Source organism: Maniola jurtina, chromosome 12 (genome assembly GCF_905333055.1).
Source record: "Maniola jurtina chromosome 12, ilManJurt1.1, whole genome shotgun sequence".
Classification (NCBI taxonomy): Eukaryota; Metazoa; Arthropoda; class Insecta; order Lepidoptera; family Nymphalidae; genus Maniola; species Maniola jurtina.
Window position 1 is genome coordinate 9,532,505 of NC_060040.1, and position 135,760 is coordinate 9,668,264.

General features: G+C 34.8%; 5 protein-coding genes across 5 annotated transcripts; 2 read left to right on the plus strand and 3 right to left on the minus strand.

Moving 5' to 3' along the window:
• Positions 1-33,947: 33,947 nt before the first annotated feature.
• LOC123869971 lies at positions 33,948-36,899 on the minus strand. The gene is made up of 5 exons (XM_045913097.1): positions 36,782-36,899; positions 35,865-36,090; positions 35,043-35,194; positions 34,723-34,881; positions 33,948-34,213 (listed from the first exon to the last, which is right to left on the minus strand). Exons 1-5 carry the CDS (start codon positions 36,843-36,845, stop codon positions 34,047-34,049), a joined length of 768 nt encoding a protein of 255 aa, XP_045769053.1. The 5' UTR covers positions 36,846-36,899; the 3' UTR covers positions 33,948-34,046.
• A 3,675-nt stretch (positions 36,900-40,574) lies between these two features.
• On the minus strand, positions 40,575-43,975 carry LOC123870053. Its single transcript, XM_045913214.1, has 5 exons — positions 43,916-43,975; positions 43,471-43,696; positions 42,165-42,316; positions 41,352-41,510; positions 40,575-40,762 (listed from the first exon to the last, which is right to left on the minus strand). The coding sequence occupies exons 2-5, from the start codon at positions 43,590-43,592 to the stop codon at positions 40,590-40,592; spliced, it is 606 nt and encodes a 201-aa protein (XP_045769170.1). The 5' UTR covers positions 43,593-43,696; positions 43,916-43,975; the 3' UTR covers positions 40,575-40,589.
• A 2,219-nt stretch (positions 43,976-46,194) lies between these two features.
• Positions 46,195-56,469, minus strand: LOC123870113. The gene is made up of 5 exons (XM_045913280.1): positions 56,377-56,469; positions 55,256-55,481; positions 51,145-51,296; positions 50,500-50,658; positions 46,195-46,434 (listed from the first exon to the last, which is right to left on the minus strand). The coding sequence occupies exons 1-5, from the start codon at positions 56,435-56,437 to the stop codon at positions 46,259-46,261; spliced, it is 774 nt and encodes a 257-aa protein (XP_045769236.1). The 5' UTR covers positions 56,438-56,469; the 3' UTR covers positions 46,195-46,258.
• A 15,550-nt stretch (positions 56,470-72,019) lies between these two features.
• Positions 72,020-88,304, plus strand: LOC123870072 (circadian clock-controlled protein daywake-like). The gene is made up of 5 exons (XM_045913240.1): positions 72,020-72,430; positions 81,602-81,821; positions 83,166-83,296; positions 85,080-85,235; positions 87,466-88,304. The coding sequence occupies exons 1-5, from the start codon at positions 72,352-72,354 to the stop codon at positions 87,630-87,632; spliced, it is 753 nt and encodes a 250-aa protein (XP_045769196.1). The 5' UTR covers positions 72,020-72,351; the 3' UTR covers positions 87,633-88,304.
• Positions 88,305-98,090: 9,786 nt separating this feature from the next.
• On the plus strand, positions 98,091-114,111 carry LOC123869996 (circadian clock-controlled protein daywake-like). The gene is made up of 5 exons (XM_045913143.1): positions 98,091-98,253; positions 106,286-106,505; positions 110,182-110,312; positions 111,549-111,704; positions 113,436-114,111. Exons 1-5 carry the CDS (start codon positions 98,178-98,180, stop codon positions 113,597-113,599), a joined length of 747 nt encoding a protein of 248 aa, XP_045769099.1. The 5' UTR covers positions 98,091-98,177; the 3' UTR covers positions 113,600-114,111.
• The last annotated feature ends 21,649 nt before the right edge of the window (positions 114,112-135,760 follow it).

The window sequence follows — 135,760 nt, forward strand, 5'->3', positions numbered from 1 at the left end:
GCAACTTCTTGCAATCGTATTGCACTGCCGAGCGCAGTCGTCGCGTTGAGTGTGTTTCGAGCTTTAAAGTCTAGCAAGTATTTGAACGGCAAATACATTGTTTCTTTCCACAATGGCCCTTGACTTAGCATTACAGAACTTTATAGAAATTATGAGAAAACGGCAAATTCTTTCAAGAACTCTAACCTACTGAGAAAAGGAGCCTTATGAATTATGATAAAGGGAATTATCTTTTGACAAATCATCCTTTTTAACTCAAGGACGACCTAATATTTAGTTTTTGAATAGGCAAATGATAATAATAAGCGGTAGGTACATACCGGTGATCCTTCTATTTAAAACGCTTGCCTCCTATTCTATTATATCTAGTGCTCAACTAAAAGTCATTGTTGTCTGTTAGTCAGCTAAAAAAAAAAACATTAGGTAGATTTACGATAGATCCGCTAAAAATATTTGTATTTAACATTTTAATGAAATAAAAAATAGATATAAACGTAATATATCTTGAGCATGAATTGTAAAGTTCAGCCAAAAAAACGCCGAATAAAGCGATTTGGCTCGTGCAATGCCCTTTGCAAGATCACTGCCGGAAAAAATATCGTTTGCTTTTAGTGTTATTTCCTTTATACTGGACTGAAACAAGATAAGTATTTAAAATACTTGTGTCATATGAAGCTACAAGGGCGGTTGATTTGGATATAACGACATAAGTTATGTTAGTTCAACGATATCCACACTAATATCCCAGTTTTACGATATATTATGAATGCAAAACTCTGTCTGTCCGTTGCCTTTTCATGGCCCATCTATGCACCGATTTTGATGGGTAGGTAATCGACATAGATTGTATCCCGGAAACATGCCCACAAGTTTAGTATTCATACCTGATTAACATAATGAATGTATGAATACTAAACTTGTAGGTACCTACAATTTTGATCCAAAGTTAAACCCTTAGTTGAGCGACTCATTTTTCTTTTATTGACTATCTGTTAATATTCAACGGTGACGGTAATTTGGACCGCCAGTTATGCTACTGGACCAGTTCCAAAATGATGAGTTCACTATTTAATACCTCTAATTAATAGCATAATACCTGGGCGACCCCGACCTTCACTCGGCGTCTGATAGCTTTACATGTCCCATCCGTTTGACCGATTTTGACGAAATTTGGTACTTTGCATCCCGGCGAAAGGCATATTATAATGAGTTACTTTTGGTCCCGGGAAAACAAAGAGCTCCCACAAGATTTTGAATAAGCTCAATCCATGTGGACGAAGTCGCGCGGATCATCTAGTATTATATAAGTACATGGTATATAGCATAGCTCACTTAAAGTAGATTAACCAAAAGCTGTTCATAAATTTATTTTCCAATTAAGACGGGTTCTAAGTGTGAATTGACACTTCAGGGTAGTTGATGGAACTTACGCCCTGCCTCGTTATGACTTGTTGAGAGCAAAGTTACTCCCAAAGCCTTCCGAAACAAACTAACGAGTCATTAATGTTTATGACGCAAATATATAACAAGAAAGTCTTCTTTATACATATATACGATACTAGATGATGCCCGTGACTTCGTCCGCGTGGATTAAGGTTTTTTGAAATCCCGTAGGAACTCTTCGATTTTCCGGGATAAAAAGTAGCCTATGTGCTAATCCTGGATATTATCTATCTCCATTCCAATTTTCAGCCAAATCCGTCCAGTAGTTTTTGCGTGAAGGAGTAACAAACATACACACACACACACACACACACATACACACATACAAACTTTCACCTTTATAATATTAGTGTGATATACCTACTAGTTTATCGGGGTTTGCGCATGAAGTCGTGGGCTTCATCCACAAACCCCTATTCATGAAGAACCTTGTTGATCAAAGACGATAATGGATCTGCCGATTGTAAATAAGAAGTATAAAAAACGCAAATATCAAAGTATTTTACAACAAATAAATCTGTAAATAAGATTGTAGGTAAATTCTCAAATTCAAAATTTTCAACCCTCATGATGCTGAGGTAATAGGTTGAGGATCAATCGATTTTATAGTTTGGCTAGATGATGCGCGCGACTTCGTACGTATGGATGTAAGCATTTACAAATCCCTTAGGAACTCTTTGATGGACCGAGGGAAAAAGTAGCCTATATCACTCTTCAAGTCTTATCTACCATCCATGCAAAATATCACGTTGATCTATTGCTTTTTTGCGGCGTGATTGAAGGACGAAACAACAAACAAACATACTTTCACATTTGTAATTTTGATATTAGCTTATGAAGTAGGATATTGTATATAGGTAGGAATGATACAAATGTTTAACTTAAAAGTAAGTAAATTGACTTGTTTCAATTATATTTTTAAATGTAGTATAGAAGCAGGCGTTATTTTGCGGAAGTCCATGATATACAAATATCCAAAAGCCTATTTTGCTATAATCCGCCAAACCAAAGAAATCTGTATGGTGCAAAATGCAGCATGCGACATGCACCGCCCGCCCTCCCACTGAAAAACATGCAGGAAAAGCCAGCCACCAAGCAAGCCACCCGAACTATTCAATTCCTTAATTATTTTAAGAGGTTAACTATTTTTGTATCAAACAAAAGTTTCCTGTATTAGGGTCTTCTTCTAATATTCAATAAAACAATACATAATTATAGCGTTGCCTTGAAGCTTCCGATTTTAAACGTCGTAATTGATATCTGATATCAAAAAGCCATTAGAAGTTGTAAAGTATTTCTCTATACCTATTCCTCTTACATTTTATGATTTTTATGTTCTATTCGCTACAACATACTTAGTTTCGCCCGTCCGTTAGTTTTATGAAGGTATCGTAAGTAAATGCTTGAAATAGTTCAAGTAAAGTTTATGGCTGCTTACCGAAAACGATAAATCGGTAGTAAACGGCCTTGCTCTGTAACACTTCAATCTACAATGTTCAAATAATGCATTTTAGTATGTTACATTGTTTTTGCTTTATCGTAAAATTTTTGGGTCTTTTAAAAGTAGGTAGGTTTCTAAGGCAAAAATATTATGTTAGTAAAAATACCTAATAAATAGTATTCATGTGATAAAAAATTCTGAATATTTTTATCGCCTGTAACTTTTCAGAGTTGAGTAGGTATGTGCCTGTAATTAATAAATAATTATCACTTACTTTACTGGCGAGAAAGTTAATAGTGTGAGGAAACTGCATGCCTGAGAGTTCGCCATAGTGTTCTCAATGTTGTGGGAAGTGAGCCAATCCGCATTTGGTTAGCGTGGTGGACTCTCGTCTAAGCCAGCAGTTGAATCTTGGACCGCTGAATATTTTTAATACCTAGTAGGTATCTATAATAGTTAATGAATTAAAAAGTTTAACTTGTACGCATTTTGCATTAAGCACTTTGAGAGGATTATAATTTTCGCATTTGCTGTTCCTCACGTGAACCAAACTATAATAAACTGGCTCAAGACTGTCAGTGTAATTTTTCGCAGTTTTTTCTGGACCTCGATAAAAAATTTGAGCAGTATTCGGACCCCACTTAAAACTACTTGACGACGCCTGGCGTAACCCTTCTCATTCTGAGAGAAGAATCGTTTCTGTAGTGCTCAGTAATTTCGGTGACGGGCTACTTTCACCATTAGGTATATTTGAATCATTTCACGCAGTCATATTAATTTAGTACATATAGGTATTAGGATTGCAAAGCCAACCCGTGCGAAGCCGGGGCGAGTCGGCTAGCACATCACTGAAGAGGATTCAAATTCAAGCTCAATAGCAATACCATTGTTATCTTTTAATAATGACAAGAACATAAGAGCTGTCGTCGATTTTCTCATTTTATTAAACGAATGATCTCGATACATTTTTCCTTCAACGCTGCTTTTTCCGAGTAATTGCAACTTTCTTGGGACCATCTGCTCTCTTTAATTAATGGGTACTTCTACAAGGACGTCTGGATATATTGCTCTAAGACAAAACTCTCTTTGGAAATGCTCGAAAGTGTTGTAAAAAAAAAAAAAACAGGAAAAGGAAATGTTTTTATTCAAATAAACTTTTTGAAAGTGCTTCCGAATCGTCAGTTGAATCTACCTGGTTTGGGATTTCCTTTCCTACCGATAAAAACCAGCAAGAAACATTTCATGATAAAAATATTATTTTTACGTGTTGTAGTACACACTTCCACTTAAAAGAAAGTGAATTTGCTGCACCCTCTACCGGATTATTGCCCCAAGTCGGATTTTAAGTGACCAACTTTGAAGATCAGAATTTAAATTCCTTCCATGCACATTGTTATTTAGTCTTAGTAGAAAGGCAGCCGCGTTGGACGAAAAACATCTTGGTCCGATGACATCACTAAGCTTGCGGGGAAAACTTGGAGTATGCTCGCCCAACACTGGGAAGAAAGGCCTCAGGAGACCTATGTCCAACAATGGATAAAAAAGACTAACAAAAAAGAAGTCTTGGTAGAGTCAGGCACTCACATTATTATCAAGTCAAGTCAAGTCAAAATCATTTATTTAAAGTAGGTACTATTGTACTCCTTTTGATGGTTTGTTAAATTTTAAAATTGTTAAATTTGTACGATATAGTGGTGATAATTAATTAGGTAACTTAAAACTTCAGCTACGAGGCTTCCAAACGCGCCCAAGTCTGAGAAGAGCCCACAACAAACTCAGCCGCGTATTCTTTTTTTTATTATCACCACTTTACAAACTCCTCCCATAAAAACTCCTGCTATTAATATATATGTCTTATATATGTATGATTTTATGAAGGGACATTACTTCCCTCAGAAAGGAAAGGAAGAAAGCAATGAGGAATTCAACTCAGACAGAAAGAGACTTGCATCATACAAATGTTATCTAAAAGTAGCTCTATTTGTAATAGGTATTAGTAAAAGGTAAACTTGACAAGGTATACTAAAATAAGTTATTCTTTGAAACTATTAAAACAAGATTTAAATCAGCTTAATTAAAAGAAACTCGTTAGAATTAGAGTTTAATTTACAGCCGTATATAAAGGCTTTGGAGGAGAAAGTGTCGAGCCAATTAGGTCACTTACTTTCGGTCTGAAAAGTGCTACTTCAAACCCAGCAAGAGCTCGCATGTATGCCAAGGATGATAGTTTTTTATTTCTATTATGTATGTTTATGTTGACATACGGTTTAACTTATATTTTATTATTCTGCTTTAAAATGTATTTCTTCTTAAATTCCTATTTTGAGTCTTTTTTTTTAAATAAGATGAGACTATGATATTATATCAAATCAAGTCTCTCTTAAAACTCTCGCTTTTCATGTTCAGGTTTTCTTTCAAAATTCAAATATGCTTCTTTGTAGTGTTAACAGGTTTCTATAACTGTACTTTAATTTCAGCTTTGCAGCTATTACAGTTTATTTTTAAAATGGCTGTGAATTGTGACACACAGACAGACTGAAACTATAAGGATTCCTTGTTTTAGGTATTACGAAACCCTACAAAAATGATAAACTTTTTTTTCATAATCAAGGTTTAGCAACGAAATGCAGCTTTAGTGTAAAAAATCGCAGACGGGTGCATTACTGTAAGAATTAATGAGCTGGTGTCACATTAATCGCTAATGGCTTCCATGAAGACGTCATGGCACTTAGGGCAATGGAGATTGCCTCTTATCATGCTATGAGCTCTTTAGAGTAAAATGTAGTTGACAGGCTGGGGCTCCGGCTCTGGAGAATTTGTACTTTATTTTTATTTATTTCTATATAAAGAGTAATTTTGATACTGATCTAGCTGGTGGAAAAATGAAAAATCTATAGATACTACTCATTAATAGTTAGTCTTTGTACTTTCCCGTGGGTTTCTTATAGGAGAAAAAGTTTTTATCTTATAAGAATATATTATTATTATCTACTAAAAGAAAACAACAAAATGTCTTATTCTTTTCAAGGAAAATTGAGATAACGATGGAGCGTAAGATACGCTTTTTTACATGAAACTTCTTATATTATAATAAGTGATTTTTATAATAGGACCAAAATTTTCATCTACGCACTCACGCTATATGCTATAGGCTTTTATATGTAGTATTTAACCGAAATATGCTCATATATTACTTTCAAAAAATCCATGGTTTTGTCCAGATCAAATAAATTATTTTCTCATTGATTGGTTTTTGTTAAGGTAGTGGTATTTTCTGGAAATTCAATCAGTGAGAAAAGTTTCTATTTACAAAACGTATTTTAACATTAAATTCCTTTAACATTAAATGCTTATAATTTACCTTTTTCATGCAAAATTGCATATCAATTGAGATATTCTAAAGAAAAACGTTCAATATGATAAAAGCACTGTTTAAGAATCGTATTATTAGGAACTCTTGTATTCGGATTTCTTTGTCGAAACGACGTTCTTAAATTTCGCCAGTCGGGAATTTAATTTGCATACTCTTTTGTCAATTCCCTAGGATCGTCAGCGCATTTCAATCCAATTTGTTGAATAATTTCAGAATAAGGATAACGTCAAAATACAAAAAAAAGTTAACAGTCAGTGGGAACTACCGACAGAAGTTAAAACTTAAAACTTTCATAGTTTTAAATTTTGTAACAGTGGTTTTTCATAGATTTTCAAATAAATTGTAGTACCAAGAATTAAAATTTCACATTTTGTAAACTAAAACCATTAGAATTAGATACTTTTTACATCTATTGGCAATCCGAGCATGTTGGTGACGCGATTTTAAAGTTTTCAACCATACCAAAATCGCCCAATGCACGCAGTTTTCACTTCAAAAAGTATAAAATCATAATGGGAAAAAATCATAAAGCAAGTTGAATTTAATACTTATAATACGCTCGTTATAGTCAAGAAGAGATTAATAAAAGGACTAGGAATATGACTACAATGCGGAAGAGAGATCCTTCCGCGTTCAGCACTGGATAAGCGATTTTTCTCTTCAATGACCAATTGGTAACGATTCAGCCATTAAATAATGGAACGCCGTTATAGATTCTGTAAGCTATTAGTAAAAAGCAGCCAAGTATAAGTCAGACCTCGATCTTTTATGGGTTCCGTACTTGCATAACTATGTTTTGGTCGCAGCTTACTAACTACTTTATGAATCGTTAGTTTCAGTATTTGTTATTTAAATACAGTATAAGGTATACAATATACCGAAATTTCACATTTCTAACTACTACGGTTTTTGAGATAGACCCTGACACAAAAACTGGTCTAAAAACACTCCATGCCGTTTTTTTTTACATAAAAACGAATAAAAGATATTCGTACCTACTCACTCAATGAGCTCTAGCCACTGATACCACCATGCCAGGGTAAGATTTTTTTTCGGCTCATTTTTCATGTAGTTATGGAAGCCTCTATGAAAAATATTTTAATCGAATATCTATACGCGGACAGAAAAACGCAGAGAAACATTGTTAAGGCTCCGTTTTACCCTTTGCGTACGGACCCCTAAAAAAAGCAAAAGTATATCCTTCTATTAAGCTCCTCATTAACATTCGTTATTACGTTCGCATGAAAGATTTCCAACTTTCTTTTTCATTGAAGAACTTTTATTCGGTTGACTTTAACGTTGTTATTTAGGGATGCGTATGTAACAAACAAATTAATGGACGGGACTTCATTACCGTAGCATATACTGTAACAAAACCAAAATAAATTGGTTATTCGTACAAACACGAAGTAATTGTACGATATAAGACATAGCTTACACGACTTTTTTTACAGATAGTATAAGTGGTGGAGATAATGATGCATTATACAATAGGTATTTTCAAGATTTTCGAAGTGACTACGACATATCCTCTCTGTGCCCCCTAATGCTATGTCTTTAGAGGAGACACGGTGACTGTGTGTATGTGTGTTCGCGTGTGTATGCGTGGGTGCATGCGTCAGACTGTGTACGTACGTACTACTTACTCGTAGGTGTATTACGTTCACACCACATTAAATCTAATCTTGTTATCTCCACTAAAATCGCTATTCAGAGTGTGCTCTCCGTAAATTAAAAATATGAGTTGAGGGCACAAAAGGAAATCCTTTCCTGACCCCTTTTTAAACGCTCCAACCACTAGATCTTCACAGTTAAGCCCACCTTAAATATAATCATACCTTAATCATCCTGTAAAGAGCGTCATTATGTTATTTACCTTTCATATTACCTCTCGAAAATATTTAAATTACAACAAGCATGAGTTCATATATTTAAGTAAGCTCCAACCTCACAGTACCACTACATTTTTTCATCTAATGCTCAAAAAAAAATTGGGAGATAGCCATTACTCAGTGGACTTTTCCATTATCTGCAAAATGGTGGTTGTCATTCCCAATCAGTTCTGTTTGGGAATTCTAGGGATTTCTAACTATATGTTATTTGTAAAACCTAAGTCTACACGCTAGAAGTCGCGGGTTTCAGCTAGTTGACAATATAGTCAGGTACGAGTAAGTTTTGTAAAATTAATAAAAAATAAACGTAATACGGAAAATGTTGAAATATGAGCAAAGTTGAGCAAGTTGAGTGCGAAAATTTTCCAGTCTCTAAGCAAAGACATGTTTGCAAAAGTTCCTTCGTTTGTAAAATTACTTTCGCTTTCGTTAAAATGTAATTTTTGAAATTTATGCACTGCGTGTACAATTTTGTACAGTGTACAGTGCACGACAGGTTGAGATGGCAACCGAGGTGGGGACACCCCGCACACCCGCACAGCCACCGCGCTGCGGGTGAGCCAAAGGGTGACCGCAGGATAACTTGCGGATTTGCGAGGCGTCCCCCCCGCCTCATATACCCCAATTGTCATCTTAATCTGTCGCGTATTATACTTGTATTTGGCAATGGGAATTGTGGCCTAAAGAACTAACAATGAATATGTAGTTGAAAGCATCTCATATTCATAGTAATAGAGGGGAATAATATTAGAGGATTGGTATTTGGTATATGGTATAAGGTGGATTTATGGTTATTTTCAACCTAACCGAAGTGAGGTAAAGCTATTTTTAACCCCCAACGCAAAAAGAGGGGTGTTATGAGTATGACATGTGTATCTGTGTATCTGTGTATCTGTCTGTGGCATCGTAGCTCCTAAACTAATGAACCGATTTTAATTTGGTTTTTTTTTTGTTTGAAAGGTGGCTTGATCGAGAGTGTTCTTAGCTATAATCCAAGAAAATCGGTTCAGTTGTTTGAAAGTTATCAACTCTTTTCTAGTTACTGTAACCTTCACTTGTCGGGGGTGTTATAAAGTTTTTAATATTTTAACTTATCAATAATAACGGTGACCGTTTAAAATTTGATCAAAATATTCCTTTCAGGCGCCTGTCACGCCGTTCAAAGGTTACTCCTAAATATTATCAGCTTGATTGATAGCCTGCCTTTTCTATTTTTAGGCGCAAATGCTTGTTTAATTGAAATATTGTTATTATAATAGGTATACCTACCTAAGAAAGCTCTCCTTTACCTTTTACCTCTACTTATATCTCTATTTAACCCCCGAACCAAAAAGAAGGGTGTTATAAGTTTGACGTGTGTATCTGTGTATCTGTCTATGGCATTGTAGCTCCTAGACTAATGAACCGATTTTAATTTGGTTTTTTTTTTTGTTTGAAAGGTGGCTTGATCGAGACTGTTCTTAGCTATAATCCAAGAAAATCGGTTCAGCCGTTTGAATGATATCAACTCTTTTCTAGTTACTGTAACCTTCACTTGTCGGGGGTGTTATAAATTTTTAATTTACACTTGTTACAGTGCCAATTTATATTGAGAGGTGTTGTGACAACACATATTATTAATTTACTACGCATCAAGTCGGTAACTGGATGGGTGACCGAATTCGGGTGTCCGAATTTTTTCTTTTCGTTTTCACTGTGTATCAAAAAGCACGTCAAGCGGTTGGTCTCGGTTATTATCACTAACATCCGATAATAACTATAAAACCTTAAAATCGATTCTCGATCTCTTAGTCGAGTAGCATGCTGAAGTATCTGGGAACCCACTGCCTTATTATTAGAACTCCTACCATTATGTGATGAATGGGTAGGGGTTATAACCCTCAACATTGAGCGATGTGACTACAAAGGAAAAAGGAAGAAGACCAATACGTTAGACGTTAGACCTGTTGCAATCGTGGCGGTCGGTATATTATAGACATGTTGAAATAATAATGGTATTCCCTAATAACGACGCAAAACGCAAATTTCTATAGCTATGAACGCGGCTTGATATTAAAAGAGATGAAATTCTGAGAATACCTAAATGCCTACAATATTCTCTTGTCATAAACGTTTCCAGTAAAGATTTTCTTAAAAAAAAGAGAACAAATATTTTTAAAAGCAACAGAGAATAATTCCTTAATGCTCGCTATAGGTATCTTAACTTCAACTTCACGGTACTTCCTTCGCAGCTAATAGCTTCTAGTTCCTTGAGTTTGTTAAAAGCCGGCAAATCGGGATAAATTAAACCTCCAAGTTGAATAGAATGGCCTGAAAGGAAACATTAAAGCCAGATTGTATGCTTAAAGCAGGAATTGACGTCTGATGTTGCGAGATTTTATTTTTATGGGGGTGAGCAACGCCCCTTCTGAATAAACGTTCTGTAATTTTTCAGGTGAAAACTTTCTTGACAAAATGTTTGAAATTTGAACCTTGTTTTTTTAAACGTCCCCTTTTTCTCTCAAAAAGAATTGTTCTTGGCGTGGATAAACAGAACGATTGTTGTACCAATTTATCTCACAACCGTTAAGTTTTTGAGAGAGACTTCAATTATTATTAATTATTATCACAATCAGATGACTGTGGCGGCAGTTTAACTCAGGTGAAATTTCTAAAAATTATTTCTTACTAGGTGGTTTTACAACAATGTTAATCCAATTTAGTAAAGCGATGGGTTTTGATGTTTGGAGGAGAACATGACCACAACATGACGTCCGACGGTTTCACCTACTATTACAGATTATCATACATAAGTAACCATTAAATTACTTAACATCATACGCAGAAAGGTATGAAAACCTTGTTCTTAAACCCCTTTCATTATGTGTTTTTATTATGATGAGATAGTTAGATATATTTACTAAACAACTTTTGTTATTAAGATTAATAGAATTCAAGGCATATTATTATGTAATTTAAGTGTGTAGGTAATTCTGTGGGCGGTTCCGTAACAAATAAAATAAAGTAAGTAAATAAAGACATATTGTGGCCTTATAAGTGTCGCTAAATCTTACACGAGATGAAAGGTCTGCTAACACTGCGTTTTCCAGTGCGAGGTCATTCCCAACGCCTTGGGGACGCCAACGTATCGGTTCTTCGAACGACGAGTATGCGCCCCGCTCATTGCCACTTCAGCTACAAAACTCAATGAGCTGTGTCGGTTAGTCTGCCTTCATATTTTTACTGGGAAAATGTTAGAGAATATTTTCGTCAAACAATGTGGGCCATTGAGATTTAGGTGTCTACTTTACAGTGACCTTCTATTTCACTTTCCACTTGGGAGTGAGGGCGACGAAATTTTCTCAAGGGCTATTCGGGTCTGGCGACTTTATTCGCGTAACCACTTAGTTAAATCCGTGCATTCAAGCGTAGTCTTTATTTTTGAATAAGAAATGTTTCCACGTGGATAATTTTTTTTATAATGTCTTTCTCTGCGTTGTGTAATATCATTGCTGAGGATATTCTTTAGGTACGTTTTTTTAATAAACACTGAATTCCAGGATACTTGCCCGAGTGGGATAAGTGCAGTATTTCATATCACAGGCGTAAATTGTATCAAAAACTATTAGGAGGGGAACCCCTTACAAATCTAAGGGTATTGTATGGATTGTAGAAGAAAACGAGCGCGTTTTGTCCGTGAGTGCAGTGACGGCAAAACCCTGACAAGTGACCTTGACTCAGTGTCGAATATGTGAAGTTAGAATTTAATGTCGCATATTTTTTGTAACTTTAGAGCTTTTCAGAAATGGACTCGTGTTTAAGGTACACGAACAATGATATAGTACTCATAATACATAGAGCAATTAATAGTTACTTAAAAATACTTAACTTGTAACCTTTACGTGAACAACTACAACAAGAAACACAAAGAAGTACCTATTATTAAAAGAAATTTATTTCTATATAAAACAGCGAAGAGATAATTATCTTCAAACTAGATACCAGTACAAGCAAACTAGTTTCCAGTTGAGTTTGCTTTTAAAATAGAAAATTATAAACGGAGTTCGTTATTATACGCGACAGTTTTTCATTGTTTTCCCAACTTTCGCTTAACTTTCCTCATAATATTCGACTAAGCTTTTGCGCGGCTTTGACCACTTTCATTGGAAGGTATAACAATGCAAGCGTTAGTTATTGGAAAATATTAATAATATAATTAATATATAACTAATTAAAAATAAAACTTTTGCCATTTTTACCAGCATTTGATTTATTGGCGTTGTCTCCAAAGTAAAAAATTGCCTACAAAGGTGCCATGGTAGAAGATGAAATATTTTTTGTACTTATTTTACAACTAACTATAATAATGTCATGTAAGTGCTTAAGGATTAAATCATTTTAACATAGGTACGTTTATTTTTGAATTGTACTTGTGTTATTTGAAATTTTATTAACCTCCGACCGTCCCCCGACCCAAAAAGAGGGGTGTTTGAGGTGTTGACGTATGTATCTGTATATCTGTGTATCTATGAATCTGTCTGTGGCATCGTAGCTCCTAAACTAATGAACCGATTTTAATTTAGTTTTTTTTTGTTTGAAAGGTGGCTTGATCGAGAGTGTTTTTACTTATAATCCAAGAAAATCGGTTCAGCCGTTTGAAAGTTATCAACTCTTTTCTAGTTTCTGTAACCTTCACTTGTCAGGGGTGTTATTTTTTTTAATTTACACTTGGTAAATATTCAATTAAGTAACTTGAAAGTTTTTAAATGTTACTTTCTACACACATTTTCACAGTAAAATAAACAACCACGCCGACCCTTTCACTGGCTGAATAAATTGTATTTGTATTTTACGTATTCCTAACGACAAGCCGTACGGGACAATTTATTCGTTCGAGACTGGCATTCCACCAGGACTGAGATTTTCAGTAATGAAGCAACGACCATACAGACAGTGACAAATGTAATAAAGTTGGTTGTGTCTAGTAAATAACAGTAATGGTACTAAAAATGCGTTTCGCCTTTAAACATTTTAAGAGAACTTTTCTGGGAATTATTTATGTAGTAGGATGATGCCCGCAACTCCGTCCGCGTGGATTTAGGTTTTTTAAAAATCCCGCGGGAACTCTTTGCTTTTCCGGGATAAAAATTGCCGAAGTCAATTTCCGGGACGTAAGCTACCTCTGTAACAAATTTCATATAAATCGGTTAAACGGATAGACTCTTAAGAATCCCGTAGGAACTCTTTGATTTTCCGGAATAAAAAGTAGCCTATGTCCGATCCCGGGATGTAAGCTAACTCTGTACCTCATTTCAAGAAAATCGGTTCAGCGTTTGAGTCATGAAAAGTAGCAGACAGAGAGACAGACACACTTTCGCATCACACTATCACACTAATATTATAAAATCGAAAGTATATGTGTGTGTGTGTGTGTGTGTGTGTATGTTTGTTACTCCTTCACGCAAAAACTACTGCACAGATTTGGCTAAAATTTGGAATGGAGATAGATAATATCCTGGATTAGCACATAGGCTACTTTTTATCCCGGAAAATCAAAGAGTTCCCACGGGATTTCGAAAAACCTAAATCCACGCGGGCGAAGTCGCGGGCATCAGCTAGTTTATAATATTATGGATGGATAGCAGAATCACGCCCACATTCTTTAGAAACCATTAATATCAGTGTTGCTAGCAAAACAAAGCAGTGCTGGACTAATGGCTGCTTGGCAGCGTCCACACCATCGGTCAATGTCACATCTACCCTCTTTTTGTCGCTAATAAATCCACTTTTGTTTATTTGGAAATTCAAATGATACGCAACTGCCATATCATGAACACACACTGAACACACTATGCTAAATAGACTTCTAAAATCATAACCCGTCCTTTTGGTTTTGCCGTTTTTTCGGATAAAAATAAACCCGCTGTTCAATAACAAACACAGTATGTCAGAACATTCGTTAAAGAGCACTTTTAATTCATAATTACGAGTATTATCATTATAAGCACAAGTACCTACCGGACGGATATGCTGGTAAAGTTAAATAGGATAAACAATTAAATTAAAACCACATTGCGGTATTCTCAGGTTATTTACAAATACAGAGTTACCTCTAGCACGTGATGTTTGTCTGAGAGTAGGTAATTCAAAATTCAAATCATTTACTCAAAATATGTAATATTTACACTTTTTAAGAGCCTAATTTATAGGGTTCTGTATCTCCAGAAAAAAAACCTATAGGATCACTTCGTTGTCTGTTTGTCTGTCTGTGAATACTCATCAAGGGAAACAAGACCTATTATAGGGTACTTCCCGTTGACCTGGGATCATGAAATTTAAAACGTAGCAATGTTATAAAGTACAAGAAGGGGAAAACCTGAGAACCGTGAATTTGTGGTTGCATAACAAAAAAAAATAACACTATGCGATGGTACGGAACCTTACATGTGCGAGTTCAACACACACTTGGCCGGTTTTTGTTTTTAAAAAGTCTAATATACCGGCATAGTAATTAAAACAATAGGTAATAATTTATTACTTTTTTGGTTGAATCATTAAATTAATTATAATAATCAACATAATTCTAATCTCTGTATTTCCTGGCTAGTTTCAAATCATCTTTGTATTAGTTTGAAGGTTGATCTAAAAGATAATATAGAGATCTTGAAGAAACCTTGATAAAACCGTTGTTATTTCTTGACGATAGTTTTATATAACCTAGGTCTTTTCAATAGGTTCCCCTTAATTAATTCAAGAGACATCTTAATATCTCTGATAAGAAGTTACGACAAACACACTAGGTCAGGGTCATCTTTATCAGATTTAATTTCACACTGTTCAAGCTGTAGGAAAATATTTTAAGCTAGCGACCCGCCCCGACCTCGCACGGGTACAATTTACTAAGGAAAATTTTCTAAAACAATTCTTTTATACAACTCTTGTCCTGAGAATAAACTAAGAATACCTACGAAAAGTCAACCAAAACGGTCGAACCATCGAATAATTGGTAATGATCTGTCAATCAGGCGGCAATTGATTTTTATCTTTTACATCCATACTAATATTATAAATGCGAAAGTGTGTCTCTCTGTCTGCTACCTTTTCACGGCCCAACATTGTAACCGATTCTGACGAAATTTGGTACAGGGTTAGCTTACATCCCGGGGACGGACATAGGCTACTTCTTATCCCGGAAAATCAAAAAGTTCCCGCGGGATTCCTAAAGACCCATCCACTTAACCGATTTGTATGAAAGGTACCGAAGTAGCTTGTGTCCCTGTAATCGAAATAGGCAACTTTTTATCCCGGAAAATTAACCACTTCCCACGGGATCAATAAAAATCTAAATCCACGCAGACGAAGTCGCGGGCACCCTCTATTATACCTAAAGAGATTAATCTCTGGTATTACCGAACCAATTTAGAAAAATCTTTCAACAGCAGAAAGCCACATTATTCCTGAGTGACATAATGCTATAATTCACTTTCAAAAAATTAGGGATCCCTACGAAAACTGTAATAAGCTACCCGTACGAAGCCGAGGGGGGTTGCTAGTTTATAATAAAGACAAAGTGAAAATTATGGATATTTAACCGAATGAAATGGTAACTTAAAAAAAAATATTAAAGTCAAGTATTAATAGTTTTTATTCTTCATTTCACTTCACTATTGTTTTATCAATCCTAATGCAATTTCAAGAGAGCTATAATTGCTATGTGCTCCTAATCAGAACCTAAAATAATAATAATAAATATCTATATTACCTATGTATGCTATTAAATAATATATTACCTAGGACTTTTAAATTACAATATGAATAATCAGCTTATCGTTACCAACGTAGTACTTCATTATTCTCAACGTTAAAACGCGACATGTTTAACTTTTAAAAATTATTACGTATTTTCAATTTTAAGCCGAGAGTAAGCCACTTTTAATTATTGTCAACGAACGTGGTTTCAGAAGCTGTAGGTAATTCGCGTCGTTGTTGGCTAACGACGTGAGCGAGGTAATTATATTGTAAATTAATTATTTATAAATTACATTTTCTTTGTACTACCCGACCTGGTCTACTAGGTTACCCGTATAAAATATACAAGCTATACGTCTTCATCATCATTATTTTAACCCATCGCTGGTCCATAACTGACTGAGCACAGGTCTCTCAGAATGAGAATAATTTAGGCATTACGCTTGCCAAGTGCTGCCAGACTTTTAAGAAAATTATGGAGAACTCTTAGGTTAGTTAGGTAATTTAAAGTATATTTTATAACATGTAAATATAATTCTTTAAAAAATAAGGCACATTCAATTTGGCTAATTCATTTCCTCATCGTGAAGCATATTAGAATTAGGTACTGTACGGCAGTTTTCTTGTTAGATACTACGAGTATACATGCTATCAATATTTTTTAACGTTCATCTGCTTGTATATTAAGCAAAGATCTTCGGAACTACTTGCTTTCATAAAACTTGGAACTTCCAGAAACTTGAGCTACGGTACGGAACGGAACTTATGGATATCTATAAGTTATGCCGAAGATTTATTTTAAAGATTTATCACCAAGTAAGTTGACAGGCTGCAAACCAAATATATTATCGGTGTACAGTAAAAGTGGTCGCATAAGAAGCGACGATTTACAGAAGATGCATGCCATAAGGAAGTGTATTTTACTGAGTTTTTTGATAAAATGTTATGTGTGATGATATTGTCGACAAAGATTGACATCGATATTAGCACTACTAAGGTCATCAGTATTTTATTAATGCGAGCAATTCGCCACAATTTGCATCACGCATAGTATTTTTTCAGACCAGTCAAGTGGTAGTCGGACTTGCATATGAAGGGATCCGCACCATCGTGCAAGATAATAACACTATGCACTTTTTTATTCATTTTTTTTCAATTTTTTTTTTTTCAAATTTCAAATTTATTTATTTTCAAAAAAGTCATTCATCTTAAATTTAATAACTTAGGTACATCTATAATTTTTTATCTTATTTAAGTGGTGGTCATTTTTTTTACGGATGGACAGCAGAGGCTTAGTAATTGGGTTCCATCAGGTACGGAACCTCTTGCAGCTCTAAAGACTCTTGCACCTCCTGCACCTTCATATATCACCTTATTTTACCTATAATATATTTTTTAACAGCCTGCCAACTCCTGCACTATACGAAGGATTATTCTTAGAAAATATTGTTTCTAACTCTGTCACTTTTGCAGTTTATCGAACTCTATGATCGAACTTGAACATAATATTATTCTACATCGACGACGATATTCTAGATGTTCAATAAGCTTTATTTATGGGCTCTCAGACGGTATTTGCTGCTAAGTTACATTTATGTCGATTCAACGTGCTTGCATTAATATTACTAACTATAGTAAAATGTTCTTATTGTTGAGTTGAATAAACCAGAAGGATATGAGAGAGCTGGAAGGAAATTGCTACTGATCGCCTCAAATGAAGAAGTTTTCAGGACCAAGCCAAAAGAGCTATAACGCATTGATTTACGATGATCTAACCTCATGCTGCATTCAAAGATGTATCTAAGCTCAAAAATAGAGAGAAACAGACAAACAGAATAGGCGGAATAATAGTTCAACAGCTGGGATTTTTGTTCACCCGTTAGGTTTAGGCTATTTTGCGGGATACCACTGCCTCTAATATTCGTACAACTTAAGAGGGGTCTCTCCGTCACTCGCTCCATACAAACGTAGTTCGTCTCTCATTTGAATAGTAACCAATCACACTCAATGAAATTTTGTAGAAACGTTCCGGGAACTAAAATCTATGCCTGTGGTTTTCCAGATATCCGTTAAAATGTTCAGTTTCAAAGTTTCGCGGTCGTAAAAATTCACATACAAATCTTTGAGACTCTGTAATTTTAAAACTACAAATTTTTAGAAAAATCTAAAACACAACAGGCACAGATATTAGTTTCTAGAATAGTCTGCAAAATTTCATGGACTTTGGTTGCTTAATATTCACATTAAATTGGGACTACGATTGCATGGAGTAAGTGACGGAGAGAGCCCTGTTAAAAGTTTAAAGCAAAGCGTGTCCTGAAAGTGATTTGTACAAATAGAACGTCACCGCAAAAGCACAATCAGAGGCGGTTTTAATAAATGTCATATCCCGGAAAACCGCTAGCCGCTTCAAAATAATTGCGGGCGACACAATAATGTCGGTATGATTGTGACGAGTGTTTGGTGTCATGAGTGTGACAGGAAGTGACCACAATGCCTCCCGCCACTACAGGGAATAGATTTTTTTTTTCATTGAGTGAATAAATTTCTAGGCTATCAACATAGTCAGATCAGGATGTGCGTTGCGAGGTTTTCTTCCTAGAAACGCAATAAAATAAATTTGAGCAAAAATGCATTCCCGAGGTTTTCACTCTAAGACGACGATATTCAGTGCCTTGCCAAGGGTAGGTAAGTATATTGATTTAAAACAAGAGCGACATTTTATATGAGAACAATATTGAGTAAGGCAACACATAAGATGTTAACGTTTATCCACCCTTTTATCTTAAGTTAGAGTTATAAACCTTTTAACTCTTACAAGAACAGAAACCTTTTAACTAGTTTTTCGAGTTTTAGATTCCGACTATTGCAATAATATTGATTTCAAATTATTATAAGCAAGTAAACTTCCGTATTTAACCCCAAAGCCAAAAAGAGGGGTGTTATAAGTTTGACGTGTGTATCTGTGTATCTGTCTGTGGCATCGTAGCTCCTAAACTAATGAACCGATTTTAGTTTATTTTTCTTTTTGTTTGAAAGGTGGGTTGATCAAAAGTGTTCTTAGCTATAATTCAAGAAAATCGGTTCAGCCGTTTGAAAGTTATCAGCTCTTTTCTAGTTACTGTAACCTTCACTTGTCGGGGGTGTTATAAGTTTTTAATTTACACTTGTTCATTTATGCTAGGTTTTTTCTTCAAATACTTACACCTATTTTTTTTAATGCAAATACTTAAAACTAGCTTTATCTAATTGTTGTACAAATCATGCCAAGAAAACTGGCTGCATGTACACGCTGAACTGCCAGGCTGATCTTTTGTGTAAAAGATGAGCCTGCCTTTTTAACATCAAATGACGGAATTAACCGGGGTGAAAAATTGAAAACAAAAATCTTGCACTAAAACTCGAAAATCCGAAAATCTTCGTGACAACCTCGCTTGTGCCGCTAGTCGTTTCAGCCATTTCTGCTGCGGCTCTCGGTCTTGATGCTGTCTCTGATATGACAGGGCTCAATATGTCAACGCGTGTTGTTCCACATAAGGGTCCATCCACGTACTTAGTAAACAAGTAAATTAATATTAAACTTCCATTATTGGGTCCCCGTCGCAAGATATGAAACATACGAGTGGGTGCACAAAAGTTACGCTAGGTTAAGCTTTCATGACTTTAAATTTTTAATTTAATTTTTCCATCGGCCTGTATGCGTCCACCGCTGGACATATTATTAGGCCTTTCCAAGGGCGCGCCACCAAACACGGTCCTTCGCCTTCCTCATCCACCCGCTCCCCGCCACCTTCTTCGGGTCATCGGTCCAGCGGGCTGGAGGTCGTCCTACACTGCGCTTACTGATACGATCTAACTCCAGTTTTAATTTAATACTGCACCGCATATCAAAATTTTATCTATCTAGGGATTTTAAAAACGTATTAAGCTCGCGTACATAAGCAATTCTCCAACAGCCAATTGCGTTATCGACAGACACAAATAACAACAAAGTTGGCACCCAATTTTTACCTTCACATTAATTCGTAGTTCCATTTAAATGTAAATGTAACATTGGTTCGTGCACTGTGTAATGTAAATAGAAGGTAGGGGATTTATTATTTACATGGAGAAAATATATGCTTATCCCACGGGAAGACAAATAATTTTGAAAAATTTATACTACGTAGACAAACTTAGGTCGCATCGACACTCTCGATTAAGCCACCTTTCAAACAAAGAAAACTAAATTAAAATCGGTTTACTAGTTTAAGAGCTACGATGCCACCGACAGATACACAGATACACACGTCAAACTTATAACACCCCTCTTGTTGGGTCGGGGTTAAAGAAAACAGCATTTTGACAACAAAAAATTGGCAAAATGGTAAAGCAATAGATGTTTTGTGGTTGACTATAATAATAGCTGCAATCGTAACTGTACGACTACGTATTCTATTTATTGCTTCCACCATGCTTACACCATAGTCTTTCTAAGACTTCCATCAATATAATAGGAAACACTAATAATAATAATACACCAAAGTTTGCACCAATATTGAGGCTTACGAGAGTTCATCTAGTTCCAATGTTTGGTCAAACAACAAATAGTACAAGTTGGAAACACACACTTCAGTCCAAGTAACTTTCAAACAGTATTACGGGTTCCATCTCAGGTAATCGCATCTGCTTCATCCGACGGCACATTGTTTCCTCTTATCGCAGCTAAATTACATTTGGCTGAACAATTCCCTCGCTTTTGTCTTCAATTTCTTCAACGGTAACCAACAATCCATAATATTTACAAAGGGAGGCCAATTCACTCATATTATATGTATTGAAAAAGTATAGCTCAAACCACTGGATTTAGAAATTAATTGTTTTGCATGTCAGTTTTGCTAATATAAAAATTTTCAAGAGTTCCACCGATTATTTCACAGTGATAATACAGGGTGTTTGGTAATTAGTAGGTATATAAAGATGACACGTACCCATGCTACTTTGATCTGATAAATACAATGCTGAAGTAAAATGACGAAATAAAATTATAAAAATTTCCATACAAAATTTTAATTTTTTTTTATGTCCAAGTTTTCATGGCCCTAACGTGCCCTAACTCACTGAGATCGTTGGCCTTGGCCTATCTAAAGATAGCCAACCATCTCAGTGAGTTAGGGCACGTTAGGGCCATGAAAACTCTGACATATTTTTTTTTTAAATTTTGTATGTAAATTTTTATAATTTTATTTCGTCATTATACTTCAGCATTGTATTTATCAGATCAAAGTAGCATGGGTACGTGTCGTCTTTTTATACTAATTACCAAACACCCTGTATATGTATAACTGTATTTTTCACCAGGCGTAATCCATGATCGTTCAATTAATCACGGGAGAGCTTTTTTATGTGATTACAGTTTCAGTAAAATATTATTGTCTGATTTCATCCCTATGTCTACTGTCTATGACGTGGCATAACCACAAACTCAGGTAGCATTATATCTGCTATGGTAAACTATGGTCTTGGTTTAGGTAGGATAATCTTCCTTGCGCACTATGGTGTTACAAGTGGGAAATCTTGGGTTTAATTTCAACAAGATAACCACTAACCAATTGATAATTTCTGATTTAGCTTAGGTTGAATCTGGTGATGGCTTCAGACAGAGCCAGTTACCACCCAACCGAAAAAGACGTGCATCAAGTGATTTGGTGTTCTAAACGTTTAGGGATTTGTATAAATTGCCATACCTACTCCTTCCAGGTTAGCCTGTTTTCATCTTAGATTGCATCGTCACTTACTACTAGGTGAGATCATAATCACCGCGACGCGCAGCGAGCTGAGTCCCTATGAAAATGGACCCCAGATGGGTTCGAAAATAGTCGGGCTTACATCGATAAATACTTGAGTATAGCTATAACAACCTATACTTATAACGGAAATCTACGTCGACTGAACACGTGAGCAAAGGATACTTATAGGTACATTTATTAAAAAAAAAACTAAGTATCCTAAACCGTAAACAGCTGCCTCAAATCACATATTATCCATAATGTTAAATATGTACTCACTTGTGTCTTAAATTATGCACATTTTCTATGCGCCGATGTTATTAATTTACCCTTCAGCATTATAAGATCTTCCTGCTTCGATGTAATATTCAATCTTAAAAGCATACGGAATATAATTAATTTGTTGATGAAATTTTGTTTCTCATAATTCGATTTCCTTAATTTATCTTTTGTATTATACGTTTTGAATGAATGAGTGAATGAAATTGTACATAACAATATTTTTAAGGAAAAATTGTGAATAACATAGTAACTTTAGTCGAAATTACAAGTACTTGTAGCTTTTTTTATTTATTTATTGAATTTATTTATCAACAACAGATCCTAATATTACGTAAATATGATTTTTAACCCGCGACCCAAAAAGAGGGGTGTTATAAGTTTGACGTGTGTATCTGTGTATCTGTCTGTGACATTGTAGCTCCTAAACTAATGAACCGATTTTAATTTAGTTTTTTTTTTGTATGAAAGGTGGCTTGATCGAGCTATAAAAGTTATCAGCTCTTTTCTAGTTACTGTAATCTTCACTTGTTGGGGGTGTAATAAATTTTTAATTTACACTTGTTAGTCAACTTTTAAGGTTTCAGCAGATAATTCTTTGTTGACTTCTTCAACGTGTGAATGTCACAGATATACCTATCTAATACCGGTTGTAAAATGAGCTGGATTTATTTGTTATGCCTAGTTTTTATACTACTATAATAAAAATTTGAAATCAGGCCTTCAACGTAAACTTAGTATAAATTATTATATTAATATATTGCATAATTTAGTTCATCCATAAAATTACGAATAATTTATATTAGGTAATAGTAAAGTCCTCAGATTTACCCGTCTGAAGATGAATTTAACTGTGTGAATGCTAAATAGGCATTTAACCCTTAATACATACACGTGGGTGAGAATGGTGGGTGCTAACACATTTTTGTTTAAATTTTCATTCAGGAAGTTACGTAGTCAGACCTAGTAAAATATGTGATATTTTTACCACTTTCATAGACTTTGTTATTATGAGTTATGAATTTTTACAATATATTTATGTATGATATTTTTTTAAATTATTAAGTTATGAATTTTAAGCTATTTTGGATCTATGTCTTCGAGTCTGTTACTCTACTTAAGCTCTTTTGGGATTTGCTTTCGTTTTTGGTAGTACACTGTACAGTACAATTCTTACAGTCGGATAAGTGTAGTTAAATGATAGAAAAAAAATAACGAGAGTTGTTAATATGTTCATTCGTTCACTTTATTTCTCTAATTTTGATATGTGCGAAGGGTGGGTCTCAATCGGTAAAAATATGACGTTTTTAATGCATGGACAAACAAACAAAAGTGCGAATCATTACTATTTCATATTACATTACTATTAAGTATAGTATTCATGTTTTTTTAATTAAATAGGTGTATTTTACATTCAAACGAAACGCCGCGCCGCGCCGCTTATCAACATTTTTTTAAATAAGCTGACATTTTATTATGAATACTATATTTGAATAAAATTAGGCGATACCTCGACGATCAAATAGATACCAATAAATAACAATCAAGTCAAATTAATTATATATTAAATGTATCCTATTATTACTTTAAATGCGAAAGTAGTAATAGTGTCTGTCCGTCATTTTCATGGCTCATCCGCTGACGCTATCTTTACGAAAGGCACAAATATAGCTTGCATCCTTTGGACGGATATAGGATACATTTTATCCCGGAAAATCAAACAGTTCTATCATCTATTTTTTACGTTATTAGTATACTTCCAATCTAGGCATGAATGTTTGTGTGTATGTTTGTTACTCTTTCACGCAAAAACACGGATTTGGCTAAAATTCAGAATAAAGATAGATTATACCCTGTATTAACATATGCATAAGCTATTTTTTATCCCGGAATGTTAAAGAGTTCTTGCGGGATTTGAGTTGAGAAAAAGACGCGGGCATCAGCTAGTAGGTAATATGTCTTGCAGGAGCTACGGGCTTTATAAAGCAGAATAATCACTCTTACTATCCCACGTAAGAAGCTTAACCTAATAGTTGTTTCCATCCTTCAGTCTTAAATAAGGGTTAGTATTATTATTTTCCACCTTCATTGTACGTGTAGGAAACTATTCATACCTAGTCTTGACAAAGGGACTAAAAGCTTTTAACCGCGTATTTTAGACGCGTTAGCCTCAAAATTATGTTTCGAATTCTGAACAAATATATCTAGCACGTATTGTAGAGCATTAGCACATTAATTTTATGATATTTGAAACACAATTTGCGAAATTACATAATTTGTATCCCAAAATATGTAATTATTTAGTATCTACCTAATAGAATAAAACTTCTTATCACAACTTTTATTTGTAATTTTGGTGCAATTTTAATTTTTCTCTCTCATTATAGTTGGTTTTCAGAATCTACTTGTAGAGGAATAACATATTTTCTTAGTAGATTAAAGCCCGGGATATGAGAAAGGTCAGTTAGAGACTTCTGCGCGTTTTAAGCTCGTTTTGGCATAGGTACGAGTAGGTACCCCCGCACTAACCCGGTGTGGGATAGCGCTGGTGACGTGCGGAAGTGCGGGGAGTCCCCCCGCCTCATACCCCGATAGCCATGTCGACCTGTCGCGAACTTAATTAGACTGTAGATATTGGTGAAGTAGGTAGATATAATTTTGTAATATTATAATCCTTTTCCTCGTCTGAGTATAAGCACTTGTGCGCGTACCTACGTAGGTATCTATGTAAACACGAATTTTAATCACGTAGGTACTTACTTAACTACTTACCTATTTTGTTACGTCTCTAGGTAACATCTCGGTAATCACATTGATATCATGTTCTTCATCTCTATTAAAATGTAATTTATTTACGCTTGTACAACGTTGTATGAAATTAATGAATAATTCCTTCTACAGAATTAATTAGTAAGCAATCAACTACATACATCCTGCATAATGTTACATTAGGTATGTGTATAGTTTAGTACTACAAAATCCTAAACCATGTCAGAGAGTACTTACTGTACATGTTCTCAAAAAGTACCATAAGATTTTTACCAGTAGACAAAGCTAACAAGTAATAACTCAAAATTTAAAAACCCCCGACACAAAAACCTCTAAGTATAAGAAAACTAGAAAAGAGCTGATAAGTTTCAAATGACTGAACCGATTTTCTTGGATTATAGCTAAGAACACTCTCGTTCAAGCCACCTTTCAAACAAAAAAATCTAAATTAAAATCGGTTCATTCGTTTAGGAGCTACGATGCCACAGACAGATACACAGATACACAGTTACACACTTATGACACCCCTCTTTTTGGGTAGGGGTTAATAAGGCATATAATTTTAGCAGTTAGTGTATGTATGCACCTAATAAGTGTATGTATATTTTATTTATAATTTTTATGATAGTGTTTACCTACACTTCAAAGACAGTGGCGTCCCATCGGGCGTGAACCCAGAAGATGTGTGTAGGTATGTATGTTTGTATTTACGCATGTTCCATTGTAGCACCCAGACTACACAGCGGACTGATGAATGCGGTGTCAATCGATGCGTTACTATGGTCCGAATGTAATTCGGTCACATTTAATACGAACAAAATCATTGATTGATGTTACATACAAAAAGCGAAGAAAAAGTTTACTAGTTAGAATTACTAGTTAGAATACCATCGAAAAGTTAACATTTCAGTGTATAAATAATGAAAAGGTACTTAAATAAAACGTTTCTTTCAGTCATCTTAATACATTATTCCATTCCATTCCATTCCATCAGTCTGTAAGTGTCCACCGCTGGACATAGGCCTTTCCAAGAGCGCGCCACCAAACACGGTCCTCCGCCTTCCTCATCCACCCGCTCCCCGCCACCTTCTTCAGGTCATCGGTCTAGTATTAGCACATGATGGATCTCGAATTTGAGTGATTATTGCCATATATACAATTAAAAAAATGTCTGGACGAGTCTGATGTTTCATGACCTAACTCAATGGCTCTTTAAGGGTAAATAAAAATAAATCTAATTGGATAACTAGAAACATTTTCCCCAGCTACACCTAATCACCATAAGTAGTGAAAAACTAATCGAATGTATCGATAGATTCTGTTTTGGTATAACTTATAAGTTATATAGGTAGGTATCTAAAACAAACAACAAATACTCCGACATCGAAACAACCAATTCCAAAATGGTAAATTGTTCAATTTATTGTTATCTCCACTCAAAACGCTTCTGGCGCCGCGTTGTATCATAAATATACCGTTTTTGTTAACACTGCATTTGGACATTTATTTAAAAGTCACACTGCTAGGTAGTTTAAAAAATCGAGTCTCTCTATGTGAAAATCTTGAATTGCTGTAAATTGTTGTACCTAATTTTGAACCCTTTACAACGCTAGTTATTTTAAATTACATAACTATGTTCATGGGGGACTTAGATCCCCATATGATTAGCTAATATAATGTACACCTCATTATATACAATTTTAGGAGTTCGTTTGAAGAGTCATAGCTAATTAATATCTCGTGAACTAAGAATATTACACCTATGCACCAACCTCAAGTATAAAAAGAATAAATACAAAACTGTCACTATTGGATACACGGGTATTGATGAGGCCAAACTTCGCATAAACTTGTGTTGGTACTGAACAGAATATTTTAACCTATTTTTTAGGGTTCCGTACGCGAACCTCACAAGGAAAAAAGGTACCCTTATGGTCTGTCTGTCTGTCCGTCCGTCCGTCCGTCCATCCGTCCATCCGTGTCTGTCTGTCTGTCTGTCATGTTTGTCAAGAAAACCTATAGGGTACTTCCCGTTGACCTAGAATCATGAAATCAAATCATTGGCAGGTAAGTAGGTAGGACTTATAGCACAGGTAAAGGAAAAAAGTAAAAAATGATAGTGTACTTATAGTACTCTTCATAATAAGATACTTATAATTTACGCAATATTTTTGAACATAAGTGGAAGATTTTTTGATGATACCTACTAGATAATGTAATGGATGTAAGGATGTAAAAATATTTTTCCATTTCGACACATTTTTTGCACGATTCGCGAATAGGTATAATAATTCTGCTTACCTTTTTTGCTACAAAGTTAAAAATAACCAAGTAGTAAAGGTATAATTATTTGTCAATAAAATAGGTGTAGCTGATGAACGCACGTATTATGTAGTAATTTAGATTATAGCACAGTATCAATTGTATAATCTCTAAATACGAGTAGGTCTTCTCTTCTCTTCTTCTTTGTTAACCCTTATTATTGTTAACCGAGTCTGTGTATTGGTTTATAAATGAATTAGTATATTTTTACTGTAGTACACCACAAAATTAGATACAGAAAAAAAACATACAAAGCACAACACAATATAGGCAGATATCTTTGTAATCTTTTATCTATCTAACCTGAGCATCCGAACTATATACTTAACAGCCATATCGTCTGACGAAGACACTGAAGCATTTGAGTAAGCTTTTGAGCATTTATTTTCATAGCATTACCTCTATGAAATGCTCCCAGTGCAGCGGGACGACTTGATGGAAGATGTAAGCTGCTAAAAATCAGACTGAAAAAAGCAATAACTCATGCGATGGTAGGCATAAGAACTCTAGTAATCCATTTTACTTTTTTCTATTTCTCCTAACGAAAAGCAGAGGTATTATTACTACCCGACTCTACCCATATTAAAATGCGAGTTAGTTGGTTGTTATTTGGTTTGCCCTTCAATCACGCCACAACAGAGCAATGGATCGACCCACTTTTTGCATGGATATAGCTAAAGACCTGAAGAGTGACATAAGACGCCTGAAAATTAAAGAATTCTAACGGGATTTTTTAAAAACATAATTCTACGCGGACGATGTCACGGGCATAGCTATTTTTCTTTTGGTGAACCGGTGAATCAAAGATTATATATAATGAAATTGGTCAGTCTATCCTAATTTTTGTACTGGGTTTATTTTTTAAACTTATATTTTCTTTTAAAGATCTTAAATAGGTAGAACAGTGCGATTATACGAAAACTCGAATGTGGAAATTGGTGAACCGTTAAAAATACACAAATTAAAACCCTTCAAAAACTATTAAAAACTACAAAAAAAGTTTAATAAAGACAATGTCCGTATGCATGCTCGCGGACCACTTTAGTGGTCCGCGCACCCACTCAATACACTAGTATCTATATGAAACGGTACGTCACCAGGCGAACATTAAACACAACATCTCCGTAAAATTATGTCTGCTCAAATTCGCCAAATCACAGGCTGGTTTCTCACTCCATTACTCCCTTTGTGGCCAATGAATCGTCTCTAGGCCTAATTATAATAACGCCGTTCAAAGCAAGGCGTCATAACATTGTTCTTAATTACAGGGCCCTGGGTAATTGTCTGTGACGCACGACGACGCAGCAGTTACAAAGTTAATTATATAAAATACTGTAACATCAGCTAATTGATGTAATTTACTTCTATATAATAACTAACTTTTACCAACGACATCGTCAGCTCAGATTTTGGTTTGTTTTTGGATTAAATTCATACTTTGTAATAAATGCGAAAGCGTCTGTTTACGAGCTTTTCACGGTCCAGATGTTTAACCATTTTTGATGAAATTTGGTACAGAGATAGTTTGCATCCCGGGAAAGGACATTGCCCCTGAAAGTCAAAGAGTTCACACGGGGTTCTTAAGAAACCCAAGTACAAAGTTGCGACCAAAGGATATCTTCTACTTAGTCCATAGATAGCTTATATTCTGTAGACGGGCATAGGCTACTTTTTATCTCGAAAAATCAGAGTTCCAACTTGATTATAAAAACTAAACTCACGTGGATACGTCGCGGACAGCACCCCCGACAAGTGAAGGTTACAGTAACTAGAAAAAGCTGATAACTTTCAAACGGCTGAACCGATTTTCGAGATTATTATCTAAGAACACTCTCGATCAAGCCACCTTTCAAACAAAAAAAACTTAATTAAAATCGGTTTATTAGTTTAGCAGCTACAATGCCACAGACAGATACACAGATACACACGTCAAACTTATAACACCCCTCTTTTTGGGTCGGGGGTCAAAAGATAGATAGAACAGTCAATACCACGGAGACTACAAAATTACGAAATATGTCAATCCAAGGATCTCGAGATCGCCCAAAAAAGCGCTGGAAACTAAGTAAGCGTAGATTTAAAAGTCAATAGAGTCAAAATATCAGATTCCCTCCTGAGCAAAGTGGACGGCAAATTATAGTAAAGGTACGAGTACACTTAGGGGTGTCGAAGACGAAGGATTAAATGCAAAATGGAACGTAGATTAAGCAAGAATCCAGCCATCCGTGTGAGTATAATGACGCAAATTACTCGCCCGGTACGACGCGACGTCTTGCCCGGACGGAAATGAAATAACGGAAATAAGGGCGTAACAAGGACGAGCGTATTACTAATAAGGCCGTAACAAAGACGAACGTATTACTAACAATGACTGATATGATTAGTCCAGGTAGTTGAGCGGGATTTTTAATTTAATAAAGGGTGCCAACGGGAACCTACTACTAATCCTCCGCTGTCCGTCCGTCCGTCAGCGGGCTGTATCTCGTGAATTTTCACAGAATATGCATTTTCTATTGCCGCCACAAAAATTAAAAAAAAGTGTTATTTCTTGAGAAATGGTATGGAACCCTTCGTGTGCGAGTCCGACTCGCACTTGACCGGTTCTTTTATAAGTATGGAGAACATTATCGAAACTCAGACAAACGCGATGTTTTGCTTGACTGTTACACCAAGTGAAATTTATTTTAAACGCACATAACTCCAAAAACTTCGAGTAGGCCGGGGTTTGAGTGCCGAACCCTCTGAATAGGGGACTGACGTTTTAACCACTAGGCTATAAGGGCTACAAAGCCCTTAAAAATAATTAATTAAGACACTGGGCCTCTGGTTTTGTTTCCCAAAATAACATGAAGTTAAATGAGTAGGTCGCTTTGCTGTCGGCCAAAAAGTCTCTCTGTCAGCTTTTCTTTGTAACCTCGACAGAGGATTTCAGCTTTTAGACACTTAATACGACACACAAGTGTCTCTGTTTATTACGAAATATTTTGTATTCGATTTTTTTAAAATAAAAATAGCGAGCAAACGAGCAGGCGGATCACCTGATGTTAAGTGATTACCGCCGTCCATGAACATTTGCAGCACCAGAGGAACCGCTGATGTTTTGCAGGCCTTTCAGAAATTTGTTGGTCCGCTCCTTCCATAGCCCCATGTTCTAGTGGGAACACCGCCGAATGGATGATATAGGGATGGAATGATCAGCATGATAGGTGAAAACATTAATTTTGCAGCCCTATATATATATATATATATATATATATATATATATATATATTAAAAAAACAGGCAGTCTATTTTTAACCCCCGACCCAAAAAGAGAGGTGTTATAAGTTTGACGTGATTATCTGTGTATCTGTCTGTGGTATCGTAGCTCCTAAACTAATGAACCGATTTTAATTTAGTTTGTTCAAATGGTGGCTTGATCGAGTGTTCTTAGCTATAATCCAAGAAAATCGATTCAGCCATATTTTGTTATCAGTTATCAGCTCTTTTTTAGTTACTGTAACCTTCACTTGTCGGGGGTGTTATAAATTTTTAATCTACACTTGTTGCTTGTATTCTGAGTCAATAATCGTGTTTTACAATTGGAATATTATGTTTTGACCATAGACCTACGATTTTTCGCTACGCTCAAAGACTGACAAAGCGAGGAAGCGAGAGTAGTTAGAGAAGACACAATGCCGCGAGCGAAAGCGAGATAGCGAAACAAGATGCCGATAAGTCATTGTTTACGTGAGTAACGGCCCGTAAGAGTTCGGCCTGTTCCAAGTCGAGGTGATTTTTTGCATTTACTAAATAATTTTACGATTAAAACGTAAAATCTATGTCCTGCCACCATGGTGTCTTGTTCAGTGAGCGAATGTGACGTTACAGGACGTTAAAATCCGCGTAAATACACGTTTCACAGGTAATTACTGATTATTTATACTAATTGTTTATAATCATTATTTCGTCATTTATTGTTTGAAAATTAGGCAAAATAACTATTGGCAGCTTAGATGATAGGTTTCCCTTAAGACTTATCATCAAATTACATTGCTAAATGAAGAATTTTTGGATATTTTGTGTAAAATTTTACACAAAATAAAAATAAAATTTCATTAATAAATAATAATTTGTTACCTAGCTTTAGCTTTGTTGCTATTTGTGTATTTGAAATGTATTTGATTTTTTAAGATTATAAGATACTGTTTACTTCACGTCATTTAACTAACTCATTAGTGTCCTATGATTTCGCCAGTAAGACTATCGATAATACAATGCTACAGTCAAGACAACTCTATTTCACGCACACATTTACGTTTCATTTTTTGTAACACCGGTAATCTGTCATTGTTGATCTAGTACATACTAAATTTATGGTTTTGACAGTCTGCTGTTTTCTTCTTGATTCTTGCTACTTTTCAAATGATTGTAGCATGTAATCCCCGGGGCATGCCTTAATTTTGCACTGTGTTGCTTTGGCGTTAACACGTTTTTACGTGTGAATCATTGTTTCGAATTCATTACTAATTATCTAGTTATTTTTGTTTATATCTAACAGAATAATCTGGAACTAAGCAAAAAGTATAAAAGTAATTAAACTTTTTTTGCATGCGTACCTACAAAACTGTATTTAAATGTTTGAAGGCTATAGGGGCGAAACAAGAAATGTCAAAAAACAAACATAGATGTTTGGGTAATAATTTTACATGAAATTCTATTTTTGCACCTATAGGTATCTACTCTTCAGTTTTGATCCGCTGCAACCAGTGCTAAAAAAATATGAACGGTGTGCAAACCTGAAAGGAGTTTAAACTATACCATAAATAACATGAACGAATAAAATAGAAAAAAAAATATTAAAAACAATTCTACTTTTTATTGATTAAGATTTTTGTTTCTACGTGGACTCTACCGACAAAAAAATCTATTTAGGTGTAGGGCCGATTTTTGTAAAACAAAAAAAAGATTATTAGCGGCGAGGATAAAATAACAAATAGCTCACAAAAAACTGGCTTAACAGGGCTCTCTCCGTCACTCGTTTCATACAATCGTAGTTCCAATTTCATTTGAATATTGAGCAACCAAAGTTCATGAAATTTTGCAGACATATTCTAGAAACTAATGTCTATGGTTTTAGATTTTTCAAAAAATTTGTAGTTTTAAAATTACAGGGGCTCAAAGATTTGTATGAAATTTTTTAAGACTGCGTAACTTTGAAACCGAATATTTTAACAGAAATCTGGAAAACCACAGACATAGATATTAGTTTCTAGAATATGTCTGCAAAATTTCATGGACTTTGGTTGCTTAATATTCAAATGAAATTGGAACTACGATTGTATGAAACGAGTGACGGAGAGAGCCCTCTTAAGCGTTGTTTTTTGTAATAAAAGTGGATTTTTATGACTTGATTTTGTATAGTAATATTTTTGATATTTTCTGTTTTTTTGTTGGTAATTTATGGTCCAGTTTCTAGATTGGGGCCTGCAGCCAAAACGCAAATTGGGACAACGATTTCTTTTGACTTTTTCATTGACAAAGCTTTGCAAAAGTAGCGCGGGCGAAATGTCGCACTTATTGTACTTAATCAAGCTTCTGCAGTCTGCACTGCGGAATAAATGCCATACACATTGTGGCGTGTTTCGAAGTTCAACAAGTGTAAATTAAAAATTTATAACCTCTCCGACAGGTGAAGGTTACAGTAACTAGAAAAGCGCTGATAACTTTCAAACGGTTACACCGATTTTCTTGGATTATAGCTACGAGTAAGAACACTCTTGATCAAGCCACCTTTCAAACAAAAAACTGAATTAAAATCGGTTCACTAATTTATGAGCCACAGACAAATACACAGATACACACGTCAAACTTATAACACCCCTCTTTTTGGGTCGGGGGTTAAAAACGATTCTAATACTAAATTCTGTATGACTAGTCTTATGATTCATACTAACTTCATACTAATATTTTAAATACGAGAGTGTGTCCGTCTGTTAATTACCTTTCTAAGCAACCTATCTGCGATATATCAATCCACACATTATCTACTATATCCTCTATCATTAAATAACAGAATATGAGGGTACATATTTCTGACACCGCATCTTAGATCATAAACAGAGACAGTTTCAAATACAGTTTTTAGAAAATCATCGCATTTATAAAATGATAATTGTTAGAAAATCATTCACAAAAATTGTATTTGAGTTATCTAAACTGTCTCTTGTATGATCTAAGATCCAGTGTCACCCTAAAGGCTGAATTTTCAAAAATCCTTTCTTAGCAGATGTGTGCGTCATAATAGCTATCTGCGTGATCCATCACGTAGTTACAGCTGTGCTTTAATAGATCAGACACATATCCTTTTAGGTATATATTTAGATTAGACGTGCTAAATGATAAATCTCTGGGTGTTACATTACAGTTAACCAATTAATATCCCTAACATTGGCCTACGTCCTCCACAGAATTGCGAATTTAAATTACTGTGGTCTGATCCAATTTGTGTACGGTTTCACATTGCGTTATGTCGCTGTACCTGCCTACCTGCTGGTAATTCAATCTTATCAAAGAATATATTAATCTGTACATTCTATAATAGGTACTTATTCTTCACAAATTCGTAATAACTGTTTTAATTATATGCTATTTTGACCCATATACCTAGTAAAACAAAAAAAACCCCTTTGTATTTCAGAAGACTGTCATTGAATACACTAAAATTCCGTGGGAAGTCATTGATTTTGCGATATAAATATCGCGAAATCAATGACTTCCCACGGAATTTTCAAAACACTTAAATCAGTCATAATAAAGGTATCAGTTTATTAGTAGCTACAGTAATATTATAATTAGTGTTCTTTTCCTACCAGAGCTTTCGTTTCAATAGTGATAAGGTAGGAGGATCGATAATCCTACTAGATTTGGGGAAATAAAACATTTTGTTTGTAATAAATAGGTTTTTATTTATAAATAACTATAAGTAATTATAATAAATGAATAATGGGTTGATATAATATATTATTATAAATGCGAGAACCTTAACATTTTTAAGATATTGATAATTCATTGGTGATGAAGTACTTAGTTGGGGTTTTATCGAAGAAAGTATGTATAATGTTATTCAGAATATCTAAAGCCAAATCGAAGACGCTCTTTCCAAATGTTTTTATAGCAAAATTCCAATTTTTTTCAAAATATCCATTGACCTGTTCAGCTGTAACCAAGAAATAATAATTTTAACAACTATTCATCAAAAAAATAAAATCTGGATGCATATTCACTACTATTGCCTGAGCGTAATAGCTTGCATCTTGCACTCATAATGAAAGAAGAAGCTCAGATAATATGAAATATCAAAATGCTTCCGTCGGACGCCCGAGTCACTCTTGACCTACAGGGTGATTGACTAACTAATTGATTTTAATCAATACTAAAATGATGCTCATAAGTTATTTGTTTACATTGCTGCTTTACTGAATGGTATTAAAATAATTTTTCGTAGAGAAACTTCAATCTATTAAAAATGTAAATGAGCATGGTGGCTATCATTCAGTGTAGACCACAGAGTAAACTAATCAGTGCTCTGAGCGTCTGTTTGAAGTCTGCATTGCTAAAAATCAAACGACCAATTGCTAAAATGTATCAATCGCTCAGGCGATAGAAGTCAATAATTGGCATCTAGAAATAATTCTAGAAATTTCGGTTCATGATTTCCATACTTACTGAAATCTTCATCTCCAAACAATAATTTATCGACAACAACTTTAGCTTCCCCTATTTGATATTCAAAAACAGTTTTTTCTGACTTGCATTTGATGTACGTTTCGCCATCTTCTTTTTTGATGATATCATAGAAATATTCTAATTTCACGTGTAGTTTATCTGTAAATGATAAAGTTGATTTATAGCAAGTTTTATTTCAAATAGGAAATAATATACCTAACTTTCTTTATACAACCGTGGTAACTGACGATGGTAAATAACAAAATGATGCTAAAAGAAAATTGGTTTAAAATATTTTTCACAGACACATAATCACTTACCCAGTTTTATTTTGGCATTGCCACCACCCTCGACAGATTTGCTTCCAAATTCGTTCTGAACATACGGACTTAGTTCCCCCAATTTAACTTTTACTTTTATGTTCAGATCACATGTAACTTCTATAACAAAGCGTCGCTCTTTCGCATCGGACCTATCAAATAAATTGAAATCAGAAAAATACTATACTCTGTTCTCGTTTATATACCAATTGAATTCAAGTGGCTGAGCTTTCAGTGGGTCACGTGATAGTGAAGTATAGAATGGATTTTTTGAAAAAATTGTCTTCCGATTTTATTGCCAACTCTTCTCTTTACAATCTGCTTTCTGAACCAGTGGTAGAGTTACAGACTTAGCATAAGGCGCCATCTCCACGGACGAGAGCATCGTAACGAGTCCGTCCTACTATCGTCGGATAATCTCTACGGTACAACGATAATTTCAGCAGCGCGGCGTATCGTCGCGACACTCAACAATATCGTCGCGAGACGTGACGAGTCCGACACGTTATACTCATCCAGAGTGATTTGCCGTATCGCCCCGTGAAGATAGGGCCATAGACGCTTTTATGGCATGGTGAGTCTATCGCCGTGATACTCTCGCCCTTGGAGTAAGCGCCTAAGGACACTAGTTTACATTAAATAAATAAATTTTTATAATTTTAGATTTCTACTGACATCTTGAGCATACTTAAAACGCACTTAGATTGATAAAATTATTTATGACAAAATGTTTTAAACATTAACGTTACTATAGAAAACACCTTAAATAATAAGATATAGCGCTTAAATTAGTCAATATTTTATGTCGTACTTATTACTTACACAATATTATCAATCACACAGTCTTTAATCCCCCTAACTTCTCCTTCTACTATATTGATAGTCATAAGTTCCAAAATTGATACTTTAAGATCTTTAATTTCAAGTGGATCAACGGGTGCTAAACCATATTCTTCAATACCACCTTTGCCTATATCACTGAGAACATTCTGAATAAGCCCTTTTAGACAAGCTGGGTCATCTATGGCACATTTTTGTAGTGTTTCAACTGAAAGAAATTAATTAGGTTTAGATACGGCCTTTTGCTGTAATTATAATTTAGATCTTGTACTTCATAAAACTAGATTAGCGTGGCTGTCCATCACGGAAATGCTGCCAGTATTCTCGGCATCATGCAACACAGGTATCATTTGCATAGTAATTAGTTAAGGATTACTTTAAGTTTATTAATTATTGTAACATTTTCAACTAAAAAAATTACTAAATCATAATAACGTGTTGAAAAAATGTGAAAATCTTTTATTTGGAAAATTGTAATATTACGATAGTGGCTTATAACGAAAGTTTTATAACAAACTAGCTGATGCCCGCGACTTCGTTTGCGTGGATTTGAGTTTTTAAAAATCTCGTGGGAACTCTTCGATTTTCTGGGTCAAAAATAGCTTATGCCACGCTCCAGCTATATCCATGCAAAAAGTGGGTCGATCCATTGCTTTGTTGTGGCGTGATTGAATCACAAACCAACAAACAACCACACTTACGCATTTATAATATGCGTATTAATAATAACCACTTCATTACTAATTAGATAAAAAATAAAGTTTTAGAAAAAAAATTAAAACAAATGGTTAAGCTTATTATCATCATTAAAAAGTAATCTCTTCCAGGTAACTCAATCAAAATTATCTGTTACTGCAAAGAAAGATAATTTACTACAATTTTGATTTGTTTGCACTTACCATAAGCTGATTCGCAAAATACAACCAATGTACACGATAAAACAATCGTCCACTTTGAAATCATTTTGAAAACCTTACGTTGCAACAGCTATATTTACAATAGTTAAACTTAACCGAGGCATCTTTTATATGTAGGTTAAAAGTAAAAAAAAACACCGGCAGCATATAAAATAATTAGTATCCACAAAACCTGTTTGAAGTAATTAAATCTTAGAGGTAATGTGCTGTAATTTACATAATAACAATGTTATGTGCCTATGAAAAAAGCAACGTGATAATAATTTTATTCTCAGGACTGCACTTTACCGGATTTCACAGTATCTGTGACTTTGAAATTCATTCCGGTAAACGTTACAAAATATATTATATACACCTATTTAAAAAAACCGGCCAAGTGCGAGTCAGACTCGCGCACTGAGGGTTCCGTACTCGGGTATTTTTAACAACATTTTGCACGAGAAAACTATTATGCATAAAAATAAATAAAAATCTGTTTTAGAATATACAGGTAAAGCCCTTTCATATAATAAATACCCCACTTGGTATAGTCATCTTACTTTGAAAATTGAAACACATTTTAATTTTTTTTAAATGATGTAACCACAGATTCGCGGTTTTTAGATTTATTCCTGTACTTGTACTATACGACTTACCTACCTGCCATGCCAGATCATAATTCTCGGTCAACGGGAAGTACCCTATAGGTTTCTTGACAGACACGACGGACGGACGGACGGACAGACAGACAGACAGCAAAGTGATCCTATAAGGGTTCCGTTTTTCTCTTTGAGGTACGGAACCCTAAAAATATTTAGAAATTTCCTTGAAGTAGTTAAAACATTATCATAAAATTATAAAAATACAGTACTTATCTTTTTCTTCTTCTTCTAGTGCCTCTTAGAGTATTATTATTGGCAATCAGTTTGTTTATTTTTTTATTTTGTTTACTTTATATCAAGTCTTATCCCTCCTTAGGCTAAACTTTTCGACGGCATATAAGACTCCTGTTCGCGTCCCATAGTTGAGGCTATAACTGAGGCTGTCTCTAGTGGCCAATTCTTCTCAACAACTTTGCCGTAGGCTTTATTCTAAACTAGCTGACGCCCGCGACTTCGTCCGCGTGGATTTAGGTTATTCGAAATCCCGTGGGAACTCTTTGATTTTCCGGGATAAGAAGTAGCCTATGTGCTAATCCAGGATATTATCTATCTCCATTTTGAATTTCAGCCAAATCCGTCCAGTGGTTTTTGCGTGAAGGAGTAACAAACATACACACACACACACACACACACACACACACATACAAACTTTCGCCTTTATAATATTAGTGTGATGTGACTAGCTGATGCCCACGATATCAGCGTAGATTCAGGTTTTTTTAAAAATCTCGTGAGAACTGTTTGATTTTCCGGGATAGTTAGCCCATGTAACTCTGACACAGTTCACGACGGTTAGTGAACTTCTAACATAACGTTGAGCCTTCAACGTCACTGGCAGGCGTCAAATGTAAGTACATTTGACGCAGGCAGTCCTAAAGTAGCCCTATTTTTCTCTGATTTTACGTCACGATAGCTTAATATTTGACATATGCTCGATTCAGGATCAAACCAAGAGTTTACGTCTCCCTAGAGTCCAGTTCACTCTGGCTCTAATGCCTATGTCACGCCGATCCGTTGCGTGGCTGAAGGACAAACTAATAAACAACAGGCAACATACATACTTTATAATAAATACACTATAAGTCGTGTCGTAACCAAATATTTAAAGTAAATGCTGAAATAAATTTTCTCGAAACAAGAAATAGGATGTTTACAAAAAGCCTATCACTACAATAGTATATTTCATTACGAGTGTGGAAAGGCTGTCATTGCAAAGAGGCGAGGGTTGACAGTCGGAACAAGTTGCAATGACGGTTCCGCACGTGTACTGAACGACTATTTTTAATACAGTTGCGAAAAAATGAAGCAATTTAATAAAATAGTAAAAACACAATAAACTCAACTAACTTAATTTAATTTAATTTAAAACAACTTTATTGTTAATAGATAAAAAAACTAGGGTCGAAATTACTCATTTTGTGCAACAAACACCTAAACTCGCAAAGAAAATTTCTGAAAAATGGCGCCAACCGTAGAATATAAGCAGAGTTTTTTTTTCTTCATCCATTCTGGTAGGCAAAGGGAACTATGCCCATACAGCCAAGTCTTCAGTAGAAATTTTTTATTGATATGAAATTAAAATGAAAAATGAGATGAAATGAAATGAAACCTAACCAAACTCATTCAATCAAATCATTAAATCTGATATTGAAACAAATTAGTAGCTTCTTTTTAGAAATATACGTATTTGCATGAATCATAAAAACTTCTATGAATTTTTTTAGTAAAAACTTCATGGTTGGTTTTTCTTTTTAATAGACATTATTTTGATAGTTGGGAAAGAAAACGCTCGAGTGCAGGAAAGGTAAAAAAAAGCACGAGTATGTAATAGCCCACATCCCGAACGCTATACGTCCCTGCAATACGCCACTTTTTGAGCAATTGTATTAAAAAAAAAAAGAATAATACGTAGGTATTTACAAAAATACACACAGATGGGCGATCGTTAATGTCAGGTGGTAATTTTATCAATGTTTAGAATTTTTATTACATTGTGTCAAACCTGTAATTCACAATAGGTCACAAGCCTAAAAATGTAAATTAACATTTTGTCGTATTATTAATAAGTTTTTAATTTTATTAATAAGCAGCTGTAGGTAGGTAAGGCTATAATTATGCTGTTGTCATCCCCTGAAAGTTACGTAGATAGATAGATATTTTTTTGTTTTTGATGTTTTGATGTTGATGACCCATCTTAGAATAATAATAACCGTTTATTTTAGGCAAAAGACCCATTAAAAATACACAAAATCCTACTAATAATATTATAAACGCGAAAGTTTGTATGTGTGCATGTTTGTTACTCTTTCACGCAAAAAGTACTGGACGGATTTGACTATTTGGAATGGAAATAGATTATACCCCGGATTAACATATACCTAAGCTACTTTTACTCCGGAAAATCAACGACTTCTCACGGGATTTTTAAAAACCTATATATTCACGGGAACGAAGTCGCGGGCATCATCTAGTAAAAAATAAAATCAATAAATTTAAAATCCATGTAGTACCAAACTAGTGAAAGTATGTCTGTCTGTCTCTCTGTCTGATACCTTTTCGCTGCTGATCCATTTAAGCAATCTTAATGAAATTTGATACAAAGCTTGCATCCCAGGGATATTTATATAGGTTACTTTTGACACGGAAAAGCAAAGAGTTCCCACGGGAGCATTAAGAACCAAAATCCATGTTGACAAAATAATGAGGATAATTTACTTGGTGTAAAAATACCATGAATCCTGAAGATTAACATAGGCTACTTTTATTCCGAAACATTAAAGAGTTCCCACGGGATTTTAAAAACCTAAATTCACGCGGATTAATTCAAGGGATTCGTGCTAAGTGTTTTCTAAACCTATTTAAGTACGGAGTTTGTTCCAATGTATGTTCTAATACCTTAGAATGGAATTCTCCGGGCACCCAAGGCATAGGTGCACTGAGGATCTTGTTCTTAGAATTACGAATGTGGGACCAAGATGCTGCTACTCGAGATCTTATAATCGCAAAGAAATCTGGGACTCTGGCTAGGATAATAGGACACAATAGAAAAAGGAAACAATACTTGTATGATACACTAAATATTATATTTTTATTAATTTAAATAATATAAGTTCATTAATACAAACACAGCCGTAATAGCAACTCAATTATTATTTAACGTAAGATGACAAATCTTCAATTATGTAGCTGTTCATGGGGAAAGCACCATAGAACTGATTAGCCAAGCCGAAATACATGGGTATAGATGTATCGACGAATAAGGTCCCAAAACTTTCCATGATAACTCTCCAGTTTTTATTCATATACTCCACTCCTATTTTGCCTGGAAATAAGATTTTTTATAAATAATAATGTAAAGGTTGCAATAGACTGTCTCGAGCAAATTGTTGGGAGCCGTTGGGCACAATTAATGACATAAAACCTTATTAATTAGTATGGAAATCGCTGCAAAATACCAATTTTCAGCAGTGGACGTCATTGGCATGAGAAGACGCAGATTTTGTTTATTTTCATTTGATTTTCATTTCATTCATTTAGGAAAATCAAATGAAAATAAACAAAATCTGCGTCATCTTATGCAAATATGGTGCCAATGACTTGGACAGACAGGGGCGCCAACATAACGCCATAGGTACTATTCGTTGAAACGCACTATATTAAACATTTGACAAATAGATACGAAATCAAATAAAACTTAAGCTATATATAAAACTGTATCTTAGTTTTGTTTTAATACTGAATTCAAGTAAAGATACATTTAATTTGTTCTTTTACATGTTTTTTTGGCTATTGATGTACCTACCTAAATATATAAAAGAGATGATAAATAAAGAAAATTAATCCAAAGATATTGGTGTTTATTTTTAGTACCATAACCAAAAATAAATTAAATATAAAGCATAGGGACATACTTATATCTTCGTTTCCAATAGTAATCTTGTCAGCCCAGAAGTGTGCATCTTTTATATTGTATAGGTATTTGACAGCCTTGTCGTCCACTTTCAGGTAAATTTTACCATCATCTTTCTTGTATAGACTGAATGGGGCCTCGAATTTCAAGCTAATTTTCTCTGTAAAAAAGATAATCTCGTCATTATTCCCTTTCTTGAAATGATGATATTCCTACATGAAATCTTTTTAACTAGTTAAATAAGCAATCGACACATTTGCCGTGCTCTCTATCTATATTATGTACTTACTTATTAAGTAAGTAATTTGGAGATAATAGTAAGTTTAGTTTAAATCTGAAATATCGCGATTCTAAAATTTGAAGGAAAAAATTTAGAATCACTATATCTCAGGAATGGTGATTCTTAGAAAAATTATATAAGAAAATTTTTGTAGATAAATAATTTTATGATCTAAATAAGTTGGACAAAAATTGTATTTTCTCCAACTTACTTTGTGATAAAACTTACCGTTTAGCTGAGAAATGCAAAACACCCATTTTTGAGTACTTTGACCTATATTTGAATATATATTTTTTGCAAATGTATCGATGGGGAATTTTCAAAGTTCATTTCTAATAATATTCCCAACATTCGTACCAATCCATAGCTCTATACGAATTATTGTATTCTTGAATGTCTTACTTTGACCGGAATATTATATAATGTATATCCCATAGTAAAAAATGAGCTACTGGAGACCCGTTCTCATTAACGGGCAGGCAATGAGTAGATGATGATAGTGAATATACAAAGTAAATGTATTTAAAAGTGTACCCATTTTGAATCCTCCCTTTCCAAAGGCATCCACAGAAGAGGTTCCAAGTACCGCCTGCATCGCCGGATTTTTGCCAGCTAACTTGATAGTGCCTTGAATTGCTATGTCACAAGTGATATGTTGTGTTGTAATTTTTTTTTGTACATCAATCCTGTAATTATTTAAATTGAGATCGTTAGACATTATTCTCTTCAACACAGCATAGCGCCAGGTGTTTTAAAGTTCAGTGATATAAATAAGGTAATCCATATTACTGTTGGAAAAGTGTTAACAATATTTTTATTCCAGTACAGTGTACAGTGAGGAATCCACTTTACAAACGATGAAGTTATAAATAAACAAGATTAGCTTAGTTGCTAAACCTTAAAAGAACATTTAGAAGTTTTTATGAGTATACGCCGATTAAATAAAGAAAGCTTATACCTAAGTTTATTAGTGTGAGCGTGAGATGATGATCAAAATACACTTTAGTTGATAGTGTAAATATTTACAAAATTTAAAAAATATCCTTGAATTATCATCCCCAATAAAAAAAAACATCATTAATTTTCTAATTCTATGATTAAATAGGTACATTTAGATGATAAATTAAAAGAAACTCAGAATTATAGACTTATAAAAGTAAGATATTGTCCGTAAAACTCACCCGTTTTAGCTCTCTGTTAGTCAACTGTCATGTCAAAAGGACGATTTCAGTCCTTATTTTAAAGGGTCATCGTATTATCAACACGACAGTTGACAAATAGAGATAAAAATCGGTCAAGTGCGAGTCAGAGTCGCGCACTGAGGGTTCCGTACCCGGGTATTTTTTCCAACATTTTGCACGATAAATCAAAAACTCTACACAAAAATAAATAAAAATCTGTTTTAGGGTGTACAAATAAAGCCCTTTCATATGATACCCCACTTGATATAGTTATCTTATTTTGAAAATTGAAAAATATTTTTTTTAATGATGTAACCATAAATTCGCGATTTTCAGATTTATTCTATATATTATATTGTGCTATAATACCTACCTACCTACCAAATTTCGAGATTCTAGGTCAACGGGAAGTACCCTACACGACACGACGGACGGACGGACAGACCGACATACAGATGGACAACAAAGTGATCCTATAAGGGCGGACGGATGGGCAGACCGACAGACAGACAGACAACAAACTGATCCTGTAAGGGTTCCGTTTTTCCTTTTGAAGTACGGAACCCTAAAAATGGCGTGTAAGAACTCATTTTGTATGGACTATACATACAGAGATGTCGTTGGATTTAGGACAATACAAGGAATTATTTAATACGTACTGAAATTTGTTGAAAACACAATTTTCAATGCCCTTGAGTTCTCCATCGACAAGAGTTCCAGTGACAGTGTCGAAAATGTTCACCACGACATTGCTCACTGTTAAAGGGTCTAGTGGAGGCATGTTTAAATCCGGAATACCACTTTTTGCAATATCCTTAACGATGCCTTGATATACTGATTTTAAGCATTCATCATCTTTGATACTGCATTTCTTTAGGTTGTCCCCTAAAAAGAAAAAAATATTTTATATCTCTACTACATATAAATTGCATTTAGTTCGACTGAAACGAACGAAACAAACCATATATATTAATTATAATAATTATTATAATAATAATTTTATGTTCAAATGTCTTAATATAGTAAAAGATTAAAGTATTCTTAATCACAACAAAATTTACAAGTAGGTAAGATCAAAGTAAATAATATACACCAAAATCTTACTTTTATCACACTAACATTATTTACGAATATAAAGGTGAAAGCTTGGATGCTTGTTACTCCTTCATGCTACAATGAGATTGAACCGATTTGACTGAAATTTGAAATGTAGATAGCTTATGCCCTGAATTAACACATAGACTATAATATTTTATCTCGAAAAATCAAAGAGTTCCTACGGGATTTACAAACAAGTTAAATTCAAGCTGACGATGTCGCTGGCGTCACCTAGTATTTTTTATAATAAAGCTATTACTGTACTTACCAAATTTGGCATCCCCAATAGCAAATAATGAATACACGATTAAAAAAGTCTTTATAGCGAACATCTTGTTTCCTTGCACTAGTCCTTTTCTTGCCTTGGTTCCAACTAAATAGTCCGAAATTTCCTTCGCATATTTATATGCTCGGTGCGAAATATAACTAAAATTTAGCATAACAACCGGCTTCTGAGGTGAATAATAATTTCATTAGATAGGATTATGACAAAGATACTATAGTTGTCCTGTTTTATCACAAGCTTGATCGCTTACCTGAGTCTAGGTCCTTACTACAGGTGATTTTGAAATGATCTTTAGGGCAATAGGTGAAACCCACTATACAAAAGTACCTTATAAAGATTTTTGAATCAAGACAATAAGTTTAGTGATTAACGATTTCTAGACCATCAGAAACATGCTGTGCTTTCGGTTTCTCACGAGATTGTGTAGTGTATTGACTATTGTTGCATTTTTTAGCTTGGTCGTTTATCTGAGTCTAGGTCCTTACTACAGGTGATTTTGAAATGATCTTTAGGGCAATAGGTGAAACCCACTATACAAAAGTACCTTATAAAGATTTTTGAATCAAGACAATAAGTTTAGTGATTAACGATTTCTAGACCATCAGAAACATGCTGTGCTTTCGGTTTCTCACGAGATTGTGTAGTGTATTGACTATTGTTGCATTTTTTAGCTTGGTCGTTTATCTGAGTCTAGGTCCTTACAACAGGTGATTTTGAAATGATCTTTAGGACAGTAGGTGAAACCTACTATACAAAAGTACCTTATAAAGATTTTTGAATCAAGACAATAAGTTTAGTGATTAACGATTTCTAGACCATCAGAAACATGCTGTGCTTTCGGTTTCTCACGAGATTGTGTAGTGTATTGACTATTGTTGCATTTTTTAGCTTGGTCGTTTATCTGAGTCTAGGTCCTTACTACAGGTGATTTTGAAATGATCTTTAGGACAATAGGTGAAACCCACTATACAAAAGTACCTTATAAAGATTTTTGAACCAAGACAATAAGTTTAGTGATTAACGATTTCTAGACCATCAGAAACATGCTGTGCTTTCGGTTTCTCACGAGATTGTGTAGTGTATTGACTATTGTTGCATTTTTTAGCTTGGTCGTTTATCTGAGTCTAGGTCCTTACTACAGGTGATTTTTAAACGATCTTGAGCACAGTAGGTGAAACCCACTATACAAAAGTACCTTATAAAGATTTTTGAATCAAGACAATAAGTTTAGTGATTATCGATTTCTAGACCATCAGAAACATGCTATGCTTTCGGTTTCTCACGAGATTGTGTAGTGTATTGACTATTGTTGCATTTTTAGCTTGGTCGTTTATCTGAGTCTAGGTCCTTACTACAGGTGATTTTTAAACGATCTTGAGCACAGTAGGTGAAACCTACTATACAAAAGTACCTTATAAAGATTTTTGAATCAAGACAATAAGTTTAGTGATTAACGATTTCTAGACCCTCAGAAACATGCTGAGCTTTCGGTTTCTCACGAGATTGTGTAGTGTATTGTTACATTTTTTTAAATAACTAAATGGGCTTGCGCTTGACTGCAATCCAAGCAAGAGATGATGCAGCCTAAGGTGGAACGCGCCTGCCCAGAAGGCCATTGATATTATTGTTTAACTTTTATGATGTGAGAAGAGCGACTGCTGTGTTAGCGGCTCTTCTCGTAGAATTTGCATTCAAGCATTAATGTTTAATTTTGACGTCGTAAGACCTATTAGAAATAAGGACATAAAAAGTATAGATTATTTGTATTGTTAAAAATATCTTAGAAATAAAAATATATATACCTACTTACGTTGTCATAATATACGGAATTTTAGTGGTAGGATTTCTGATCTACTTTTATTCTCTCCGGCTTTAGATTTTAGACGGCTGCGCTTACCTTTCTTTAGAATAAATTTAAAAAGTTATAAAATCTTCCACACCAAATTTTCTAAATTACTGACTGACAGGCTTTATGTAGGGAAAGGCATAAAACACAATGTAGGTAATATTTGGTATTCATTTTATTTATCACTTATATGTACTAATCACAGCATTTTTCTATTTTAGTTTTTTACATAAGGTGCTAGATCCTCGATGATGTATTTATTGGTGGGGATGCCCTCGAAGAACTTCGTTGCAAAATCGAAGTAGTAATCTCTAGCTTTGTCGACGAACACTTGACCGAAGCTCTTCATCAATGTTTTCCAATTGGAGTTGAAATATGGAACTATTAATTGACCTGTAAAAGACAATTTATTTTATTAGTTACATTTACTGGTTCTTTTTTTATTTATTCCAATTTATTTAGAGGGATTTGCTCCTAATATATATCGCTGGGTTTGGTTAATATGTCGCCAAATAGCTTAATCTTTTCGCCTTAGCCTTATCAATACTAATTTTGTACAGGATTCTTAACTTTTCTGATGCCGGGAAGGCAAGATTGCTGTTCCTGTGTTTATGAGATTTATATACGTCTAGTGCAAAAAATCCGACCTTCAACTTCGTTCCGGATACATTCAGCCATATGCAGTATATCCCCAAATACATTGCACACTGAACGGTTTTAGGTGATGTAACCTTGTTCATCAACGCTGCGAAACTGTTTAGCTTTTTATGGCCAGATCGAAGCCTATGTGCATTTATTGGATTCATTTGCATTCTTGCACGACAAGACGTAATATTATTAATACCAATACACGAAGCCCCGGCAAGACTATTGCATATTGAAGATCTTAAATTAATTTGTAGTGTGTTGTATTTTCGTTCTTTATGTATTATGTATGTATATACGCTTATTAATAAAATTAATTGTAATACGCTTATTATAATTTTTATTTCATCTTTAATTTTTTTTTGCTTTGCTCTTTTTACACTTCTGTTAGAACCGTAAAGAAGGCTATTACCGTGCCGAAAATTCTGATTGCCACCGCAATGGATCCCGAAACCACACGAGTAGATATAGGAGTGCCGAAACTATAGAACGGAATATTAGTGCTCCCCCCGCCCCCCTCCCCCCCCCCCCCCCCTCCCCCCCTCTATTACACTTAACTTTCTGGTGAAAATATCGCTATGGTCTTGAAGCTTATGTGCAGCGTAAACAAGTGTGGCAAGCTCAAGTCTCGCTCGTTTTTTTTAAAAAAAATATTACTTTAAAAAAAAGTTAATGCAAATCATATTTTAAGACGGGTTGTCTTAAAATATGATTTGCAGCGTAATTTGCATCTCGTGTCTGGTTTTTTATTATGTTAATTTGAATAGGTATCTATATACGAGTACAAACAAATTTTTATTGTGATTATTAATACCAAAAATTCAAAAATAAAACTTAATTATTCATTAACGCAGTTAGCGAAATACATAGACACAAGACGTCTGGTGACATTTAATATGAAGGTCTTGTTAAAGAACATTTACTTATCCCACCAAAAACATTTCATGTAAAATGTTGCCAAGACTCACAAGTTCATAATGCTTTCACTGTTAAAAAGTGATGAGATCTCTAGTAGAGCCAAGCCCCTAGCTGAGCTTAGAATTGCGCTGCCCATGGGACCTATCCCAAGTCCAAAGTATATAGCTCTTAAATGCTCTTGAGTATATCACATTTATAACAATAAAGAACAAATAACTCTACTTACAAGCTCTGATTTTACAAACCCTAAATCTTGGTTAAAAAAGGACGGCTTGGCCGTTTAATGTTCGTGGTACTTTTATCTGATATGACATTTAAGCCCGGAATAGCTTGTGCGACAATCATGAAGTATAATAAAAATTAGTAATTGTCGAACAAACTATTCCTTATGACCTTAATATAATATGTTATGCCATGTAATGCTTTCACGACTTTTTTATTTTCACTTTTTTATTATACTTCATGATTGTCGCACAAGCTATTCCGGGCTTAAATGTCATATCAGATAAAAGTACCACGAACATTAAACGGCCAAGCCGTACTTTTTTAATCAAGATTTAGGGTTTGTAAAATCAGAGCTTGTAAGTAGAGTTATTTGTTCTTTATTGTTATAAATGTGATATACTCAAGAGCATTTAAGAGCTATATACTTTGGACTTGGGATAGGTCCCATGGGCAGCGCAATTCTAAGCTCAGCTAGGGGCTTGGCTCTACTAGAGATCTCATCACTTTTTAACAGTGAAAGCATTATGAACTTGTGAGTCTTGGCAACATTTTACATGAAATGTTTTTGGTGGGATTTCATTTCTTTTTGGCAGGTGCCCTAGATTTTTTTTTTGGATCTATTTTTTGTAGGTACCTACATCATTTTCATGGCCCGCTCTCTATCGTTACCTCTTTTTTTAAAAGCTTTTATTCTTGCAATGTATGTAACTATGTTTGTTTGGGTGGAATCTTGCAACTCAATTTTAAAGCAGATATACCAAATTTCAGTCTTCTAGGACTTAGGGAAGTATTTTAGAACTTTTGACTAGAGGGGTTTTGAATGGCAATAAATCTGAAACCATAACAGGTAGACAATTGATACTTGGCACGTTTGATAAGTCTGTCAAGGACATATTATCCTGAAAATATCAGCATTCTAGCGATAGACTTTACAAATAATTTGCTTCCCCCATACGTGGGAGTGGAGGAGGAAATTTTTAAATTTCTTAATTTTCCTGTAGTTTGTATGCAATTTCTAGTGTACACACCAAATTTCAGTCTTCTAGAACTTCGGGAAGTACCCTAGAATTACAGACTAGAAGTTTTGACTGTCAATAAATCTGAAACTATAAAAGCTAGACAATTGATACTCAATGTGTTTAATAAATCTGCCCAGGACATCTTATCCTGAAAATATCAGCTTTCTAGCGACAGATTTTACAGATTTGCTTCACCCGTAAGAGGCGTAGAGGGGGGGCATTTCCAATTTCTTAATTTTCCTGTAGTTTGTAGTCAATTTCTAGTCTACATACCAAATTTCAGTCTTCTAGGACTTCGGGAAGTACCTTAGAGGTTTTGAGTAGAGGTTTTGATGATCATCAGTGAGGGACGAAATCGGCGTATTTTAGGTATCAATAAATCTGTAACCATAAAAGCTAGATATTTGATATTGAGTATATTTAGTAAATTTGCTGAGGACACCTTATACTGAAAATTTCAGCTTTCCAGCGTCATCCAGACCGAAGTTATGACGGGTCGAAAATACGGCGAAACACTTCGAGAAAAAGGTACGTAGCGCCCCGGCCGCCGTTTGGCTCGTCTTGGCGGGGGCACTGCCGTGCCCCCTGATATGGGATAAAGTACCATAACAAATTATTTAGGTCAGCGTTTTTAGATAGTAAAGTAAAGATAGAGCCTTTTTTTATATTACCATAACATAATTAATGTTGCTGTTCACCATAAAAACTTCACTAATTTCAAATTCTGGCTCTCAAGCTTTTGATAATAATTTTTCCTGCCATCAGCTCCCTATTTAATAAAAAAAACCTAAGAACGAATAGTTATTTAAAGGCTAGGTCAGTATTCAAGTGAATTATTATGGTGCCATTTTGTTATCTAAATATTTATTTTTACACCTAAGTTATTACTGATAAATAATATTATGGAAACTACGTAGGTAAGAAATTTGCAGGTTTTGAAAACTTTTTTAATTTTTTTTGCGCTAATTTTCGTTATGGTATTCATGATTAGTAGGTCAAAATACGTTATTACCTATACCAAATTTTAGATTGATTGGCGTATGCGCTTTTAGGAAGTAGGTACACCTTGAATAATAAACATTTGAAAAGAGCAAGCGCCCAGTTTTTTACTGGTGCTTCTCGGTGGGTACGGCATTCCGAACCAGTGGTAAATTCTTTGACGTTCCAAAATTACTTGCAAAAGTTTATTTGAATTAACCCATTATATTCTATTCTATTCTAACGATAGGTCACAGCTTTCGATATCGTCGTATGATGAGTAAAAATAAAGAATAGATATCCCAAATATTAAAAAACCTAGGATTTACCGAATGAATGTTGAGAAAAGTCCGAAATCAAGCAAACGTATTGGACAGTTTGGACTTTTACCACTAAGTACGAATTGGTAAATCCTAGACTTTACTGATTAACCCCTAAGACTTACCGCTATTATTAATATCTATGTTTAAATCGCTAATAATAATAAATTGTTGTGTGTAAATCGTATTTTTATCCAATGTTTTTTCTTCCGTTACCTTAGTTTTCTGTTGTTTCTGTTATTTTATTTTATGTGATTTCTGTTATTTTAGTTTTCTGATATTTTTTTTAAAATAGGGTAAAATTACAAAAATAAATAAATGAGAGACAAGAAATTAGTGTGTGTAAGTCTTACTTATGTCATCCTTTCCAAGAAAAACCTTCTCGGCACTCAAAGTAGCTTTTTCAATACTATACTTGTGTTTGATGTTTTTGTTTAAAACCTTGAAATAAATTTCGCCATCTTCTTTCTTGAACGGGTAGAACGGGAAAACGAAGTTGACATGTACTTTTTCTGAAAATAGAATGAATATAATATAACCATATAATTTCATTTCTTTTTGGTACCTACACAATTATTTTTTTTGGGTTCTATTTCTTGCACTTCAGCTATTCCTTTTTTCATGGCCTACTCTCTATCGTTGCCTCGTTTTTGTTGTTAGTTTGCTGTCATGTATTAAGCGATAAATCAGGGCGGTACCTACTTAGTTTTTAACTGATTGTATGCAACTACTTATAGCTGCTATGCTATGCGCTTTGATACTTCTAAAATCAATGTTTATAATATGCACCCCTTTTAAACTAGTCGTTAACTTAGCACGTCAACGTATTTTAGGTCAACGTATTTCGGATTTCAATAAAGCTGAAACCATAAAAACTAGATCCTTAGTACTAGATACTTAGTACCTACGTTTGATAAGTGTGCCAAGGACACTGCCGTGCCCCCGATATGGTGATAATATCAATTTTTAAACTTTCTTAAACGTATTTAGGTACTTACCGAGTTTCACTTTTCCCTTTCCATGGCCTTCAATTGAAGAAGTTCCAAGAAGGCTTTGAATTGTTGGACTTGAACCCCCGAAGGAAACCGAACCTTTAAGAGTTAGGTCACATGTGATGTCTTGAGTGCCAGTTTGTTTTTCCAAGTCAACGCTAAAATAATAAGTATATAAATAAGTTAATGGGTATTGGGTACCTAAGGGCCAAGAGGTCAGTAAACGACAGGTTTTTTGCTATGGCAAAATTGACAACAAAGTCTATTGTTGTGAAATATATAAAATTTAAATTTGAGATTTGCATTAAAAAGTGGTGATAGCAAAGCAGTTAAGATATTGGCCTCCTTTTCGCAGGATCGGCGGTTCGATCCCGGGCACCTCTAACTTTTTGATGCTAAGTGCAATTTTAGCAATTAATAAATACCACTTGCTTTAACGCGTTTCTTGCTGATTCTTCTCGATTGAACCAGTGGTAGATTATTTTGACGATTCAAAAGCACTTGTAAAAGTTTAATTAAATAAAAATATTTTGAATTTGAATTTGAACGGTGAAGTAAACTATCGTGAGGAAACATGCATGCTTGAGAGTTCTCAAAAGTGTGTAAAGTCGGCCAATCCGCACTCGGCTGGCGTGGTACCACATTAAATCTGGGCGTGGTATACAATGGCCAACCCTTCTTATTTTGAGAGGAGACTCGTGCTCAGTAGTGTGCTGGCGTTGGGTTGATCATGATGATAATGATTATAAAAGTCTTTCATTATATTTTTGTAATTGACTATTCTAAAGTATGTAGCAGGATAACGCAAGCCAAATGTGCTCTTGAGCTGCGTTTTTTCTATCATTATTAAAAACTAACTACCTACCTGAAGTATCTCAAACATAACAACGAGGCAATTCTTTTTTGACTCGTAGCTTTAGTTTTAAGTTACGTAATTAATTATCACCACTATATCGTACAAATTTAACAATTTCGACCATCAAAAGGCGTACAATTGTACCTACTTTGAATAAATGATTTTGACTTTGACAAACTCGTAATATGCCTATTAAGTACTAATCCAGTAAGATTTTACAAAAAAATATTTAAGAGTATTATAAATGTTTACTAAGTAAAAATTATGGACGCAATTTTGGTTGCTCTACTATTAGAGTAAAAAATATTAAGAAGAAAATAACATGGCCCTTTTTCAAAATAAATTCTAGAGATGTATCTTTTGTTAAATCTTGTAAAAATAAAAGTATACCCTGCACTAGTTTTAAGTTGTTCGACGTCCTAATCACTTGGTTATCACTGCACTGAATGATAATTGCTGCTGCAAGAGTATTTCAAGTAATTGGCACTAATATGGTGCTGTGGATTCTGTATTACTATTAGAGGACACTTAACGCAATAATTCACCATTTTATAATATTATCTAGATAAAGCAGCTGGTCAAATTAGCATAATAAAATAAGTCATAATAATGATGAATACCAGGAAAATAACAATTTGTTCGAGATGTGATACTAGAACATTACCGAGGTCGTAGATGAGATAAGCTTTAACATGCATTAAGGCTGCTTTAAGCCGGAGTAATAACATGAAGTTTGATTGATGAGTTTTTGATTTTACTCGATGTTTTTAATTCTTTTTGTATAAAGTAGGTACTTACTTGGTTCTAGTTAAGTAGTGTGTTTTTAGTTTAATAGTAATAATGTACTTTCTATTGTTTCAAAATATATATATATATATATTAAGAAATTGAATTACTTTAGTTAAGTGTTAGATTAGTTTTATTCTTAATATTGCACCTGTAATTGACAACCATACTGAAATTATGTTGTATGAAAATTTTATTGTCATTTAACTGTATAGAAGTGGTTGGTGAAATAAATAAAAATAAAATAAAATAAATGAAGTGACTTCGACCTACGTGGCATGCCAGAATACAAAAACCAAGAGCGAGTCAGACTCGCGCAAGGGTGGGTCGCCAGCCAGGTAACCTCACAGTGTGCCTGGATGCTGCTGGTCCCTTTTGGATGCGTCCGAGGGGAAGAGCAGTGTTCGGGCCGGTGCGCCCCGGTAACATGGCTAATAATTTCTCTTCGTAGATATTGTTGGCTATGGCTAATGACCTGGCAGGGGGGGAGGTTTCTCCGCGTGTCCCTCTGACTAGCAGAGGGCACAGTGGATGAAGCGGAGGATGGGACGCGGGCGACGTGCGCGTCCCAAGGTCGGGGGACGCACTTCGTTGGTGCGTCCCGGAGGTGCGTCGATGGGGACCGAGCAGGTCCCCGGTGGAGGGTCTGCCTTGGCAGACGTCGCTGGCTGGGTCGCGGTTGTTTGCTTCGGCCGTTCCCGTGACCCAGTCGCCAGGCGACGCGCAGTAGCGCCGCTGGGGTTTAGTGGGTATTCCGGTCGCCTCTCGGCCGGCGAGTCCCACATACCCTCCCTCCGGGGGGGATGCGTAAATGCATTCCCCAGCGTCAACAAAAAAAAAAAAAGACTCGCGCATGGTTCCGTACTCGGGTATTTTTTCTGTCATTTTGCACGATAAATCAAAAACTATCAGGCATAAAAATAAATGAAAATCTATTTTAGAATTCACAGGCAAAGTCCTATCATATGACACCGCACTTGGTATAGTTATCTTACTTTGAAAATTCAAATTACTATTATTATTTGTTTATGAACGCATTTTTTTAAGATGCAGCCATAAATTCTCAGTTTTTGGATTTTTTTCTTTACTTGTGCTATAAGACCTACCTACCAGCCAAGTTTCATGATTCTAGGTCAATGGGAAGTACCCTATAGATTTTCTTGACAGAACCGACGACGTACAGACGGACAGACAGACAGACAACAAACTGATCCTATAAAGATCGAGTTTTTCCTTTTGAGGTGTACGGAACCCTAAAATCCTATGAGGATTCCGTTTTTCATTTCGAGGTACGGAACCCTAAAAATCAAAATTGTGGCCCGTGAGAGTCGATTTTATGCCGAGACAACATTATGGTGATGAATTGAAATATCACGACACAAGTCTGCCGAAGATTCTTGCTACAATATTTTAAACTAGATGTTTTTGATTGAACTAGATGTATTTTCTATGATAAAGAAGTAGCCTGCATCCGTTTCTGGGGTAAGACCTTCTGTCTCTAGATTCTACCTACGTTACTATCTCTGTAGCAAATCATCTATTTGGTAAATGCCCGCGGATCCATCCACGAGGATTACATTTCTTTATCCCTTCGGAACTCTTTGATTTTCCAGGACGAAAGTAGCCTATGCCCATTCCCGGGATGCAAGCTATCTCTGAACAAAATTTCGTCAAATTTAGTGGAACAAATAGGCCGTGAAAATTTAGCAGACAGACAGACACTCTTTCGTATTTATGATATTAAGTGTGGATACCACGTGCTTCTTTGGCGTGCCGCAATGTCGCAATGGCGTAAATGAAGTTTTATAACGCTCGTTTCAAGTCTTTATTTATTAATCTTTATTCTAATATTATCCATATTAATGTTATTAATGCGAAAGTGTGTCTGTCTTTTAGTCTGTTCCCTTGTCATACCCATCGGTTTTACCGATTTTGAAAAAATGTACAGAGATTTTGGCTTGCATGCCGGAAACGGACTTTAGTTACTTTCTATCCTGAAATATCGAAAAGTTCCCATGAGATTTAAAAAAATTAAATCCGTGCAAATGAAGTCTAAAAATGTTCTAATTATAATATTATCTAGTAAACAATATTAACGACTTTTAACCCCGTCAGGTTTTGGACTTGATTATTGTATTTTTGTTAAATATATGCTGATTTTGTTACCAAGCGAAGAATTAAGATAATTACTGTATAAGATATATATTTAATTTGCCAATTAATAATGTTACTTTTGACTTTATACTTTACATAATTACATCATCAGACTGAACTTTGTTACGACAATATTTAGAAAAACTCCTGCAAAAAGAAACACAAACCTAATAAAAAAACCTAATGAAACTCGGAGTCATTCTTAATTTTCTAAAATATTTATTACTATGACAGTTGTATAAAATTTCAACTCGATCAGGATCGCATGAACAGACAAACAAATCGTTAGTTTTTATATAAAAGGTAGCTTTCATAACTTACTGAAATGAATTGAATTGGCAGTGACTGATTCCCTTAACAACTCCCTCGGATAAAATTAATTTGATCGCATCCATTACTGTCACGGAAACATTTGCTATGTGCATGGGATCTATGGGATCTATATCTAATTCAGGAACCCCTTCTTTGCCGATGTCACGAACAGATTTTTGGAAAAGTGCTCTCATGCATTCGTCGTCTTTTATGCTGCATTTTGGCAGATTGTCCACTGAAACAAATAAGCAGAGGTTCATTTATACTAGAATCCATGTCTTGTCATTGGCACATCACATCACTGGGCGTTATCCCTGGGGTGTCGTTTACAAAAAAAAGGTAACGACACCACCGCTGACCCCACATCACTAGGTTCTACGGGGTTCTACGTTAAAAAATAATATATTCGTCAGTTGTGTCATTACCAAAAAATAATTACTTATGTTGTTATAAGTTATTATTTAACGTTAAGACATTTCATTTATTAAATTTAAAACAATCGTGTCGCTCGTACTAAATCCGTGAGTTATTGTATTTAAATTAACCTTTAGGCTTAGATTGAAAACAAAAATATTGCAAATGAGTCATTAGGTCTACCTACATTTTTTATAGTAGAATGAATTATTTTAAATAGCCTACTAAAGCTGTGTATTAGTATTTCCATAGTGTTATTATTGAATATTTTGGCAATTTAACAGGGCTCTCTCCGTCACTCGTTTCATACAATCGTAGTTCCGATTTCATTTGAATATTAAGCAACCAAAGTCCATAAAGTTTTGCAGACATATTCTAGAAACTAATATCTGTGTCTGTGGTGTTTTAGATTTTTCTAAAAATATGTAGTTTTAAAATTACAGGGGCTCAAAGATTTGTATGTAAATTTTTAAGACCGCGTAACTTTGAAACCGAATATTTTAACAGAAATCTGGGAAACCACAGACATAGATATTAGTTTCTAGAATATATCTGCAAAATTTCATGGACTTTGGTTGCTTAATATTCAAATGAAATTGGAACTACGATTGTATGAAACGAGTGACGGAGAGAGCCCTCTTAACGGCTTTTACAAGGTATGTTTTTTTATGGTAAGTTATTCTATAAAAAAAGTTATGGAAAATCACTGAGCTTACCGAACCCAGCATCACATTTAAACAGCAAAGCGCACGAAAGAAGCACCACATTTAAAAACATTATTTCCTCTTGTAACCTAACAATTGAATAAAATTAAAGGATTACTCCAACACACTTATATACAGACGATGCGAAATTAAACCACAACAATATACACGTAAAAACCTACGTCATAACCGGTTTTTTACACACACTGTTAACCATAGCGAGAACAAATTGCGGTTTTTTCTACGAAAATTCTAATATAATTGCAAGCGTAAGCATTTATGGGGAACATAAAAACCACATCTCAAAATAATATGATGGACAGCCACAAAATTGTTTAAAATATTTCGGGCCGATACGTTGTCTATTTATACCGTCCAAGTTTTTTTAAGCTGACTATCCTTTTTCCAAGAAAATTATGTTCTGGTGTATTATTATTATATCGTTAGGACGTACCAGTTTTCATTATCAAGGACTAGAATATGATGCCCGCGGCTTCGCCCTCGTGGATTTAGATTTTTAAAAATCCTTTGGGAACGATTTTCTAGAACAAAAAGTTGCCCATTCTGATTTGGTGTTCAGGTCCTCTGCAGCATCAGGATTGAGGAGTTAGAATCCAAAATTTTTATGGAACAATCTTCCAAAGTTTCTCTATCGATTAAAAAAAATTACGCTAATCGGTTCAGAATACTCGGAGATATCGGTGTACATAGATAGGAAAATACTACTCCTCCATTTTAGAAAGTTGGTTAAAAAAGTAGCCTATCTTACTCCTTGGCTATTTCTTTCCTTGTCAGTGAATGTCCCATCAAAATAAGTCCAGCTGTTCCGAAGATAAGCCCGTTCAAACAGACAAACAGACAGACAAAAATTTTAAAAACGTGTGATTCAGTTATGGTATTGTTCAAATAACCATATGAGCTTAATATGAGGTAGTTATTTGGAAATTACAGACAGACACACCAATTTTATTTATTAGTATATAGATATAGATTTATAAATAAATCACATCTATCCTTTGCTCCTCCGTTGCGGCGCGATTATGGACAAACCAATAAAAAAGACATTTTCGCATTTATAATATTAATTAACGTACATATAAATATTATAATATTATTAGAAGAAAACAACAAGAGTAAGCAAGTAACAAGAGAGCAAGAGGTCTTTCACATACAAGATGATTTGACCAGTTAAGAGAAGGTTAAGTTCTACACAGTTTGAAGGAATACCAACAAAAATAAGTTGAAAACAATTGAACAAAAAGCTCCAAGCTGGGCTTTAACCAAGATTGCGATCTTCAGAAATGAAGTTACGGTCGGAAAGAGAAGGGAGATCGAGAGTAAGTAACATACATTATGACTGAACAACTCCCCGATTCAATTTAAAGAATAATATAGTTTTGCTTGATGCCTTAGAATTTTCATTTTCTAGAACAAAAAATAGCCTATGTCCGACCCCTGGACGCAAGCTATTTCTGTACTAAACGCCAAAATTAATTTAATAGATGGGGTCTGGAAAATATGATAAACAGACGGGAGACACACTTTGACATTTATACCTAATATTAGATATTAGTATGTATTATTTATGTATCTCGTATTCTAGGCACATCTAAGATGTTTTTTGACAAACCTGTTTTAAATTTTATTAGTAAGCATCAAATGCTTTAGTATAAGAAAGACATTCAGTTTGCGTAAGTCTCCATAGTTAATGCGTAGACTTTTTACTGTTTTTCTTAATAAGTAAACAAGTTTTTCTTTATTTCTTCCTAAGGACCGGTTGCATCGCGCTAACAAACTGTTAGTGAGAGAAAGCATTGATTTACCATCTAGCGCTAAAGTTCGTTGAAAATTTAATTTTACGTTGACGAGTGCTCAAATCATGACGATTATTATAAAGTGTAATTTTTTTATGTTTTCTTCGTTATATGTAGTATTAGAAATCACGTCGTACATTGCCAGAAACTTAGAGTCATGGCAACCTACTGTCAGACACCCATATTTAATAAATTGTTTAGTAAAAGTTTAGGGGTGTCTGGCAGGGGGTTGTTACGATACTAAGTACCAGATACTTAGTATACTATTCCGAAGAAAATATAAAAAAATTAGACTTTATACTTTGACGTAAGATTTAATACGTCTTTGTAACCTGTTATCTGCCAAAGCCACCGTGATCTAAACTACATAGTCGCTGATCGTTCCTCTCTGTGTCGGGGACAATACGCAGATAAACTTTCAACTTTTATAAAATAACTTTGGTCTGGCCCTCGCGGGCTCTTATTTCATAATATTAATTATTATAGTGTTATAAACTTCAATGAATTATAAAATACTTTTCATGGTAGGTAGGCACCTCTAATGAAAACGTTGAATTTTTAAGCGTCGCTAGTAAAATAAGTAACAGACTACTTTAATGTTGATAGGTGTCTGTGCAATTTTAACAAACGTAAGTTACAGTAACCAATGGTTTTAAACAACCGGCCCTAAATCATTATTGTGGTCCTGAGTTTTTATAGCTTCATGTATGACTAAGTTTAAAACGTTAAATAAAACCAAAAAAACTGACCAAGTGCGAGTCAAAATCACGCCGAGTGTTTCGTATAATGAGGATACGTACTATAATTATTTGTTTATTTATTTGTTTAAATTATTTGACTGCCTCAGAAGTAAAATAATCTAGATAGCGCTACAAATTAATAATTTGATCAAGGCGACAACAACAATGCGGTTAAACCAATGCGCCACATAAACAATTCGTCATTCCCTAAGAATGCAGAACCCTAATTTTTATTATTTGTTGTTTTAATATGAAGTACGTACCTACTAGGTACAATCTAACCTTTGAAACTTGTATGTTCTACTGTTTTTACGATAGCTGAATTCAATAACATTGAATAAATAATATTATTATTTTTTGAAGTTTTTTTGTATGGCGACCCTCCTAAGGGCCTTTATGCACTCATTTGCATTCATTATCGTAAAAATACGATCCAAAGTAGCCAACATACAAAATGAATCAAATACGAATTAGTACATAATTGAATTCGTATTTGATGGATGTTTACGTAACAAGTGTAAATTAAAAATTTATAACACCCCCGACAAGTGAAGGTTACAGTAACGAGAAAAGAGCTGATAACTTTCAAACAGCTGAACCGATTTTCTTGGATTATAGCTAAGAACACTCTCAATCAAGCCACCTTTCAAATAAAAAATTAAAATCGGTTCATTAGTTTAGGAGCTGCGATGCCACAGACAGATACACAGATACACAGATACACATGTCACTTACTTATAACACCCCTCTTTTTGGGTCGGGGGCTAAAAATACGATCTGAAGATATTTGGACGAAACGAATATGAATTGAATACGAATGAGTGCAAAACATATTCTTATTCTTTGTCGTGACAAAGGCCATAGTAACAAATATTCTGTGAAAATTCCAAAATAGGTCGTAATAATGGGTGAAACTTTAGACCCCTGCAACAGACGGATGATCAGACAGACAGACAGCAGAAGCTCAGCGTCCCGTTTGGCATCTTTTGGGTACGGAACTCTAAATATCTGGATTCCTAACACAAGTGGGAAAATTTTGGTTTACCAAAAACCAACAATTGGTTTTTCCAATGAAAATACATTTGCATAATTGCATTATTAGGTATATTAGGTCCTATAAACGGCAGTTACGATTAATTACAATTATCATTACATTCATAATGAAATTTAATAGTTGGAAATTAGGGATAAAGGGCCTGTTTCACAACCATCAATTAATAAACTTTATCACAATTCAAAAGAAAACTGCCGAAACGTCAAAATCCGTCAGATAGTTTATTTGGCGACTGTGAAACAGGGCCAAAATTAATTATTATTTATGTGACACTAGAAGATGCCCCCCACTCCGTCTACGTGGATAAAGGTTTCTAAAAATTTTGTGGGAAGTCTTTGATTTCCCGGGGTCAAAAATAGCCTATGCCCTTACTCAGGATGCGAGCTATCTCTGTACCTTGTCAAAATCGGTTAAACGGATGGTCTGTAAAAAGCTAGCAGGCAAACAGACAGACAAACACACTTATGCATTTATAGTAAGTGTATATAATATTATATATTTGTGTATGGATTATTAATTAATGCATGTTTTTGTATAAATATTATGATAATTATTATTTATTATAAGCTGATCGATTTACATCCGTATGCAAAGTCCCCATGTGCAGTGCTTGAGTAGGTCACGGTCCATCTTAAGTGATTGTCTAGTATGGTTTATAGGTTATAATAATTACTTAAGAGGGCTCTCTCCGTCACTCGCTTCATACAATCGTAGTTCCGATTTCATTTGAATATTAAGCAACCAAAGTCCATGAAATTTTGCAGACATATTCTAGAAACTAATATCAATGTCTGTGGTTTTCCAGATTTCTGTTAAAATATTCGGTTTCAATGTTACGCGGTCTTAAAAATTTCATACAAATCATTGAGACCCTGTTTTAAAACTACATATTTTTAGAAAAATCTAAAACACCACAGACACAGATATTAGTTTCTAGAATATGTCTGCAAAATTTCATGGACTTTGGTTGCTTAATATTCAAATGAAATTGGAACTACGATTGTATGAAACGAGTGACGGAGAGAGCCCTGTTAAAGTTCGTACCTACTTTATAATATCAATGCATCTTTTCTTAAACATTGCACTTGCTCTTGAAATTCCTGAGAGACTTGCTTTAATAAAATTATTGCTAATTTTTCCATTATTATCTGCACTCAAATTTTAGCTTGAAACATAGAAATATCATACTCTTGAAAATAGATTTAGTAGCCGAAGAAAGTTAGTGCAGATCGCTTCGAATGCAAGTGTTAATTAAAAATTTATAACACCCTCGACAAGTGAAGGTTACAGTAACTAGAAAAGAGCTGATAACTTTCAAACGGCTGAACCGATTTTCTTAGATTATAGCTAAGAACACTATCGATCAAGCCACCTTTCAAACGAAAAAAATTAAATTAAAATCGGTTCATTAGTTAGAATGCCACAGACAGATACACACGTCAAACTTATAACACCCCTCTTTTTGGGTCGGGGGTTAAAAATGTAACTTTAGACGTTGTGGCTCAAATAAGAATGACCCGTGTTGTCTACTTACCTACCAGTTTACTTGCTGTTTTTGCATGATTTGAGTAGGTCTCATTTTATTTTATTTCTTTGTTAATGATCCACACCCTTTCTGCCGCAGTGATTTTCAAGTTAGGTCCGGGTTTTAATCCTGATATAATCATCATCATCGCGTGGCTTCTTCGAAACGAAGTTTGGCGATCATCATTGCGTCTTTGGCGACCTTGAGCTCTTTTGCCTGCAATTCTCCCTGGAATTGCCTGAGCTAGAATTTATAATTTCTAAATGAGTTCAGATCTCATCTTTTTAATCTGGTTTCTTCCGTGGCTAGGTTAAACAGTATGCATACAAGCAAAACCGTGCCTCTACTGCGATTTAGCGTTCCGTTACGATGCCACTTAGAATTACTGAGAAAAATATCCTTCCCATTTTCTCCTTCCAAAAGCGTTTTTTCAAAAGGAAGAACTTTTCCTTTAACGATTACCTACCCACCGAATCGGAAAACTGCAAAATTTTTACCGAAACCGCGAAAGGGAAAATTCTCCCTTTTGAAGAGAACCGCTTTTGGGAGAAGAAAATCAAAAGGAACGTCAGTAAATCTTATTTTTAATACCATTACACGTTAGTCCTTGATTATATTAACACCTGGTGGTACCTAAGTAATGAATGATGATACAGTCTAAGTCATAAGCGGGTTAACTTAGAAGAGGCATGCCAGTTTTATTAAATCCGCTTATCGACTTTTACGATACTAACTACCGACCGGAATGGTAAATCGTTTGTTGTCATGGCTATACCGATTTTTTCAGTGCATATTTTATCATTTCTAAGTTAGGTTAGGTTAGTTTTAGACTGCATCGTCACTTATCGCCAAGTAAGATCGCATTCAAGGACTAACTTGTCGAATATGACAAAAAAACGTGATCTTCACAGTAAATACCTAACCATGGTCATTAAAAAAACAGACACTTATCTCAAAAAACGCTTAATCACGGGAATTAAACATAATATTATGGCGGAAAAGGAACAAGAGTTCACAAGCTAGTTGAAGATAGTTCCGCTCATTAACTCTATTGTTGTAAAAAATTGTGTGTTCCTATTCTATGTGTTATAGTAGTAGTAGTAATAAGTAGGTATTGTAACAAACTCTCTCAGCGGGAGATGGAGAGAGTTATGAGTTTCCTAACGTGATCAAATCAAAAACGAGGAGATCCGTAAGAGAACCAGAGTAACAGCTCAGACGTAGCTAAATGGGTTGCGAAGGTGAAGTGGCAATGGGTAGGGCACATAGTTCGAAAAAGACGATGGACGTTGGTGTGCCAAGGTGCTAGAATAGCAACCCCGCACCGGAAAGCTCAGCGTTAGAAGACCTGCCACTAGGTGGACAGACGACCTCAAATGAGTTGCAGGGAGCCGCTGAATTCAGGCGTCGCGAGACCTTAGCATGTGCAAGTCCCTACAAGAGACCTATTTCCAGCAGTGGTCCTCTATTGATGATGATGATTTTGTAATACAAAGATATTTTATGCGTAGCGCCTAGTAAGTATAGTTAGCAATACTTTGGTATAGAGATTCTATATAATTATAATGAAGGCGTTTTCTGGCGGAAAATTCATTTTATTTTAAGGTTATTTCATAAAATATAGAGTAAACAAAACGGTTCTATGATTTTAAAAGCATAAACTAACTGACTGGCATATTATTATTTAGTACATTTATCGTTGGATCTAGAATTTACGATTTTTCGAGGAGGTTTTCTAGCTTACTTCGACCCCAATTAGGACAGAATAACATTTTACAGCAAGAATTTAAAATGTCGTTACATACGTATATAGGTACGTACTTATTATAATATTTTTAGTATTAGTAGTTCTTAGTACTTCGTTCATTAAACAAATTTCAAACGCCTTTTTTACCCCCTTAGGGGTTGAATTTGCATAAATCCTTAGTGTCATATCACACGAGTATGGATATCTACTCGTGTGGTCATAATGTGTAATAGCTACCTGCATGCTCAGCCCGATCCGTCCAGTACATTGAGCTGTGCGTTGATAAATCTTTATGTAAAATAATGCTTTATGTAAAATATAAAAAGAGTAATACATAGAGCTTATCATTGCTATATTTTTTCTTATAAGTTACATTAATCTTATTAAAACCTATAACAATCGCATTTTTTTTAAATATCATACCTTAGCATAAACCCTTGAATCTAGTATAGGTCAGTAGGTACATATAAATGACTATGTCAATATGGATTCGATTGAACTATTAGTAGTAATTCCGTTCGTACGATATTACCTAACAAACTGGTTGTGTGGCCGTGTTGAAACTGCGAATAGGGGAAAGTGGGGCAACTGCGAGCTCCTATGGATGATGGAAAAATCGAGGAAATTGTATAATTTAAACGACACTGGAGCAAGCCTTACTATTTTTAGTTGGATTTCTTAAATTGCATTGACGAAATCATGAGTGTATATTATGGAATACGCGGCTTCGCCCGCGTGGATTTCAATTTTTTTTAATCCCGTAGGAACTTCTTGATTTTCCGGGATAAAAAGTAGCCTATGTCCTTCCCCGGGATGTATCCTAACTCTGTACCAAATTTCATTTAAATCGGTTCAGCGGTTGGGCCGTGAAAACGTAGCAGACAGACAGACAGACAAACAGACAGACAGACAGACAGACAGACACACATTCGCATTTATAATATTACTATGGATTGTCCTTAAGGCTCGACCACACGCACGCGCAAAACATACTAAACGCGCGCGTACATGTAAAACATGACAGGAACGCATATAATACGCACATCATACAGCAGAGAACTGTCACGGTTTGGAGTCATGCTCCGGCGCGCTTTCGTCATCATTACGCACTAGTTTGGTGCGTTTCATATTATAGCTCCTTATGTATATTTCAAATTCTACACAAATTATATACTTACTTATAGTTATAACTAAAAAATACGCGTATTGTTTTCGGAATATTTTTTCGGATTATGTTTGAACCTATCCGGGATCCTTACTCATGAGCATGTAGGCGCAGTGCGATGCGAAAAAAAGATAATCCGTATGAGTTTTGACTGTTGGTAGTAGTTTATTAGGGCCTATTATTTCTAACCCGAATTATAATGATGCAAAGTACAAACGGAACTTTGTTACCACATGAGTAGACATGTGCTGTTACTAAGCCTCCGCTGTCCATCAATCTGTCTGTATGTTTATCATCGGGCTATTTTAATAAAGTTTAATTGAATAAAAACACTTTGAATAAACTGTAATAGTTAGAGAATTCAAATTCACTAAGTGTGTATTTCTATTGCCGTTATAACAAAAAAAAACTAAGATGTCGAATTTCAAAATGGTCACCATGCAAATTAAAAAAAAAGTACAAGGGCGTTACATCTTGTACGATGGTACAGAACCCTTCGTGTGCGAATCTGACTCGCACTTGACCAGTGTTAATGAATTCAATAAAGAGAATTTAAACGTGCACTAATACGCGCGCGTTGAGTGGAAGTAACTATCTCTCGTCTTATTTCCGGCGGGTGTGTCGCGTGTGTGCTTCGTGAGTTATCCACCCTCCAGGTGTTAAACCGTCAACCTTTCGAATAGTAAATTGTTCAGCTCACTTAGTCTTATGTACTGTTGTGTACACCTTCTAAGTAATTTTTCCCTCTCCAATACCCGATAACTTGACAGCAAACATTGTGCAGCCAAGTTTACTGGAGCGTTGCTGATTCATGTTCATAAACTAGTTTATAGGGCTAAATAATTACGTGTCACCTACATAAACATCTACTTACCTAGAATTTACTAAGTCGTCTTAACCAATAGACGTCCACAGCAGAACTCAATTCTATTGCAGGGGTTTCCACACATTACGATCGGTCCAACCATCTACTCAATGCGCTTTCCGCCATTCAAGCTACTCGGAACGTCAACGTTTACGAGTAGCCCTTTGCTAATAAGTACTCACGAAGTAAAATTTTTATTTTAAAATATTATCAAAATTTTGAATTAAGTTAAATACTGATATAGGTTTTAAACTTCTTCTCTCACTAAGAACATTTCGAGAAATTCCAACGAGATCCTTATAAAATTTAAATCAATGTCATGCAGGAAATCAGCTATTCCAAGATATTCTTACACTAAAATAAACGTAAGTCTATTTATTTATTTAGTCCGAGATACAGGTGTACGTACCTCTGACACTTTGCGACAGGTTAAGGATAACTACAGGTTAGTTTTCAACTACGAGAGTAATAGTAAAGTAAAGTAGTAGTAGTAAAGAACTAAGAGTAGTTAAAATATGTCATATCATAAATTATAATATTATGTTTGTTTGTTACTGTTTAATAAGGCTTCACACCTTATTAATAAGTTATTCCGCTCAACTTTTCTCAACAACTCAAATCTTTGAACTTTTTTTAATACTAGTTGGCCCTTGACTGCAATCTCACCTTGTGGTAAATGATGATACAGTCTAAGGTGGACACGGGCTAACCTGAAGGAGTACGGCAGCTTTCACTCAACCCATTCTCCTTTGGGTTCTACAGGGCATCGTACCACGGCACGCCTTTGCCAGTAGGGTGGTAACTAGCCAGGCCGAAGACCCCCCAGACTAGACCAGAAATCTAGAAATTCTAAAATTCTAAGCCCCTGCTGGAAATCGAACCCGGGACCTCCCACTAATAAGACAACAGCGCTAACCACTGCGCCAGGGAGACCGTCAAAATAAATTTGAGTAGAATAGACCCATATTTCAGAGGAGCTAATGGTATTTGGAAAGAGTCATTAATCATTATCATCATCATCATCAACCCATTATCGGCTCCATAGTTGTTGGAAGCGCCACCCCAGCTCATTACTGAGCCAGCACTGGTCTCCTCTCAGAATAAGAAATTTGAAAACATGTACCTGATACTCTCAGGTTTGAAGGTTTCGGTACGATGTTATCCTTCGCCGTTCAAATAAGTGATATTTAATTGCTTCGGACGGCGTAAAACATGCAAAATCGAAATCATCGAGATGGAAATCACGGGTTTTGGTCCTTCTAGTTACATCTACCCTTCAATCCTCGACTACACACTACTACTACTATTGTGCAGCCAAGTTAACTAGAGCGTTCCCTGATGCATGATGATAGGGCGATATAATTACAAGTTTCTTTTACTAATTGTACCTACAAGCCACCGTTTAAAGATTTTTTTGCTATCGCTAACTTCAAAGCCTTCTGCGGGACTCCATTTTTCCATTAGACGGGGTACATACACATAGGGTACATGGGGTGGATGGGGTAACATTGGGTTTCAAGGGGCGCACCAACAAATTCCTGAAAGGCTGGCAACGCATTTGCGGTTCCTTTAGTACTGCAATAAATGTTCATGCTTATTTTTTTCTCAATATTTTTTTTATGTTCACATCGGTCCTAACCTCAGCTTACCGGGATATTAAGGACATTATTTAGCATCTTGTATACGCTCTATATTTTCTCTCCTTTATTTCAATTTATTATTATTATCTGAAGATATCACACGCGACAGTTCTAGAATATTCCATTATCCGTAGCCTCGCGAGTAATTGGAGACAGCAATTAGTTCGGCTAACGTAGACCATGACCTCCTAGTCTAATCCTAACAGGCTTATGGATTTTGTTATTAAAGTAAAACTTCTTTAGGTGCGACTTCATTTAGATTTTTTCGGATAAAATGGTCACCATACAGAACACCTAAATTAAGACCGCCATCTTTTATAGAGATGCTTTAGGTACTACGGGGGCTATTTACTCTGGAACAAGTCTAATAGGCGTCGCGCTAGGGGAGTAGCGACGTGTTCCCAATATGCCTGAAGGTGGGCAACGAGAGGGTTTTATTTATTTATTTATATTTTATTTGTACCAGAAAGTTGTAACAATGAAGATAAAAAGAAACAAAAAGTGGACAGGGAAGCACTTATCTCTATAAGAGATCTCTATCAGTGACCCTAGGCAGTGCGAAAAATCCCGGTCCATCTTTCCCAGGACGTATATCTTAAGAACCCCCCCCCCCCCCCCTCCCCTCCCAAATTTAATAAAAAAGTAGTCTACCACCCATCCATTTACCTACTTGAGTACGTCGCTTACCCAACGCAATCGATTGATATGCATTGTCGTAGGTATACTGGGCTACACGTCGCTCAAGCAGGTTTATCATCTGCAGATTTTCTTTCACGTGTTCTCAAGTGACATGTTAATAAGACGAGTTTACTGCAGCGGTCAAGGCTAAACCACAAAGAGCTGTCGGCGAGTGAGACGATGTGCTGATTTAGTGAAAACTGCTCTGCTTTTCTTTCATAATCCAACAGAAAGGGTTCCGTAGCTCTGCTTTGAGGATTAAAGCCAGACACACACAAATCTTGTTAACGAAGATAAAGGTACTCATACTAAAAAGATATGACTCGCCCCAGCAGCGTTTGTGCCTATATGGCATACTAGCTGGTGCCCGCGACTTCGTTCGCGTGGATGTAGGTGTTTTTAAAATCCCGTGGGAACTCTTTGATTTTCCGGGACAAAAGTAGCCTATGTGCTAATCCAGGATATAATTTATCTCCATTCTTATAATTTCAGCCCAATCCGTCCAGTAGTTTTTACGTGAAGGAGTAACAAACATACACACACACACACACATACAAACTTTCGCCTTTATAATATTAGTTGTGACATACTGTACTAATTTGTCAACAGAATTATATAAAAGAGCAACCGCCGAGTTTCTTTCTGTGATGTCGATGGGTCTAATTATGTGCCCGTTTAATACTTGGAGTGCGACGTCACATAGAACGATTTCGTCGCACCTCAGCGCGATTCCAATATGAATTCCCATAATGCGTTGTCATACTTAGATTTTTACAATGCGAGGTCGCACCGCAATTATACCTATTGTGAAAAGACCCCAGTTTTTGCAACTTTGTTTCGTCAGTCAACGGCTCGGTTCCCGACCAGCAAGTATGAGGAATTACCATCTAGAGCTTTATTGACATAAAACCTACTGTCACCTTTCCTCGTATTCATCACTAGCTGATGCCCGCAGCTTCGCCCGCGTGGATTGGTCAGATCCCCTGCAGCATCAGGATTGAGGAGTTGGACTCCAAATTTTTTATGAAACAATGTCGCAAAGTTCCTCTATCGATTAAAAAAGAAATGACGCAAATTGGTTCAGAAATCTCGGAGATTTCGGTGTACATAGGTAGAAAAACACAACTCCCTTTTTGAAAGTCGGTTAAAAAGTAGCCTATGTTACTTCCTGGTCAATTCTCTACTTGTCTGTGAAAATCCCGTCAAAATTGGTTCAGCCGTTCCCAAGATTAGCCTTTTCAAACAGACAGACAGACAGACAAAAATTTAAAAAACGTGTGATTCAGTTATAGTATCGTTCAATTAACCATATGACCTTAATATGCGGTAGTTATTTCGAAATTACAGACAGACACTCCAATTTTATTTATTAGTATAGAGTATATAGACTACAGGCCCATGTTTAAAAATGGGTGGGTCATATGAACCACCAGGTGACGTATACAGGACGATATAAGAGCATAAAATAATAAGTTTCAGCACTATGCCGTCACTTGTAAGCTGTCCAACAGAGTGCTGGTGAGAATTGAAAAGTGCAGGTAGAGTGAGTACATTTTGGTCATATATTTTTGTACGGCATTTTTACCATCGATAGATCCATGAAAAATAATAAGAAAGCGCGCAGTGCCGTAAAAAAATGGTGCGCCACAAAGTCAGTAAATGTTTTGATTTTCTGACAATTTCCGGGGTAAATTTGGTCATTTAATTCTGTACGGCACTAGTTTCATACTGTTTCAATACAGCCTCTAATCCATTATTCCGCAACGCCGTACAAAAATCATGCGACAAGGGGAAAAAATTGAGGGTAGCAACCCCCTCTCTTTCCGTGGTCCGGGGGGTGATTTGAAACAACATAAAATTAATTTATTTTGAAAGTGTTTTATGCATAGATAATATTTTTTTACATGCCGTACATTTTCGTTGGTCCAAAGGTTTGTAGGGGATGTGGATATTATATACACACCCGTTCACTTCAGTTAGACGGCATAGTGATTTTATCATATTATCAATTGTTCTCTTCAAAAATATGTTAATGCCGTACAGTATCAGATGGCCATAAAGTACTACACCCTTAAAATGGTAGCGTCATTTTCATCAGCCTAAAAGATATGGTCTGCATTAAAATGTACGGCATAATTTTTTCCTAATTTATTTATCTTAATACTATTTAAAACAAGGGAAAAGCGTAGAAAATTGCTATATTTTATTAATCTATGAATATTTAAACTTTTGCAATAATTTGAAAAATTTCAATTTTTGTATTTATCTATAATTTTTTTTAGAACAGTTTCTTTTGAACGGCAATACTATATAACAATAGTATTTTACACTATCATGTTAAAAAAAAAGTTGCCGTACAGAGTCAAATGATTTTACAGCTTTAAAAATTAAGTATACCATGAAATTAAGATAATTATTGATACACATTCAAATGAACACTAATTTTTTTACGGCATTATTTTTAATAGTACTTTTGAGTGCTAGATAATGTTTTGGAACCAAAGCCGTACTTTCTCAAATCACCCCCCGGACCACGGAAAGAGAGGGGGTTGCTACCCTCAATTTTTTCCCCTTGTCGCATGATTTTTGTACGGCGTTGCGGAATAATGGATTAGAGGCTGTATTGAAACAGTATGAAACTAGTGCCGTACAGAATTAAATGACCAAATTTACCCCGGAAATTGTCAGAAAATCAAAACATTTACTGACTTTGTGGCGCACCATTTTTTTACGGCACTGCGCGCTTTCTTATTATTTTTCATGGATCTATCGATGGTAAAAATGCCGTACAAAAATATATGACCAAAATGTACTCACTCTACCTGCGCTTTTCAATTCTCACCAGCACTCTGTTGGACAGCTTACAAGTGACGGCATAGTGCTGAAACTTATTATTTTATGCTCTTATATCGTCCTGTATACGTCACCTGGTGGTTCATATGACCCACCCATTTTTAAACATGGGCCTGTAGTCTAATAGATTACAGTCTGTTGTCATTTAGGCTTCATGGTCAAAATCGAACGCGAATGTAGAATCGCTTGGTCAACGCAAGACGCAACTAACCGAAGGACAGGTGAGTGACCCGTAATCTTTGGCATCACGCTGTTGACTACCTTTTTATATTTTATTATTTTTTGGCCATGACTTCGTTCACGCGTATTAACTTAAGTTTTTTAAAAATCTCGGTTGAAGTATTTCGTTTCTCTAAATAAAGAGTCCTGTGCCCGTCTGTGACTTTCGATAAACTGAGAGTTTAGTTGAAACATAAATAAATGGAAATATTAATTTAATGTTAGTTTATTATGAATCAACAGGTGTAAAAGTAGGTATATAAAGAAGTAAGATTTAAGCGTCACTCAGAAAAGCAGGTATTATTTAAATATTTTTTTGAATTATTGGAATGTCCTCCCAAAACCTAGACGAAGAACACAGATTTTATTAAACTACATTATGTGGCTTTTGAAACGAATACAGAATTAAAACTATGCACTTACTGTACAATTTTAGATATAATGAATTACTAAAAATACTTAAATTAAACACATTTTACAATGAAATGGATAGTAAAAATTACTTTTACAACGAAAAACTTTCAAATAACGTTCAAAGACGGATCCCTAGAAAACCTCTACATTGGAAAGCCGTTCAAATCTAATGACCCTAGAGATTCGCTGCAGTAACAACAAAGTTTTTATAAAAATGCAACATCTACGAACTTCATAGAAAGCGGTAAAAGTGAGCTCAGCTCACCTATCGGGGATTCTTGTTTTGTTGTATAGAATTTAGAATAGGTTACCTAGTAGTATAGTAAGAATTCTATATTTTTAGGGATCCGTTGGTAGGTACCGTTCGGGTATGGAACCCTAAAAACCAAGATAGTGAGTTTCAAAATGGCCACCAGGCAAAATTTAAAAATGTATAAAGTTCATACTTAGTGTTATATTATATTGTACGATGCATGGTACGAAACCCCTTGTGTGCAAGTCTGAATCGCACTTGACCCGTTTTTATGCCTAGCTGCCTGCCTTTTGGGTGCCTTTGGTCTTCTATAGAATAAATAAATAAATAAATCTTTAGTATCTTGACAAAACAGTGTTTACAAACTTTAGTGTAGATTACTTATTTGAAAAGTTTGTTGTTTTGAAGGAAGTTTGCCTGCTTGGTTCATTGTTTTATAACAAAGAATATTAAGTTAAATGACGTTGATCCGTTGCTCTGTTCCGGCGTAATGAAGGACAAGCCAGCACATCAAGAAGTAAATTATTATTACTCTTTCGCCTTTATAATATGGGTAAGGGTAAAGTTCAAGAATTCGAAGCCCTATACGGGAGCATTATTGCAAAGATACTAGTATATTATGTAGAATAACCTTATGCTAATGCGCTTCCGATCGCATAGTAAAAGTCAATATAAATTGGACGCAATGTGACGTACTAATTTCGTGTAACCACGTCTGACTTGCCTCCGTGAGTTCAGAATAGGCCTGTTTTTGAATGCACGCGGTCAAACGCACAGTGCACTCCGAAAACATTAAATAAAACGGATTACCGTTCAACGTTGCGTGAAAAACGGGCTTCAAGTTGGCAAAGAGCTATCCGAATTTATGCAACCTAAAATGAGAAAGAACTTGTTTTTTACATGAGAACAACGCGAAGGTCATCAGTCAGTGTGCCTGTGGGTCTCCGGTAGACCACATTATTGTGTGAAAAAGGAGTCTTCTGAAGACTTAATAAGGAGAGTGTAGTTCGAAGAATAACGATGTGTGAAAAACGTGTTTTACTCGCTTTTCTTGCGGTATCGGTGGCCTTCGCGAATTACACCACTGTCCGGCTTGCGCGTAAGTTTTGGTGTAGTTTCTAATCATGAAGGTTTTCTTCTCTAATAATAATTACTATTATTCATACCGGTTTTTACCGTTGCACATTGCAAAACTAATTTATTAGTTTTCCCTATTTTTTACCAATTTTGTTGAAAACCACGTACCTTGTGTGGATATTGGGCTATAAATAACGTTCTTAATCAGTATACTATGTTATTAATTTTGTAATATTAGGTAACTACTGAATTTCATAAGGTAGCAGATTTATGCCCTCTGCTTATTATGGAAAATTATTTTCATCTACTCTTTTTCGTCTTCCCTTAACTATAAGTTTAAGTAAGTTATGTGTTGGTAAAAAATCTACACATTTTAGAGAATATATTGATATTACATTTATTACAGCAATATATAGAAATCTTATTTTATATTATAGAATATGGACCTTGATTTGCCCAACTTAGTCGCCGAATAACTAGCGCCATCTAGAATGTTGATAACGCCAAAAAGTGTAACTAAAGAGTAGATTAAGTTAACAATTATTGTCAATAAAGTTTCAACTAAAGGCAAAGGCAAAAATAAAATCAAAAAAATACCTATTTCAGATTGTTTATTGGCCTCTCGGTAACTTATGTCTAGTTAGTTACCAAAGAATACCTTGATAATATATTGCGTGTGGTTTGCCATAAATACCTCGGATCACGCCAGTTGATAATGATACTATTTTTATATTATTGTTGTAGTACCTACCTTATACCTAACACCTATCAAAATTTTTCTAATGCCTATACGAAATTATTCCTTTTTGCAAAAAAATAAACGCTACCTTGTTAGTAGAGATAAGTACTTATTTACTACAAAACTTGTTCGATTGATTTATAGCGGTCAATTTCCCTTGTATAAGTGATAATATCAAGAGATCGCTTCTATAATAATGTGTGAAAATATTACAATAAAACTTAAAGCTAGCCTTATCTAATTACTGTACAAATCATGCCCGCGTGGAATGGTGCCAAGAATACTGGCTGCATTTCCGCGTTGGACAGCCAGGCTGATCCGTTGCGCAAAAAATGAGCCAGCCCTTCTGTCACCCGATGAGGCTATTAAACGCGGTGAAATGTCTCGTAAAAATTTCTTTGCACTAAGACTCCATGGCCCCAGGGTCTCCACGGCAAACGGAACAAAAATGTAACTCTCAATAAGAGAGGCATACTTGCGCCGCTTGCCGTTTTCAGCCATTTCTGCTGCGGCTCCCGGTCTTGATACTGTCTCCCTGATATGACACGGGGCCAATGTGTCAACGCACGTTGCGTCCCACATTAGCGCCCGTCCCCGTTCCCAGGGAACCAGCGTCAATCCATCAGGTCTCTTGCCATCATCCCGACTAATCCCTGCCGGCTCAATGAGCGCAGGAACGTCTATGGTGGCAAGAGCCCTTTTGATCGTGTCGTTAAGAGAGCCATGCCTAAATAGCCTACCAGCGCTCCTTTGGCAAGAGAGTCCGTGAATTCCAAATTTATCAACCTCTTTTCCACACGGACATCTGTGCTGATGGCACAGCGGTGTTCCCAATCTGAGACCTAGAGCCACACGAAAACTTTCATTATCTAAAAGGGTGCCGAGATTTTTGGATGGCAAGGCATGAAGCCAATACCCAGATTCCTTTTCCGATAATGCTAGGAGCCTGGCTTGATCTCTGTCACTTGTAAGATTTTGCAGCAAATTTGAATGTGTCAGCTGAACCAATGGCAAATCCCAAAGTTTTTGTGTAGAACGTTCCTTTGGAATATCGACATTGGGACATCTGACCTTCCAACTCTCTAGGGCCTCTGTGGCATAGGTCAATGATATTGAATTTGATTTGAGAATTTGAGAGCTAAGCTCTCTTATACTATGCACAGAGGACAGAAAAGCTGGAAGAGCTACACTGGAAATTTTCCTCACGCCGATGCCACCGTACTTGACCGGTAAAGTAGCTTGGTTCCAGGAGTGCTCATCAAAAGTTAAATTTAGAATTTGTTCTAGTGTACTTTTAAGGGTGGCATCCATATTATCGAGTAGTCCAGGAAATTTCCAAATTGGGCTCGCGCGAAGGATATAAATTAATTTAGGTACGAAAAGGCAATATTTTAGGATCGAAAATGCAATGTGAGAATTTAGAGCGCCCAATTTGTCGGTATTAGCCGAAAATGTTCTAATTTTTTGATCCAAAAGTGGTTGTATGGATTCATTATAAAGAGGAGCACCAAGGAGGCAAAGTGAATGTTTATCGAGTATCTTAATGCTAGGGGTAATTTCGTTAAATAAATCAGAGGCCAATCGTATTCTATCTTGCGACAGTTTTTCTGTGAAAAACAATTCGCATTTCGAAAAATTTAGTTCTAAACCAATTTTGCCAAACTGTTGCTTAATATGGTTAAGATCTTTTAGAACGTCATCCACGTTGCCCCCAATGGTTCCATCATCAAGATACCATATGTTAAATTTAGATGTTAAATTTGAAATATGGTTATGGATCCCTAAGCTGAACAGGGCCGGACCTAAAGGATCCCCCTGCTGAACGCCTACAGAAGACTTAATATCGCTATCTCCAAAAAATAATTTTGAAGCTGAGCTGTAACATTGCCAGACATATGGATAAATTTCAGGAAGTTGCGTTGAGACTTCGGTCAGCAAAGTTGCCCTGTCCAAAGAATTAAAGGCATTCTTTACATCTACTTTCAGCAGTACTTCAACCTCGCCATTCGCTAAGAATGTACGAGCCGAATGAACTGCTGCTTCACAACCTCCTTTACTGCCGAATCCAACTTGAATAGGTTGGAATTTATCCTTTAGGGTAGAGACTATGTGTTTACACGCTAATTTTGACGCCAAACGGCGAAACGTACAACCAACAGCGATGGGACGGATGCCGCCATCTTTCTTATTAAAAGCACAAAGCCTCGCACCATAAAGGAATGGTAAAAAGGATGAATTTACCTCGCCAGATAACATGAGATTACAAAGTCTGGTAATGTCGCTCAGTAGCGCCCTGCCGGCGTCCCCAGCAGTAACTCCCACAAGATCCTTAAGATGTTGTGGCGTTATGCCGTCCATGCCGCCAGCAGAGCCACTAGAAAACGACATTATCGCAGCGTAAGTATCTTCGTCCTTTATCTGTAAGTGAGAAGTGTTAGAAGGTGGGTCTGGCAGCAAAGAATCGATATTTGGTAAAGGATGCTTTTCACGTAAAGCTTCTAGCGTTATATCATTGAATGGAGCTAGTGTATCATTAGAAAACAAAATGCGGGCAGCGTTTTTAAGATCCCCATCCATAACTTTGTTTTCCACAATTTTCTTCAAATTATAATTTTGTGTACGAAAAGAGCAGTCAGGAATTGGAAAAACGCGATTAGCCAAACTATTTTTTTTTAATTTACTACATAACGACCCGCTTTCTGTTTTATTTACATAGAAATGTCTGTATGCGAAAAAAAAGAGGTTTTGCCAATCCAAAAGTGAATTTGATAGTACATTTTGGATAGTATGCGATAAGGATCTAGCTAACGATATCCTAGCTCCACGGGGAATGCGTTTTACTAATGGGATATTTTGACTATATTTGGATAATACAATTTCAAATGGTACCTGGTTATCGCTTCCTGATTGGGTTTGATCGCACATTAAATTTGGGCATGTAAGAGGCCGTGTAGGCGGTCCGTGACAACGTGCGATGTGAATATTAAGGCCTTTGCGACCCTTAAACCGCCTGCCATCGCTACAGTGGGAGCATTCTAGGTATTCACCTTGAGAAGCACTGGGGTTCATACTTCAAAACACGTAAAAAGAAAAACACTAAAACACTACACAATAGCGTCTATAAGCGCGCGGAGCCCCGACTGCGGCAACCAGGAAGCCCGCAGAGCAGGCGCTGCCCGTTGAGGCCCCTGAAACAAAAAGTGCTGTTAGTATCGCATATCAAAGGTGAAAATAATACCACGGGGTATTTCGCGAATAAGAGCCAATTTGATGCCAATATTACTCCAAAATAACCGCGCCAAATATTAAATAAATAAAAATTTTGAAACGAGACAATTTTTCTCATTGACATCTCATTGACATCGCTTCTTATAATATTTAGCAGCTTAGGCTTCTTCTTTATACATTAATTAATAACTTATACCCGCAACTTCGTCTGCATGGATGTAAGTTTTTAAGCTCTTTGATTTTTCGGGATAAGAAGTAGCCTATGTCACCTTCCATCAACCACAGCTACAATTATATTATCCATGCAAAAACTCGCGTCGATCATTGCTCCGTTAACAAACCAAGAAATAAACACACTTTCGCATATTTATATTATCGGTAGTGAGGTAGTGATAATTCTAGAAATAAATTTAAAAAATCTACCAATACTTGGTGCAAAAGTGAGCTACTTGCTCTGAGTTTTGATTATATTATTTATTGGATTAATTACATTAAAGTACCGTAACTACTACAAAGGTTATTCCAAAACAATGAAAACGAATCTCATGCTCTATACTTATTAGGCACGATTTATTTCACACCAGTTCCTTGCACAGACAGGGCTTGGTTGAAAGAATTAAAGTATGACCTTGTATGAAGTAATGATGTGGATGTAGATGTGGTATATACGCGGTTCTCTGGTAACGGGGGCAGGCCCTGTGGGATCCAACGTGGTTGGGCACATGGGCTCCGTTTCGTATCAGGAAGACATCATCAAGACCGGGAGCCGCAGCAAAAATTACCGATTCCGATGCGGCGCGTGTGTTTCTCTCATCGAGAGTTACTCGTACATTTTTCTTCCGCTTGCCGTGGAAACCCTGTGGCCATGGAGTCTGTGCTAAAAAATTCTTACGAAATATTTCACCGCGGTTAATTGCCTCATCTAGTAATAACAGAAGAGTTGGCTCATTTTTTGCGCAAATAGGACCAGCTTGAATTTAAGTTTAGTACGGATAATATACAGGCATATATCCTGCATATTATCCATACTAAAGGGTATGCGCATGCAGGGTATTCGTGACACCATTTTACGTGGGCTTGATTTATTTTAAGTATAAAATAGTAAGTAAGCTTGGCCTTATAGCTATAAGTTTTATAGTAACGTACATATTTTTCTAAGGTAATAGTATAAATGTGAAAATGTGTATGTCTGTTTGTCACCTTTACACGGGCAACCTTTAAACCAATTTCGACAAAATTTTGACTTGAGATAGCTTGCATCACGACACCTACAGGCTACTTTTTATCCCGGAAAATCAAACAGTTCCCACAAAATTTTAATATCAATCATAAACATCAACATCATATCAATCATAATCATAGACATCATTTATTTAGTAAGTTTACAGAGAAAGCTTGCATCCCAGAGATGGCCACAGGCTACTTTCAATCTCGGAAAATCAAACAGTACCCACGGGATTTTTATAAACCAAATTCCAGATGAAGTCGCGAACATCACCTGCGTAAATAAAAGAAAAAATCTAATAAAAGAAAAGTAGAAATAATGTGAAAGTAGGTTCACAACATGGGGTTATACAAGGGGTGGACTAACAAATTCCTTAAAAGACAAGCAACGTATCGTCGGGTGGGGGTGGTCGCCTACTCGTTAACAGGGCTCTCTCCGTCACTCGTTTCCACTCGTTTCATACAATCGTAGTTCCAATTTCATTTGAATATTAAGCAACCTAAGTCCATGAAATTTTGCAGACATATTCTAGAAACTAATATCTGTGTCTGTGGTGTTTTAGATTTTTCTAAAAATATGTAGTTTTAAAATTACAGGGGCTCCAAGATTTGTATGAAAATTTTAAGACCGCGTAACTTTGAAACCGAATATTTTAACAGAAATCTGGAAAACCACAGACATAGATATTAGTTTCTAGAATATGTCTGCAAAATTTCATGGACTTAGGTTGCTTAATATTCAAATGAAATTGGAACTACGATTGTATGAAACGAGTGGAAACGAGTGACGGAGAGAGCCCTCTTATTTTTATTAAAAAAAAAGTAAATTCATGATAGACCGTGATACGCATGTACCCTGTCCGGGCACAAACGTGAAAAAAAAACCGACCAAGTGCGAGTCAGACTCGCGCACTGAGGGTTCCGTACTCGGGTAACATTTGGCACGATAAATCAAAAACTATTATACAAAAAAATAAATACAAATCTGTTTTAGAATTTACAGGTAAAACCCTTTCAGATGATACCCCACTTGGTATAATAGTTATCTTACTTTAAAAATTGAAACACATTTTAATTTTTTTTAATGATGGAACCACAAATTCGCGGTTTTCAGATTTATTCCTGTACTTGTGCTATAAGACCTACCTACACCTACCTGCCAAATTTCATGATTCTAGGTCAACAGGAAGTACCCTATAGGTTTTCTTGACATACACGACGGACGGACAGACGGACGGACGGACAGACAGACAGACAAATAGACAGACAGACAAACAGACAACAAAGTGATCCTATTAGGGTTCCGTTTTTCCTTTTGAGCTACGAAACCCTAGAAATTAAATAAAGATAAATTCCACGGCCGAGTTGCGGTACGCCTGTACACGGTGTGAAATAAATCAGATCTTACTGGCTTGAATTACTAATATAATATTATAGTGAGTGAATTAAAAATGTTAACAAAACGTGTTAGCAATATTATTAAACTTAAAGCCATAGAAACCGATGTGGCCTTCCCCTCGATTTGGTCGGCTGGACAAAACTGAATAATATATCATCACGTAGTCTTTCGCCACACTTTGGCCTTGGTATATGACCCACTGTGGTACATCAAAACAGTGTACAAAGCAATTCAGATAAACAATCATATACGTGTTATTTGCTAAAGTAGCTGCATATCGCGTAAATATGATGTACTCTTAAGGCGAGGACTATAAAAAAATGATTTTTTATGTTTGTAAGCTTCTATAAAAGATAGAAATTGAATTCAGGTCTAGGTCATGTAGGTCTATTATTTCAAACTGACGCCTCTAATATTTGTCTCATAATATTAGTTATTGTTATTTACTTAAATGAATTTATTTTAATGTAAATCTAAGCATACATTTCTGAAATTTTTAGCTATGTACTTGCCTGCGTAATCCTCATAAGTTAAACAGATAACCAATTTTGGCGGAACTTTCACAGACAGGACAAAAAAGTGATCAAGGTCCTACGGGACGAAAAGAAAGGTTCCTACGGGATTTTTAAAAAGCGTAAATTCATAGAGGTGTGGATAGGAAGTACATATTACTGTATACGTAGATAGTACATACTATATTATGTATGTTTTATGAATAAATAAATCACTACCTAAAATATTATAAATGCAAAAATGGGTTTGTTTGTCCTTCAGTCACGCCGCACGCCACCCGCACTGCAACGCATCAGTATGATGTTTTGCTTGAGTACCTATAGTTAAACACCTGGAGAGTGACATAGGCCATTTTTATACTATCTGTAGCTACTTAATATTATACTGAGAATGTTTTTGTTCATTCGTAACAGATAAACTCTAAAAATATTAAGCTGATTTTAATAATTCCTTTACCATAAGAAAGCTAAGTAAAATAGGCTATATTTTACGTCTATATTATATCTATAAAATTTCAGTCAAGTGAAGCCGTCAGTTAGTAACTTATAAGACAGATTATTTAAATCGTGAAAGATTCAAACAAACAAAACAGGTAGGCATCTCATCTAAAATTCCTTTGACAAGTTTATCGTTGAACACACTGTAAGTATTAGTTACTATAATAATGCTAAACCGCTGTTAATTTTCTGATCACATTAACATAATCGTTCACATATTAGCTGGCGTGAAGTTTCCCTAATTATTTAGTTCAGACGTTTATTGTTTTAAACACCCCTGAGGCAACTGTACAAAATGTTTCGTGCGAAGTTACACATTATAAACCTGCTATACATAATATTTGTTTGCAACTTGTTATTAACTTTTCTAATTAACCTTAATATCCTCAAAATAATAGGTAGGTACAGTAAAATCGATATTAATGTAATAAGTGATTAATTTATTATAATTATTTAGGTAGATGATGTCATTACTAGCCTGACAAACTTTTCATTTTTTTTATTATTTGTGTATTAGCCATTAGACAAAATATAATTAAATAGGAAAAGATTTTAAATCATAATAGTCTTTTATTGTAGTTATTTTGGCAATAATTATTTTTGTTTAGAAAAGTCAAAAGATAAGTAGCAATTATTGTTTTTGTAAATTTTTCTTTAATTATAATTTAGAAAGTTGATATGCCTGTTGGCTCACTTGCTACACTATAAATAGTACTTACCTTTCATTATAATCACTTAATCGTTTTCAATGAGATATTGTATTCTTTAGATGAATAAAAAAATACATTCTGTTGAAGAAAACAAAGAATTCTTACGGGATTTAAAAAAATACTTCTAGCCCGAACGAAGTCGTGGGTACCCAATATCTAATTCGGTTTTTTTATTATCCTTGTATTATATTAGAAATACGTATAGGGAGAAAATAAAGTTAGAAATAAATTATTATTGCATTATCATTCGCCTTATTAGATCGCGTGCACAAATCGCGAAACTCTAGTTATTGCTTAACAAAGTGGCCCGATGTCGACTTACTAAATATTCATTATTCGACTATTTCGGTTATTGAGTCATATAAGAAGTAAGAATCATGTTTTAACCATTTTGTGAAAATTTTGTTGAATTAAATTTTAACATATTATGCATAAAAATAAATAAAAATCTGTTTTAGAATGTACAGGTAAAGCCCTTTCATATGATACCCCACTTGGTATGGTTATCTTATTTTGAAAATTAAAATATGTTTCAATTTTTACACATTCGCGGTATCCAGATTTATTCCTGTGCTTGTGCTATAAGACCTACCTACCTGCCAAATTTCATGATTCTAGGTCAACGGGAAGTAACCTATAGGTTTCTTGACAGACACGACGGACAGACAGACAGACAACAAAGTGATCCTATAAGGGTTCCGCTTTTCCTTTTGAGGTACGGAACCCTAAAAAACGGGCCGAATTGAAAACCACTTTTTTTTAAGTCTGTTAAAAATAAAATCGCCTTATTTTTGATGTGAAAAAGGATTCAAGGGTGAGGGAACTATGGATTCATTATTATTTATTATGTCATAAATCTTATTATATTTTTCTATTTTCACAGCGGATTTTATCCATCCCTGCAACAGCACAGAATCAGCCTGCCTAATTCAAGCTACACAAGACGCTATACCCGAGTTCTCTAAAGGCCTGCCTCGTCTAGGAGTTCCGTCATTAGATCCCTTCATAATTGACGAGCTCCCCATTCAGCTACCCGGGGTCAAGGTCACGTTCCTGGCAGGAAAAGTTACGGGGCTTAGAAAATGTCAGGTGCTGAATGTAGAGTAAGTCAAAATTTAATCTTTTTTTTAATTTATATACACCAACAAATTCCATACAAAATGTATAAATTCATTGCAGTATGATTGTCAATCACAGGTGCACTTACGAATGAAAATAATCTAACATTCACTAACCTAAAGTAATAAGTACAATTTGTTAACGTTCTTTTTTTGAAACAACAGAAATATTTTAAGATAAGTACTAATCGCGAGTTTTAATTTTGTTTTAAAAAAAAACTCAGGTTTGTAACTCATTTAGTCTACGAGCTAGAGACTTGTGACATGCGGAGGGACAGACAGACAGATAGCAGAGTGATATTAATAGGGCTCCGTTTTTACCCTTTGGATACGGAACCCTAGAAAGATCTATAGTATAGAATATAAAGATAATAATTGTATTTATATTCCATTATAATTGTATAGTTTCATAATATTATACACAAGTTTCCTTCAATCATGATTTTCAGGTCAAACTTTCCATTACATGCATTCGATAAAAAAATTACAATATTAAATTATACCTACTATTGATTAATGTCTGTGTTAATGTATTGAAGAGATCAATAAAACAAACACTAAAATTTAAATTCAGGTAAGTATGTAAGATAGACGTTCACTTCTTAATGTGCAATAAAATTAACAACTGTTATGTGTTCGCAATAGCAATTTCAAATGCATTTGTTATTTTGCAATAATATTTATTGCGAACTTTTATATGTAACGATGTTTTTATACGAATTCACGATGTAATGAGTGGACCATTGGTTGAGCAGGGTATTAATTAATTATTTTATTTTGTTACTAGATGACACCCGCAACTTCGTCCGCGTGGGTTTAGGTTTTTTAAATAAATCTCGTAGGAACTCTTTGATTTTCCGGGATCAAAAGATTTCGGGATGCAGGCTACCTATGTAAAATTAGTTAAACAGATGGGCCTTTAAGAATCCCGTGGGAACTCCCTGATTTTTCGGGATAAAAAGTAGCCTATGTCCTTCCCCGGGACGTAAGCTAACTCTGTACCAAACATCAAAATCGGTTTAACTGTTGGGCCATGAAAAGCTAGCAGACAGAGCGACAGACAAACAGACACACTTTCGCATTTATCAGTATAGATGGACTGTAAACCCCAATTACTATTTTAAATACAAATGCGTGTTTGTTTGTTGGTAAGTCCCTCAATTACCCTGCAACGGGTCGACATGGTTACTTGCATGGATGAAATACGCTAATATTTATGCCGAAAATTTAAAGAGTGCTCACGGTATTTTAAAAACCTAAATCCATTGCAAGCCATGGGAATCATGTAGTAATATCTACTATAATGTCTCTTGTTTCTCACTGTTTCAGAGCCTACCTGGAAAAAAATATATTTCTACTGGAAATAAGATGTAACATAACAATCAAGGGCAAATACACAGCCGTCGGAAGGCTATTGCTGTTTCCTATCAACGGAGAGGGGGATTCCAAAATAAAAATCGGTAAGAAAAGTTATGTCACATTATTTTAATAATTTTACTAATGGTGGCAAAACTGTTTCCATATTACTAGAACCGGTAATATCATGCAATCTAGCCCCTACATAGAAGCCTCAAACCTTTTTATTTAAAGGAGAAAATTAAAGTTGCACCCGTGAATTCAGAAATAGAGGGGTACAAAAAAGTTTTAAAAAGCGTGAGATTGTTGTCGCTTATATTATTAATTATTATGTGTACATCATTGTATTCCCAAAGTTATAATTCAATTGGACGCTAGAGATAGTAATGTTCTCTTTCTTAGTTATTATTCTAAGCTTTTTCACAGTATCCTGTATTATACTAAAGCAATTCTCGAAGTAATATAACAATAGCAAATTATATTTAATATTAAAAATCTTCATTAGTCCCAAGCTCAGTGTACTGTGATATGTGTTATCAATCAGTAGGCGCGGGCATTTCTTGACGTTTGATGTACCTATAAGTGTATGCCTTCAGTAATAATGAATTGTTTCACATCTTTTTGATGACGGCCATCTGTCGAAGGGTTCATTATAGTTGCCTTTTCCGTCGAAGGTCGTGAATTCAGTCGAGGTAACCATTTTTGCCTATATCATGGTAATACCGATATTCAATACGGTCTGTGTGCTCTGCTTGTCTTATAAGGCTGTTCCGTTCTACTTTCCTTGTACTACTCTTATACTTACGAGTAAGTACAGTATAGAACAAGATAAAATATCACCTAGTCCAAAATCTGCACTAGAAACTTGACGATATGCCACGTTATGGCCTTGCTCTTGTTGACTCTCTTACAAATAAGTATATACAGTTTCTAAGGCCATTCGAAGGGATTTCGACAGAATGAGTCTCTTCGTCGCAGTGTTGCGGTATATCCGGTAAAACATCCGGGCGGCTCAGTTTATGTTAGTAAAGATTTTTTTAGAAGGAATATTAGCCATGGTAATCGTGACTAATATTCCCCTTTCTTCTCCAACTAAGCGTAAAGCTTATGCTAGGAGTAGGTACGACTGACCTTCGGAGTTCAGTCCGCTTCTTTAACCGTTGAGCTGTTGAGGTTTTTAGTTTGTGTGATACTAGTGACATGCATGCTACTATAACCACAAAAAAGTTAACTATCTATATGTATAGTCCAATATAAATAGCTAAATAATAGTCAGTTTTGAGAAATGCATTGCGTGCGCCTGTTACTGCTCTTGTGGGTAGCAGATAGAAGCGATAAGGCTTACATTAACTAAACTAAGCCCCAACCAGATATCAATAAATAAAATTCAATACATAAAGTATAAGCAGTCTATATATAGAGAATGCAGTAGGTATCAATGGCAATGCAGAATGCAGTAGGTACCGAGATCCCACCACACACACGACGGTTCTAATGTCGCACGTAAATGCGGGACCCCACGAGATCAGTAGGTCGCACACATCAAAAAAATTCATGTGCTACACACACCTCAAGAAGAGGTAATAATCACCAGTTCAAAAGCAAAATAAGCATTTTCTGCCACAGGATACCAAGGATACAAGTCAGGATTCCCTTGGCAGGTAGCACTATACATATATTGTGCTAGTAATAAATAACTTGTATTTTCTTCTCAGACTTTCAGCGTCCAGCGAGATTCCACAGGACTGAAAATCCCCAGTCCCGCAAATATGAGACTTCAATTTTATTGTGGGACTGCATTCACTAAGTCCACATAACCACACCTAAAAAGACGCGAACAGTGTTAGAAGCAATAAATATTTTACGATTTTTCTCTTCGAATTACAGTCAACTCGGTCATAAAACTGAACATAAAGACGAAGTACTTCAAGGATGCTGATGGCCGCGACCACTTCGGTATCAAAAATTACAAATACACGTTCGACTATGGCGACAGGGTCCATTATACCATCAACAACCTATTCAAGGGGAACCCGGAATTGAGTGAGTGTCAATATAATTTTATGTTATGGCGATATAAATAATTGCTTTCTTGTTTTATTGCTGAGGTTTCTGACTTATTTATCGAGATCAGAAGGAGATGTTTCGTTTTGAAACAAATATACTTACTAGACATTATAATATTTTTATTTAAGTAAAGATTTATTTCTTATTTTATAATTTTTACATGTAATAACTCAAAATTTAAAAAACCCCTGACACAAAAACCTCTATAAGAAAACTAGAAAAGAGCTGATAACTTTAAAACGGCTGAACCGATTTTCTTCAATTATAGCTAAGAACACTCTCGATCAAGCCACCTTTCAAATAAAAAAAACTAAATTAAAATCGGTTCATTAGTTTAGGAGCTACGATGTCACAGACAGATACACAGATACACACGTCAAACTTATAACACCTCTTTTTGGGTTGGGGGTTAAAAATGTTGTGTGCATGAAACGTCTTCTTTTGGCCTGATCTATATTGCGTCAGGAATGTGCCGTGTCAGGGCAAATTGTCAAGACATTTTTGCCCAGATAGGGCATGAGCACGGAACTAACACGTTAGGTAGGACAACGGCGCATGTAGTGTCAATTATTATTATTGCCCGTACAACGCACGGCCTTAACTAGCGTGCTTCACAAGTAAAAATTCCCGCAGGAATTTAATATTTTTGACTCACTTTTTACTAATAATTTACCAAGGCAACGCGCGTACATAACGTACAAAATTAGCTACTTTTTGTAAAATGTACGAGCAGATAGCTAATGTGTAAAGTTATTTGCAATTTTACTCTCCAACAAATGACAAACTCGCTTCGCATAGTTGGCGTGAGTGATTTCATTTCATAGAGCCCCTGAAACTTTCTGTAACTTCCTCCCTACTAATTAATTCATTTCCGTTATGAAAATAAAAATGCAACTCTTATTTTAGCGTTGGAAATAGAAATTCATATCGTTGCTATCACAATACATACTACATTGCTATGTTTTTTGGATAGCCAGAAAAAGTAGTTTAAGTTATTATAATTTTTTTGTTTACGGGTAGAAAGGGAAACATGATATAACTATGTTTAAAATATTTTGTTCTATCCAATTCATATTATTATTTAATATTATAAATGCGTAAGTGTGTCTGTTTGCTACCTTTTCACGGTCCATCCACTAAGCCGATTTTGACGAACGTACCTAGGCTACTCATAGTCTCGGAATAAGCAAAGAGTTCCCACGAGAATTGAAATCCCACTACTGGAAAACCTAAATCCATTGCATCCCGGCACTGAGTGGGTACTTAATATCCCGGAAAATCAATGAAAATGAATGATGCTTCATCCATCATAAAAACGAAAAACATGTCTAAAAGTAAAACCATAAACAACAAAAATAGAATGACAATTTGGCGGTATAATTTAAACCTATCTCTGCTAGACAACCAAACATACCGCGAGATTTTTGAAAAATCTTTAGTAATATGTTAATAAATTATTTGCCAGTAAACAAAATAGCCTTAAAATGGTAAGAGCTGTAAACGATGTCAGTCCCTCGACCTCATCGAATTCAATTTATATCTACTGAATATTCTAAAACGGATCTTATGAATTTTTTTGATGTGAAACTCCTTGCAAAGATATTTTCGAGGACCCCTCTATCTTATCTGAGTGGGCTTGAAATGATAATCACACTGAACGAATTTTTGAATTATTAAAAAGTAGATTCTTAGGATTTCGAAAGCGACATTGGGTTTATAACACTTGGGATTTTCTTATTATTCTTATTTGCAGGAACCGAATTTCCATTGCCTTTATATTTCCTTTGGACAATATTATTAAATTAAATAAATTTTGTCTAGACTTTAAAGATAGTTTTTTATTTTATTGACAGTCATCTGTTGGTGATCCAAAAATAAAGCACAATTTGGGTGATGCCCTTTTTCTGCCCAAGAAATGTCAGTTTCTTCTCAAGGACTTTAAACTTTATTTTGTACATTACTTTATTTTGTATTAATTAATTATTATTTATCTATTTATAGCTTATTGTGCATTTAAGTGCCTATTTACGTATTGAGCGTTATCAAAATTTAACTTTCCCACATTTAAGGACTACTGGAAGGAATATTTCCAGTAGAGATGCCCTTTATATAATAAGTCTTTTCACTGTATGTTTAAGTTTTAACTTAAAAGTTAGGGCATGATTAAACAAATAAATAAAAATAACCAATTTAATTTACGTTCCAGGTAACACAGTACTCCAATTCCTAAATGAAAATTGGAGGGTGGTGACCGAAGAGTTTGGACAGCCAGTCGTGGAATACGCCATGAACGTCACCATAGAAACTGCAAGGAAATTCTTCAACGCTGTGCCGTATGACGAATTACTTCATGTACCAATACCAAAGTACTGACCGATAGATTAACAAATATTTGTGCCAATGTTTTTCTTGGGGTTACCTAGTGTTGGAGATTTATACAAATGTTTGGCATAAAATTGGACAGTTAGTACAGGAGCATAATAATAAAACGACATGGATACTGGATAGGTACAAGAATTTTAATGTTCTTCAGAAATATTTACGGGCATGTCTGTAAAAGCAATTGTGTAATATTTGCAATAACGGATTATGTGAAAAGATGATTATATGTAATATGTAGATATTTTAGGAGTAAGTTAGAAGAGAAAATAAAATAAAGACATCACACAGTATATTTTTTATTGTGCTATAATTTCAATATTTTACTTACTCCTAGAACTTATAAACTAAATACCAGCTGTTAAAAATTACAAAAAATATTTTCTACAAATTATGTAAGGGCATCGACAAAAATCCAAAGTGCCCCTCTTGTTGGATTTATTATATTATTGTTTAGTTTGGAGCTTTAAATTTAAATGTTTATATTTGGATGCTTTTGCTTCCATTTAATAATTCCAATGGTATTAGATCGAGGCTTATACTTTAAATAATTGTAAAAATATACCTAAAAGTAGGTATTTATTATCATTTTATCTTGCTTTACTTAGGCTACAAAATTAGTATTATTTCCATTTAAGTACCAATAATATTGTGTTCTAATATTAAGTTTCTTGATTCTTGTATAAAGTAGAATGGTAGAATCATAATAAAATCGTTTTATTTTAAGATACAATTTCCACCTTTCCGATGTTACATTATAGGTACTTAGGTACCTACATAACATCTTTTCGGTAGAAATTAAAATCTTTATATTAATGTATATTATTCCATATATAAATTTTAGTAGATACACTTATATTCTGTGATTCAAATGGTTGTATATTTATTTGATTGTTCATCTGAAATCGCCAAGGACACAGTTTTGAAAACAAAGAATAGAATTATTATTATTTTTTATACTGTAGTTTTTATAGTATCATTTGTACATAAACTGTGCTAACCTTATATTAATTAATTATTAAATATGTACTAAATTTAAATGTACTTTTGATTATGGTGAAAAAATGACTGTTTCAGAGAAAGTTCGTGTAAGTATATCTGACACCTAACTACCTGAATTCGAGCAGTCAATCGAGAGCGTACCTAAAAGTACGCCTACCGAAAGGGCCTACTACTAGGTAATACTATCAGACCAAGTGAACTCAGCTATAATAAATAATCCATCATAGTAATATTACGAAGGAGGAGTTTACACACGCACCTTCAGCCTAAGTCGCTGGATCTAATAACTTGACATTTTTGTTAGGATTCCTCTTTATAGGAGATCCTACTAAGAAAGGCTGGCGTGGCGTAAAATTCTCGTAAAAATTAAGTTATTAAAAAAAGGGATTTAAGCAAATACAACGTGGACGATGTCGCGGAAAAAGATAGTAAGTACCCATGTACAATTTTTTCATCTAACATTTTGCTATACATTTATTTACAGGAGTTTTACAAAGATTACATAGTATAGAATACGTTATACATAGGTACATATTTTCCTAATTAAATTAAATCACTCCATGTACTACATCGAGGTACAATATAAAGTCATTATTATATCATGTTCAGTTGATCAATAATTGCTATTATGTATATTTAATGATCCATTAGCACCTTAGTTGAGATGAACGCTAATCGCGGTTTAAGAAACTACCATTAAATACTGAGTAGGTAAGTATATTGTTGTGTCAGCTAATTGTAGATAGTTGATAGAAAATGGAAACTGTTACAGCTCATCACTAGTGTAATACTGATGAGAATAATCTCGTGAGACAAGCTAAACCAAACATTGAATAATTTAATTTAATCTACTTATCCATGCATACCTACTAACATTATAAAATAATGCGAAAGTGTGTCCGTTTGCTAGCTTTTCACGGCCCAACAGTTTCACCGATTTTGATGAAATTTGGTACAGAGTTAGCTTACATCCCGGAAAAGGACATAGGCACATTTTATCCCCGAAAATCGAAGAGTTCCCGCGGGATTCTTATAACGGCCCATTTGTTTAACTGATTTATATGACTTTTGGTACAGAGGTAACTTGCATCCCGGAAATTGACATAGGCAAGTTTTTATCCCGGAAAATCTAAGAGTTCCCACGGTATTTTCGAAAAAAACTAAATCCACGCGAACGAAGTTTTCTGATCATTGTCTAGTTTTTGCGTGAAGGAGAAACAAATAATTTATAATATTAGTGTGCTTTATATTCTCGTTGGGTAAGCAACGTTGACCAAAGTCAATAACTGGATGAGTGGTCAACTGCAGGCCGATCGAAGGTGGCGCTGACACTTGTCAACAATAATTAATCGTTAACTTAACAGACGATTCTCCTAATGATTCTTAATTGGAATATTCCGTTATACTCGTTCTAAATCCTATTCATTTAAAAACTTATTAGTTCTAAATTCTTGCATTCAATCGATTGCGTAGGTCAAAGGGCAGTTGCTTTGCCATTTTGTAGCTTCTCAAATCCTTTTATAAATAATAAACAGACCTTCATTGAAATGCCAGGAAGATGCTAGGATTAAGACACCTTGAAGATGTTTTATAATTTGAATATTATTATTATAATCACACAATACGTTGTAAAAAACTAGAGTTTTTAGCAACACACGCGGAAGTAGGTACCTAAATAATTAAGTTTATATTAATTTTCCATTAAGATGAATTGTATGTGTAAAGTTAAATAATTACAAGAAGATAAAATACCTACTAGTTAATTATATGTATAATATATGAAATATGTAGCAGTAGGTAGTAGTAGGTAGTTACCGTTAACACAACATCCAGGCTATAAGGTCATGCGGGGCTATTCCGCCTAAAAAAAGTGACGTGTATAATACAAATCTTTGCTATTTCACTAAAGAAAGCAATAACAACAAATGAGTAAGTGCATCATAAAAATCATTTATCTGTTAATGATTACACTGTATTACTTTTGTAGAAAATCAATGCCTATATGTAACAACCAGGAATTTTTATTTGAATTCTGGAAAACGGCGGAATAGCCCCGCTGCGGGGCTTTTCCGACTTTTGATTGTGTCTCTGCCATCTATGATTCTATTTAGGTAATACTTAGTGGTACATAAGAATCACAGCGGAATACATACTATTCTAAGTTTTAAAATAAGGTAGGAGGTTTCAAATTCCTTTAAAATCTTTTTTTGTAAATTATGGGGCTATTACGCCGCGCCTCCATACATGCTAGTGATGTGCCGAATAACTCGATAAATTTTAATCAGTTTCAAATTATTGAATTAAAGTTTTATCTTACTTTAACGGCTGATAGTAGGAGTTTTAACACCAAGTACTCTTGTAGCAATAGTCAGTGTATTAAAAAAGCGGTGTTAATTGTTTGTAGGATAGTAAAAAAAAAAAAAAATTAGATAGGTTACGTAAAAATTAATATATTTATTATTAAATATCTAATGAGGCAAATCAAGTAGTCTTCAGAACTTATATCGCTGTACCGCTTAAAACAGGGTAACTTAAATAGTAACTAAATTACTAAACAGTCTTAATTTTATAGTTTCTATCTTAAATTACGTAGTCTTTAAAACAATATTCTGAATTTAAATTTAATATTCTTAATAACGAAATAACACTATACCTTTTATGAGACATGAAGTAATGAACAAACATCTTAAAGTATTTGAGGTAACTAACGGCCATGTCATAGTGATTTTCGTATATTTAATTTGTTGAGCATAAGTACTTACTTAAATTCTACCAACTTAAGACATAAAAAACCTAATTAAATTTTAAGTTTAAGGCGAACTAAAAGGGTCAGGTCGGGCAGAGGTGTTTAGTTCACCTTAATAAGAGAACATAGGTTAGTAAGTAGGTATCTAAGATTGCAGTAAGTAAACAAGATAAAGTTCAAAAACTAAAACCCGACTAAATACTTACTATTCTTATTTTTGTAATTTTTTGCATAATAACGGATTCGTTAAACTAGAAAAATAATTTGAATAATTTTTTTAGTTTTTTTAAATACGTAATTTATTGCTCTCATACTTTTGAATGTCATATCCACCATATTGAACACGTCGTAACGTCATATAGATAAAAAAGCACTCAAGATGCGCTAAGACAATGCTAACGACTCTCACTTTTTTTTTCTTGTCATACTTTTGAATGTCATATCCGTCATATTGAATTCGTCATGACATCATATAGATATGGACCATCGGGCCGCTAAGACAAAGCTAATGACACCACATTTATCAAAATCGAATCAGTAGTTGCAGAAAAAATCGTGGTCTAATAAACCGAAAATGTCTAACTCTAATACGGGTAATACCCTTCTTTTAGTCGGGTAAAAAAATATGTAAAGGAGTAGGTAGTCTAATAAAATTAATCTGACTCACTTTATTTCGCTAATACATTACAGTGCTCCCCAAATAAGTAAAAAAAATACATTATATTTTATAAATTTTAGAAAATGCAATATTTAATAGCTGTAAATCAGATTGTATGAGCCCCATATAAACATTCATCATTATTTTATCGACACTAGCACATCACTGACTTTTTTTAATACCGTACTAAAATGGTGGGGCTATTATGTCATATCATTTTTGTTGGAATAGCCCCCATCTTAGAATTTGAGGGGTTATTATGTCGCATCAAATATCTCCGTAAAAACAAAGCGCAAAATAAAACTGAATAGCACAAAATAATTTCCTGTTTCTTAAATTGTCCCTTAACCATAGAAACCATAGAAAATGATAAATTTTACTCACTTTTGATACCAAATCCGTGGAGCTTAATTTTCACTACACTTGTCAAAAATGGCGTCCTAAACAAACATGACTGTCGGTCAAACAGTTAACGCTTTAGCAGCGCCATCGAAATGTCAATTTTAGAAAAAGAGTTTTCGCTATCCGTTCATAGATGCCACTAGTGATAAATCATTAAAGTATAAAAGTTACAGGCAAAAGTTGGAATAACCCCGCCGACGGAATAGCCCCGCATCACCTTATGCTATGTTTTTTTAATTCATATATAAGATAGTTCATATTATACAAGGTAGCCCTATATGTAGTCTAAAGGTGTATTTACATATTCCAAAATGGACGCGGTGTGGGCTTTGAAATCTGCGAGGTGATTGGCTAACTCAGTGTTCAACGGTGAATGATAGCCACTGAGCTCATTCAACATTTATTCTTAATTCATTGAAGATTTTCAACGAAAAATTAATTTCGTGTCACTCAGTGAAGCAGAAATGTAGAACCAGACAATGACAAATGAGCTCGGTGGCTATTATTTAATGTTGAACACTGAGTTAGCGGAACAGCTCACTCGGGCTGGCCGGAAGTGAACCGAAGCCTGTCTTTCTGATTCAAAGTCTTTCTCTCTCTGCTTCGTAAATTCCCAGTCCTGAGGGCTATCCACTAATAACTTTTTACTAAAGCGGCTTTTTGTCAAAATTTCAAGGTCTTTATCTACCAAGTATCAAGATTCTTCAATAACATTTCTTGTTGCATCTTTTTTGTGGATCTGGGTATCCAAAAAAACGAAGTAACACAAAAAGCTCGTCTCAGATTTCTATAATTTTTCAAGATTTATTATTACACACTTGCCAAGGCTAAAATATAATTAATCATAAACCAGTTTCCTAGGACCTAAAAAACTGAACTGAAATGCTTCTTTATGACTTCGATTACCTATACCTATGTTTCGATTACCTGTGTTTGTTCATACATACCTCATGCATAGTTGGATAGTCTCTGTTGAATACCGTGGAACACGGGTGTGTATGATTGCAGGAGAGCATTATTATTTACGAAGATATAGGTAGTACATACTTTATCGTAAAGGGGGTCAACAATAGTAAAAAGAAGTAACGTTTGCAACAACAACCGCATATATTTAGTGCGTCCAATGCAGTTGCACTTGACTCTAAGGGTGAGATTTATAGAGCACTCTTTGATTTTGCTCAGACTTAAGATTGAGTTAAAACGAGACAGATTTATGTGAGAGATATACATCTGTCTCGTTTTAACTCTGTCTTAACTCTAAGCAGATTACGCGCTACAGATCTTAGCGCTTTTTATATAGTATACACGTGTGCTAGCTACATTTCACGCTTCAATAAATCTAAATTGCGTGCACGCGCTCGTTCCAGTGTGTTCGCTCGAAAAATAGGTGAATCAATAGGTAGCCATATTAAAATGTTTAAGTGTAAGTATCGCATGTTTAAGTGCCTATAAGCTCGTCTGCGCACGTACAAGATTCGCTTGTTACAAAAAAACATGCGTTTACACGTCTTCCAAAAACAGCTTAAACCTACTCGTAAATACATAATCTCCTCTTAGAAATTGGTTAAAAAAATACGCTAATCTGAAATTGCCCCAATAGTCAGGACACACTTGCGTAGCTTATAATTCAATTTAGTGAGAACAAAACACAGAGATCGTCAGGTATTTCTTTTGTTTTCATTAATTTATCAGCCGTATGAATGCTGAAGTAAACAAAGCGGAGTTTCAGTTGTTATCAAAAGGCCACTTTCACACCATTCTTATTTTAGTTTCTGCAAGTGTGCACTGACTGTTATGACTAGTCTCTATGTGTGTGCGATCTTGATTGATCTGCAAAAAAAAGTTTCTTTTGGGTGAGTTCTTCTGGCGGCTCTCGCGGCTCTTGCGGCTCCTGCTTTAATCTGCGATCAACAATATCTTATTCTTAGGCACAGCATATACTTCCAGCTACTAAGGCTCTGTAGCCTACTATTTTCTTCGGACACCTGTGGGCTGTGTTAATGTGAAGATATTTTTTTAAGTAGTAGGTACCTACCTAGTAATTTGATTTAATATTATGCAGCTACCATTTAACCAGTAAATATTTCATTCAAGTACAAGTGAAGGGACTTGAACAAATTAATGCTGTAATTTAAAAACACACTGATGGTTATCTTGTTTAGTAGTTCAGTTCTATATTCTGTCAGACAAAATTTTGATAGTAAGTATGTAATAATAACTATAGATAATAATCTATTATTTGTACATACCTACTCGTAGTTAGGTAGGCAATCAACGCCATCCAAGAAGCAACGCTTCCTGCTGTAAAATTTTGTACCTAAATGAAACTAAACTTATGTGAACCAATAGGTACCTACCTATTGTCTTTTTTAACCCCCGACCCAAAAAGAGGCGTGTTATAAGCTTGACGTGTGTATCTGTGTGTCTGTGTATCTGTGTATCTGTGTATCTGTCTGTGGCATCGTAGCTCCTAAACTAATGAACCGATTTTAATTTAGTTTTTTTTTGTTTGAAAGGTGGCTTGATCGAGAGTGTTCTTAGCTATAATCCAAGAAAATCGGTTCAGCCGTTTGAAAGTTATCAGCTCTTTTCTAGTTACATAACCTTCACTTGTCGGGGGTGTTATAAATTTTTAATTTACACTTGTTATTTATTTATAGACTAACGCTTGGCTGTAATCAGACTTGCTGGCAAGTGATGATACATCCTAAGATAGAGCGTGCTTGCCTAGAAGATGCCTATTCGCTAGATACCCATTTTAAAACTGGAAGGGCAGTAAATATTATAACAGCATGCAGTTTACAATTCAGTTGGTGCTGGCCACGAGCTGGTCTACGTACAGTGCACCAGTGACATAGACTTCTTTTTGGCCCAGAAATTCTAAGAGTTCCCACGGGATTTTCTATCTAGCAGGCACTAATCAATAATTAATTTTATGGGATAAGTAATCAAATGATGGTTTTTGAAGTGAAAACTCCTCCAGCCGCGCCGAGTAAGTAAAGTCCGTTCACTAACATAGTGTCGCTACACCCGCAGCCGCACTTATTATATTACTAGCTGTGCCCGCTTACTACAATATATTAGTGAAAACCGTATCTAAATCGAATAAGCCGTTTCTGATATTAGCGTGCACAAACACACAGACAAACAGACAAAAAAAAATTAATTACAATTTCGGGTTCGGCATCGATATAATAACAACCCCTGCTACTTTTTTTTAATATATTTCCATTGTACAGACACCACTTTTCTACAATTTTATTATATGTATAGATGACATTATTATTAGCAGGTCTGATTGCAGCCAACCACTAGTCCATTAAATTAAAAAAAAAACATTATTTTTCACTGTTTTTGTTATTTTTTTTTTTTTTCTATTCTAAGAATAAAACAGAATATTATCTTATTCTTATGGATTTGTAATAAAATAGATACGAATATAAATAATAAACACTAGTTGGGTAGCGACACTATGTTAGGAAACAGACTTTATTTATGAAGACAATGAGAATAAACCAAGGTTTACTCATCCGCCGGTTTAAAATAAAGTATTTTTCTTTTGCAACGCTGCGTCCTGTATTATAAAGCTATTTTGTTGAAATTCTAAACTACAGCAGTAAATTACAATTAATAGAAAATTAAATTAGATGTTTTATGCATATTTGAATACCTATTGGAATAAGATCTGAAATTAAAACATACGTCGGTATTGTACATTGATATGACGATATTACTATAAGGTTATTAGGTTACTAGAGTATTTGGCAATAGATGCATCTTTAACTCAAGGTAAAATCATGAATTCTATTATATAAAAACAAAAAATTGTATTATTTTAAAATATAAAACTTATTGCACTTCGATTTAACCTTTAAACAAAGACAAAGACTCATAAAAAACACAAAAAAAAAATTCGAATGTTCATAATAATATTCATTGAGAATGCATTAATTGGAAAAAAATGTAAATATGAAAATTTTAACGATATAAGTACATCGCGTAGCTTATATATTTATTTTTAAGGTCAACATTATGGGGTAACTCGATGCATTAGGTACCTACTTGCAATGGTTTTTGGAAGTAACTAAGCTTGGAAAGTGGATAAAAATTATCTAATTACTTCAGAAAACAACGAGCATTGCCTACTGGAAATAACTGAAATGATCAAGCAAGTGTCAGAACAGAACCCTTAACCCCTAAAAGAAAGATTATTACTTACTTATATTATATCTTTACAGTTTACACGAGCTACTGATATAAATTACATAAATTAAAAAAAACAGTCGTATGCAAAAAGCTGATTTAAAGAAACAAAAAAATTATACACTCTCGGCTGTGAGACTCCGCCTCGCTTTTAGTGTGCCTTTAGATAACTTGAATGGAAACTACAACACTCTGTCTTAAATTGGAATAAAAGTTTATTTAATTAATTAATTAATTTTATTAAGTAATATAGATGGTCCATGATATCAATCATACCACACGTGTCACGTGGTTACTGGTAAGACGTTGACCAGAAAGGTAAAATGCTAGGCACTTGTTTCTTAAAAAAAGGTTTCAATGAAATTGTCTGTGATAAGTATTAGCAGATGTTAGCAAATCCATATCTATACTTACTAACATTATAAATACAAATGTCTGTCTGTCTTTATCATGATCGTTTTTAGGGTTCCGTACCTCAGAAGGAAAATGGAACCCTTATAGGATCTCTTTGTTGTCTGTCTGTCTGTCAAGAAATTTATAGGGTACTTCCCGTTGCCCTAGAATCATGAAAAGCAGGTAGGTAGGTCTTATAGCACATATCACATCACACTAATATTATAAAGGCGAAAGTTTGTATGTGTGTGTGTGTGTGTGTGTGTGTGTGTGTGTGTGTGTGTGTATGTTTGTTACTCCTTCACGCAAAAACTACTGGACGGATTTGGCTGAAATTTGGAATGGAGATAGATAATATCCTGGATTAGCACATAGGCTACTTTTTATCCCGGAAAATCAAGGAGTTCCCACGGGATTTCAAAAAACCTAAATCCACGCGGGCGAAGTCGCGGGCATCGGCTAGTACAGGAATAAATCTGAAAACCGTGAATTTGTGGTTACATCATTTTAAAAAAATTAAAATGTGTTACTTTCTTTCCTGGACATTCTGAAGTAGATTTTTATTTATTTTTATGCATAATAGTTTTTGATTTATCGTACAAAATGTTGGAAATAATACCCGAGTACGGAACCCTCAGTGCGCGAGTCTGACTCGCACTTGGCCGGTTTTTTAACGAAAAGGTACAAATTAAATTCGAGCATAAAATATTATAAAATAGTAAATTAAAAGGTTGTACTGTATACAACTACTGTACATTACCTGCCGTTTCACTTATCTCTAATTTTGTTGCGAGATTTTGGATGGTGCACCTAAGTACCACAAAATTAACATTTCCAACATTAGGTAATTAAGGGGTTTTTTTTAATATTTTAAAATAAATGTTGATGTGAAAATGTTGTTGGTTAAATTACATTTTTAATTTATTATATATTTTTTAAATATTTTTCGTATGCCTCGAGCGAGATTGAAAAGAAGGCATAAAGTTAAGGTCTTAACAACCGGTCGGCTACAATGTCAGCAAGGTTTAATATCTATCGGTTAGAAGATATATAGCAGTTATTTACTCCGCGACCTGTGCTGAGGTGCATCCACTGTTCAAAAAGACAACTAATTAAAAACACGAAAAGAAAAACAATGATTTTGCGAGCGGCATTTTCTATTCTGTGTTTTGTGCTCGGTTTTTGCAGTTTAGGATATGGAAAGTTGGCCCGTAAGTATTTATTGCACTCTAATTATTTATTTTTAATTGAAGTTAATTTCGAAATAATGAATTTAATTAAGAAAATTCATACAAAACAAGTATGATTTATATCTACGGATATAAAACGTTTGGAAACGCAAAAACTAATTCGCGCCTTAGTTCTAAGCCTTTAAATAATGAAAACAAAAAGAAGGTACGAGTTACTTTACGTCGTATTAATTAACTAGTGACCACCTGTACCTATTGTATTTAGATTCGTTTTTAACTGAAATAAATAAATATTTTTTAAGGAACTTTTATTATGTAAATACTATAAGTTACTTAATACTCTTGTTGTATCTCGGTCAAAAGCCAAAATATTAGCGTAAGTAAGCACCTAGGTTTCACTTAGAGGAACCTAGATACTTTTGTTAGTAAAGTATGTAGATTCGAGGTAGTAGGTATGAGCTATGTCGATTAATAAAAAAAAAGATGGTATTGTCACCCTGTAAAATAACGTAGGATAGAAGAGATGTTTTGGCTTCTGAGTATTGCTGTCTTCACAAGAAAATGGACTGATTATAACCTTAAAAAGCTAACAAGCTTAGCTGTTATCATGATGATAGCTTTACTAGTATGATAAACTACTCACTATCATTATCGTCAATCGATGCCTACTTATACCGACCTCCACGACCACTGCTAGTCACTTGTAGGGACTTCGACACGCCATGGTTTTCGCGCCACCCGAATCCCACGGGTCCATGTGACTCGATAAAAAACTCGGTGATATCTTGGTGATTATTATCATAATTGATTAATTTTATCTTACTTCATATTTTTTGTCTTCACCGTATAATAATGTTTCTATTCAAATAGCTGGCAGTTATCAGATTTTTCACCTAGGATCTACTAGCATTTCAAAAGCTATCAATTAAAAATAACGATGCTATCGAATACACTGTAAAAAAGCTGAAAACACTGAGTAATACCGGTATTTATTTTGTTAGAAAATACTTCTACTCTCATTAATTATGGTGCCTGCTCAAACTCATATTTCAGCCGTATTATAAACTATTCCTGAGTGAAATTGTTGATGAGTTCGGAGAGTAAAACATTGTCTAATTACAACATGCAGTATTGCAATATATCTAATTTTAATTCCGGTATTTGCTGGACTGCTAAGGTTTATCAATCCCGCGGTAGCCTGGTACATTACAGTATCCCAGAGAACACTGAAAATCTAGGGAAAAATTCCAAGTCATCGTATCTTAGAGTGCTTATGTGGTCAAGCTTGAAAAAGTAGGAATTCACTGCGCAGAACATAACACTATAATGGGACCTGCCAAGCGAATCTTGACTTTCCGGTGTCAGTCAGTAGCAATAATATTATGCTAGTTCTGTTTCCACGCTGGAAGAGTGAACTAGAGTGAGGAAACCTTCGGTTTTATCCTCAATCGACAATTTGTCAAATATTACTATGATGACGTAAAATCAAAGAAAAATAGGGCTTTAGGACTTCCTGTAGAATGTAAGTACATACTTACTAACATTTGATGCCTGCCAGTGACGTTGAAGCCTCGACATTTTGTTGGAAGTTCCCTAACTTTCGTGAACTGTGATGCTGTGTTAAACTTAATAAAGAAACAGTAGAAGAATCCTTACTTCCTCACTAATATTATAAACTAGATGATGCCCGCGACTTCGTCCGCGTGGATTTAGGTTTTTCGAAATCCCGTGGGAACTCTTTGATTTTCCGGGATAAAAAGTAGCCTATGTGCTAATCCAGGATACTATCTATCTCCATTCCGAATTTCAGCCAAATCCGTCCAGTGGTTTTTGCGTGAAGGAGTAACAAACATACACACACACACACACACACACACACACACACACACACACACACACACACACACACACACACACACACATACAAACTTTCGCCTTTATAATATTAGTGTGATGCGAAAGTGTGTCTGTCTGTCTGTAAATTTGGTACAGAGTTAGGTTACATCTCGAAGAAGGACATAGGCTATACTTTTATCCTTGAAAATCAAAAAGTGTCCACGGCTCATACGTTCAACCGGTTTATATGAAAGGTACAGATGTAGCGTGCATTTCGGAAATTTACAGAAGCAAGTTTTTATCCCGAAAAATCAAAGAGTTGCCGAGTAGGTAACAACTAACACCTACATGGAATCATTTTTTTGCGAAATCCCGTTAATTTCGCGGGATCTGGCTCGATTTACATCCGCAGCTAATCCTGCAAAATTCTTCCAAGAGTGCAATGTCTTGGGATCCTGGTATGCCGGGTTTGCTCTCCTTGCTTATAGCAAAGATGGCCACGTGTGTCGAACAAATAAACAAAATGGTTGTACAAATATAACACATTGGATATAGGCACTTAGATAAACAAAGTAAAGTGTTATTAAACATAAATAATAAATAAATCACTCAATGTGATTTTGTATATTTTAAGATATTAGCACCTGTTATGTACTTAGGTGCTAACTCGTAATAGTGCTAATGCTTTTATTACGAGTATGTGTGTTTTTTTAAGGATTTAAATTATTTTTTACTTGATCAAGGTCAGAGCCCAGAGGCCGCTCGCGGTTCACCGTGCTTTTCTTTTTTAAAGGCTCCCGTTGGGTCCAGAGAAAAAAACCGGCCAAGTGCGAGTCAGACTTGCGCACCGGGGGTTCCGTACTCGGGTATTTTTTCCGACATTTTGCACGAAAATTAAAAACTATCATGCATAAAAATAAATAAAAATCTGTTTTAGAATGAACAGACAAAGTCCTTTCATATTATGATATCCCACTTGGTATAGTTATCTTACTTTGAAAATTGAAACACATTTCATTTTTTTTGTGATGTAGCCACAAATTCGCGGTTTTCGGATTTATTCCTGTACTTGTGCTATAAGATCTACCTACCTGCCAAATTTCATGATTCTAGGAACGGGAAGTACCCTATAGGTTTCTTGACAGACACGACGGCGACGCCGACGGACAGACATACAGACAGACAACAAAGTGATCCTATAAGGGTTCCGTTTTTCCTTTTAAGGTACGGAACCCTAAAAAGGGACCCATATAGGATCACTTCGTTGTATGTCTGTCGTGTCTGTCAAGACCCATCAAAACTCATCATCATCATCATCTTGAACGCCAAAATCAATTTACGTACTTGCCATAATTTTCTAGAACCTCTAAAATTTTACCAAATATTTAAATTTTATCATGCAGCATAAATTATTTCGATAAATGAACGTACAGTCAGGCTTGTCTTTGACCTTTAGTAAGTATATTTCGTAAGAGTTATTATTATTATCTCAACTGTGAGGCTTATTATGCATGCAGTGGATTAATAATGTTAAACAATTTCAAAAATTCAATTATGGTAATTTTAAACACAGATGACCTAATTTTTTTATAGATTTGTAGATTATATTATTTTGAATATAATTAGGTGCAGTCACAAACAATGAAGAGTAACTAAACGGTTCGAATATTCAAAAAATTGCACTTAAAAAAAAATTATAAACGTAGCGTAGCCGATAGAGTACCTAGCAGTAGCAAGCTTAAAAAAATCATTCGAAAATATTCAAGGGTAAAAAATTGTACTAAATGCATTTTGATTTAAAATAAAACTGACCTTGACACTTGACTTCGGCAATGCATTAAATTTACATACATAGTTGAAAAATTAACATATTTTGATTCTTATGAATAAATAAATAAAATAACCTTGAACGACTATAAGTAACGACTACTAAATTAGTTTTAATTATGTGATATTATGAGATTTATGTGCATTTCTTCACTGCACGGCCCGGCTCCGAACCGACATCGACATAATATCGTGTCGAAGCCGAGTCGGAGCCGGACTGTTCAATGAATTATCATTGGACAGTCCGGGTCAAATACTCGGGTATTTTTCCGACATTTTGCACGATAAATCAAAAACTATTACCTATGCCTAAAAATAAATAAAAAACTGTTTTAGAATGTACAGGTAAAGCCCTTTCATATGATACCGCACCTGGTTAGTTATCTTACTTTGAAAATTAAAACACTTTTTAATTATTTTTTCTGTGATGTAACCACAAATTTACGGTTTTCAGATTTATTCCTTTACTAGCTGATGCCCGTGACTTCGTTCGCGTGGATGTAGGTTTTTTAAAATTCCCGTGGGAACTCTTTGATTTTCCGAGATAAAAAGTAGCCTATATGCTAATCTAGGGTATAATCTATCTCCATTCTAAATTTCAGCCCAATCCGTCCAGTAGTTTTTGCGTGAAAGAGTAACAAACATACACACACACACACACACACACACACACACACACACACACACACACACATACAAACTTTCTCCTTTATAATATTAGTGTGATTTGTGCTATAAGACCTAACTACCTGCCAAATTTCATGGTTCTAGGTCAACGGGAAGTACCCTATAGGTTTTCTTGACAGACACGTTGGACGGACGGACGGACGGACAGACAGACAGGCAGACAGACAGACAACAAAGTGATCCTATAAGGGTTCCGTTTTTCCTTTTGAGGTTCGGAACCCTTAAAAACCTAGTCGCTCTTTAGACATAAAAAATTTTTCAAAAGAAAAATAAAACCGACTTAAAAACCAAAAACACTAAAAAGTAGAAAATAATTTTTGTTTAGCTACACATGTAATGTACCTAGGTATGAAGTCGAGCGAGCATATTAAAACAAAATTAGAAATCCAAGAGTGAAGCTCGCCCGACTTCATACCTAGGTACATTACATGTGTAGCTAAACAAAAACTATTTTCTACTTTTTAGTGTTGTTGGTTTTTGAAGTCGGTTTTATTTTTCTTTTGAAAATTTTTTATTTCACAATTTTTAGTGGCCCCACTGTACTATAATATGCTATGCCCAGTTAAAACCCTACTGTTTACTAAGCTATTACAGTGATCGCGAGCAATTTGCTCTTATCCATTGAGGAGTTCTGTTCTCCATCTCCGAAGATATTCATCAGATCTTCACCAAATTTATATGGGACCACCTGCACAGTTTTGCAAAATTTCCAAATCGGTCCAGGGGTCTTTGAGTAATCGGGGAACATACATAAAAAAAAAAAAATATCCCGACGAATTGAGAACCTCCTCCTTTTTTGGAAGTCGGTTAAAAAGATGGTTTGTTCTTCGATCACGTCGCAACGGAGCAAGAGTCGACGTGATTTTTATGTAGATATAGCTAAAGACGTGCAGAGTCAATAGGTTACCTACTTTTTATCCCGCAAAATCAAAGAGTTCCTACTAGAACTTTTAAAAGCAAGCCTCCATGCGGATGAAACCGCAAGTATCAAGCTTGTGTTTTAAAATATTATAATACCAACAATAAATAATAATAACTTTCAAACAAAGTAATAAATTGATGGACCTTTAACACCGTCCTTTACTTGCTAGTGGTGATAATGATCTAAAAATAAGTCTGTATAGACTATAGACTAATTACTCTATAATTTACCGTACTTAGAACATTTTATAAAATAGGTTTTAAAAATATGAATAAAGTGATTAAGTGCCTATCCTTGACATACGGGGTAAATAATATATTATTTAGTATCGATAATAATTACGTAATTTTCCTACTATACCTAGGAGTTTTATTATCTTATACAGGCTCATAAAACATGCTTTGGTGTTCCTATGGAATATAATACCTATGAAGTCTATAATTTTCAATCAGCAGGCACAATATGTACATTACTAGCTATGCAAGTGTACGGTCTACGGCAAGCCACAAAGCTCACAATCCAGTATCTTATTTTGGACTCTATCTCACATATAAATAAGAGCTAAAGAGATGTTAGTGCTACATACTATGTCTACATATTGTGAAGTTGATCAGTGTAAGGAGGATTCAAAATGCAATTATAGGACGCTTCACAAGGCGCCTCCTGTAAGATTTTCTCCTTTATGATGAACAATGTGGTGCGTTAGACGTGAAGATACAAAATCTAAGCTTCTACAGATAATATTACAAACGTGCTTTATGTTATGGTAGATACAATAGGGTACATACCTACAGATGCTAAAATAAAATTCTTAATCATAATATACAATACCTGAATCACATCAAAATGTAAATGTACCTACAAAAATTTAGCGGAAAGCGTATGGAACTTCGCTTCAATCTGACATAATACAAGTGTAAATTAAAAATTCATAACACCCCCGACAAGTGAAGGTTACAGTAACTAGAAAAGAGCTGATAACTTTCAAACGGCTGAACCGATTTTTTTTTAAAGAATATTAGCTATGCTTAATCATGACTAATGTTCCCCTTTCCCCTTCAACTAAGCATGAAGCTTGTGATAAGAGTAAGCACGACAATAGTGCAACGGGTAGGGATTGAACCGTCGGCCTTTCGGAATTGAGGCTCGATTTTCTTGGATTATAGCCAAGAACAGATCAAGCCACCTTTCAAACCAAAAAAAAAAACTAAATTAAAATCGGTTCAGTTTAGGAGCTACGTTGCCACAGACAGATACACAGATACACACGTCAGACTTATAACATACTCTTTTTGGGTCGGGGGTTCAAAAATGTGTAAATTATTGTCTGCGTGAACAAGAAATTATTAAAGTAAATTTCACTGCGCTTTTTGTCGCTCGCGGAAAGTTGCTGGGTAGGTACTTACTAGGTATGCCCCTTGCTTAACAGCCTAAACTTTTGCCCGAAACTTTGTCTCGCGTGCAGTCCTTTAATCCCACAGGAACGATTTATATTCTCGGGATAAATCCGATGTGTTACATCCTTTCCCAAGAAGGCCTATAGTATCACACTAATATTATAAAGGAGAAAGTTTGTATGTGTGTGTGTGTGTGTGTGTGTGTGTGTGTGTGTGTGTGTGTGCGTGTATGTTTGTTACTCCTTCACGCAAAAACTACTGGACGGATTGGGCTGAAATTTAGAATGGAGATAGATTATACCCTGGATTAGCACATAGGCTACTTTTTATCCCGGAAAATCAAAGAGTTCCCACGGGAATTTTAAAAAACCTACATACACGCGAACGAAGTCGCGGGCATCAGCTAGTATTATATATTAAGCCTTAATAGCTCAACGATTAAGGAGCGGACTGAATTCCGAAAGGTCGGCGGTTCAAACCCCACCCATTGCACTATTGTCGTACCCACTCCTGGCACAAGCTTTACGCTTAATTGAAGGGGAAAGGGGAGTATTAGCACAGTATTAGTCATGATTAGCATGGCTTCTTTTTTTTTTTAAGAATATTCTTAAAAAAAAAAAGAAGTAGGTTCCTATTACAGTATAGTACCTGGTTGTAAATCATCACCATCATCATCATTTCAACCCAATGCTGGCTCACTACTAAGAATTAGTCTCCTCTCAGAATGAAAAGATTTTAGTACTGATTGTCAGAGTTCACACACTTTTGAGAACATTCTGGAAAACTCTCACTCATGTAGATAGATTTCCTTACGAGTTTTTCTTCATCTTCACAAAATTATATCACTACTTGTAAATCAATTGAATATAATAAATGAGGAATGAAGTAAAAAACGAAATTAAAGAGTTATTCTACTTTCTGAAGAAAAACATACCTACAGATTCTGTTGATATTGCGTCAAGGTAGGTGTGTCCGAAATGCTGGCAGTTACGTTACTTTATGGTGTAATCTTTGATTGACCTTTACCTTGGCTCTTGTATCTTGGTTCTTTAAACTTTAGTCGCGTTGACAATAATTCTATAAAAGGGTCTCTGGTCACTAACAGATCTGTTTATAAATTACTTAGTGACATTGTTATTTGCCCACAAAAACCATGTCAATTTTTGGGAAATTTCTACGTTGCTTTATTACTTATGGACATCTAACAGATAGATTGATATTAATTTCCGTGAAAAATCGCATGTCTCTGTGATACAAAACAAAAAGTAGCTATAAGGCCCATCTCTGGTGGTCGACCGTCGAAGTTACCGCTTAAAGATTACTTCTTGACCGTTGAGCTTTGTAATTCAAAAATTTTATTAAAGAAAACTCTTTTTATTTCTAGCTGACTACATCCACCCGTGCAACGCGACAACGAGCGAATGCCTCATAAAAGCAACGCAGGACGCCATCCCGGAGTTCGTGAAAGGAATCCCCAACCTCAACGTGCCTTCCTTAGACCCTTTTGTGATCGAAAAGCTGGCGATACCGCTCAACGGACTCAAAGTCACGTTTTACAAGGGAAAAGTTTCCGGCTTCAGAAAATGTATTGTCGATAATGTTATGTAAGTAAATAATCTGTCGTTTTAATCGCTTACAGCCGCAGAAAAGAAAGGTTACACAAGTTAAAGTTAGCTAGTAGTAGTAGTTAGTTAGTTAGTTAGTTAGTTAGTTAATTAGCTGATGCCCGCGACATCATCAGCGTTGGTTTAGGTGCTCCGTCATCAGCGGTGGGATGGAACTTCGTGAGGTATTTAGTCGGTAGGAGTCTGACATAACCACTGTGCTCCGCTGTAGCCGGTGGTACCCATGATCGATTTTCCTCACGAAAAAAAAGGACTTTTAGGGCCGATTTTTTCAATCGTCACTTTTATCTATGGAATAAATTTGAGGCTTTGACAATTATGGTAAGTGTGGTAGGTTTTATTCTAGAAAATCAAACAGTGCTCAAGGGATTTTTATCTAAATTCACGCTAATAAAGTTGCGGGTATCATAATATATTTAAACATAATATTGTACTGCATACTCGTATTTACATAATATATGCAAGGTCTAGGTGAGGTAGGTAACACTATAAACGGAACCCTTACTATACTTATATTCGTTTATGGTAAAGAATCTCGTCTAGCTATAATATTATGGAGTTCAATGCGCGGAAATCTAAAAAAATGGATAGACGAAGGTTACCGCGGAAGACCCTAAGTAGGTACTTAGTTACAATCTGTCAATCAAATTCTAGCCGATAAGCACTTAATTTTGATAGATTAACACCACTGATGCGTGACGTGGAACTTGATTTAGCGGCACTAATTGGATTGGATTCAAATGCCAATAGTACCTGGGTGTAGGGTTGCCTAACCTACCTACAGCTTGATTAGGCCTCCAGATTTCCTTTAAAACTGAGGCTACAGATCTAGTAGAAATCTGCTTTTATGCCAGTAATATATTAAATAGGGATTTTTTAACCCCCAACCCAAAAAGAGGGGTGTTATAAGTTTGAAGTGTGTATCTGTGTATCTGTGGCATCGTAGCTCCTAAACTGATGAACCGTTTTTAATTTAGTTTTTTTTATTTGAAAGGTGGCTTGATCGAGAGTGTTCTTAGCTATAATCCAAGAACATCGGTTCAGCCGTTTGAAAGTTATCAGCTCTTTTCTAGTTACTGTAACCTTCACTAAATTCGAAATACTCCATACTAAGTACTAAATGCGAAAGTTTTGTTTGTCTGTCTGTAGGTATCGGCCCATCAAAATTTGATAAAATTTGCCAGCTTGTATCCCCGAAAAAGACATCTGGTCATCTGTTGTTAAATGATTACCACCGCCCATGAAATTTGCAGCACCAGAGTAACCTCCAATACGTTACCACTTTTCAGAGATTTTCCCCCATTACTCTATCCACGGAAAGAACTTAGTTAATATAGCGCTTTCTCTGTCATTTGTATGGGATTACGAAACAGAGAGATTGCTATACCAACTTCTTTTCATCGATAGAGTTCCTATAGCATAATAATTACTAGACTACTTTTTATCATGAAAACTAAGTTCTTACGAGGTTTTTAGGTCCATCTTTTGTTTGACCGATTTTGTGGAAAGGTACAGTTTTCATGCTTGATTTTTAACGCGGAAAATCAAAGAGTTCCCACGGATTTTTTTTTAAAACTGAATCTATGTCGACTAAATCGCTGGCATCACTAGTCCATCGATTATTATTATTTACTAGCTGTGCCCGCGACTTCGTTCGCGTGGAATAGTGACTTTTCGCGCTTTATATAGCCACGGACGCTCAGGCGCGAGGCGCCGTGATTCTTTAAATTGACATAACTTTTTTATTTATGAACCGATTGACATGAAATAAACACTAAATCCTAAGTGAAGCTTACTACAATATATTAGTGAAAACCGTATCTAAATCGAATAAGCCGTTTCTGAGATTAGCGTGCACAAACACACAGACAAACAGACAAACAGACAAACAGACAAACAGACAAAAAAAAATTAATTACAATTTCGGGTTCGGCATCGATATAATAACAACCCCTGCTACTTTTTTTTTATATATTTCCATTGTACAGACACCACTTTTCTACAATTTTATTATATGTATAGAATAGATTTTACTAATAGGTACTCAGTTTGTTATTGGAAGAAATGAGGTCTGCCAGCGCATTTGAATGCATTGATAGTTCTTCCTTTCAATGACATTATATTTCAACACAGTGATTCGAGCAACAGCACGTTTATTGAATTACTAATGCTAAGTAGAGTACAAAGACAATTACTTATAGGTACTTAGGTATATTCATAATTGTATATTCCATTATAAAGTAAGTACCTGTGTAGGTATGTAAGTTAATCTAGTCTAATTAAAAAAAAAAACAACAATTTAATACAAAGAATAAAAATATTTTCATATCTTAACAAAGTCATATACACGTGCTTGACCATGACCATAGACACATTAAAAAAATAAAGCTTTGTTACGTAAAATACCTACCTACTGTTTCTTTAATGCACACAATAATTAGATAGGTATAGGTACAACTTACAAGTCACAATAGTTATCACACTAATATTATAAAGGAGAAAGTTTGTGTGTATGTGTGTATGTTTGTTACTCTTTAACGCAAAAACTACTGGACGGACTTGGCTGAAATTTGGAATGGAGATAGATTATTCTCTCGGAAAATCAATGATTTACCACGGGATTTTCAAAAACCTATATTCACGCAAAAATAGGTTTTTAAAAATTAATCCAGGGTATAATCTATCTCTATTCCAAATTTTAGCCAAATCCGCCCAGTAGTTTTTGCGTGAAAGAGTAACAGACATCCATCCATACGTACAATCATTTGCGTTTATTAACTAGGATTTTTCTTCTATGTATTTTTATTGTTCTTATCTACAGTTCTAAACTCATTTAATTATATGACAATTATAAATAACATTGTTATAAACAACTACCGCATACCTATTTACTTATGTTTCGTCCGAGTTGCTGTTCTTGACTCGTTGGCATACCTACTCTCTTAGTTAATTATATGCCTAGGTAGGTACTCTAATAGCTCTTTTTATAAACCTGTCTTATGTAATTAATAATGTAATGTCATCCAATGTAAAACTAATCAGGATTTATTTTTCAATATTTCATAAACCGCTTTTTTAGGGTTCCGTACCTCAAAAGGAAAAGCGGAACCCTTATAGGATCACTTTGCTGTCTGTCTGTCCGTCCTTCCGTTCGTCCGTCCGTCGTGCCTGTCAAGAAAACCTATAGGGTACTTCCCGTTGACCTAAAATCATGAAAGGCAGGTAGGTAGGCGTTATAGGACAAGTAAAGGAATAAATCCGAAAATCAAGAATTTGTGGTTACATCATTAGAAAAAATCAAAATGTGTTTCAATTTTCAAAATAAGATACGAAGTGGGGTATCACATGAAAGGGCTTTACCTGTATATACTAAAACAGATTTTTATTTATTTTTATGCATAATAGTTTTTGATTTATCGTGCAAAATGTCGGAAAATCACCCGAGTACGGAACCCTCGGTGCGCGAGTCTGACTCGCACTTGGCCGGTTTTTTAGCACCCTGGGATTCCAACGTCTATCGGTTTTTCGAACAATTGCTCTGCCCATTGTCACTTTCGCTTCGTAACCCGTTGAGCTATGTTAGTTACTCTGGTTCTTATTCCTGGATCTGGCAGTTACTTAATGCTAGTTCAAAATCAACATTATTTTGTTTCAGTTCCGAATTAGAGAAGAGACACTTCGTTTTGGAATTCCATTGCAATCTAACCATCAAAGGTCAATACGACGCAATCGGTAGAATTCTGCTATTCCCGATCAACGGGGAAGGGGATGCCAAAGTAAAACTAAGTAAGAAATTAATTTTTAACGATTATACTAACTGATTTATTCTAAGAGCATTTGGTTTTTTTAAGGCCCTTTAAAAAACAAAACTTGGTGGCTTTTGGATAACTAGGTGTTGGATAAGCTGCGCTGACCTAATTCGGGATTGTATGAGTGACCGACCTAGGAGGTCTTTTGGCCCTTCGCTTCTTTTTCTTCATTTTGGAAAGAAAATGATCGTTGATCCTATAGAAACGTACGATTACACTCATTGTATGCGAAATGATCTGAAAAACAATTAGGTACATTTAACCATTCCAAAAAAACCTTTAGGTACCTACCTCCCATTATTAAAAAGTGTCATGTTCTTCAACAATAAGGAATGTGGCATAGTTTTGCTAAGATAACCTTTGAGTATATTCAATGTTACAAACTAACTTCAAAAGATAAAATATTATAAAGGGATGGAACATCTTAATTAGGTATTGCGTCTTTTCCATAGGTACAATAATGTTTAATTAATCCTTTGTTTGAGCTAAGTGGTTTGTTTGAGCTAAAAAGATATTTTTGTTTTGTAATAGTTAAATATTTACAAACTACTTCACGAACATTCTACGGTTTAAATATTTCGTTATCACCTCATCTAAATGGTAATAGGATGACATTGGCCTCTAAATACTTCTCTTACAAAAGAAAATAATGTTGGTAACGCAGCTATCGAGGTCATCCTTAATCAAGGTCATTACATTTTGGATGAGGTTTCCCTTAGTTAAAACTAATTTATTTCATATAGGACTAGTGTCTCATACTTGTCTTCATCTACTTTTGTAACTTTAAGGTCTATGCTCTATCACTGGCTCGGAATGAAGATTCTACTGAGAAGAGCCAGCAAAAAACTCAGCAGTTGCTCTTAATATATAGGTGTATTGAAACACAAAATTGTTTGAACTAACTATGTCTGTTATAGACTTTGAAACTATTCAACCGATATGCAGCTCCAAACTGGTATCGTTAGAAAGACAAATAATGCGAAGATGGTCTTAGAGGGTTTTTTTAGGTTTTTTTAACGTAGTAGCACACGCCAGGTATCCGCTAGTACCAAGTTAATAAGCAAAAGTCACAAATTATGTTACAATTATACTAAACACTGCACCACCTTGTGGGCAACTGAAAGCTTAACAGGTTAGGTACTTCTTCGCAACTTATAATGCCGAATTGTAGATTAAAAAAGGGATTAAATTGCTTTACTCATTTTTTTTTCAGCAAATCTGCGCATGAAAGTGGACATCAACACTAAATACGTGAAGGACAAGCAAGGCATAGACTACTTCGCTATTAAGAACTACAAATATTCCTTTGACTACGGTGACCGAGTGCAGTTTGATCTGCAGAACCTCTTCAAAGAAAGCAAAGAACTAAGTGAGTAGCATTTACGTGACTTGTTTATATGAAGATTGAAGCAAACAGAACGCGCGACATCAATGCCATGTGATTGCAACTTGTCCAACGCGGGTCCTAGTATTTTTAACGCACACCTGCGTGCTTAGTATGAGATTTTACATTTCACCAAACTTTGACAGAATTCGAAATCGAAACATAATACCTATTGTGATAGTAAAATGGACCTAAACTTTCTTGATTTAGAGTCCAAAATTCAGTATGTTTTACCAATTATAATTTCTTAACATTTCCGCCCAGGGCGTTGGCATCTACATGCCATATTCACATACTTAGCACACTGAACTGTTTGAATGTGTCACATGTTTCATACAGCTCTTGCAATTCCTACTGGAATCTATAGAAATTATGAACTTGTATAGATTGGTTACCGTTCACTATGTTTTGAAGCATGTTCAATGTTCATAAATAATGTTTACCCAAAAGTACATCGACACCGCTACGCGCATGCGTGTCATATACACAAAGGGACGAACTCTTCACGTTTTAAAATACGAGTGTATGAGCTTTGCCTCTCTGAAATTGTATTATGTTTTTGTATGATTAATTATAATTAACAATATATTATATGATCATGCACGAGGATGATATGGCATCCCCATGCATTACCCATCTTCACGAACCGTTGCCGTCGCAAGATTGTTTGTTTCATGCTTAGATTTTTGAATGCTCGTAATTTAGTTTGAAACTTAATCTTAAACTTTAGATACTTGCTTGTTTAACTGCCGCAGTCTACTGATTTTGCATGTATATAGAAATTAACCAAGACGTAGATTGAAGTGATTTTAATTTCAAAATCAAAAATTTAACCAAAAAAACTAACATTTCTTTAATTCTTAATTTTTAATTTTAGCTTTCTTAGATAGCGTAGACAGGCTGCCTAATTAATTCATATGAATGTGAAAGTGAGTTTATTTATCTACTCGTTTGTTACACTCTTATAAAAATGGTCCATCTATTTGCTTGATTTTAACGAAAGATATAGAAATACTCGTAGCTTGGCACTCGGGAGAGTGTCTACCTCTATACAGAAAAATCCCATGGAATTTTTAAAAGCCATCATTGACGAGGTTGTGAGCATCATTTACTTATCCTAGTTGTGTATGTAAAGAGATGATCTGTAGACTCAAAATATAATTAATGTTGGTGCTAAAATGCTCCCGGTCCAACTTGATGTTTCAGCCAGTTTCGAAACTGAATAACGTGCAAAGCTCGAGACGATGCCATGCTTAAAAAAAAAAAACTGGAAATAGACTACGAAAAAACCAATCAAACTTTAAATTAGTTGTCTTGAACTTTTTATTACTTTCGGATTTCTTAATTAGGTGAGGACCGGAAAGGTCTTTTAATGAGAATTTAAGTATTTTATAATGTTAGATCAATCGTACTTTATGCTCTAGGGATTCGCCGAATAGATACAGAAAGATTATGTTCAGACATAGTCAAACATGGGTTTGTTCGCGACTTCTTTACGGGAAAATTAGGTCTTCAAGAATCCTGTATGATACGCTCATTTTCCTGAGATAAAAAGTATTTTGTGCCCGTTTCTAAGATATCAAATTTCAGTGAAAGCGGTTGACTAGTTAAGGTGTTAGGGGCAATAAACATACAGTTTTGGATATATTATATTAGTAAAAGTGTAGAAGTAAAGAATTTTGTATTAAACTAATGTATTATCTCCTTTTTTTTCAGGTGAAACAGTATTAAAGTTCCTGAATGATAATTGGAAGACAGTCGCCGAAGAATTCGGGAAACCTATCGTAGATTATGCAGTAGATTTAGCTATTAGGACTATAGAGAAGTTCTTTGATAAGGTCCCTTACGATGAATTGATATACGTTCCTTTGCCTAAGTAGAAGTATTTTTAATACTCGCAGCGTTTAGTTATTTTATAAGACAATGGTGCCGATTCGGATGGTGAATCTCTAAACTAAATAGAATATTTTGCATATTTTTCTTATCAGTTGGACTATGTCATATTTCATATAGTTCAGAATTGTCGTAACATTGTAGCTTTGGGTGGCATTCTTTAGCATCATGATTTAAAGTATTGAGTAGGTACCACCTAAATTTTTAGTTATACCTACTTACTTAAATTCAATATTCGTTTTTCGTCTTTTCAGTAAAAGATATATCTGTATTTAAAATGCAGAAACTCTAAAAGCTTATGAAGAAACATCAGAATCGGCGCCAATGTATAAAAGTATAAAAATATCAAAGATAGCCGGTATTCGGACCTTGAAACTGAAAATGCGGCCAGGGTATTGTGTAGTTGAGTAATAATAATATATTCGATTCCCAAGGCATCGAAATTCGTGATATTATGTAGTATAAACTAGATTAAATATAGTTCATATAACGTTCCTAACAATTTTATTGTTTCTTTAATATCCTCCACGATCTAATCTTGTGGGCAAAGTTCCCTTTAGTCCGACCCTTTTGCAACTTTTGAACGCCTCCTATCTATTTGGTAATATTCTTTTAGTAATTAAGAGTAGTAAATAAGTTACTTAATTAAACCGGATCTTATAAGTGTTAGCTAATTTTACGCATTCACCGTGAAAGGAAAGAGGATTTTGTAGTTCAAAACCTTGGTATCGCCTGCGCGAATTGAATAATTATAAAATTAAAATTGCAGCCTCGCGCATTTCTGGAGCGAGTCAAATCCATGCTTTTTTATCATTAACATAATCTTCGATTGTGTAATATGCTTTTGCCACGAGCATACTTTTAATGGATTTTTCAAACTTTTGTAAAGGCAAGTCTAATATTGACTGTGAAATTTTATTATAAAATATTACACTCATTCACACAAATGACTTTCCTACTTTTCTGAGGTTAATATGGTCAGCAACCATGCCTTGGATTTTTAACACATTATCACAGGCAACACGCACTGTTCTGACTGACTTTGGTCTTCAAGCACTAAGGGATTTTGGACGAGACGACATCGAGGAAGAAGCTTTGTTACTTACACTTGAACAATATTCAGCCAATTTTTTGATTTCTCAAAAATTAAGTTTTTGCGAATGTCGAATTCGCAAAAACACACTGGAATTGATGAAATCCATAGTACGTACCACGAATGACCAAGAACATTAATATACCTAAATATATAAATTACCTTGCATATTTCAATATATTATTGTTAAATTTTAAATGTTAACGAATTGCAAAATCACTGGATTATGCAATTTTAATGCAACAAATTTTTCCATGCATGGCCGCCAACTTTGTCTGACGATGTCGTGGCCAACAACATTTTAATTATTGTACAAGCTTTAACACGAAACTATTAATAACTACTTTTTATACTTTGTATTAGGTATGTCTAGCTGACTCACCCAGCTATGCACGGATTGGCTATAAAGTTTACCATGTAAATCTATTATACCTATGACACCTTCTTTTAAATTTACTCATAATGATGGTGAAAACCATATTGATACACTAGTTTAGCTATACAGGCAGATAAAAAATGGAATTCATGCAATGCAATGGAATGGAATGCATCTTTATTTTGTACTATTTAGAGCTAAAAACTACAGTAGTTAGTATAAATCGCTACATATTAAATTAATATAAACAATTTCTAAGACTAGTTAGGGTATACAAGCAAGTAGCTTTTGTCCTTGGAACCATCGCGTGAAATTTGGGTCAAGCAGTATCGTCAATCCTTGCGAATCGATTTTGAATTTCGGAGCCGTGTGTCACTGTCTACACCCGAAATGGTAGAGAAATAGAAAAAAAAGGATTTTTGAAAATCAGAAGGTATTTTCTCTATATTGAAAATCTAGATCGATATTATGCATTTCTCTCGTAAGTAGTTAGTTTCGTAATATCCTGTAGAATACTTTAACCTAAAGAAGTACTTGTGAAAGGCTATCAATATTATAGGAGTCTTTTGTACCAATTTGTCCTGTTCGTTAGATCATTAGTTTCAGTTAGACAGGATCCAGGCACGCCTTTCCCTAGTTGCCGCCATTTAACAGGAACTGTAGGTAGTATATATATAGAACTTTAGTGTAACTTTATTTTATCTATACATAGGTACTTATTCTAGTCAGACAAAGGTTCAACAACTAGTAAAATACTTATCTAATGTTTTTAGGCTTCTGTACCTCAAGAGGAAAAAGAAGGACAGACTTTGAAATATGGCAAAATAATTTTTACCCACTATACCCATTACCCATCCAATAAGAAAGTCACGAGAATAACAAGAAAAATGTTAATCCTAAATATTCTTATCATATATTCCGCGATACCTAATGACATCAGTAATATCGTATATATCCAATGTACGATGTTTTTTGACTCGCCTTTTACATTGCAAAATAATGATGGAGGAAATAGGTCCAAACGGAAGGAGAATTTTGCTAAAAATGCGAGGATCTCGTAAAATATAATATTTTTTAGGTTGCGCAATGTTAATTCAACAAAAAATTATATTTAGGAAGTTTAATGTAGTATTTTCATTAAAAAAATACATGACGCAATAAAAACATATTTATTAGGTACCTACTAGTTGATGGCCACGACTTCTTCCGCATGAACATAGATTTTTAATAATCGCGTAAAAACTCACTGATTTTTCAAAATGAAAGGTAACTTAGGTATATGGACTAAGAGCCCATGAGTAGCAATTTGTTAATTTTTAATTTATTAAAGTTTAAGGGGCAGGGAGTTGCCACGATACTAAGTATCTTGTAATACATGACGTGATTTCTAATACCACTCCGAAGAAAATTAAAAAAAATAGATTTTTTAAATCTTTATTACGTGACAAAGCCGCCATGACCCAAACTTCATAGTCACTGATCGTTGCTCCCTGTGTTGGGGATAATACGCAAAGAAACTTTCAGCTTTTATAAAATAATGAAGGTCTTGGTTAATTAAAACTCTTTGTCACGCTAACTTACTGCCACGACGATGCATGGCTCATGTCCTAGTCGTTTCATTGTGTCGGCTAGGTAAAGCCCCGAGGTTTTGCTAAAAGTTTCATAACTGTTTATAGCTGAGGCTCCTAGTGCATGACATCTCTAACTGAAATACTTAGGTACCATGGAAACATTAAATGACATCCTACGTAACATTTAACATTACAGTAAAACATCACAAAGACTCAAAACAAGGTACGAGTACCTACAACTCTTCCGAAGCAACAAAGTTGTAACAACTTGGGAACTGAATTTGTTCTTGTTAGTGTTAGCACACTACGACTTATTGTTAACGCCCAAGAAACGTGTAACATTCCTATGATGGTATTCTATCTCGCTCGATAAAAATCCAGCTTTCGTATGTTTGTGTCCACAAAACTCGAAAAGAAGTCGATGGATTGATTTTAAATTTTCACAAAGTTTCAAAAAAGTTTGCCTTTTTCTACATTAATTATCCTGAAGTTCCCACGCGAAGGGGAATTATTATTTACTTCCCTAATATTAATATCTGACTGGGCCTAGTAGATATATTTTACAAAAGAAAAACCGGCCAAGTGCGAGTCTGAATTAGCCTACTTAGCTGTACTATTATTGACTGGAATTTTATTATAAATCATTTTATCATGTGGAAATTTATTCAAAGAAATAGCCACAGGCAGACAATTTTATCTTCAGTAGCAACTAACAACAGTAACTAGTGGAACAGCTCAAAGAGTCAAAACAAGTCACAACTCATCCGGAAGCTAACAACTTGTAACAACTTCAATGAACTTGTCCAACTAAGCAAACCTCGAGTCAGACTTATTGTGTCGAAATGGCTGGGAAACGTAAAAGTTTTATTTGTAGAAAAAAGCTTGTCTCGGAAACTAACCGATTTATAGCAATGCACTGGAAATAAGTAGGAAGTGTGAAGAAAAAGGTAGTGAATACGTTACATACAGACTATTAGCAGTCAGACATCATAATATCTCTATCTATCGAATAAGGGGACCATAATAGTAGGTATAATAATAATGATAAGAGTGAAGTTAGAACCCAAGACATATTATTAAGTTTAAGAGGTCTGGCAGAGGGTTGCCAAGATACTAAGTGACAATATATGGCAATATATGACGTAATTTCTTATACTATTACAAAAAAAGTATAATAAAATTAGACTTTATACATAGACTTATATATGAATTTATACATCTTTGTTACCTACCTGTTATCTGCCAAAGCCACCATGATCCAAACTTCATAGTCGCTCATCTTTACTCCCTGTGTTGGGGAGAATGCACCGAGAAACTTACAGCTTTTATAAAATTACGAAGGTCTGCCCCAAGTCCATAAGAGTCGTAATGGATAATATAAAAAATAGATTTTCTTGGAACACGGCACGGCACGGTGGGCTTCCAAATCCTTTTGCGTGATATAATCCGCTATAATATACAAATAAAACAGGGACAAGACAATTAAATTTTCAATATCAAGTTTTGAAACTAGTCTAAACTGCTTCTAAATAATTTATAACCAGCATAAATTCATCACAATAAAATCCACAACAATTTCACAAAACATTTAACTGCATAATAAATCAAACTTCCAAACATTTTGAATGAACTTTTGGCAGACCTGAAATATTCTATTCCACCAGTATTCCACATTGTTTTACAGCTCAGTGATTTTATTTACTGAAATGCTGATATCAAGCTGATCTCAATTTTTATTTTGTGCATCGAAATACTTCTAAGCACAACTATTTACATCTAGAAAATTTTACAAAATAGACCTTAGATTTTGCAAAGAATATTGTCATTCTAACATCATCATGATTTAAACTTATCCTCAGACCACAGGTCTCCTCTCAGAATGAGAAGGATTTAGGTCGAAGTCCGCCACGCTGGCCGAGTGCGGATTGGCAGACTTTACACACCTTAGAGAACCTTATGGAGAACACTCCGGCATGCAGGATTTTTCACGATGTTTTCCTTCAACGTTAAAGCTAGTAATCGATTAAAACGCCATAACTCCAAAAAGTTAGAGGTGCGTGGCCGGGATCGAACCTCGGATCCCGCGATCAGGGGACCGACGTTTAAGAAACCATTAGGCTATCAACCTTTCTTTTTACGCCTCAGTAAAATTTATTTACTAAAATGCTGAAATCATGTTGACGTTGAATTTTTATTTTGTGCACTGAAATACTCTGCAAAATATTACAAAATAGGCCTTAGATTTTTATCAAAGAATATGTTACGACCTTACTCGACGAATACTTTATTCTGGAGAATGAATCGAGATTTTGCATGAAATGTGGCGAAGGCGAGGCGGATGGGCGCTTATCGGGTTTCTATTGGCTCGATCGCATCAAGACGGCATCGTTGCTTCTGGCATTGAAAATGTGAAATCCAACTTCGACTGAATTTTCAACAAGTTGTGATATTACACTTATATTTGGAGCTGACATAGGAACTTATCAGTGCTTATTACAATTTACATTAGACTTTCATCGAACTAATAAGAGATAATATGGTTATTACAATAAATCCACTCTGTTTCCTTAGATCTTTCATCGACGTGGCGGCTTGCGTCTCATAAGAAAACCCAGACTCACTCAGCGGGTGATGGAGGGAGCTTAGAGTTTCTATACAAGATCAAATAAGATAGATATGAGGAGATCCGTAGAAGAACTAGAATAACCGATATAGCTCAGTAAGCTGCGAAGCTGAAGTGGCAACGGGCAGGGGGCATAGTTTTTTTTTTTTTTTTTTAAAAAAAAGAATATTAGCCATGTTAAATGACTAATATTCTCTTTTCCTCTCCAACTAAGCGTCAGGCTTGTGCTAGGAGTAGGTACGACAATAGTGCAACGGGCGGGGTTTGAACCGTCGACCTTTCGGTTTTCAGTCCACTCCTTTACCGGTTGAGCTATTGAGGCTCTATATATATATGAGGCTCTATAGTTCGAAAACTGATGGATGTTGCGGTCTCAAGGTTGGCACTGAAAAGCGCAGCGCTGGAAGACTCCCCACTAGGTAGATGGACGACATCAAACAAGTCGTAGGGAGTCAGATTCAAGCAGCACAAGATTGTGACGTGTGAAAGTCACTAAAAGAGACCTACTTACATAATTGTCCAGCAGTGAGCGTCTACTGCTTTTCAGTTATGTGCGTTTTAAGCAATTAAATATCACTTGCTTTAACGGTGAAGGAAAACATCGTGAGGAAACCTGCATGCCTGAGAGTTCTCCATGTTCTCAAAGGTGTGTGAAGGCCAGCGTGGCAGGCTATGGCCTAAAACCTTCTCATTCTGAGAAGAGACCCGTACTCAGTAGTGGGGCGGAAATGGGTTGATCATGAGCATCTACCGATTGATGATGTTGATGATAGCATGGCCCTAAAACATTACTACAATTAGTAAAAACGTCGTCATACAAACTGCCGTAACGTTATTACATCAAATACGGTTTTCAGAAATTGACTAATTTCATATACTGTTCAGTGTTCGCCAACTCTAGTACACCAAAACGGTAATCACATAATAAAACCCTGTTTGTTTCCCAACAAAAGTAGGTCGCGGGAAAAATTCGCCCGCAGCGTTACGTGAGGGGGTAAATTCGATTACGACATCAAAACCCCCAGTCAGCACCTGCAAGTTTTAACTCGATTACGTCTAAATGATATAATATTATACTCGTATATATTCTCCTATTCGGCAGATCGGAGGTTTGATTCCGGACACACACTTCTAACTTTTAGAAGTTATGTGCGTTTTAAGCAATTAAGTATCACTTGCTCTAATGGTGAAGGAAAACATCGTGAGGAAACCTGCATGTCTAAAAGTTGACCCTAAAGTTCTCAAAGGTGTGTGAAATTTTGACGACCTCCCTTGTTTAGTGGTAAGTGCTATGGTTTTATTAGTGGGAGGTGACGGGTTCGATTCCCGGCAGGGGTTAAAAATTTCTAAATTTCTGGTCTGGTCTGGTGAGAGGCTTCGGCCGTGGCTAGTTACCACCCTACCGGCAAAACCGTGCCGCCAAGCGATTTAGCGTTCCAGTACGATGCTGTGTAGAAACCAAAGGGGTATGAGTTTAATTGGTGGTAGATTATTTTGACGATTCGAAAGCACTTGTAAAAGTTTACTTGAATAAAAATGATTTGATTTGATTTTGATTTGATTTAATAAAAACTGCCATATTCCTTCCAGGTTAGCCCGCTTCCATCTTAGACTGCATCATCACTTACCACAGGTGAGATTGCAGTCAAGGGCTAACTTCTATCTGAATAATAAAATTTAAAAAATTAAGTCTGCCAATATCATAAGTGACACATGCTGTACTATATGAATTAAATAGATTCATTTCATTTCAATCCGCACTTGGCCAGTGGCAGACTATGACCTCAACCCTTCTAATTCCGAGAGGAGCACATCAGTATAGGTCGGCGATGAGTTGATCATGATGATGTGACCTTACGGACCTTACTCTACGAATACTTTATTCTGGATAATACATGTTTACACAGCCTAATTGTTAACACAGCTTCGCACTACCCTGACATGAAGACCTAAAAGCTAAACGTACTTAGTTGTCTCAAGTGTCGTTATCTTTGACTCTGAGACATGGTAATTGGTAACCTGATGGTAATTTAATTTGCAAGATAAATTAATGTCATGTACATTATAATTATAAATGCATGAATCTTGATAGTTATGTCGAGTGATCACATTTACAATCACCTTAGTTGACTTCTTAATGATTATCGCCCCGAATTCGCACTGATCACACTAATATTATAAAGGCGAAAGTTTGTGTGTGTATATGTTTGTTACTCGTTCACGCAAAAACCACTGGACGGATTGGGCTGAAATTTAGAATGGAGATAGATTATACCCTGGATTAGCACATAGGCTACTTTTATCCCGGAAAATCAAAGAGTTCCCAAGGGATTTTAGAAAAACCCACGCGAACGAAGTCGCGGGCATCAGCTAGTTAAGAATATACCTAAGATCTTCTTTGCACCCTAAAGGGATACCTACGATGTATGTTAGCGAAGGCAGAAAAAATCCATTCAACATTTTTAAAATTTGCACTAACAGACCAACGCTACGTTGTAGCTATTAAATACTTCTACTCGAATGACTTATGTACTAGATTCTAGTTCTAGTAACTAGAACATCAAACAAATCGGAGGAAGAAGAAAAGTCTCAGAATATTCTCAGTTGAATTTTCCCTTCAATTGACTTCATTGATGTAGGAGAAATGTAATGATCTAATTTGTCCAACTAGTCGAGACGATACTTACGTAGGAGCATAGAATATTATTTATATATGGATAGGTTATGCTTACCAAGCTATAGTTTTTTTTGTAAATGACGTGCATTCTTACAGAGAATGCACGTTCATTATTATGGTATCGCATCACTTCATACTTGATCCTTTATACTAACATGATATATCGAACGAAAGTACATAAAAAACTAAGTATTTTTAATATAACTCAATTTTTGTGCATTGGCATAAAACGATCTACTTACGCTTAAATAACTCAAAATTTAAAAAACCCCCGACAAAAACCTCTTTAAGAAAACTAGAAAAGAGCTAATAATTTTCAAACAGCTGAACCGATTTTCTTCGATTATAACTAAGAACACTCTCGATCAAGCCACCTTTCCAATAAAAAAAACTAAATTAAAATCGGTTCATTCGTTTAGGAGCTACGATGCCTCAGACAGATACACAGATACACACGTCAAACTTATAACACCCCTCTTTTTGGGTCGGGGGTTAAAAATAAGTTAGAAACACACAGAATATGGAAAATATTTGTACCTATAATGATATCTTACTCTATTATCGAATATAATAATTACAGAAACAAATATTATATCTGATTAACTACCTACAAATCATTCTAACCATCAAAATATCCCCTGACATAGCTTAATGACCACCGTGTTCTGGGAGTACTAATACTAATCACCTGACCAATGCTGAGCAACAGAAACCGTCTCAAGGGAAATATTGAATAGGTACCTCTTGTAACGAAGCTTGTAAATATAATGTTACGAAACTTGTTAACAACTTATATTTCAATTAGTAGGCACTAGTGTCTAGTCCAAAATTTATGGCCACTTGAAGCTAGAACTTTGCCTGAATAAAGATCTGAGAGGAGGTTCCATTTGAGAAGCAACAAAGCACATTACTGCATCTGAGACGTTGATAATTTCGCTCGAATATTTACAGTCAACAACAAGTGTTAATTAATAAAAAAAATTATAACACCCCCGACAATTGATGGATACAATACCTAACTAGAAAAGAGCTAATAACTTTCAAACGGCTGCACCGATTTTCTTGGATTATACCTAAGAACACTCTCGATTAAGCCACCTTTCAAACAAAAAAAAAACTAAATTAAAATCGGTTCATTCGTTAGAATGCCATAAGCCTACTTAAAAAGGAGGCTGACGTCTTAGAATAAAACTTAACTTCGAGTTGCTAAATCTTTGAAACGTAGTTTGCCCCATTCACGCCAGACTAATCGTTCTGAAACTTGAGACATACTTAGAGTGCTGACTTAGGTCTAGGCGAGTTTATGTCTAAGTGTAAGTACCTTCCGATTGAGATTTCTTAGTCTAACTCGTTAGGTACTCTCTCTCTTATCTCTTCTTTTATACTCTTTTAATCTGTATTCTGTTTTTTAAACTACGTATACTAACAGAATGAACTAGAGTCGGAAACTCTCGGTTTGATCCTGAATCGACGATATTATGTTAACAAGTGTAAATAAAAAATTTATAACACCCCCGACAAGTGAAGGTTACAGTAACTAGAAAAGAGCTGATAACTTTCAAAGGGCTGAACCTATTTTCTTGGATTATAGCTAAGAACACTCTCGTTCAAGCCACCTTTCAACTAAAAAACTTAATTAAAATCGGTTCATTATTAGTTTAGGAGCTACGATACCACAGACTGATACACAGATACGTCAAACTTATAACGCCCCTCTTTTTGGGTCGGGGGTTAAATATAGGAATACTTGACGCAGCCTGCCAGTGACATCGAAGCCTCGACTTTCTGTTACAAGTTCCCTAACTGTCGTGAACTGTGCTTCTAAGCGAATCGATTGATCGAAACTTTGAAATTCGGATTCGATTCCAATTTCGAAAGTTCGAACCGTCATCATCGTCATCTCAACCGATGGAAGTCACCGCACCCGTAAGTTTCTCTAGCACACTCCACAGCGCCTTCCATACAAACGTAGTTTGATTCTCATTGGAATAGTAATGGACCAGCGCATGCCAGACCTTCGTTATTTTAATAAAAGCTGAAAGTTTCTCTGCATATTGTCCCCAACACAGGGAGGAACGATGAGTGACTATGAAGTTTGAATTGCTTTAGAAGATAGGTAACATAGGTGTACAAAATCTTACGTCAACGTAAGAAGCCCTTAATATTTAAAAGATTGAGGGTGTCTGGCAATGCATGACGTGATCATTAATACTATTCCGAAGTAAATATTAATTAATTAATCTTTATACTTTGACGTAAGATTTTTTTGGCGTTACAAACATACAGTCGAATTGAGAACCTACTCCTTTCCTTTTTTCGAAGTCGGTTAAAAAAATGAAAGATATTTGACATTCATGAAAATACGTTTATGAATATAGCGTAAAAGGCGAAATATCCTGTCGATGAAATAATGTAGGCTATTTATAAACGACGAGCAAAGATATCGGGTGGCGACATAGGATACTTTCATTCTGTCAACGTCGACTCTTAATGAGCTATACGTGAATCAATCTCGAGCTCTATTTCAGCGGTCAAGTGTCTCTTTTTGTGGGAAATGTATGACACTTTATCTTATTCTATGGCGGCGAGTATCATTTTCTACCCGGAAACGTTTTTTCCTTCATAATATGTTTTGATCTTTTGCAAGTATTTATGTCGGATGGACTTTGAACGAAATGAATTGAAATATTGAAGGTGAGTAGTAGGGGATTCGCCGGTTCTGCCCCAGGCCCTGGCCCCCTCCCATTCCTCGCTGCCTCAGCCCCCTCCGTGCCTCGGTCAAGATCGAAACCTAAAAAAAAAAAAAAAAAAAAAAAAAAAAAAAAAAAAAAAAAAAAAAAAAAAAAAGGTTTTGGGGTACGCTGAATCGATTGCGCTCACTCCCGACGTCGTATCTCTAACGGTTGCAAAGTTAGCTTTTCGAAAAACTAATCCCTAGTTCGTTATCTAATTGCTTAATCACCTACTAATGACGCTCTATTGTTCGCTGGCTCGTTGCTTCATTCTATGGGTTTTAAAGGAAACGCATGAATCATAACTACTCTTTATTAGCCTTCAAATATTGATTTAAATAACTCACATAAAAATATATCATTCTCTACTGTATTTTCATTGAATAAATCTAAAAAATCTGAACTTGTATAGTAACCTGAAAACATGAAATACAAATACATTATACAATATTCTCCACAAACTGATGTGTAATCATTCTGTATCCGCCTTGTATTGAATTGCCATATTCTTGTATTTCTTTCCAAGAACTGCTTATGATATTTTGGTGGTGCTCGTCCAAATGAATCAAAATATTGTCCAACACCATTTGTATCTATATATATGGCTATCCAATGCGATCCTGGTTTATAATCGGGGTCTAGATTGCTTATTAAATAGGCTGGTGTTTCAACATAAATCGGTAACCGGTTTGCGGCATACACATTGTCTTGCAGACTTGGGTGTATTCTTCTTAAATATGTCTTTATCCCTATTGTATTCATATTACTTCAATACTACTGATCTTATCGCTGCCGAGGATCATACATGAATGGGACGTAAGACCATGTTATTTCAGATATATTATAAATCATCAACCCATCGCCGGCTCACTACAGAGCACGGGTCTCCTCTCAGAATGAGAAGGGTTTTTTGGCCATAGTCTACCACGCTGGCTGAGTGTGGATTGGCAGACTTCGCACACCTTTAAGAACACTATGGAGAACTCTCAAGCATGCAGGTTCCCTCATGATGTTTTCCTTCACCATTAAAACAGTGTTATTTAATTAAGTACTTGAAACGCACAAGACTTCGAAAAGTTAGAGGTGCGTGCCTGGAATTGAACCCCGACCTCCGATTAGAAGGTGGACGTCTTAACCACTAGGCTATCACAGCATAGTCTTATTAAAAATAATGGTCCATAACTTAAATAAAAACAAAAAATATTTCTTGTATCAGTGTTTTATTACAAACCTTAATAATAATGTAGGTACAAATTATAACTTAATCTATTTACAGAAATTAGGTTCCTTAGCTGCTATAGTCCACGCTTACATTACGATTTTTATCAATTTCAATAACATTGTCAAACTCTGCATATACGATGCAGTTTATCGTTTCAGGAATAGCTGAATCAAAGCGAACTTCTAGCCTCACACTACCGTGCTTTATAAGATTCCAATGACTAGAGTGAGCTGATAAATCAGGAGTTAAATCGAATGCTAAGAGACAATAGCCTTTTGCATATTGTTCCCTAGATATTCCGTTCCCTTCATTTAAAAAATGGATTCCCGTGCCTGAGAATAACGTATGATAGGCTGAACTGAAAGTATTATCATCGAATGATGGTTGCAAAGCTTTTGAAGGTATTTGTTGGCCATCAATATATAAACTAAATGTATTCATATGATAATTTTCAAAGTTGAATGGATTTTTCGTAAGAGTTCCATTAAATGCTGCGTTGTTAACAAATCCGACAATACATCTTTTAGGAACTTGACCAAGAAAAATATTATCGAGTGTTTTACCCTGAACCCCTGAAGGAATTGTTAAAACTTTAACTTCCGCTCGAGTTATTGGATATTTTGCAGTAGTAGATGCTAAAACTTTTTGATGTGCAAGTAATACAGTCGGATTGATCCGCGCGCGTCTAACTATAAGGGTTGCATCCGTGATACACACTTTAAGTTTTAAATCATTTGAAGAAGCCATAAGACTGAAAGTTTCCCTTGAGCGAATTAATTTAACACACATCTCAACACCATTAATCAAAAATTTTTCCTGGTTGAATATATCACCATGTAAGTGTCCAATCATTTCTATTTCTTTACTTTCGGCTGCAAGACTCTGTCTTTTAGTAAAACCTGTATTTTTTTCATCTACTGAATCCATATTCCCCGCAGTATCTTCATACCAAAGACCGCAAGTCAGGTGAGATTCTTTTGCTGCTGGCGCATAGTTTAATAATGTCTCAATGTAAGCACGGTAAGCGTATGTATTGTTTGGAGGTGAAATGAGTTTTTGATTCAAGTATACATCCAGCTGACTGAAGACTGAATGTAACCAATTGTTAATTGGAGCTACAACTGCAGATGAACTAAGTTTTGATAAGTCTTGATTCACTATCTTAGCTTTTAAATGGATCAACGTATGAGATAAATCTATGTAGTCTTCACTCGTTCCAGGTATTTGAAATTCTATCGGTCCATCATCAGCAAGGGATGAAATGGGTTTGTAATGAATCCATAATCCATTTTCTATACTTGTTTGCGTTGATGGCAAAGCAAACAAATCTAACTCTGATTTAATACACTCACATGAATGATTATGTAAAAAAGACATAATTAATTAGAAAATATATCTTTTATTTTATTTTGACTGAGCCTTGATTTTTTAATAGCTTTCACTTTAGCTGTCAGCGGTTGAATGAATGAAGATTGGCGTTTTCTTTTAGTTATATATCCTGAGCCAGACATATTAATTCTGTCTATCTTGTCATGAACTTTCCTTTTTAAGTTTGAACTAGCTTCCTTAAGACGAGTTTTGATAGAATCTTCCAAAGGTCGTGCGCTAACCATATCCGATAGAAGACCAACACCTGCATTTAATGCTTCTTTTCCTACAGCTCGAGCACCACTAGAGAGTAGTGGTAAAATAGACCTAAACAATCCTCCAAGAAAACTCCCAATACCATGACCACGTTGATATGGTACACCTTTATAAATTACTCCAATACCTGACCCAGCCTGATGTGAATAATATTGCTCGTAAGGACAAGTTATCTTTTGATAAGGATCCATTATAATTTTCTAAAGTGAAGTTTAATACACACAGTTCCAAACTGGAATGGGATTTTATTGCCTGTGCTTGACCTTATATCTATTTCAATAGTATCAAACTCCCGCCGCATAACAGGTAAATAGTGAGGTGGTGAGAAAATATGCATTTTATTTGCTCCATATACATATGTTGCCGTATCTAAAGGTACAATTCTGAGAAGAGGAGCCATTACATCCCCCACAATTTGCGGTTCTATTATATCACAATAAACAAACAATTGAGATGGCAACCCTAATTTTAAATTAGAAGGATAGCTCCCAATTTTATTTACTGCAAGATTTTTGTTTGGTTCAAATCCAAGTTGTAAACATAATTTGGTTGACAACTTAAGTGTGTCAATTGAGTTATCCAAAATTGATACTGATACGTGTTTGGTTATTTCATCATAATGAAATACTATTTCTTCAAAAGTATATCTATTTAAAGTTTCTATAACATGTTGAATGCTGTCATAGTTCATGGCCGGAATCCGTCCTTTATAGTGCACTAATGAATGTGTGTCATCATCAGGCATCAAAACCCATTTAGATGTGTTAATAACATTTTCATGTTCTTGAACAGTAAATACCGTACAAGGATATTGAATTTCTACAACTCCAACAAACCATTCACCTTCTAATATAAGGGATTTTGGTAACTTCGTTGAAAACATAGTTGTTTTGTTTTCCGGGAAGTATTCCATTGAACTATTACTAAGTAAAGTCAAATAAAAGTTTTCCTTTATCATATTTGATTTAAATTAGACTCTAAAACCCAACTGTTAAATTTATCAGGATAACCTTTCCACTTCACTAACACTTCTTTTCTGTTGCCGGAGTATCGAGAACTAATGATTTTATCTATTTTATAATTTGAGGAGGGGTCATAAAATACTTTTTGTAATTCTTTTTCATAAAAAGTTCCAACTATAGGTTCGTTTTGTAAATCTTTCAATGTGTAAACAACATGTGGGGATCTATCTATTATTGAAGATATAACAAATATTTCATCACTCCAGTTAGATTCATAACCTTTTTGAAAAATGTGTTTATATTTTGAAATTCTAACGTTATCACCAACATGAAATGTAGGTAGTGAATTTTGTGATGATGGTTTGTTAGTTGCTTTCCTATCATATAAATTTCTCCAAACAGTCATTATATTGTTAGAACTAACATCACAAGGACACATCTTAATACTAGAATGAAAACTATGGTTATACGAATATACCAAGTCTTGTAAAATATCTATGTATTTATATGTATTTTTGTATGTAAAATAGCGCCACATTTTAGATTTCAGAGTTCTTTGAAACCTTTCTACAATACTTGCTTTTATATCAGGATTATTTGTAGTGTAATAATTTATATTTTTGCTTTTAAAATACTTTTTAACATCTTTAGAAACAAACTCAGTTCCTTTATCCGATTGTATGTGTGTAGGAGTCGCATTAGATTCATTAAATATACTTTTAAAACATTCTATTATTGTTTCAGAGTTTTTCTTTTTCATCGACCTAGCATAAGCATATTTACTAAAGACATCAATAACACACAATATATAGTTAAAACCATCATTATATTTCGAATAAGTTCTCATATCACTAAGATCAGCCTGCCATAATTCATTGAGATTTGATAATATGTATTTGTTTCGAGAAAACTTTCTGTGAACAGGTTTATGAAGAGTATAGGTTTCTTGTGATTGTAACCATTTCTTTACATCTGTTTTACTCATTTTACCTTTCATGGTCTTTGATAATTTATCAATGCTACTAAACCCAGCTGGGTGTTTTGGATTATAATATATATTATTAATTTCTAATAAGGGGTCCATTTTTCCCAATCAATTTTCTTCCTAATTTTTTTAATATATTTATCGCCACTACCTTGTGGAGTATTTAAAGTTCTTTCATCAGATGTAGAGTTCCCTTCGAGTGATTTCATCTGAAGTTGATGAATAAAATCCGACCTCTTAGAATTTCCGATGTAAGTCAATGGTACTTTGATTGCATGTAATGCCTTGGCAAACTTTTCCCAACCTATTGGATCACTTTTTTTTAGTGGTCTCAACGAATCATTAATTAGATCAACAATGTTACTTCCAGGGACTTTTTCATTATTAATTATCACTGTACCATCATCATCATCCCAATAAATTGTATTTTTACTCAAAGAAATCAAGTTTAATAACAGCTCACCTTTTTTCAAATATGATTTTGGTATAAGACTTAGTATTTGAGCTGTTGAGTAACGTGGTTGACTATGTTCATTCGAATTTTTATTTTCCTTCACTTCAGCTGTTGGTGACTCGAACGATACTAAGTCTTTATTTTCCATGTTGTTATTTTTATAACTCTTAGTTTCATTTATATTGTCAGTAATGATTGGCAACTCGATAGGTTGTCGTTCTCCTTCGGTAAAATGTAGGTATCTTTGTAGAATTTGTAGATATAAAATACATTTTTTCCGATCTTCGATATTACTATTTAAAATCTTTTGCATTTCTGCATCTAATCGGGACATAGGATTTTCAGTATTGGTATGCTGCTTTAGTTTTTCTATAAAACTAGGCTCAACAAGCAACATTTTTTTAGCATTTTCCATTTTAAACTATAGATGATACTAATCCACTCAAAATAGAACCCAAAATTAAAGGTAAAAATGCTCCTCCTTTTTGAATCAATATCTTTTTTCTTAGTTTATTTTTTCCCTTGCGAACCAAAGTGCGAAGTATACTTTTAAATTTTTTTAACTTTTTCTTTCGTCTATCTTCTAGTGGAACTTTACCTTGTAATACGTTGTGAATGCACTCACAAATGCAATTTATCTCTTCTTCTTCACAGGATTTTAATAATGCTTTTTGATATTTAGGTTTAAGTGTATGCAACGCTTGTAGCAGCTCTTTATGTGTCTTTAGGCTTCGATGCATTATTTGTAAATGATAGGAATTTGATGATTCTTTAAATATTTATAATCTTTTGGTGGGATATATACGACGCAACATTCATCAGAGGGAAATATTTTTGACTTAATTCGACACAAGTCATTTGTATCTTGTTTCAGATCAATCATCAAATATCCATGTGCTTCTTTTGTCGCATCCTTATAGGCATCCTCAATGAATTTTGAATTTTCTGGTGACACTTGTCTTGATAGGTATCGTATTTGTGTTTTATCACGAGGATTTTTAAAATAAATAATGTAACTTGAATTCAAAGATATATCTCTTTGTCCTCTTCCCTGATGAAATAAATTTTGAGTAATATAAAAAACACTTAAGTTTCTGTGATGACTACCTTTAGTAAAAATATCTACAATACGACCATCAGATTCTCTCATAAGATCATCAATTATAACAAGGTGAGCATCTTTGCCATCAAACATTGTAAGATCAGGAATTCCTTGATGATAGTTAACATTTGATAAATTATATAGTGGTTGCATTTCATCATAACACCAAGTAATTTCAGCAAAGTCTCTACTGCAAATTTCTTTCACATATTTTATGAAATTTGTAACAAAATTTGATTTTCCACAACCACTTGGACCAGCTACGATTGCAGTAAATGGATGAATAAAACACAACATTGTAACGTGTGTTACTTGAAAGGTTTAAAAAAAGACTGAGACATTTCAGTGACAGTATAACATTTTATTTTACTTAATATACATTATATACAATGGAATAAAAGTTCTATGAAACAAAATAAAAATCAAAAAGAAATAAATCACATTAAACTTTTTTTTTTTTTTTTAAATCTATTTACAAAAAATGAACTAGAGGAAAGTTGTAATAAAATACATATAAAGACGAAAGTTAAAATCAATTTCTTAAAACTATATAGTATTTACAAGTAAAAAAATAAAATAAAAGACACATCAAATTACAATAAAAATTCCTTAAAATATTTACAAGTAAAAAATAAATAAATTAAAGACACATCAAATTACATTAAAAATTCCTTACACTACATTTCTTAAAATACCTCATTATTACTAATTTTATAATGACCCCAAGCTAATGTGTCAATATCATTTTGTAAAATATACCGCTTGGTGTCATTATACGACAGACAAGTTTTATTAATGTTTTGTGTGAAAATCGCATGTTTGATGGATCGAAATCTTAGCATATTACAATACTGAATTTTTTTATCAAGTAGACACGATCTGTAATTTTCCATGGTCATATTTTTTGTGACACTTTTATTTACTCCTTTTGCTTTTGCAAAAGTTTTATGGTCCACATCCAGTGCATACATTTTTGATCTTAATCCTATGAATTCTCTTAAAATTTTCCCATTATTTTCATCTTTAAAGAATCCTAACTTTTTTTTATTTATTTTTGGATAGCCGTAAATATTATCTTGTGGATAATCGGATGTATCGAAATAATTAATTAGATCACATTTTATATCTTCATAAAAATTGTCTGTAAAAATTTGATAAATTAAACTATCTGTATCTGTATACAATAACTTAATATTCTTGTTAAATTTTTTTATCATATAATTATAATGGAATTCATACATTAAAGTTTTAGAAATGTCTAAAATACAAAAACCCAAATAAATTGGTTTGTTATAAGTTAATTTGGTTCTGCGCAACTGTATTGCTACCAAGTTATCGTTGAAAACGGCTAAGCTATGGAATTCAGGTTTAGCAATTAAGTCTTGTGCCCCTAAGACTTTACCACGATTTTCCCAATGCGTTAACATTTTAACATTGACTCTCTTTTCGATATTTTCCATAGTCTTGCCGAAAACGGAATTGTTCATTAATTTATAAAAATCTTTCTCAAAATCTGAAGTAGCCAAAGTTCGCATATTCGTATTTAAATCTATATATGTTTGTAACCAAGGACTTTGGTTAAATTTTAATATTTTATGAATTTTAGTTAACTTTATACCCATACTAAGACATTGTTTTAGATTTCTATAATGAATTTTATATTTCGTTTTATTATTAAGATTGGGTACTAACTTGATATCTTTAGAATTCCCGATACGAAGATTTTCAGGGCATAAAGGTAAGTCGGAATGCAAAGAATGAAGTTCATTAGGATACTCCAAATCGACTTCAAGAATAAAGCCAATATCCGATGTGTCTGATACTTTAAAGTTTGTTTCAGTGTTTACCCATTCAAACCCACCTGTTGGAAGATACTGGGACATGGCCCAACCATAAAGATTATTAGCGTCTAAATATGTTAGATACGATTTGGGTTTTTCCTTATCATAATCTTCCATAAACTGATTATTTGCTTTTGCATAACGATTGCTACATTGAGATATACCTCCTCTGATCCCAGTTTTAATAAAAGCTATTTTATCATAGTCGGTCAATAACTCTAGCTCAATTTGAGTATATTTAAGCATGGCATCCCAACTTAAACCTGGAGCTGTGTAATAATGAGCTGGATCTAATCCATATGTTTTGATGCAAATATCACGAAAATTTTCATATATATCCGTTAATAACAAAACATCCGTTTGCAAATACAGATTCGAATAATCTAACATGTTTTGACAAGAAAAATGACTCCAAATATCTTTTGCATGATTATAGTCATCATCGGAAACATGGGAATTAGACAGCGAATTGTAAAATTGAGGTTGAGATGGGAGTGATGATGATTTTAAACATTCAATGGAAGTCATGTATTCATACGGATAAATACCTTTTCTTCTTAAACGACTAAAGTCATCATTATGAGGAAAGTTTCTTTTTAACGATCTAAATTGATCGTCATTGAGATTTTTTGCTAATTGATCAAGACTGCACGGCAAAAATTTGAAAGAATCTATGAATCTCAAACTTATCTGTTGGTTATTAACATTTAATATTTTTGAAAACGAAATATATCTTTCTTTATTTTGAGGTATTACTTCGATTTCACCTTCCGTAAAATTTAATGAATGAACAATGAAATGTGCGTCATAATTACTAAGATTATGTAAAATTACAGGAATATGACGGGGAGCGCGATATTTTTCCACACATGATTCATGTGCTACACCTCTTAGATTTCCAGTATGCCAGTCAAAGTCCAGAATGGATTCTCCATTCAGTCTTGAATCGCATATGTGACAGTTATGAGAATTTGCAATAGTTATTTCATCATCTTTTGTTAGAGGGTTTGGGCGTTTTTGAAAACTATTTTTTCTGCATATTAGTTTTATGTCCTCATAGAGTCGTTCCATGAATACTTTAGTGCAATCTGGACCGCTGTATGTTTCATATTTTGAAAGGCTATCATCGTATGAACATTTAATATAATATCCGAAACTATACACTTCGTGTTTCTGAATATTCTCAGTAAAAGGTTTAGAGGGATCGTTTGAGCATGAATTTATTGGTTTTAAAAACGCTTCGAAATCAGCATATATAACAAATGGTATTCTTAACTTTTTATTAAACTTATCAAACTTTATTTTATTGTTTGATGATGGTTGTCCAAACCAATTTTTTTTAGATAGTTCACTGTTTGGTAATTCTGTAATGATATGAACGCAATCATTTTGTTGGTGGGTTTCTAATCTCTCCTGTGTAGGAAAATGTAAAAGACACCCATCACATAAATAAATGGCATGTTCTTGGTTTGAAATTTGCTTGCTAACTAGTCGTGACATGTTTTTAATATAGCAATAATGCGAGTTTGTTTGATTTGAGATTAATAATAAATTAACATGAGTACTATTTCGAGATTTTGTAAAATAGAGGGGACCTACAATACTATGATTTTTCTTTTCTTTATTATATTCTAAGCCAAAAACATTCACACTTATATTATTTTGCTTTTCAACTTTAGGTATATCCGTTAATTTGACTGGAAATGATATACCATCAAATTTAAGTTTATCTGAATGCATGCTGTATGACGAGACTCTATCGGTTTTGTTATTAGCAGGAGGATATAAAGCAGAAAGTAATGCCCATTTGAAACACATATAATCAGCATTTTTAACATTTATCACCGCTTTTTTTGCTCTAATATCTTGAGGTAAATCAATATAAGATGTACCACGAAGCGGGTTAAATTTATTTACATTCATATGTAAGCATTTTATGTTTGTTAAACTCCAGCCACTGTCTTTTCTTTCAAAAGAACTAATTTTATTTTTAAAAGTGTCACATAATGATGACAGGAAAATATTTAGATCGTCTCCACGGAAAACTATATAGTTTGATGTTTGAAAGTCAAATGAATTTGTCAATTGTTTGGTTTGTTGTATAAAGTCTGCGTGTAAAATGAAGTTTACCTTAAAAACTGTATGTTCTTTGATCGACTCTTGAACTAGGAATAAAATATCATTTTTTATTGAATTCAAAAATGATTCAGGGGTCTTAAAAATCGATAAATCATCATTTTTACTATTTATCATGTACGTTATTATTCTTTGTCCAAAAGCTGAATCAATTACAGAAACATTCGATAATGATGGGTGCGACTTTAAATGATTATTTTTATGTAAATTACTTTTTAAATGATTAGAAAAATACCTTTTGGTTATAAAAATATTGCAAATATCACACTTCACTTTATTACCTTCTGAATATGCAGATGGTGTAGTGGAGTTATTTTCTGAGTATTGAACAGATGAAGTTGAGGCTCCCTCGTTATATTTCACTCTTTTCGCAGAGTTGTTCACTATGGAATCATTGGACCGCTTTAAAGCTCCACCAATTTGAAGTTTCTGTTTAGTTGGGCTAGAAATAAAAAATAGAAGCATATAAAAACAATAAATAATACACATCATATAATTTTAAAAAGAATAATGCTTAAATACTTACATGATTGAATCAATTGCTTCACACATATTATACAATTCATTATCATATGCTGGATCCAGTAAATCACAATAATCCAAAGCCTCAATGAGTTCCTCATCATTAATTGAAGTGTTGAAAAATGAGCTAACACAGCTCTCAATTGTATCTTCCATTGCTAACAGTTTATAAGACCACAGAGGGAGACTTATACATTAACAGCACCAG

Excerpts from the sequence above, each read along its gene's own strand:
- LOC123870053 (XM_045913214.1), bottom strand. The coding sequence starts at position 43,592 with ATGCCTCCACTAGACCCTTTAACAGTGAGCAATGTCGTGGTGAACATT. Across the intron at positions 42,317-43,470 it reads TGTGTTTTCAACAAATTTCA|GATTGATGTACAAAAAAAAA; the intron begins GTACGTATTAAA and ends AAATAATTACAG. Across the intron at positions 41,511-42,164 it reads AAAGGGAGGATTCAAAATGG|AGAAAATTAGCTTGAAATTC; the intron begins GTACACTTTTAA and ends TCTTTTTTACAG.
- LOC123869996 (XM_045913143.1), top strand. The coding sequence starts at position 98,178 with ATGATTTTGCGAGCGGCATTTTCTATTCTGTGTTTTGTGCTCGGTTTT. Across the intron at positions 110,313-111,548 it reads GGATGCCAAAGTAAAACTAA|CAAATCTGCGCATGAAAGTG; the intron begins GTAAGAAATTAA and ends TTTTTTTTTCAG. Across the intron at positions 111,705-113,435 it reads CAAAGAAAGCAAAGAACTAA|GTGAAACAGTATTAAAGTTC; the intron begins GTGAGTAGCATT and ends CTTTTTTTTCAG.
- LOC123869971 (XM_045913097.1), bottom strand. The coding sequence starts at position 36,845 with ATGATTTCAAAGTGGACGATTGTTTTATCGTGTACATTGGTTGTATTT. Across the intron at positions 35,195-35,864 it reads TGTGTGATTGATAATATTGT|GTCCGATGCGAAAGAGCGAC; the intron begins GTAAGTAATAAG and ends TTTATTTGATAG. Across the intron at positions 34,882-35,042 it reads CAATGCCAAAATAAAACTGG|ATAAACTACACGTGAAATTA; the intron begins GTAAGTGATTAT and ends TATCATTTACAG.
- LOC123870072 (XM_045913240.1), top strand. The coding sequence starts at position 72,352 with ATGTGTGAAAAACGTGTTTTACTCGCTTTTCTTGCGGTATCGGTGGCC. Across the intron at positions 72,431-81,601 it reads CACCACTGTCCGGCTTGCGC|CGGATTTTATCCATCCCTGC; the intron begins GTAAGTTTTGGT and ends CTATTTTCACAG. Across the intron at positions 85,236-87,465 it reads CAAGGGGAACCCGGAATTGA|GTAACACAGTACTCCAATTC; the intron begins GTGAGTGTCAAT and ends TTTACGTTCCAG.
- LOC123870113 (XM_045913280.1), bottom strand. The coding sequence starts at position 56,437 with ATGTTTTTAAATGTGGTGCTTCTTTCGTGCGCTTTGCTGTTTAAATGT. Across the intron at positions 50,659-51,144 it reads AAAGGGAAAAGTGAAACTCG|AAAAAGTACATGTCAACTTC; the intron begins GTAAGTACCTAA and ends TTCTATTTTCAG. Across the intron at positions 46,435-50,499 it reads TCTTGGAAAGGATGACATAA|GTCAATTAATAGTTCCATAT; the intron begins GTAAGACTTACA and ends TGTCTTTTACAG.